Genomic DNA, 144,179 nt, shown 5'->3' with positions numbered 1-144,179 from the left:
TTAGTCCATTTACATTTAAGGTAATTATCGGTATGTGTGTTCCTATTCTCATTTTCCTAATTGTTTTGGGTTCGTTATTGTAGGTCTTTTCCTTCTCTTGCGTTTCTTGCCTAGAGAAGTTCCTTTAGCATTTGTTGTAAAGCTGGTTTGGTGGTGCTGAACTCTCTCAGCTTTTGCTTGTCTGTAAATATTTTAATTTCTCCATCAAATCTGAATGAGATCCTTGCTGGGTAGAGTACTCTTGGTTGCAGGTTTTTCTCCTTCATCACTTTATAAATATGTCCTGCCAGTCCCTTCTGGCTTGCAGAGTTTCTGCTGAAAGATCAGCTATTACCCTTATGGGGATTCCCTTGTGTGTTATTTGTTGTTTTTCCCTTGATGCTTTTAATATGTTTTCTTTGTATTTAATTTTTGACAGTTTGATTAATATGTGTCTTGGCGTATTTCTCCTTGGATTTATCCTGTATGGGACTCTCTGTTGTTCCTGGACTTGATTAACTATTTCCTTTCCCATATTAGGGAAGTTTTCTACTACAATCTCTTCAAATATTTTCTTAGTCCCTTTCTTTTTCTCTTCTTCTTCTGGAACCCCTATAATTCAAATGTTGCTGCACTTAATGTTGTTCCAGAGCTCTCTGAGACTGTCCTCAGTTCTTTTCATTCTTTTTTCTTTATTCTGCTCTGCAGTAGTTATTTCCACTCTTTTATCTTCCAGGTCACTTATCCGTTCTTCTGCCTCAGTTATTCTGCTATTGATCCCATCTAGAATATTTTTCATTTCATTTATTGTGTTGTTCATCGTTGCTTGTTTCAACTTTAGTTCTTCTAGGCCCTTGTTAAATGTTTCTTGCATTTTCTCTATTCTATTTCCAAGATTTTGGATCATCTTTATTATCATTATTCTGAATTCTTTTTCAAGTAGACTGCCTATTTCCTCTTCATTTGTTAGGTCTGGTGGGTTTTTATCTTGCTCCTTTATCTGCTATGTGTTTTTCTGTCTTCTCATTTTGCTTATCTTACTGTGTTTGGGGTCTCCTTTTTGCAGGCTGCAGGTTCTTAGTTCCCATTGTTTTTCGTGTCTGTCCCCAGTTGCTAAAGTTGGTTCAGTGGGTTGTGTAGGCTTCCTGGTGGAGGGGAGTAGTGCCTGTGTTCTGGTGGATGAGGCTGGATCTTCTCTTTCTGGTGGGCAGGTCCACGTCTGGTGGTGTGTTTTGGGGTGTCTGTGGACTTATTATGATTTTAGGCAGCCTCTCTGCTAATGCGTGGGGTTGTGTTCCTGTCTTTCTAGTTGTTTGGCATAGGGTGTCCAGCACTGTATCTTGCTGGTCGTTGAGTGAAGCTGGGTGCTGGTGTTGAGATGGAGATCTCTGGGAGATTTTTCGCCATTTGATATTATGTGGAGTTGGGAGGTCTCTTGTGGACCAGTGTCCTGAAGTTGGCTCTCCCACCTCAGAGGCACAGCACTGACTCCTGGCTGCAGCACCAAGAGCTTTCATCCACACGGCTCAGAATAAAAGGGAGAAAAAGTAGAAAGAAAGAAAGAAAGAGAGAGAGAGAGAGAGAGAGAGAGAGGGAGGGAGGGAGGCAGGGAGGGAGGAAGAAAGAAAGATGGAGAAAGAAAGAAGGGAGGGAGCGAGGAAGGAAAGAAAGGAAGAAAGAAAGAAGATTAAACAAAATAAAATAAAGTTATTAAAATGAAATAAAGTTATTAAAATAAAAAATAATTAAGAAAAAAAATTTTAAGAAAAAAAAAAAGGACGGGTAGAACCCTAGGACAAATGGTGGAAACAAAGCTATACAGACAAAATCTCACAAAGAAGCATACACATACACACTCACAAAAAGAGGAAAAGGGGAAAAAATCATCAATCTTGCTCTCAAAGTCCACCTCCTCAATTTGAGATGATTCATTGTCTATTCAGGTATTCCACAGATGCAGGGTACATCAAGTTGATTGTGGAGCTTTAATCTGCTGCTTCTGAGGCTGCTGGGAGAGATTTCCCTTTCTCTTCTTTGTTCTCACAGCTCCCGAGGCTCAGCTTTGGATTTGGCCCCGCCTGTGCGTGTAGGTCGCCGGAGGGCGTTCTTCGCTCAGACAGGAAGGGGTTAAAGGAGCCGCTGATTCGGGGCCTGTGGCTCACTCAGGCGGGGGGGAGGGAGGGGCACGGAGTGCGGGGTGAGCCTGCGGCGGCAGAGGCTGGCGTGACATTGCACCAGCCTGAGGCGCGTTGTGCGTCCTCCCCGGGAAGTTGTCTCTGGAACCCAGGACCCTGGCAGTGGTGGGCTGCACAGGTTCCCCGGAAGCGGGGTGTGGATAGTGACCTGTGCTCGCACACAGGCTTCTTGGTGGCGGCAGCAGCAGCCTTAGCGTCTCATGCCCGTCTCTGGGGTCCGCGCTTTTAGCCGCAGCTGGCGCCTGTCTCTGGAGCTCCTTTAAGCAGCGCTCTTAATCGCCTCTCCTCGCGCACCAGGAAACAAAGAGGAAAGAAAAAGTCTCTTGCCTCTTCGGCAGGTCCAGACTTTTCCCCGGACTCCCTCTCGGCTAGCCGTGGTGCACTAACTCCCTGCAGGCTGTGTTCACGCCGCCAACCCCAGTCCTCTCCCTGCGCTCCAGACGGAAGCCCGAGCCTCAGCTCCCAGCGCTGCCCGCCCCGGCGGGTGAGCAGACAAGCCTCTCGGGCTGGTGAGTGCCGGTCGGCCCTGATCCTCTGTGCGGGAATCTCTCCGCTTTGCCCTCCGCACCCTTGTTGCTGTGCTCTCCTTCTCCGAAGCTTTCCCCCTCCGCCACCCGCAGCCTCCGTCCGCGAAGGGGCCTCCTAGTGTGTGGAAACCTTTCCTCCTTCACACCTCCCTCCCACCTGTGCGGGTCCCGTCCCTATCCTTTTGTCTCTGTTTATTCATTTTTCTTTTGCCGTACCCAGGTACATGGAGACTTTCTTCCCTTTTGGGAGGTCTGAGGTCTTCTGCCAGCGTTCAGTAGGTGTTCTGTAGGAGTTGTTCCACGTGTAGATGTATTTCTGGTGTATCTGTGGGGAGGAAGGTGATCTCCGCGTCTTATTCTTCTGCCATCTTCCCCTCATCCCCCCCCCAGAGTAACTTTTAAATGCAATCAGTACTCACGAACAAAAAGGTGGAAACTTTTTGGAAATTCCTGGCAGCAGCCAGGCTTGAGCTGTGAGGCTGACACATCTGGGGTTGGGCTGGGACAGTTGGGTGACTGGATCCTCTCTCCACCCAGTCTCCTCCTCCAGCAGGATGGTGCAAGCTTGTGCATGTGGGTCCATCAACAGTGAGTAAACAGACACCAAAAAAGAAAAAAACAGATGAAAGCTTGTCATTTGTGACAACATGGATGGACCTTGAGGGCATCATGCTAGGTGGAATAAGTCGGACAGAGAAACACAAATACCATATGACTTCACACGTGTATGGAATATTAGAAAACAAAGAAAATTCATGAACAATCCAAACCAAAACAGACACATAAATACAGAGAACAGAATAGTGGTTACCAGATGGGGAGGGGAGTGAGGTAGGGCAAAATAAGTAAGGGGTATCAACTGTAGGGTGATGTGTGGAAACAATTTTTGGCGGAGAGCAAGCTGTAGGTTATACGGAGGTAGAAATATAATGTTGTACACATGAAACTTACGTACCTCAATAACATCAATCTTTTAAAAAAATGGGTGAGTTTCTCCGCCAAGAAAGGGGAGGCTGGACAGTTCCAGAAATTTACCAAAGCCTGCACCAAACTATGGCTGGGAAGTGTGTGTGTGTGCAAGTGTTATAAGAGCATTGGTTATAATTCAGAAGAAGATTCTCAGAAGTTTACAAGAATGAGGACAAGTGCTCTCTTCAGCAGCACAGGTACTAAAATTGGAACCATTCAGGGAAGATTACCATGGCCCCTGTGCAAGGATGACAGGCAAATTCGTGTAGCATTCCATATTTTTATATAAAATAGATAATCAACAAGGACCTACTGTATAGCACAGGGAACTCTACTCAACACTCTGTAATAACCTATATGGGAAAAGAATCCAAAAAAGAATAGATATATGTACATGTATAACTGAATCACTTTGCTCTACACCTGAAACTAACACAACGTTGTTAATCACCTATACTCCAATATAAAATTTAAAAAAAAAGGAGGACGAGATCTCCAAGACCCTCTCCAGCTCTGTAATCCTATTAAAAAATAAATATCGATAAAAGTCTTAGGAAAACAGACAAAACAAAACAGAAAAAAGAAAAAACAGTAAGTGGAAATGTAAGACCTCTTAAAGACCAGGCATGAAACCGGTACACTGCTATTTTCATCACATTGCTAGTCAAAGTCAATGGCAAAGCCAGCCCAGATGCAAGGGATAAGGAAACAGATTCTGCTTCTTGATGGGAGGAGCTACAAAGAATTGTGGCCATGTTTGCTATCTATTACAACTACATAAGGAAAGTGATCACTTCCAACAAGAATAACCTAGTATGACCCTGTATTCTTCAGGGTACCCAGACTTTAAAGATGAGCTTACATATGAAGATGGACCAATTAAATAGTATATAAGAATTAAATCCCAGACTTGGGATTTGGACTTGGGCAGAACAAAGGCAGAACTGAGACCCTTAGCCATGATTCTTCACCACTCAACCCAAAGAGCAGCTCTTCCAAGTTGTTATTCATATGCCCAAACCAAATATTACCAAGTACCTTCCTTTGAGCCCCCCTAGCAATACATGTGTCATCTGCAATAGTCCTTATCTTACCCTACTATGTAGTAAAATCATTTTTCTACCTTGATCCCCTAGTCTCAATTTAGGCTACTTGAGGACAGGCACTGCAACTTGTCAATCATTACATCTCCTAAGCACCAGGCACAGGAAGCACAATGGAGTACACTTGCTACACTTTAAAGACATTTGCATGGATATTTATAACTAAATTTGGTCTCTAGTTTTTTTTTTTCTATTGTGCTAGATTTGGCAGACTTTTTAAAGAATGTGTATCTGCCTGATAAAAATAATTTGGAAACTTTCTGTTTTGTACCATTAAATCATTCAAATATGGTAAATTATATGGCACATTCGTGTAGGCATCTTGGATTGAAAGTGTATGGCTTGCTGCTCCTCTAATCACCCTAGTTGCACCTTAGCCATTTTCTTTTTTTAAATATTTATTTATTTGGCTGTGTTGGGTCTTAGTTGTGGCACGTGGGATCTTTGTTGCGGAATGTGGGATCTTTTTAGTTGCAGCATACAGAATCTTTAGTTGCGGCATGTGAACTCTTAGTTGCGGCATGCATGTGGGATCTACTTCCCTGACCAGGGATTGAACCTGGGCCCCCTGCATTGGGAGCATGGAGTCTCAGCCGCTGGACTACCAGGGAAGTCCTCACTACTACCTCATTTTAAACAAATAGAGCCCAGTAAACAAGGAAACCATTTTCACGAGGACATGTTTCTCATGATGTCTTGTTACCCGATGCACGGTGCCAAACAAACCGAAATCAGAGTTTGGAGCAGAGAGAGTTTTATTGCAGGGCCATGTAAGGAGACGGGTGACTTGTGCCCCACAAACCCCAAACTCCTTGGAGGGTTTCAGCAAAGCACTTTTAAAGGCAAGGTGAGGGAGGAGCGTGGTCAGTTGTTGCAAACTTCTTGGTGTCAGAATCCTTTGTTCTTACATCTGTCCATGTAGGTCAGGTCATGATGTTCCTGTAAACCTCCAACAAGACAAATGTTATTCTCTGTTCTGCCACTTCTTATTTGTATATGTGAATGAACTCTTAAAGGTCTAAAGCCTTGAGAATGAGTTATGCTGTTTATTGCAGGCTATAGGCAACATCCTTTTTTAAAAAATTATTTTATTTATTTATGTTTAGCTGCATTGGGTCTTCGTTGCTGCACATGGGCTTTCTCTAGTTACGGCGAGCGGGGGCTACCCTTTGTTGCAGTGCACAGGCTTCTCATTGTGGTGGCTTTTCTTATTGCGGAGCATGGGCTCTAGGTGCATGGGCTGCAGTAGTTGTGGCATGCAGGCTCAGTAGTTGTGGCTTGTGGGCTCTAGAGTGCAGGCTCAGTAGTTGTGGTGCATGGGCTTAGTTGCTCCGCGGCATGTGGGATCTTCCCGGACCAGGGCTCGAACCCATGTCCCCTGCATTGGCAGGCGGATTCTTAAGCACTGCACCACCAGAGAAGTCTGATAGGCAACATCCTTTTACAAAAGATGCAACGCCAGAATGACTAAGCACAGGAAGCAGAGCACAAAGGTTTAAACTAAAAGGAACAGATCTAATATGGAGTCAGATTTGTTCTTCCCTATTACAGTCTCACAGCATTCGTTGGGACTTTAACTTATGTTTCAAAATACATATATCAATAAAATATATAAAGTCACTCATTTCCAGTTTTGGAATCCACCCTGTGAGGAACACCTCCTCCGGCAAGTGGGGAGTAGCAAGATGAAGTGCAAAGGGGAAGAGTGTGAATGGCTGTGGTTCTTCTGTGTCTCCACTACCTTAGCCATTTTCTCATTGGGCATCATCTGCTCTGTACCAACCCCTCCCCACCCCCATGCATCTACATATTACGGGAACACAGAAATTGTACATGTAGGGCTACAAAAGTCAAATGAACATCATGTCACTGTGAATAGCAGGTATCTGAAAGCTTCCATGTTCACCTTCAAGTTGGGGAACAAATTAGAGAAAGAAAAGGAGTGTCACAGGCTTTGGAGAGCATGTTATACTCCACTGCAAAGTGAAAAATGCATTTGCTGAAAGCAAGCTGCCACGACTCATGAAAAGCTATCAGGGCTCTGAGTCCAATTAGAGAGAAAAATATCAGTAGTGATCCACTGCCTCGTTAGAGGAATTCATGTTCCTGATACAGTTCACAATATTCTTAGAGTTTTTCTTAATCATTTTCTGGAAAAATTGCACAGCCCCAACTCTCCCAAATTGTGTAGTTAAATTGAGATCAGTAGTTTAACAATGAAGGGAGTTACAAATCAATCTCATCAAAGAGGAAAACACATCCCTTGGATAGAAAGTGAGCAAAAATACCAGCCAGACATCTCACTCTTGTCAGATATTCACATGTTTATTTTATCTCTTTAAAAAATCTAGGTGAGGACCATGATCTTCCAGTTTTCATTCAGACCTGAATATCAAAACAGGTATCTGGTTCCATTTTTCTTGTTTTGATAAATAAAACTGTGCCCTTAGGTTTAGAAGACTTAAGTCTGTGTTCCAGCTCTCTCTTACACGCCTCATGACTTGAGAGAACCATGTCACTTCCCTGAATTGTTCTTCATCTTTGAAAAGAGATTGAACTTGCCAGTGTGTGTGCTTGATATATGTATGGCTATCAAACAATTATGTGTAATCCAGCAATTACATATAATTAAGCAATTACATGTAGCAGACACTGGGCCAAGTGCATCAACTCTATGTCTCTGCTTTTTAGAGACAAGGATACAGGGGCTTAGAGAGGTTTAGGTACTTTTGCCCAATCTTAACTCTTATTCAGAGCCACGTGAAACACGAGCTCTTGACCTAGAAGGACTCTAGAACCAAATAAATTTGGGAAATACCACATCCTATATTCTCCTTTTGGGAATTTACATTTCACATTAGTTTAATGAAAGGTTCTGGGAAGTCCTGAAGCAAAGACACCAGTTTATCCCAGCGTTTTTCAAATAGTTTGGTTATAGAACTGTCTTTTTCATGGAATACCTAGCAACATCCCAAAGGATAATCAACTAAGAATCAGAAAATATTTGAGTTCCAGTTCTAAACATAAGTTCTTAAATGTATCACTTGAAAATCACTTAAACTTTATAAGCCTCGGTTTTCATTACTAAACTAGTGAAACACCTACCTCAGCAAAGCATGTATATGAATTAAATAAGATGCCATATGGGGAAGCTTTTTTATAAATAATGAAATATTACACAAATACTATGTGTTATTATCATTAATTCAGTTCTTTGGACATGAAATATGAGAAATGGTCATATTTCACTCAGTCATTCATAAAACCCACTCCTTTTTCTCTCTTTTTTTTTCATAAAACCCACTCCTTTTTCTTTTTTTTTCTTTAATCGTCAAGTCCACTCCAAAACACTATCCAAACAGCAAAATAATTGAATCCCATTAAAGGCCTTTTTCTCTTGTACTCATTTTACATGAGTCTCTATTCAATCTTGACATTTTAAATGATTACCCTAAAAATTAATTCTATAAAATCCACAAGTCTTATTTGAGACTGCTTTAAATTAAATACATACATAAGCCTGGTATTGTTTCAACAAATTGATAAACACATTACCTGTGCATAACCAACTGTGTTCTAGAAGTTTAGCACATCTAATTTTTTATTCTTGCTGCTTGTCACCTGTTTTTTTTCCTACTATTGCTATCATGTTCTATATCTCCTCTACCTATTCTAAAACACTGCTGTTTCACTACTGTGTGTTGAATTAAGATTGAAAATTCAGCATGAGAAAAATCCTTCTCTAGATTCAAGGAGTTTAATGATCAGAGTACTATCAAGCATTGTGTGTATACTATTATGGCCTGCAGACCAAACCAAATCCTACCTTCCTCCTATTTTTGTACAGTCCAGGAGTTAAGAATAGTTTTTATATTTTTTAATGGTTGAGAGGGGGAAAAAGAAATATACTGTGAAAATTATATGAAATTCAGATTTCAGTGTCATTAAGTTTCTCTGGAATACAGCCACACCTATTTGTTTACATATTGTCTGCAGTAAGCCTGCTTTCACACTATAAGAGCAGAGTTGAGTAGTTGGGACAAGAGACAGTAAGCTTCACAAAACCTAAAACGTTTACTCTTTGGTCCTTTATAAAAAAAAGTGTGCTTACTTCTGCCTTATGCTCAGTCTTTTCATACGATGGGTTTTGCCTGAGTAAATATAGGTACTCTACTGAGCAGACATCTGGGGACAGATTTGGGGGAATAAGCTTGATTAGCTTTTTAACTTTACTTAACCTGTAAAAGAAGGCAGTATGGTTTAGTAGAAATCTCAGGGCTTTGGACCTGGCTATGAACCTGGCCACTGGGTTTCTTAGCTGTCTGTCCTTGGATACACCGTTTGAACATTTTCAATCTCAGTTTCCTTCTCTATAAAATCAGACTTATATGATTATAGTCTGGTACCTACCACTAAGCAGTCTTCTGAAAAGCGTCTGTTTCCCTCTCAGAGTCCCAGCAAGGGCTATGAGGAATGCATTACAAATGCACTCCAACAATTTGTTTTGCAATCTAGACCACAAAACAACTGAAAAGTAAGGAGCAGAGCAGCCCCCAGCCTGCTTCCTGCAGCTTATTCACAGCACTTTTCAGGTCTACCTGACTGGAAAATAATATATTTCAGAAAGATCATTTAGTTTAGCCTTTCCTTCTTATAAACGATTACCTGGTTACATGAGCTTCTCGCTGGAAACGTGCTTCAGGGGGCACATTTCCAGTGGGCAGGGGGACTTCAGCCTCACCTCTGCATTCTAGGATTCTCTCAGTGGTGTCATGTTCTTGAATAGTTGTTAGTTGTTCTTATTGTGAGGAGGAGTGAAGTTAGGAACAACCTGTGTCATTATGTTGGTGACATCAGTTCTGGGATTCTCGATTGACAGGTTTTTTTCCTCTAGCACTTTGAATACATCATTCCACTGCCTTCTGGTATCCATTATTTCTGCTGAGAAGTCAGATGTTAATCTTACTGGGTTCCCTTGTTAATACCAAATCATTTTTCTCCTGATGCTTTTCCAGATTTTCTCGTCATCTTTGGCTTTTAGCATTTTTGCTGTGATGTGTCTATTTGCGTCTCTTTGAAAATTTATTCTACTCGAAGTTTGCTGAGCTTCCTAGATGTGTAAGTTAGTGTTTTTCCATTCATTTAGGATGTTTTCATCCCCATTATTTCATCAATATTTTTTCTACTGTTTTCACTTCTCTGTTTCTGGTACTCTCATCATACACACATTGGCACATCTAATGCACCAGTGTTTCTCTGAGGCTCTGTTCATTTTTCTTTATTAATTTTTTCTCTTTCTTTTTCAGATTACATAATCTCCATCGGTCTATCTTCAAGGCTGCTAATTGTTTCTTCTGCCAGTTCAAATCTTTTGTTAAGTCCCTCAAATGAATTTTTATTTCATTTATTCTACTTTTCAATTCAAGAAATTCCACTTTTCCCTTTAATATGATTTCTGTCTCATTACTGATATTTCCTATTTGATGGAACAGTATTGTCATACCTTCCTTTACTTCTTTAATCATTGTTTTCTTTAGTTCTTTAACATTTTTATAATGGCTCCTTTGAAGTCTTTTTATATTTTATCTGACATCTGGTCTCTTTTAGAAGCAGTTTCCATTGCCTGCATTTTATGGTATATGGGTCATACTTTGCTATTTCTTTGCATTCCTCATAAATTTTTTGTTGGAAACTGGGTATTTTAGATAAAATATTATAACAACTGGCTGGATATAGGTACTCCCCTTCTTAGACTTGCTATTTGATTTTTTATTTGTCTAGTGACTGGCTGGATTATTTTATTGAAGTCTGTCCCCTCATCTTGCAGTGTTAAGCCTCTGATGTTGTCCTTAGTGGGGTGCAGAATTGGGTATGCCCACAGTCACCCTGGAATAAGAGTGGTCTGGTGAGGGGTCTCTTTGACTGTCTCTTTCCCTGACACACTCATGAATTTCATGTATGCCAGACACATTCCCATCCAGGGCATTTCACCTTTGCCCTCTTCCTGAAAGATTCTTCCTCCACAAATTGCCATGGCTTTCTTTCTCATTTCATTCAGGTCTTGGGTCAAATGTTATTTCCAGATAAAACCTTCCCTGGAACATCTATATAGAATAGCAGTCCCTCTTTGGTTGCTTCCTTGTATTATTTTTTCCCACAATACTTACGTACTGACTGACATGATAACATGACTTTTTTTTTATCTCATACCCTAGAATGTAAGATTCACAGAACATGAGCTTTGCCTCCTCCATTCACAGTTATATCAATTCTAGAGCCTAAAACAGTTCTTGGCACATAGTAGGCACTCACCAAATATTTGTTATTAAATTATTGAAAAAATATAAATGAATGCTATCTCCCTATACTAGACATTAAAAGTGGGGGAAGTATACTCTAGGAAGAAGACCAAGACAAAGAAAATTTTGGATGCAGAGACACCAAAGGCTTCCCACTTCTGCCTTCATGGACTTGCTCCTCTGACTGTCTGAGGAAGTCACTCCTTATTCCTTTGCTTTAATATTTCACAGATTTCAAGCAGCAAGTCAGTAGAGAGGAGGAAGTGGTACAGGAGGAGAAAGTAATTTGACCATGTTTCATTTTCACAGGCACACTCATTCTCAGGGGAAATGTTACATGTATGTTTCTGCAAAATGCTTCCATATAGCTCTGTGCAACAGGTCACTTCTCTGGTTCAAATCCTTCAGAGATTCCCCTTTTTCCCCCAGAAGAAAACCCCAGATCCTTAATATGATTACAATGTCCTGTAGGATCTGGCCTCAGTCTTCCTCTCAAAGTGTGTTTCAGGCTACCTGATTCCCAACTTGACTGGACTCCCTTCCATTCCCCAGATGCTTTCTCAGCACCTTTATAGACTTGGTCCTGCACCCTGCTAACTTTCCCCTTCGGGCATGGCCTAACTAACCTTAATTCACATTTCAGGTCTCAACTCAAATGTTACTTCCACCAGGGTTCTTCTGACTTTAAACTAAATAGTCCCCTGTATTATTTAGGGTAAATCTAGCTGCTATAACAAATAGACATCAGCACAGAAATGGCTCAAACCCAGTAGAATTACATCTCACTCATGTAGCCATCCAAGGCAGGATAATTCAAGTACACAGGCTGATGTGGTTGTCAACTTCTTCAATGCATGGCTTCCAGGAGGCTTTATGAGCCAGACCCAAAATTGGCACACATCACATCTTCTCACATTCCGTTATCAGTCCTAGGATCATGCAAGGGAGATGGGGAAATATAGTCCAGCTGCATTCCCAGGAAGAAGAGGAGAATTTGGATTTTGGCAAGTGGTAGCAGATTCTGCCACCGGGCTCCCTTCTCCTCCCCCTCCATTATGTACTCCTATAGCGCCTGACTTTTCACTGTCACAAAGCTCAAGGCATGCTATATGTGAGACTTAACAAAGTCCATAAAGGCAGGGACTGGGTCTGCCTATTTCCCCTCTATACCCCTACAAGCCTTGGCACTTAGTGGGCTCTCAGTAAATATTATATTGAACTATGTGGAATTGTTGCTTTGTCATAAAGTGGCTAATGTCCACAATTTTGAAGAATAGCCTTTAAGGCACCCCCTTTTTTTAATTAATTTTTATTGGGCTATAGTTGCTTTACAATGTTGTGTTAGTTTCTACTGTACAGCAAAGTGAATCAGCTATACGTTTATATATATATCCCCTCTTTTTTGGGTTTCCTTCCCATTTAGGTTACCACAGAGCACTGAGTAGAATTCCCTGAGCTATACAGTAGGTTCTCATTAGTTACCTACTTTATAGATATAAAACATATATACGTATATGTGTCAATCCAAATCTCCCAATTCATCCCACCCCCTCTTTCCCCACTCGGTGTCCATACGTTTTTTCTCTATGTCTGTGTCTCTATTTCTGTTTTGCAAATCATCTATACCATTTTTCTAGATTCCACATATATGCATTAATATACAATTATTTGTTTTTCTCTTTCTGACTTACTTCACTCTGTATGACAGTCTCTAGTTCCATCCATATCTCTACAAGTGACCCAATTTTGTTCCTTTTCTATGTCTGAGTAATATTCCATTGTATATATGTACCACATCTTCTTTATCCATTCCTCTGTTGATGGGCATTTAGGTTGCTTCCATCCTGGCTATTGTAAATAGTGCTGCAATGATCATTGGGGTGCATGTGTCTTTTTGAATTATGGTTTTCTCTGGGTATATGCCCAGTAGTGAGATTGCTGGGTCATATGGTAGTTCTATTTTTAGTTTTTTAAGGAACCTCCATACTGTTCTCCATAGTAGTGGCTGTATCAGTTTACATTCCCACCAACATTGCAAGAGGGTTCTCTTTTCTCCACACCCTCTCCAGCGTTTATTGTCTGTAGATTTTTTAATGATGGCCATTCTGACTTGTGTAAGATGATATCTCATTGTAGTTTTGATTTGCATTTCTCCAATAATTAGTGCTGTTGAACATCTTTTCATGTGTTTGTTGGCCATCTGTATGTTTTCTTTGGAGTTAAGGCACACCTTTTACAGATGGGCTGTTCAGCAGAGCATTTCCCATGGGTTAGTGGAATGCTGTTTCACAGGACTCGAAGGTTTTAAAGCTTGCTTCTCTTCCACTTATGCCTTGTTAAGTAATTCCAATTTCTTGCCAGGGAAACACTTGTAGAACAATGCGTTTTACAGACTAACTGTGAGGTCATGCAGTCTTTGGAAATTTGGTGGAGGTGGGGAGACACACACAGACCTCCACATGGGTTGAGGAGAAAGCTTTGTCATGCATGCTAATGAATGACAGACCTTCAGTTCTGTCCCAGTTAAGCAAATATTGGTTCAGCATCTACTGTGTATCAGGCACTGGGTCTAGAGCCAAGGACACAAAGATGATTACTTCCTTGAAAGAGCTTGTACACTTGCAAGGGGTTCACAGTCAGCTTGTTTTGGAAATATCCCGTAGGCACTTTTCAGAAGAATGAGCAGGACAAGAGAAGAAACCATCTGGGAGTTGATTTTAATATAGTCCAGGCAATAGATGGTGTCCTAAATTGTTTTCCTTCACAGATTTTTCTTTGTTTAACTTTTAGGGGGACAGAGGGTGGGAGTAGAGGTGGTCACAGGAAGGGTGAAGGAGAAGCACAACTATTCAAAGACAGCATCGGCCTTCACCTGCTATCAAGGAAAGCTGCTGAGGTACAGAAAGGGGAAGCTACCATGCCGATCACATCCCGGCATGGTATGCTGTGCTTAGACAGTGCTTCAGCTGAGAAGCTCCCCACCACTTTCCAATCCCTTAAAATAAAGAATTCTGCCACTGAAATTGAGCAGAATCGGGATCACAACCATGTCAGAAACTGAGGCTGTGCAGCCTTTCCTGGCATCCTTTATCCTTAGGCTCTACCTTACTCCTTCCAAGTGTGGTGCAGAGAAAGGGGATGGAAAGCCCACTCCAGGGTGTGTGCGTTCCATCATTTGTCAAGCAGGAGCAGTTTTCTTGCTGGTCTTTGTTGCTCTCTGGCTCTGAGCTAAAAATAGACTTTCCAAAGAAAGCTCCCTTTAGGTGGTCCTACCAAGGCAATTTACATTATCATCTCCCAGCTTCAAGACTAATTTGGAACAGTCCTGCATTTGATATGCTCCACTTTTTTTCAGGGGCGGCTGCTTTTTCACAACAGACTCCAAGGAAGTACTCACCCCAGTGATCTCAAATCTTGAGGCTGGAATTAGGATGGAGGTGAGGGTGGGGCTAGGACAGTTTAGGTGTCATGTAAGTTCCAGTTGGATTCTCTGCACGGGGCTCTCAGACCCTTCTGCCCACTTTTTATCCTACGTTAAAGTTAAAAATATCTGCCCACACGATCATGCCCCTCTGCCTTTCTACTAAACCCCGTAACTCTGGGGGGCCCCAATTCTCTTTTAATGTTCATGGGGTGATGAGTCAGCTGCAGATTGTTCTGCCATTGTCACTGTTGAGGAGGCTGAAAGAGCATCACATCAGGGCGCAAAGATCCTCGAGGCCGTCCTCAGACTGAATGCATGTCCTACCCTGGTCATTCTAAGTGATGTCAAGGAGGCTGAGCTTGAAACCTGTTTTCCTGGCTGCCTGCACAGTTGTGGGGACAGGTGGCAGTGTGTGTGAGTACCTGAGTCCTCGACGGTGAAGAAAAAGATGTCAGTGTAGATCCCAGCAGAGTGACCCCTTTCTGTGGCATGACTCTACTCACAGGTCTGACTTCTCTTACCAAAGGGTGTGTGTATAATCAGTCACATTATAAAAAGAGCTTTCAAAGACAATTTTATTATTCAGTCATTTTGACAACTACGGAGGATGACTTAAATTGTAAAGATGAGGAAATGAAAACTCAGGAGAGTTTACTGTGTTGTCCGAGTTCAAACTGGCCCACATTTCAGACATCAGAGTACGGAAAATAAAATTGATAATAATTTTGGTGACACTGTTTGGTAATATGTCTCCCCATTCAGAAACAAGATACCTCTCACCACTTATTAAAATCTCTAGTTTTGTACTCTGTTTACTCCTTCAGCAGTTACAGACTAAGTGCCTAGTGTGTGCATCAGGCATGTAGTAGCTTTTGTTGTTCTTGTTGTGTTTTATTTCATTTATTATATGTAAGTTCTGCATAATTTTATGAACTCTGTTTCTTAATATTTTTTAAAAGTATTCTTACCATTTGAATAGGGCCTGATTTGCTTTATATTTCTCATTTATTACATGCAGAGAGAAAACCTGTTGCCATTTACACTTTAATTTTCTAACTAACCACCCAATTGAACTCTCTAATAAGTTTTTGGGGGTTTTTTGTTTGGCTTTGTTTTATTTTCAGTATTTTTTATTGAGGTATAATTGATTTACAATGTTGTGTTAATTACTGCTATACAGCAAAGTGATTCAGGTATATATATAAATATATATATATATATATATATATATATGCACACATTCTTTTTTTAATATTCTTTTCCATTATGGTTTATCACAGGATATTGAATATACTTCCTTGTGCTATACAGTAGGACCTTGTTGTTTATCCATTCTATATATAAAAGCTTACATCTGCTAACCCCAACCTGCCACTCCATCCCTCCCCCAACCCCCTCCCACTTGGCAACCACCAGTCTGTTCTCTATGTCCATGATTCTGTTTCTGTTTCATAGATAGGTTCATTGTGTCATATTTTAGATTCCACATATAAGTGATATCACATGGTATTTGTCTTTTTCTTTATGACTTACTTCACCTCAGTATGATAATCTCTAGGTCCATCCATGTTGCTGCAAATGGCATTATTTCGTTCTTTTTTATGGCCGAGTAGTATTCCATTGTGTATATGTACCACATCTTCTTTATCCATTCGTCTGTCAGTGGGCATCTAGGTTGCTTCCATGACCTGGCTATTGTAAATAGTGCTGCAATGAACATTGGGGTGCATGTGTCTTTTTGAATTATGGTTTTCTCAGGTTATATGCCCACTAGTGAGATTGCTGGGTCATATGGTAATTCTATTTTTAGTTTTTGAAGGAACCTTCATACTGTTCTCCATAGTGGTTGTATCAATTTACATTCCCACCAGCAATGCAAGAGGGTTCCCTTTTCTCCACACCCTCTCCAGCATTTGTTGTTCATAGATTTTCTGATGATGCCCATTCTAACCAGTGTGAGGTGATACCTCATTGTAGTTTTGATTTGCATTTCTCTAATAATTAATGATGTTGAGCATCTTTTCACGTGCCTCTTGGACATCCTGTATGTCTTCTTTGGAGAAATGTCTATTTAGGTCTTCTGCACATTTTTCGATTGGGTTGTTTTTTTGTTGTTGTCAAGTTGTATAAGCTCTTTGTATATTTTGGAAAGTAATCTCTTGTCGGTCACATCATTTGAAAATATTTTCTCCCATTCTGTAGGTTGTCTTTTCGTTTTGTTTATGGTTTCCTTTGCTGTGCAGAAGTTTGTAAGTTTGATTAGGTCCCATTTGTTTATTTTTGTTTTTATTTCTATTGCCTTGGGAGACTGACTTAAGAAAACATTGGTACAATTTATGTCAGAGAATGTTTTGCCTATGATCTCTTCTAGGAGTTTTATGGTATCATGTCTTAGGTTTAAGCCTATAAGCTGTTTTGAGTTTATTTTTGTGTATGGTGAAGGGTGTGTTCTAACTTCATTGATTTGCACATGCTGTCCAATTTTCCCAACACCATTTTTTTATTGTAGTTGATTTACAATGTTGTATTAGTTTCTGGTGTACAGCATAGTGATTCAGTTACAGACACACACACACACACACACACACACACACACATATGTATTCTTTTTTCATAGTCTTTTCCATTATGGTTTATTAAAGGCTGTTGAATATAGGTCCCTGTGCTATACAGTAGGACCTTGTTTATCTTCTAATGAGTTTTAATAGTCTTTAAGTTAGTTCCCTGTGCTTTTTGGGTTGACAACTATGCCATCTGAATATAACAATACTAATAATTTAATTTTTTCTACATCTCTCCCTCTTACATCCTTCTCCTTTTCTCTGTCCTAATGACCTTCCTTAATTGGGCTGTCTCATATTGCTAGAAAGAAAATGCTTTATGTTGGAATGGAAGTTGTTGAGGTTGAGAGAAAAATTCAAAGTTCCCATAACTCAGTGGCTTTCAGGAGCTGAGGGGAGGCAGAAAACTCACTGTAGCCAGATTCTGAAGAGGGTGAGCTTAGAAGGCGGGAGAGCTGGAGGCAGTAGGCCATCTGTGCAAGGTGCTGAGGGACCAGAGGAAAATGAGACCCTCAGCTGTTGCTGCTCCCTCTGAACCAGAGAACATCCATCCCTTATGCAGACCAACTCCAGGAACAACCACATGCAGGATTGCCCAGCATCTCACTGCACAGAAGACAGACCCCTTGCCCAGCACCATGCAGACCACTTCTCCAGATGCCCACGTGAGTTGCCTTATCTCACCTGTTTCTTGGGGTTGACCCACAAGATTAAGAACAGCTCTCATTTGGAGCAAGACATGACACTGAGGCATGGTGGGTAGGCGTGAGAGCTCTGGAGCCCATCTAAATGGGCACAAATCCTGGTCCTACCAGTTGTTCTGCCTGTGAAACCACTTGGGAAAATTACCTTTCTGTGCCTAATATTTTAGCTGTAAAATGGTGTTATTATTTGTGCCTGCCTCACAGGGTTTTAGGGAGGACTATATTAGTAAATATATGTAAAGTGCTGAGAACAACACCTGGCTTATATTATGGGCCCAATAAATCTTGGCTAGAACAGTGCCTGGAAGGGGAGCCTCATGAGAACTAGGGTTCTGGCATGCTCTGGTGGTAAATCTTTGGAAAAGATGCTTAAAATTTCCTATTAACTTTTATGAGCCTCATTTCCCTAATCTGAAAAGCTACCTTCTTCATTGAACTGTTAGGAGAATGACTTAAGAAAATGCATATAAAACAGCTGAAGTGGTGATGAACCAAAGTTGGTTTCCCTCCCATTCGATGTCTTTATTAGATTAGAAGTTCCATGAGGGTGGAGACACACCCTCTGGCTAAACACATCAGGGACTCCAATAGATCCAAAGTGAAAGCAAGGTATTGGACTAAATAAGAAATTGTAGGATTAAATTCCATTTATCTTTCACTCTGCAACAGAATCAATTTTTTGCAAGTACCTGAACTTTGGTCTTTTCGGTGCTCCTTCAGTAAGATAATTTAAGGAGGATTAATTTACAAAGAGACTATTTACAAACCGATAATGAGATTTGAGGTGATCTCAAGGATAGCACAGTAACACAGGGCTAGGAACACCAGTAGAGCTGTTTCTGTCCCTCTGCCTACAGAATCAAGGGGAAGAACTGGTACCTGGAGCCTGGAAGGAGAGTCCCATAAAAAAGTTCTCTTTACAAGGGGCAGTGGGCTTCAGTCAAGGAACAAAGCCAGCCCAAGGTGACTCACACAAAGTGAGGCAGGAAAGTAAATATTCTGGACTCCCTCCCTACATCCCTTCGGTCCTACTGGAGTTCCCCAGTGGTGGAACTCAGCCAGAAACCAGAGGGGATGAAAGTAGGGTTGCCAGATTTAACAAATTAAAAGTGCAGGGCACACAGATTAACAACAAATGACTTTTTAATATATCTCAAATACTTAATAGGACAGACTAAAATTTTATTTTGTTATTTATCTGAAATTCAAATGTTAACTCTGCATCCTATATTTATCTGGCAATCCTAGATCATTGATGAATTCCATATAGGGCAGCCTCCCTGAGCAGAGAGTAGGATGGAAAGTGCAAGAGACAGGGGGACAGTGGACTTTGAGAAGGAAATGCAAGATAGACTGACACATCCATTAACTCACCTCTTTTGCCCCAGTCCACCCAGGATTTTCTCTTGTGTAGAAAAGTTTGAAACTCTAACATAGGGAATACATGGGAGCACAAAAAACTGCCATATCATCATTGGGTAATGTCAATTAGGACATAGCCCTCTCTGAAACCAGGCTCCAGAACCATGAGATATAAATGTCTGTTGTCTAAAAGCTACTCAGCTGTGGCATTTTGTTACAATGGCACAAACAGACTAAGATACTCTCATTTTCCTTCTCCGTTAACTGGTCTTAGGAAACTACCCAGAAAGCCATAGCAGTGGGTTGAGGGAGAGACAGTGAAGGTGTTGACAGTGCTCTGTTTTTAAGCTGTATCATTTGTACATGAGTGTTTGTAATTAATTTTTTTTTTTTTCTTTTTTTGCGGTACGCGGGCCTCTCACTGTTGTGGCCTCTCCCATTGTGGAGCACAGGCTCCGGACGCGCAGGCTCAGTGCCCATGGCTCGTGGGCCCAGCCGCTCTGCGGCATGTGGGATCTTCCCAGACTGGGGCACGAACCCGCATCCCCTGCGTTGGCAGGCGGACTCCCAACCCCTGCGCCACCAGGGAAGCCCTGTAATTAATATTTTTGTTTATAATTGCCATCTATGTCATGTGTCTTGTTTGCATTTAGTAAGGAAGGAAAGGAAGGAGGGAAGGGAAGGAAAGGAAGGAAGGAAGGAGGGAGGGAGGGAAGGGAGGGAAGGAACGGAGGGAGGAAAGGAAGGAAGGAAAGGGAAGGAGGGAATGAAGGAAAAGTAAGGAAAGGGAAGGAAAAGTGAAGGAGGGGAGGACCTAAAAAATATACCCAAGAAAATAAAATATGACCAGTTAATTAAGCAGGTGGTTGTTTTCTGTATACTAGTTCATAAGGAAAAACTGAATTACTCTTTGATATCAATTCTTTTTTTAATGAATTTATTTATTTTTGACTGCATTGTGTCTTCTTTGCTGCGCATGGGCTTTCTCTAGTTGCGGCAAGCAGGGGCTACTCTTCATTGCTGTGCACAAGCTTTGCTTTGCAGTGGCTTCTCTTGTAGTGGAGCAAGGGCTCTAGGCATGCAGGCTTCAGTATTTGTGGCGCACCAGCTTCAGTAGTTGTGGCACGTGGGTTCAGTAGTTGTGGCTCGCGGGCTTAGTTGCTCCGTGGCATGTGGTAACTTCCCAGGCCAGGGCTCAAACCCGGGTCCCCTGCACTGTGCCACCAGGGAAGTCCTCTTTGATATCAATTCTGAGATCAATGTTTTAGTCACTCACTAAATCTCAATTTCCTGAATTTTAAAACGGAATTCATGAAATTCATAGAACCTGGATTGCAGAATTTGGGGCAAGTTTGGAGACAAAGAATATATAGAAACTAACACATGTTTGGAGCATAAAATAATTGCTAACTCTCTTAGCAATATTAAGAGAGTTCTTACCTAACAATGTGTCATTTTAACATATTATATTCTATTGCTAAAACACAGTTGTACCACATGTATCTTTTTCAAATTAATAAGCGCAAAAAGTCTGATGAATTTAATAGGACAAGCTCTCTTGATCTCATGGTTCTTGCAAACAAAAGATAAATTCTGAAAGATAAATTTATGATCCCTAAGGATCATAAAGTAGGAATTACAAGACTAAATACTTGTCAGAATTTTAGTTTCAGTTTTAGAAGTTATGTCTTGTTTTTGAATTTATGCTATTTTACGTATCTTCCTCTGTGCATTAGTCATTGTGTCTATAATTTTAGCAATGCTAATATTTCACACAGAAAGAGTCTAAAGAACTTCAGTAGCACTTTAATGTAGTTATATTAATAGGAAAATGGGCACACGGGATGCTCCCATGGGAATGTCTTTGTAATGACACTTATGGAATTTTTTTAAATTTCCACTAGACAGTTAACAAAGTAGGTAGTTGTGGGTGGGTGAATACCTCAAGAAACAAGAATAGAATCATAGTGCAGGAAGGATGCAAGTAAAATAGTAAAGAACATCTCACCAAATTTCCTGATTTGACCAAAAGGAAACTGGAATGCACGTCAGTGAATAGATTTGCCATGTATTTCCTCCATGCCATGGCAGTTATCTTTAGCTTTATGTTAATAGCTATCACAACTCTTAAGTTCCTGTCTAGAACCTTTTAAACAAGAGTGAAAAATGCTGATTAGTGAGGTTTTAATAATGCCAAAGGAAAAGACTGTACGTGGAAAGAACTCTTGACCCGGTGATACTTGGACTTAGTGTGTCTCAGAAGAAATGTACTTATAGAAATGAATGACACCAATAGAAAGAGCATTCATCTTTAAAGTGAAGGGTAGGCCATTCCTGCTGACATGCTTGGTTTTCCTGCTCTTGGTTTAATCACTGGGTTCAGACTTTTCTGGAAGATTTGGGACAATAAATGCTATCATAGGTGCCTACAGGTTACACCAACTGATCCTGCCAAGGTAAGAGGCTGTGCCCAAGATGTGTGGCCAAGGCAAGCTTTAAAAGTATCCAAGTGAAAAAATGAAACAGAAAATTACATGGCAGGACGTGTGCCCAGAGGGAACGTATGCCGTGAAGGATCTAGATAGAACCCAACAGTTGGGGTTTTCTGGAAGGGGGTGGTAAATTGGAAAGAAGACTGGAGTAGTAACTAGAGGTTCTGGATTTTTAGACTCATTTCAATGTTTCACTGGATTTGTGAGATTCACTAAGACACTTGGCTTCCCTGAGAGTCAAATAGGGATAATAATGATTAGAATAGGCTTGGCACATGGTAAGCACTTAAAAGCGTTATTTATAGTAATTCATTCCATTATTATAATCTTCCAAGATTACTGTGTTAAATAAAAATGCATATATGAAAAATTGCAAAGCATTATCTAAACATAAAGAACTATGTAACTTACTGTGGATGACAGCGCTGGTATTCTATCTAGCTATTGTTACTTGAACCTTTAAATCAGGCCACTGAAGTGTATTTCAGGGTATAACACTAGTGAACAAAATGTTAAATACACCAAAGTACTTTCCTTCACAATGACTGAAACTAAGAGAAAAACTACCTGTACGTATGGATAAGGACTGAACAAGGACATGGAAAAATGAAAATAATTGGATTTGCTAATGGTAGTGGAAATTTGGGTTCTATTTTTTATTTTTATGTATTTTTTTTTATTGACTTCGTGCCCTTGGCAGTTAAAGTGTAGAGTCCTAACCACTGGACTGCAAGGAATTCCTTTTAATCTGTTCTTTAAATTAAAATATCTTTAACTCAAAAATGATAAAATACAGAAAGTTAAGCTAAAAACTGAGATATACTCGGGAACACCAGTGTACTGTATAATACTAATAATGGTAGTAACTACTAGTCCATTTTTTTAAACACTTTATTTTCTTTGTTGTTGTACAAATCACAATGATGGAATTGTCCCTCTCTCTCTCTCTCTCTCTCTCTCTCTCTCGCTTTGGCTGCAAGGTGCAGCACGTGGGATCTTAGTTCCCTGACCAGGGATCCAGTCCACACCCCCTGCAGTGGAAGTGTGGAGTCTTAACCACTGCACTGCCAGGAAAGTCCCCACTAGTAGTCCGTTTTATTGAGTACTTCCCCTGGGTTAGGCACAGGGCTGTGTGCTCTATATGGGTAATCTGTCTCAACTTCCCATCAATACTATAAGCCACAGGATACACAGGAGAAAACTGAAGCTCACAGATTAGTAGCTTGCCGAGGTCTCCCAGCTGGCAAGTGTCAAGTACAGAAGTGCTGTGTGTGTAACAGTCAGAGTAAATATTGATTCATTTAATGTGAGGAACATGGATAAGTCAGCATTCTACCAGCTTTTTGGTGGTAGTGGAAACACTAAAGAAAAATTTAAAGAATAAGTTGCCAATCTGAGTATTTTTCTCTTACACCTCTTTCACTCCTGCATCTAGTGTGAATTGCACGAACTTCCCATTCCTTTGTGCTTGCCCGTATGCCTCCCTCTGTGTGCATATAGAGTGTGCAAGGAACATTCAAACAGCAAAGTACAGATGAGCAGTAAGGCCCAGAGTGACGTGAAGTTCGAGGACTTGTGGGGAGAAAATAAATGAAATGGCCACAGAGGCATCCTGGAGTTACATCAGCTACTGAAAAGAAGGAAATCACAAGTAAAGCAATGGTTCTAAATCTAGCCATGGGCCCTCCAGGCAGTATTTCACAATGGCACCGCTAAATTTCCAAGAAAGGAGGGGGCTTCTGAGCACCTGTTTCTCTTGGAGTGCTGAAAGTGGCCTTCTTAGAAAGCTTAGACAAGCTGGAGAACCTCACCTACAACCCATCCTTGACATTCCTAAACTGGATGTGAAATTGGTTCCAAATTTCTTTCTTGCTCTGTGCATCTAATTTTTTAAAATTAATATTACTGATATTATAGGGGAAACCTAAAGTAACAAAGCAGTGGAGACCTTTTTTTAAATTGGGGAATCAAAAATAAAAGGTTTATCATTGCTGTTTTTCAAAGGACTTGAGGATGTTTAACTGAAGGTGATAGCAGTAAACGTTGCTAACTATTCGATGACATTGTCAGCTACGACTGAAGCAGATGATTAGAAACAGGTAAATTATCGTAACTTTCTTTGGCAAGTTGTTTTTGAGCACAAATTCTGTATCAAAGTCTGGGTCAAGCATCAGGGCTATAGATAATACTTAGACATGATCCCTGCCTAGTCTAGAGAGTAAACACTGTATTATGATAAATGCTTCATTATAATATGATAAATGCTCTAGTGGATGGATGCACAGAACAGTGGTACAGACAGAGAACTAATGCTTGTCAGGGGTTGGAGGATAGCAGGATCTTATAAAATAAGAGAAGGCACGTTCCCTTCAAAAAGTGGGACAGTCATCTTGAAAACTGTGAAGGGATCCATTTTTGAGAGGCACTGTAGGATCATTATTAGGGACATGGGTTTTGAAATCTGGACAAAGGCTGGCTTTGTCACTTACTGACTAATGGATTTCAAAGTAGCCAAAATCCTTCCACTCCCCTTCACAATGTGACTTTGCAGCTGCTCCAGTCAAGAGAGGGTCTGTTTCTTTACTCCTTGCATTTGGCTCTGCCAGGTCATTTGCTTTGTGAAACAAGCAGAAGCTTGAGCATTTGGGGCTGTCCTCTCTTTGGGTTCCTGGGACCACCATGTGCATGGCCCAATAGCCTATTGTTGGATCAGAGACCATGAGATGCGCTGGTGCCCTCGAACCTGCGTGTGAGCCCAGTAGGTTCTACCCTACTAGCGGTAGAACCGCGCAGCTAAGCCCACCCCAGTTGCTTGCCCACAGACTTCTGAGATGAATAAATGATAGCTGTTTGTTATAGAATAAGTTTATTATAGGATAAAAACTAACTGGTACACTCAGTGGCTCTGGATAATTTATTTCACCTTTGAAACTTGGGTCTCCTCATCTATAATATGGAAATCCTAATAATAATTATCATCTAGGTTGCTGAGAGTATTAAATACGACAATGCATATACAGCACTTATATAAATCATAACTAGATAGTGACTAGTTGTAGATTATATGCTTATACCTAGAATTTAATTTTTCCAGAGGTCCAGAGTGGCCCTATGGGTGCTGCATGCTCTGTAACTACTAAAGCCATAAAATTTGGGACACATCTTAAAAATAAACAATAGTGATTTTTTGTTTGTCTGATTTTTTGGTTTATTTGGGTGTTTCTTACATCCGTTAATAGATTCTTAAATGCTATTTGGTGAAATGCTGTGGTTTTGTGGGGGGGGTTCCCCTTAAATTCAACTTTCTCTTCTTATTTTTAACCATTGCCTCTGCACAACAGTCTGAGCAGCTGAATTTTCTGTTTTCTGTCACTTCCGTGGTATATAACATCTTCCTGATTCATCTCCCACGGGGGAAGCATGAGGAATATAATACTCAACTACATCACAGGAAGGATATGTGGGTTTGCTAATGGCTTCCTGAAAATATTAAGTGCAAAGTGGTTTGATTCTTTCCACTTCTCTGTCTTAAACCTCAAGTTCAACAGAATTAATTTCCTGAAAATTAAAATTCTGTCCTAATGGAGCACAGTTAGGAAAATATGTGAACGTTTACTTTTCAATTATATGTATTTAATTTCTTCTAAGTAAACTTCAAATAACATCCAACAGCCATGAGTATTCATATTCCAATGGAAGTCAGAAATTGACATCAATTTAAACTAGCCATAATTATACTGTACAATACTTACATTTTGAAATTTTTACTTTTTTTTGAATTAGTTATAAGCTAATTAATATTTCACACCTTTGAACTGAGCTCCACCTGAGTCAGTGCCCTCCTCAACTGCAGTAATTCTGAAATGCAAAACCGTGTTCAAGGTAACAGGTTCCCCCTTTATGACAGAACTATCAAAAGAATCTTCAGTAATGCCTTTCCAAATGGCTGTTTCTTGATAGACAACAGCATTATCGTATCTTCAGTCTGAGTTCCATCTGAACCTAAAAGATGAATGTTTTTAAGAACATGCATTAGGGCTCCAAAACCCAAATTGAGGGAGCTTTTCAATAAGAGCAGTGTTTGTGGCATCAGTTCCTCCAATTTGTTTGAACTGATTTATACCATAGGCCCTAATTATGGGTGCCTATAAATGCAAGATAAGGTGCTTAAGTCACAAGAATATATCTGAATTTCCCACTTGTATTTTGAATCCTGGCAGGGTGCTCAATTTGAAGGCAGTATAACATACAAAAGCATGACTCTGTAACCAGAATGCCTTCACTTAATAGCTTTGTGCTCTTGGGCAAGATGTGTCACCTCTCTGAGCCACAGGGCCCTCACCTGCGAAGTGTAAATAATATTATTACCTGTCACACGTAGGCGAGATAATGCACATAAAAGCACTTAAAACAGTGATGGCCCATAAAAGCACTCAGTTCATGCTTGTTGCTCTTGGATGGTTCAACATCCTTGCTGAATGTTTCCTGTGATTTAAATGCCATAGCTTAGGTCACTGTTTATGGATGGGCCACAATAGTCAATGTAGTCGGACCCTCATCTAAGACAGAGGTTGGCAATACTGAGTGATCTCATGTCAGGTTGTCTGGGACCAAACACTATCATGTGATGCTTTATATAGTCTGGGACTGTGTGATGTGGAATCAATTGAAAGTAAGTCCAAGGAAGAAAGTAGGAGATGAGGTGAGATGCAGCCTGGATTTGAATACAATTGCCAGGGACATGTGTTAACTCAGGTGCCTCAACACATCCGCAAATGCAAAATGGCAAGGGTCTTCTCTCTATATCAATGTGTAGAACTGCTTCCTTTGCAGGAGTCAACCCCACATCTGATTAGCAGGAAGTGGAAGTGACTTACAATGAAACAAACTTTGAAAATGTGAAAATTAGAGTGTGATGGTGAAATGCAAATAAAGCCACAGTGATCAAATTTTAAAATAATGCAATATCCACGTTAGGGAAAACAACTGGAACCCTTAATTCATGCTTACGCATTTGCATCCAAAGTCAGAGACAAGAATATTCAAAGCAGCAGTATTTTCATGATAGGCAAAAAATGAAAACAACCTAACCATCAACAGATGATGGATTAAATCAATTATGACAGATTCAACAATCGAATTCTATACAACAATGAAAGAGAATACATTCAACAGCATTGGTCTTCATCCATTTAAACCGATTTTTACATATTTTACTTTTAATTTAGTTAAAAAAAAATCAAACTGTGTTTCCTGAAATAAGTTAGAGAAAATATGCTACAGTGCAATGTTTTGTGCAATTTAGAACACTCGTACACAAATTAACTGCACATATTTTTCTAGTATGCGTACGTATATAAGATATGTACTTTAAAAACGTTATAGTGGGTGTCACTGAAGGAAGGGAATTTTGAGTGAGAATTCGGTTATATTGGGACAGTGACTAAAACAAATTCAATGAGAAAGGAGAATTGCAAAAATTGGTGGTGACAATTCCAGGTCCCTTCACTACCCCAAAGTAATAATAATACAATAAAGAGCCACAGAAAGTATAAGCAGAGAAGTATACTCATCTTAACATGCCTAGAATGACCTTCTTCTTTTTTTTTTAGACATCTTTATTGAAGTATAATTGCTTTACAATGGCGTGTTAGTTTCTGTTGTATAACAGAGTGAGTCACCTATATGTATACATATATCCCCATATCCGATCCCTCTTGCATCTCCGTCCCACCCTCCCTATCCCACCCCTCTAGGTGGTCACAAAGCACCGAGGTGATCTCCCTGTGCTATGCGGCTGCTTCCCACTAGCTATCTGTTTTACATTTGGTAGTGTATATATGTCCATGCCACTCTCTCACTTTGTCCCAGCTTACCCTTCCCCCTCCCCGTGTCCTCAAGTCCATTCTCTACGACTGCGACTTTATTCCTGTCCTGCCCCTAGGTTCTTCAGAACCATTATTTTCTTTTTTTTAGATTCCATGTGTATGTGTTAGCATACGGTATTTGTTTTCCTCTTTCTGATTTACTTCACTCTGTATGACAGACTCTAAGTCCATTCACCTCACTACAAATAACTCAATTTCATTTCTTTTTATGGCTGAGTAATATTCCATTGTATATATGTGCCACATCTTCTTTATCCATTCATCTGTCAGTGGACACTTAGGTTGCTTCCATGTCCTGGCTATTGTAGATACAGCTGCAGTGAATATTGTGGTATGTGACTCTTTGAATTATGGTTTTCTCAAGGTATATGCTCAGTAGTGGGATTGCTGGGTCATATGGTAGTTCCATTTGTAGTTTTTTAAGGAACCTCCATACTGTTCTACATAGTGGCTGCATCAATTTATATTCCCACCAACAGTTCAAGAGGGTTCCGTTTTCTCCACACCCTCTCCAGCATTTATTGTTTGTAGATTTTTTGATGATGGCCATTCTGACTTCTGTGAGGTGATACCTCATTGTAGTTTTGATTTGCATTTCTCTAATGATTAGTGATGCTGAGCATTCTTTCATGTGTTTGTTGGCAATCTGTATATCTTCTTTGGAGAAACGTCTATTTAGGTCTTCTGCCCATTTTTGGATTGGGTTGTTTGTTTTTTTGATATTGAGCTGCATGAGCTGATTGTAAATTTTGGAGATTAATACTTTGTCATTAGCTTTATTTGCAAATATTTTCTCCCATTCTGAGGGTTGTCTTTTTGTCTTCTTTATGACTTCCTTTGCCGTGCAAAGCTTTTACGTTTCATTAGGTCCCACTTGTTTATTTTTGTTTTTAATTTCCATTTCTCTAGGAGGTGGGTCAAAAAGGATCTTGCTGTGATTTATGTCATAGCATGTTCTGCCTATGTTTTCCTCTAAGAGTTTTATAGTGTCTGACCTTACATTTAGGTCTTTAATCCATTTTGAGTGTATTTTTCTGTATGGTATTAGGGACTCTTCTAATTTCATTCTATTACCTGTAGCTGTCCAGTTTTCCCAACACCACTTATTGAAGAGGCTGTCTTTTCTCCATCATATAATCGTGCCTCCTTTATCAAAAATAAGGTGACCATACATGTGTGGGTTTATCTCTGGGCTTTCTATCCTGTTCCATTGATCTGTATTTCTGTTTTTGTGCCAGTACCATACTGTCTTGATTACTGTAGCTTTGTAGTATAGTCTGAAGTCTGGGAGCATGATTGCTCCAGCTCCATTTTGCTTTCTCAAGATTGCTTTGGCTATTCGGGGTCTTTTGTGTTTCCATACAAACTGTGAAATTTTTTGTTCTAGTTCTGTGAAGAACGCCATTGGTAGTTTGATAGGGATTGCATTGAATCTGTAGATTGCTTTGGGTAGTATAGTCATTTTCACAATGTTGATTCTCACAATCCAAGAGCATGGTATATCTCTCCATCTGTTTGCGTCATCTTTAATTTCTTTCATCAGTGTCTTATAGTTTTCTGCATACAGGTCTTTTGTCACCTTAGGTAGGTTTATTCCTAGGTATTTTAGTCTTTTTGTTGCAGTGTTAAATGGGAGTGTTTCCTTAATTTCTCTTTCAGATTTTTCATCATTAGTGTATAGGAATGCAAGAGATATTCTGTGCATTAATTTTGTATCCTGCTACTTTACCAAATTCATTGATTAGCTCTAGTAGTTTTCTGGTAGCGTCTTTAGGATTCTCTGTGTATAGTATCATGTCATCTGCAAACAGTGACAGTTTTACTTCTTCACTTCTGATTTGGGTTCCTTTTATTTCTTCTTCTTCTCTGATTGCTGTGGCTAAAACTTCCAAAACTATGTTGAATAATAGTGGTGAGAGTGGACAACCTTGTCTTGTTCCTGATCTTAGTGGAAATGGTTTCAGTTTTTCACCATTGAGAACGATGTTGGCTGTGGGTTTGTCTTACTATGTTGAGGTAAGTTCCCTCTATGCCTACTTTCTGGAGGATTTTTATCATGAATGGGTGTTGAATTTTGTCGAAAGCTTTTTATGCATCTATTGAGATGATCATATGGTTTTTCTCCTTCAATTTGTTAATATGGTGTATCACATTGATGGATTTGCATATATTGAAGAATCCTTGCATTTCTGGGATAAACCCCAGTTGATCATGGTGTATGATCCTTTTAATGTGCTGTTGGATTCTGTTTGCTAGTATTTTGTTGAGAATTTTTGCATCTATGTTCATCAGTGATATTGGCCTGTAGTTTTCGTTCTTTGTGACATCTTTGCCTCGTTTTTGTATCAGGGTGATGGTGGCCTCATAGAATGAATTTGGGAGTGTTCCTCCCTCTGCTATATTTTGGAAGAGTTTGAGAAGGATAGGTGTTAGCTCTTCCCTAAATGTTTGATAGAATTTACCTGTGAAGCCATCAAGTCCTGGGCTTTTGTTTGTTGGAAGATTTTTAATCACAGTCTCAATTTCTGTGCTTGTGATTGGTCTGTTTATATTTTCTATTTCTTCCTGGTTCAGTCTTGGATGGTTGTGCTTTTCTAAGAATTTGTCCATTTCTTCCAGGTTGTCCATTTCTTTGGCATAGAGTTGCTTGTAGTAATCTCTCATGATCCTTTGTATTTCTGCAGTGTCAGTTGTTACTTCTCCTTTTTCATTTCTAATTCTTTTAATTTGTGTCTTCTCCCTCTTTTTCTTGATGAATCTGGCTAATGGTTTATCAATTTTGTTTATCTTCTCAAAGAACCAGCTTTTAGTTTTGTTGATCTTTGCTATTGCTTCCTTCTTTTCTTTTTCATTTATTTCTGATCTGATCTTTATGATTTCTTTTCTTCTGCTAACTTTGGGGTTTTATTGTTCTTCTTTCTCTAATTGTTTTAGGTGTAAGGTTAGGTTGTTTATTTGAGATGTTTCTTGTTTCTTGAGGTAGGATTGTATTGCTATAAAATTCCCTCTTAGAACTGCTTTTGCTGCATCCCATAGGTTTTGGGTCATCATGTTTTCATTGTCATTTGTTTCCAGGTATTTTTTTATTTCCTCTTTGATTTCTTCAGTGATCTCTTGGTTATTTAGTAGCGTATTGTTTAGGCTCCATGTGTTTGTATTTTTTGCATTTTTTTTTTCCTGTAACTGATATCTAGTCTCATAGTGTTGTGGTTGGGAAAGATACGTCATATGAATTCAATTTTCTTAAATTTACCAAGGCTTTATTTGTGACCCAAGATATGATCTATCCTGGAGAATGTTCCGTGAGCACTTGAGAAGAAAGTGTATTCTGTTGTTTTGGATGGAATGTCCTATAAATATCAGTAAAGTCCATCTTGTTTAATGTATCATTTAAAGCTTGTGTTTCCTTATTTATTTTCATTTTGGATGATCTGTCCATTGGTGAAAGTGGAGTATTAAAGGCCCCTACTATGATTGTGTTACTGTAGATTTCCCCTTTTATGGCTGTTAGCATTTGCCTTATGTATTGAGGTGCTCCTATGTTGGGTGCATAAATACTTACAATTGTTATATCTTCTTCTTGGATTGATTCCTTGATCATTATGTAGTGTCCTTCTTTGTCTCTTGTAAAAGTCTTTATTTTAAAGTATTTTGTCTGATATGAGAATTGCTACTCCAGCTTTCTTTTGGTTTCCATTTGCATGGAATATCTTTTTCCATCCCCTCACTTTCAGTCTGTATGTGTCCCTAGGTCTGAAGTGGGTCTCTTTCAGACAGCATATATATGGGTCTTTTTTTTGTATCCATTCAGTCAGTCTATGTCTTTTGGTTGCAGTATTTAATCCATTTACATTTAAGGTAGTTATCAATATGTATGTTCCTATTACCAGTTTCTTAATTGTTTTGGGTTTGTTATTGTAGGTCTTTTCCTTCTCTTGTGTTTCCTGCCTAGAGAATTTCCTTTAGCATTTGTTGTAAAGCTTGTTTGGTGGTGCTGAATTCTCTTAGCTTTTGCTTGTCTGTAAAGGTTTTAATTTCTCCGTCAAATCTGAATGAGATCTTTGCTGGGTAGAGTAATCTTGGTTGTAGGTTTTTCCCTTTCATCACTTTAAATATGTCCTGCCAGTCCCTTCTGGCTTGTAGAGTTTCTGCTGAAAGATCAGCTGTTACCCTTATGGGGATTCCCTTGTATGTTATTTGTTGTTTTTCCCTTGCTGCTTTCAATATTTTTTCTTTGTATTTAATTTTTGACAGTTTGCTTAGTATGTGTCTTGGAGTGTTTCTCCTTGGATTTATCCTGTATGGGACTCTCTGTGCTTCCTAGACTTGATTGACTACTTCCTTTCCCATATTAGGGAAGTTTTCAACTATAATCTCTTCAAATATTTTCTCAGTCCCTTTCTTTTTCTGTTCTTCCTTTGGGACCCCTATAATTCAAATGTTGGTGCATTTAATGTTGTCCCAGAGTTCTCTAAGACTTTCCTCAATTCTTTTCATTCCTTTTTCTTTATTCTGCTCTGCAGTAGTTATTTCCACTATTTTATCTTCCAGATCACTTATCTGTTCTTCTGCCCCCATTATTCTGCTATTGATTCCTTCTAGGGAATTTTTAATTTCATTTATTGTGTTGTTCAGGATTGTTTGTTTGCCCTTTAGTTCTTCTAGTTCCTTGATAAACGTTTATTTTCTCCATTCTATTTCCAAGATTTTGGATCATCTTTACTATCATTACTCTGAATTCTTTTTCAAGTAGACTGCCTATTTCCTCTTCATTTGTTAGGTCTGGTGGGTTTTTACCTTGCTCCTTCATCTGCTGTGTGTTTCTCTGTCTTCTCATATTGCTTACCTTACTGTGTTTGGGGTCTCCTTTTCGCAGGCTGCAGGTTTGTAGTTCCTGTTTTTTTTTCATGTCTGCCCCCTGTGGGTAAGGTTGGTTCAGTGGGTTGTGTAGGCTTCCTGGTGGAGGGTACTAGTGCCTATGTTCTGGAGGATGAGGCTGGATCTTGTCTTTCCGGTGGGCAGGACCACATCCAGTGGTGTGTTTTGGGGGTCTGTGACCTTATTATGATTTTAGGTAGGTTCTCTGCTAATGGGTCAGGTTGTGTTCCTGTCTTTCTAATTGTTTGGCATAGGGTGTCCAGCACTGTAGCTTGCTGGATGTTGAGTGGAGCTGGGTCTTAGCGTTATGATGGAGATCTCTTGGAGAGCTTTCGCCATTTGATATTACCTGGGGCTGGGAGGTCTCTGGTGGACCAATGTCCTGAACTCGGCTCTCCCACCTCAGAGGCACAGGCCTGACACCCGGCTGGAGCACCAAGACCTTGTCAGCCACATGGCTTTGGAATATTTAGGTAGAATAGCAAGAAGTCTTCATCCTGGTGTATCAGGCACTGGGTGTTCACGTCATCTCTAGAATGACCTTCTTCTGCTCCTTTTGGAAAACTGCAACTTTACCTTCCAATATTAATTTTTCTTTCCTTTGGTGAATCTTCCCCCTTGCTTCTCAGTGTAATTAGCTCTTTCTTCCCCTGGTTCCTGCGGCCTGCTCTTCATACACAGGATTACTCTTTGTCCCAGTTCTGCCTTCTTTTTGAAGCTGGATTTTTCTTTGGGTCAGGGAATATGCTGGAACTAATAAAGTGCCCGGTACATAGCAGGTCTCAACAACTGTCGATAAATAAATCAGTGAATCAGTTAAGGACTTCATTTATTTAGACATCTCTACCTTATTTTGTAATGCTCTCAAATATCTTAAGCTGAATAATAATTCTATACCCCCATGACCATGTAAGAGGTAGGAGCAAGAAGACATGGTGACTTACTAGATAAGGGGGTTAAAGAAAAGCAAGTGGTAAAATAGGGCAGATCTTATTTAAAACCTGGGTGTTTATCACGTTGTATACATTAGCAGGTCTAACTGCATTCTAAGGAACTCAGTGATTCCACACAGTAGAGTTACTAGCCAGCCTGGGCTTCCTTAATGTCCTCAGCCATTACTTGGTAGACTTAGGTGTTGTAGCCGCTTGCATTTAGAGGAGGAAACAGGGGAGTAAGATGCAAACAACAACCACCTCCAAAGGTTTGTTGAATAACAGCTTCATTGATATCGTCTCTCACTGTACCCTGCACCAAATAAGTTATCATTATGAACTGAGGAGGCAAAATTCCCATTTTTCTGGCCAACTCTGCAAGAATAAAGACAGATGAGGGACTTCCCTGGTGGCGCAGTGGTTAAGAATCCACCTGCCAATACAGGGGACACGGGTTCGACCCCTGGTCCAGGAAGATCCCACATGCCATGGAGCAAATAAGCCTGAGTGCCACAACTACTGAGCCTGCGCTCTAGAGCTGGGGAGCCACAACTACTGAAGCCTGCATGCTTTAACTACTGAAGCCTGCATGCCTAGAGCCCGTGCTCCACAACAAGAGAAGCCCCGGCTCACCGCAACTAGAGAAAGCCCGCGCACAGCAACGAAGACCCAACACAGCCAAGAACAAATAAATAATTTTAAAAAAGAAAAAAAGACAGATGAAACATAGGTATGTTTCCTAAGTCCAGGCTCTATGGCTAAGTTTGCCTTGGCTATGGAGGGAAGAAAATGGTGTTTAAGTCTTAAGGCCTGAGTCATCTTTTCCAGGCCAATTGTCAAGTGCCTGATGGATGGCGCAGGGCTGCCAAGTGAGTTATCGGAGGAACACAGAGGGTTACAGAAGGCAGAAGGACAAAGCAGTAATATAACCCCTCCCTGGAAAACATTGTAAAGAGAATTTTTGAGATTCATTTGTCCCCAGCATGAGTCTACAAGCTTTTAGAACATTGTTCAAAATAAGTGCAAAGCTTTATGGATAAACAGCAGGAGCTATTAGATGTTTATGCTGACGTTCCTGTTCTGTGTTTTGAACATCAGTCTTACTGCTTACTTCTAGGGGTGTCACTTAAGATACATCATGATTAATAGATGCTCAACATCACTAATCATTAGAGACATGCAAATCAAAACCACAATGAGGTATCACCTCACACCGGTCAAAATGGCCATCATCAAAAAATCTAGAAACAATAAATGCTGGAGAGGGTGGGGAGAAAAGGGAACCCTTGTGCACTGTTGGTGGGAATGTAAGTTGATACAGCTTCTGTGGAGAACAGTATGGATGATATGAACAGTATCCTTAAAAAACTAAAAATAGAACTACCATATGACCCAGCAATGCCACTACTGGGCACATACCCTGAGAAAACCATAATTCAAAAAGACACATGCTCCCCAATGATCATTGCAGCACTCTTTACAATAGCCAGGACATGGATGCAACCTACGTGTCCATCAGCAGATGAATGGATAAAAAAGATGTGGCACATATATACAATGGAGTATTACTCAGACATAAAAAGGAACAAAACTGAGTTATTTGTAATGAGGTGGATGGACCTAGAGTCTGTCAAACAGAATGAAGTAAATCAGAAAGAGAAAAACAAATACTGTATGCTAATGCACATATATGGAATCTAAAAAAAAAGGTACAGATGAACCTAGCGGCAGGGCATGAATAAGGACGCAGACATAGAGAACGGACTGGAGGACACAGGGGAGAAGGGGAAGCTGGGATGAAGTGAGAGAGTGGCATGGACATATATACACTACCAAATGTAAAACCGATAGCTAGTGGGAAGCAGCTGCATAGCACAGGGAGATCAGCTCGGTGCTTTGTGTCCACCTAGAGGGGTGGGATAGGGAGGGTGGGAGGGAGGCTCAAGAGGGAGGAGATATGGGTAGATATGTATACATATAGCTGATTCACTATGTTATACAGCAGAAACTAACATGACATTATAAAGCAATTATACTCTAGTAAACATTTAAAATATATATATATACCAATATATGTATGTGCTTCTAGAAGGAGGCTTACCAAAATGCTAATAGTTATTACCAGTAGGTGGTGGAAGGTTCTTACTTTCTTCTCTATTCTTTTTGAATACTGCCTGAATAATGATAAAGCTATTGTTTTGGAAATGAACAGAAAACCTAACTCAAAGCTAATATATTTGACCAAAATCATATGACTAATAATAATATCAAAACCAGACATTTAATCCTCTAATACTTATAGAAATCCATTGAAATAGGGATTATTATACCATTTTGGACTCAAGGAAGCCAAGGCTGAGAGAGATCAAACCAATTGTCTAAGATCTCATTGCTTGTGAGCAGAGGAGCTGGGATGTTTGGAGTTCAAGTTCATGGCCTTTCCACTAAATGTAGAATAAAGATTAAAGTTGCTCTCTTCTCACTGAGATAATAACCAACTAGGAGCAGCCCACGCCTGCCGTCTTTAGAGAAAAAGGCAGATCTTAACCAGAAAGCAGCTACGTGAGGCGTCGACCTTGTGCCCTTTTCTAGGCACCTCCAGTGGGAGACAATTCCAATGCAGCCAAACAGTGCTCTCCAAATATTATCTACTATTCATGTTACTGTTGTTCTTGTTGATTGGTACTTAGAAAAAACAAGGTGAGGATGCTTCAGCTGGATCTCATTCACCTTGACAATATGAGTCTCCAAATTTAATGATTCACTTTGTAGCTGACGAGAGACCAGTCCAGAGTTGCTGTGAGGACTGCAGACAGGCGTTAACAGTTGCTCACAGTAGGGGTTGTTGTTGTGGTTGTTACTGTTTTGTTAGCTGTAAGACTTTGGACAAAGCCCTTGATTTCTCTGGGCTTGAAGGCAGGTGCATCAGACAAGGTAGCCAGAGGGTGAGGATTAATACTGGGATTCCTGGCCCTCCTTTACAGGCTGAATGCCTAGTGTGTCTTGACTTCTTGGCTATTCCTTTCAAAGTGTAGATGTGGTTATTATTTACTCTTAAGGTAAAAGAATGGAGTGGGCAATGCTTCATTCTTTGAGGACTCTCCCCGTGTCTTTCATTATGCCTCTGGCTCTCAAATTGCATCATTCCTTCCCTTTAAGGCCTGTGGCCTCTTCACCAGATCTGGGTTCTGCCAATGTTTGGGGTTCAGCAGAGCAGAGCCAAAACTTGGCCCAGAAGCAGGATATATCTGAGTTCAAATCCCATGCTCACTGTGGGACCTAGGATAATTATCTTTATCTTGCTAAGGTTTTGTAGGGATTAAGTGAAATAACATATAGAGAATGTCTATAACATAGTAGAAGCCCAATATATGTTAGCCATTGTTATTATCAACAATCTAATTGCCAAACCCTATGCCCTTTTCATATGTCTCATTACCCATGATGACTCGGATGCATCAGACATGGAGAGCCACTCCTTTATTGAGACCCTCTCTCCTTTACCCTTGTCAGTTCTCCGCCCCCTCGATATTCTAATGATCCTCCTTTTTCCCTTTTCCTTGTTGTTTTTTTTTGTACCCTTCATAATTATGGCTGTTTTAGTCAAGTAGTCTTGATAGTATGTTTTTATTAAATGGCTCTAGAATAAGCCAAAGTCCATAGAGTGAAAGTCTAGTCTTTTTATCCAAACTTGGAGCAGAGCAATGGGAGAAGGCTGAAAGCATCATATACTCTTCTGCTCACCAGTGTTACTGCAAAAGGCAGTTGCATGTAGTCAGGAGGAGGGTTTTGGTCTCTTTACAAATGAATGAATGAGTAAATAAACCAGGAGAGGGAGCATCAAGTTCAAGTTTGTGAAGATACATTTCTGCACACTTCATACTTCTGCTGGCTTGATATTTAACCAGTAACCAGAGTGAAATGGACCATGAAGGGAAGCTACGAAAATCACAGTGTCCTGCCCCAGTCCCGAGACTTAGGATAATTATTTGCAACTTGAAGTTCCCAGCCTCCGATAGAAATGAGGTCATCTTGACACCCATGGCTGAAATGTCACCACAGCTTCTAATGCAGGACCTCCAGTCTTCTGTGAGGTCTCTCCCCAGCATCACTGGGAGTCCTAAAGGGACATCTCACACAGAGCCATGAAAAAGTGCACTTCTGCTCAGGGATGTCAGCGCTTTATCAGGTGACCTCCAGGAATCACCATCCACTAACTCCAGTACATGGAGACCATCAGTCCTCTCCACTGTCCTCTGGGCATCACTGCCAATATATCAATGTCCCCTTAATACCAGGTCAGGGCCGGCTTTCATGACAACGTGGGATGACTCTCATCACTGCAGCACTTGGAATCAGGCATGGTCGCCTAGGTCCCAAGGTGGCAATGCCTGTGACCCAAGCCTCAAGGCATCCTACACAAATATAGTGCCATCTCCTTCTGCCAGCAGCCCTCTCCCCACAGACTGAGACAAAGCAGTATTCTGTCCACCTGCACTCCCATTCCCAGAGACAAGCTGTGGACCTAACATCTTTTGTGCAGACCCCTTACCTCCCCAAACCAATGAACTCCCCATTCACAGACAGCGTGACTCTCAGTTTAAGGTCCTCTCTTAAGCCAATAAAGACAAAATCCTCAATATCTAGGAGTTCGTTTGATTTTTAAATCATACTGTTTTCTAGAAGCATCCAGGGTCTTTCTCCATTCAGAGTGTGCAGGGCACAGGGAGTAACTAATGCCTAGGGCATGTCTAAACTCGGAAGCTACGAAAGCAGTCTCCTTTCATTAGCAGTTAGAGGCAGAGGAAACAAGATAAGCATGGCATGGTCCTGCCCTAGTGGAGCTCAGAGCCCATAGGAGGACAGGCCACTTCATCATTTATTACTCAGGGAAGGATGGCATGAGAACACGGCATTGGTTTGGAAACCTAAATCAGACCAAAGGAGTCAAGAAAGGAGACTTCAAGAGTACTAAATGTTTGGAGATGTGTTTTGAAGAACAAAAGAAGTTAGCTAAATAACAAAACATGAGATGGAAAGGGATTTATGTGAAAGCAGCACACGAGGAAAGGCCTGATTAGTTTTGGCAGCTACAGGTAATTCCACAATTTCCTAGGAAAGGTAGCTATTATTTATCAGACCAAGGATTTCTGTTACTAGGATGGGGGTGCAGTGAGGAGGAAGGATGTACTAGCTCCTTTAACATTTCCCTCAAGGGGACCATGTTTAAACTTAGGTTATTGGAGAATGACTAGCGTTAATCAAAGCTAAGCATTTACTAAAATGAAAGATGTCATCTTACAGCTGCTCTTCAATTCTTAAAAAAAAAAAAAATCCAAAGATGAAATATGTCTTGTTATAAGCCACAATGCGCTTGCCCACCAAGACTGTAATTTTCCATGGACCCTGGGGGCTTTACTTTCTCAGGAAACCCCTCTCTGGTCCCACACTAGTTCAGACCCTGCATCTGTACACAGTCATTATGAGTCCTGTACTGTTCCTTATCACAGTTCATGAAAAATGTGTGTGTGTGTGTGTGTGTGCACACACACACGTGTGTGTGATTTAATTAATCTGTATCTTTCACCAGTTTCAAAGTTCCAGGAGAACAGTCTTTTTCTTTTAACTTTTTGTTTTATATTGGAGTGTAGCCAATTAACAACGTTATAGTTTCAGGTGCACAGCAAAGCACCTCAGCTGCACATATACATGTATCCATGTTCCCCCAGACTCCCCTCCCATCCAGGCTGCCACATAACTCCAGGAGAACAGTCTTAATCTGTTTTCTTTCTGCAGTATCATTAGTTTCTAGCACAATGTCTGGTACAAAATACATGCTTGATAAAGATGTGTTGATTCCGGGACTTGCCTGGTGGTGCAGTGGTCAAGAATCTGCCTGCCAGTGCAGGGGACACGGGTTCGAGCCCTGCTCCGGGAAGATCCCACATGCCATGGAGCAACTAAGCCCGAGTGCCACAACTACTGAGCCTGCACTCTAGAGCCCTCAAGCCACAACTACGGAGCCCACGTGCCACAACTACTGAAGCCTGCGGCGCCTAGAACCCGTGCTGCACAGCAAAGAGAAACCACCTCAGTGAGAAGCCAACGAAGAGTAGCCCCCGCTCGCCGCAACTAGAGAAAGCCCACGCGCAGCAACAAAGACCCAATGCAGCCAAAAATAAAAATAAATAAATAAAATGAAATGTATTAAAAAACAAAAAAAAGATGTGTTGATTCTGCTGCTCCTGCCATTGTGTGCTGTTACTGTTGTGACTTTGGCTGTTACAATTTCGTCTCTATTGAGCAAACAAGAATTGTGGGTTTTTGTTTGTTTTTTACATCTTTATTGGAGTATAATTGCTTCCAAAATTTATAAGCAGCTCATGCAGCTCAATAACAAAAAAACAAGCAACCCAATCCAAAAAGAATTGTGTTTTGAGGAGGAAAAAGCTGTAGTCATCAGGTTAGCCAGTATGGCCTGGTCGTATGAGAGGCTAAGGGTCACGGGGGTATTTAGAGCACTCAGAGCCAAGGGCCAAGTAAGAGGCTGTCACTTAGAACAGAAGCTTTCAACTGATGTCCAGGATGGAAAGAGTAATAGGTTTGTTTTTTCCAAAGGACATGAGCTAGGGCAAACATGCAGGACCAAATACATAATTCACAGGGTACGGTGCAAAATGAAAATGCAGGGCCTCTTGCTCAAAAAGTATCAAGAATTTCAAGATGGTGACAGAAGAGCATTAACCCAAGTGCAGGGCCCTGTGTGACTGCACAGGCTGCATACCCATTGTAATAGGGAAGGAAAACCTGATTCCATATTACATCTGTTCCTTTTCACTTCAACCTTTGTGTTCTGTTGTCTGCACTTAGTCATGCTGGCTCTGCACCTTTTGTAAAAGAATGTTGTCTATAGCCTGAAATATACAGCATAGCCTATTCTCTGACCTTTAAGAGTCCTTCCATATAGCAATAAAAAGTTGCAAAACAGAGAATAACAGTCGCCTTGTTAGAGGTTTACAGGAACATCCTGACCTATGTGGATAGCTGGAAGAACAAAGAATTCTTACACCAAGAAGTTCACAACAACTAACCACGCCCTTCCTTCATCTTGCCTTTAAAAGTGCTTTGCTGCAACTACTGAGTCCGCGAGCCACAGCTACTGAGCCCGCGTGCCACACTACTGTGGCCTCTGTGCTTAGAGCCCGTGCTCCGCAACAAGGGAAGCCACCACGATGAGCAGCCTGCGCACCACAACGAAGAGCAGTGCTCGCTCGCCACAACTGGAGAGAGCCTGCGCACAGCAGCAAAGACCCAATGCAGTCAAAAATAAAATAAATACATTAAAAAATAATAATAATAAAATAAAATAAAAAAGTGCTTTGCTGAAACCCTTGGAGGAGTTTGGGAGTTTGGGGGTTTGGGGCACAAACCACCTGTTTCCTTGCATGGCCCTTCAATAAACCTTTCTCTGCTCCAAACTCCGATTTTTCAGTTTGTTTGGCTTTACTGTGCATTGGGCACAAGAACTTGCATTTGCTAACACCGTGAAACTGGCCTTGCAAACATTTATAGCTATTAAATAAAATCTGAACATAAGTTTGTAGTTTCCTGTTGGAAAATTAAGGAGTTTTGTATTTGGGGAGGGGGAAGCCTTTTAAATGTCCAGATGTAGGACTTCCCTGGTGGCCCGGTGGTTAAGAATCAGCCTGCCAATACAGGGGATATGGGTTCGAGCCCTGGTCCGGGAAGATCCCACGTGCCACGGAGCAACTAAGCCCGTGCGCCACAACTACTGAGCCTGCACTCTAGAGCCTGCAAGCCACAACAGCGGAGCCCGCATGCCACAACTACGGAAGCCCGTGCGCCTAGAGCCCGTGCTTCACAGCAAGAGAAGCCTCCTCTCGCCACAACTAGAGAAAGCCCATGCACAGCAACGAAGACCCAATGCAGCCAAAAATAAATAAATAAAATAAATTTATTTTTAAAAAATCCAGATGTATTTCCTTTCCCTGCACACTGAAGTTTTTCTTCAAAAGATACTGGATTCTTCTGCCCCTTTATCCCATGGGGCTATCTCTCTGTTTCCGAAAGACCTACTAAGGTGTAGGTACTGGTTTGCCCCTCTGTAAACAGCCCTGACATCCTTGCTCTACTGCAACACCCATTTACTCCTCAGCTATGAAGATCTGGCCTAGATTTAAGGCTCCACAGTCCAAAAAGCATGGATTTTGACGCCAAAATGGGTTCAGATCCCAGCTCCACCATTTACAGTTTAGCGACTTGGAACAAATTACTGAGCCTCCCAGTTTTCTCATCTATAAATGCGACTGATAACACCTAGCCTAATAAGGTGGCTCTGAGGATTAAATACGGTTAAAAGTGTGACGGCTTAGCACATAAATGCACAACAAAACTAGGACACATCCACATTTTGCAGTATCCCCCTGCTGTAGTCCAAAACTGAACCGAGGAAAGAGGAGCGCCCTCAGGCCAGGGAACTCCAGCTCTGCTTCCTCCGTCACTGAACCCTATAAATAACTTGGCTAAGTCACCGGCTCCCTGAGAGTCGATGTTTCTCAGGGTACAGGAGGGAGTTACTGCAGGTGGTCTCTCCAGCTGGATCATTCATTCGGGCGTTTGGTCTGAATTTTCCGTCTACTTCCTAAAGCATCTCCCCGACCGTGCTACGCGCGCCCAGCCTCCCCGGAGGGCCTCCCGAAGGCGCTGCCCACTTCTGCCCCGCTGCTCCCCGCGGGGCCCCGCGCAGCCCCGCCCCGGAGCCACCTCCCGCCCCTCTTCTCCGGGGGGCGGGCCAGCCCGAGCCCAGTCACGACTGTGCGGTCCCCCGCGAGGTGGCCGCGGGTGCAGTGGGGCGGCGCGCTTTCCCCCTGCCCGCGGGGGTGCCGTGGAGGTGGGCAGGGCCGGGGCGGGGGCGAGGCCGAAGGAGGGCGCGTCGGCGCCTCGGCTAGGATGGGAGTCCCCGGCCTCCGGAGCTGAGCAAGGCGGCCCGCGGCGAGGAGGGCGCGCCGCAGGGAGGCTAGCCTCGCTCTTCCTCCGGGAGCCCAACACCTTTCCCGCGCCGCCAAGATGATCCCCCCGAGCGGCGCCCGAGAGGACGGCGTGGACGGGCTGCCCAAGGAGACGACGAACGCCGAACAACCGCCCTCTCCTGCATCCACCGGCAGCCAGGAATCCAAGGTACCGCGCACGCTTGCCCCGAGAGGATACAAACTCACTCTCCTTCTCTCCTCTGTCCACCTTTGTTTCCTCCCTACTGGCGCTGGCGCCAGAGTCTGAGACGCGTCCCCAGTTCCTCTCAAGGACTGTACCTCCCTTGAGACTTGAATGTACGGCAGGACTCTCTGATAGCGATGCTGGACCACATCCCTGGAGACCCAGCTTTCTTGCCCACACAGCCCGGGGGCTTTGCGCAGGGCTTCCACCCTGCGAGCACCCGCAATTCAGTAGACTCCTGGTTCATATAGCTTTCTTGGGTGGTGGTGGCGGGGTGGTTCTGTGCTTTGAACCTGCATGTACCCAAAGCGCGTGCAAGTATTAGGTGGCTTCTGAAGGCTGAGGGACAAACAGCCGAGGGATACTCCTCCAGAAAAGCTGGGGCACTTGCGGACCAGCAGAGGTTTGCCTGTATCCCAAAGGTCTGAGACCCTTTGCTTAACAGGGCTCATCACTAACCTCAGATACAGCTCATTTCAGAAAAACTAGGGAAATGACGCGTTCTCGGGAAAGTTGATGTTCCTCTTGTGGAAGTTAATCCTCGGACTTACACTTGCTTTCATGAGAGTTACACTGACATACACAAAACCAACCCCGCAGCACTTCTGTCGCTGGTACACTTCCTCTGAAACTCTCGTGGGTGCCAGGCACATGTTTGGAAATCTTGGAAGAGGATAAAGTAAAATGCGGCTGCTAGCTGTGCGATGCCAAATGGCATCTCAGCCGGGAGTGAAAACCATAAGATGGAGTTTGTAGTTATATGGATTTTTTAAGGGCAGGACTCCTGGCTCTTTATCCAGATCTCCTTTGTGTTCCCTGGATGTCTTTGGAATGTGGGGCAGTTCCTGTGTAGGAATGAAGGAAAGGAGGATGCCAGTCTGGAGGGCAGGTCAGATGGGGCAAAGAAGAGTCCCATCCTTATCTCCCTTCACACACATCCCTGGAAGCCATTGACAAATCAGCAGGATCAAAAGCACAGCTAAGGGGCTCTCAGTTTAAGTGATGCTGCCCACTGTGTGTACCCCAGCCTTCAAAAGTTAGCCATCAGAGATGCTAATCCAAGACAAAGAGCTTTGCATTATCTTTATTTTATTTTTTTGATAAATATCTGACCTGAAATATGTGTTAACTTTTCTAAAACGCAGTTGGAAATGGGGGCAAAACCCCACCTTCCAGAATCATTGTGAGGCATAGTAAGTACAGTGTAAGGACTGTACATCCCAGTACAGTGTAAGGACTCGATCCATGTTTACCCTTTTCCTTCCTGAGATAAGGAGATGGGATCCATCTCACCATAGATGATTCACTCCAAATCCATCTCACAGCCCCTACACATGGACCGTTACCCCTCCAACCGGAAGTTTCTGGCTCTCTCATCATTGTCCATCATTGACCTTCATTCATCTAAGTGATATGGGGTAGTGGCCACTTCAAAGGTGATCTAGAATACTGTAAATGAATGCAGCTGAACTCAAGAGTGAAACTAGTATTCAACTTTTTGAATTGGGCCTGTTGCTCTGCAGTAGGTACGTTCTGGAAAGCGCTTAGGATTTGCTTATACAGAAGCACAGTTCAAACACACTGTATGGGCTTGCTATTTATAGATATCCTAATGTAAATTCTTTGGCAAAGCAAAACCTACGTATGTAATACCCGTCATTATCCACCAACTTATCTGGTTTATGGTTTTGGATCTGCACACGTCAGTTTTTCTCAAAGTGTATTTGTACATTCCTAAATTTGCTGTCATGGCTTAGGTGTTCTTAATCAGTGGAGATGGACTGTGGGGGGCCCGTGAACGCCAAGAAATTGAATGCAAAATGTTGTGCCTGAAGGTGAAATTTGAGTGGGGGGCATAGTGTTTTTGATACTCTCCAAGGGGCCCATGCTTCTAAAAAGGCTAAACTGCTGATGTGGAGGGGTTATGGTAAGGGAACATTAGGATGGCATGAAACAGGGGTAGTAGAGGCAGGCTCTATTTATCCTGCACCAGCAGTGCCACATTTTAAAGCTTATTGGCGTTAAGAAGGATCCTCCACCTTGAGGATGAGCGTCTGGTAGGAGAATGTGGACATGTAGTCATCCCATCTTACTCTCCTCTGAAGTGGTTTGTTTGTCAAAATACCATGTGGGACAGCATGGTTCAGCCCCTCTGGACAGTAAACTTTCTCAAGAAAGACTTTTAAAATTAGTTTTTTCTTTTATTTTATTAAAGCCTCGTTGACTTACAGTACTGTATTTGTTTCAGGTGTACAACGTAGTGATTCAATGTCTTTATAGATTAGTCATCACGCAAAGTTATTATAATATTATTAACTACATTCCCTGTGCTGTACATTGCATCCCTGTGACTTACTTATTTTATAGCTAGTAGTTTGTACCTCTTAATCCCCTTCACCTCATTCACTCATTCCCCCCACCTCCCTCCCCTCTGGCAATCACTAGTTTATTCTCTGTATCTGTGAGTCTGTTTCTGTTTGGTTATATATGTTGATTTGTTTTGATTGTTAGGTTTCACTACACATTTTTAAAATAACTTTTTTCTCTCATGATAAGAGTAACAAATACCCTGTGGAAATTTGAAAAGTCCTGAAAAAAAGTTTTAAAAATTCCCCACTGGTCCAGTCCAGAGACACCTACTGATATCTTGATTGTATATTTGCCTCTTTTCATTGATTTTTTTTTTTTTTCCGGTACGCGGGCCTCTCACTGTTGTGGCCTCTCCCTGTTGTGGCCTCTCCCGTTGCGGAGCACAGGCTCCGGACGCGCAGGCTCGGCGGCCATGCCTCACGGGCCCAGCCACTCCGCGGCATGTGGGATCTTCCCGGACCGGGGCACGAATCTATGTCCCCTGCATCGGCAGGCGGACCCTCAACCACTGCGCCACCAGGGAAGCCCTTCATTAATTTTTATATTTACACAGTTGAGAGAAGAATGGTGAGCATCTACTGAGTGTTTGGTCTGTCAGGCACAAATTGACCCTTCATAATAACCCTGTGAGGGAGATTCTGCTATTATTTCTGTTTTATGGATAGGGAAGCGGAAACTCAGAAAGGTTAGGTGACTCCCCCACAATTGTATAGTTAGTTGAGTGACACAGCATGGACAGGGACCCAGGCAGCATGGCTCTGGAGGACAAGTTGTCAACCACCTGCAGCCGTCTCTCATGCCTGTGTACTGTTTTACATCCTGTACTGTTTCACCTAACATCCTAACCAAGTATTTTATATGCTACTAAAAGCCATTTGCAACCATATTTTGGTCTTCTCATCTTAAGAAATCTTTGAAAATAAATTGAGCCACATTATCATGTGAAATGATTAAAGCCCAGTTCTTATACAGCTTCTTTGCATTTGATTTTGCTACGCTTGCCCTAAAAGTATATTTACAGAAGTGATTAAATGGAATATCACAGAACCATCTGGAAAACCGGGCCACAGCAAACCCTTTGGTCTAGAGGGTCCATTAGAGAAGAATGATAATGATTCAATGCCCTGAGCATGTAAAATGTTTCTGGAAGTCCATTTCTGCAGATTCTTTGGAATGCTAAATCATAGAATATTAGAATTGGAAACACTGGAGATGATCTATTCTGGGTATTTGTAAAATTATGGTTAATTTTTATTGTGTAAATTTATTTTATTATGGAAAATTTCAACACAGAGAAAATACTATAAAGAACCATCATGTACCTAATCACCTGGCTTCACCAATTATCAGTTCATGGACAATCTTGCTTCAGCTGTTACCCCCAGCACTACCCCCACCCCTCCCCATGCACACTGGATCATTTAAAGCAAGTTCCAGGCATCAAAGCATTTCATTCGTAAATATTTCCAGATGCATCTCTAAAGAATAAGGGCTCTTTTTGTAAACATGACTACAATCCCATTATCACATACTCCAGGTGTTTTAAATCAAGCATCAGTATATTCTTTGGAGGTCCACAAATGGTCTTTGGAATATCTGTGAACAACCAGAACTTTCAAAATTGCTTGTGTACATGTATATGTGCATTGTCTGGGGAAAGGATCCATAGTTTATACCAGCTCTATAAAGTGTTTGTAGCCTTCAAAGTTTATTTAAATATCCCCTCCCTTTTTTTTTCCTCTGTTGAGTAAATCGAGGCCCAGAGAGAGGTAGTGACTTGCCTAAGATCACACAGGTAGTTACTGCCAATAGTCTAAGGAAGCTCCCCGTCTTGGACCTTGGATACCCCAGCACAATTTCCTCAGAGTAAATTCCAGTAAGCACAAGTCATAATCTAGTTTATGTGGTTTTGTTTTTCATAAAATTAGTCTAGTTGAAAGAGTTTGAAAGCCACTAATGAACCTCACCCCTGTATCTTTCCACTAACTATCCCAGAAAGACCAATCTAATTGTTTTTCTAGGTGCTTGACAGAGACCATTGAATACTAAGAAAAATTTCATGTTTCAGCATCCCTTATTGCAAGGAATGTCTTTTCTCCTACTAACTTATTGACAACATAGAAATCTTACTAAGGTGTCACATGAAGTTTTGTATGGATGCCCTTTGCCATCGCTTATATGACACAAAGTCACATTTTGATGATATGAAGGGATTGTAGGTTTTGAGGTCAAATAAACAAGAGGTCAAATCTCTTCTTATCAGTTGCCATCTTTGTGTCTATGAGCAAGCTGCCTAACCTCCCTGAGCCTCAGCTTCCTAAAATCTAGAATGGGGATGCTAATCCCCAGTTGGTATGGCTTTTTGTAAAGCCTGAGAATAGGTAAAACACCCAATATGTTGAAAGCATTTGTAAGCATAAAGCATTATTTACTTTCTCTTCCTGCTTCAAATTAGATGATTCTGTCACTGACCAATCACAAATGTCATCATTGGAAGAATTTCAATAATCAAAAATGACGTTCCCATAGTATAACTGAGTTTTCCTCCCTTTGCACTCTCAGTTATACTGTTGACTGCAGTGAGATTTCATCTTAGCTATGTTGCATCCCCAAGAAGATTAGCCATAGACTCACCAGCATGTGACTTTGATTTTGGAAGGTTGATATAAGCCACCTAGGGCACCACTGGAGCCATGGACCAAGGTGTCCCCTCATTCGTGGATGCTTCTCTCTGAATCTGGACCACCTTCTAAGCTATCGAGAAGCAATTCCTAACCATGAAGATGTGCCCTGCATCTCCCGGAAAGGTTTCTGTGTCCATCAATCAGCAACTATTTATTGACTGCCTACTTTGTGGCCAGCTCACCCATTACATATATATGAAGCTATTGTTGATAAGGAATTTAACTTCTACTCAGGGGAGAAGAAAGAAAATGGAACCTTGGCCTTGCATTCAAATCCCCTGGAGAGTCCAGACCATAGGCTAGACCTATTAAATTGAAATCTGTGAGTGAAGGTCCCAGCAATCAGCATTTTTATAAAGCTTCCTTAGTGATTTCATTGTACAGCCAAGTTTGAGAAACACTGGTCTAGACTAAAAGAATTACAGAATGTCAAAGAAAGCAAGATATTTTCCCTTCCAGCCAAGATACTTGGAATCATTTGTATTTACTTTCTCTTCTTCACTTCCCATTTATACTTCAATCCAAAGAAATGGTTCTGGCAAAAGTAACCTGCTGTTTCCTCCACATTGCCAAAGAATCTAAGCGTTGCTCAGATACAGCTGGATTTATAAGGTTGACTATGTCCTTATTAAGTTGTTTTCATGATTATAAAAGTAATAAGCACTAAATGTAGAAAACTGGAAAACACAGAATATATAAAAATTAATTTATCATACAATGACCTAGACATAAGGATTGTTAGGTTTTTTTGCTGTATTTCAGGTTTCCTTTAACACACACACACACACACACACACACACACACACACGCTTGAAACAGAATTGAAATAGTGTATACATAAATGCACGTTGTGTTTTTTCTTCTACCTAATGTACATAAACAGTTTTCTTGTATTCTTAGATAAGTATTAAATAAAGATGGTATATGTCATTGTTGTACCATATCTATTTCGTCAGTCTCTTCTGATGGTACATTTAGATTCTTTCTCAGCTTTCAAGCTTTAAAAAAATATCAATATTTAAACGGGGCTTCCTGATACATCAACATTTGAATATTTTTCTGATTCGTTTCATGGGAAGCAAAATTGCTAGGTCTGGATATAAACACTTGGAAGGTCTTTTATTCTCACTGACACAGTGCTCTCTAGAAAGATGTATCATAGCTTTTTTTTTTAGAATTTTTATTTTTATTATTTATTTTATTTTTATTTATTGGCTGTGTTGGGTCTTCGTTGCTGCACATGGGCTTTCTCTAGTTGTGGCAAGTGGGGGGCTACTCTTCATTGCAGTGCGCGGGCTTCTCATTGTGGTGGTTTCTCTTGTTGCGGAGCATGGGCTCTAGGCACGCGGGCTTCAGTAGTTGTGGCTCACGGTCTCTAGAGCGCAGGCTCAGTAGTTGTGGCGCATGGGCTTAGTTGCTCCACGGCATGTGGGATCTTCCCAGACCAGGGCTCGAACCCATGTCCCCTGCATTGGCAGGCAGATTCTTAACCACTGTGCCACCAGGGAAGCCCTATCATAGCTTTTTTTCTTGTAAACTTTGAAGTATAACATCATACCAAAAAGTGCACACAAGATTACAGATCAATGAATTTTCAAAAAATAAATTATTGATCAGTATGTAACCAAAACAAAAATCAAGAAATAGAATGTTATCAGCACCCCAGAATCTCCCTCATACCCTTTTCTGTCACTGCCTTCCCAAAGGTAAATATTTTGACTTCTAACGACATAAATTAACCTTCCTTTATATAAATGGAATCATACAGTGTGTACTCTTTTATGCTTGGCTTCTTTCACTTAGCATTATGTTGTGAGATTCATTTATACCATTGCATGTAGCAATAGTTTTCATTTTCATTGCTATATAGAATTCCACTGTGTGAATAGACCACTATTTAACCATTTTATTGATGGTGGACATTTGGATTGTTTCTTGGTTTTGGCTGCTAGAAGTTATACCCCTTTGACCATCCTTATACATATTCCTTGTGGCACCTCTGTTGGGTGTATACCTAGGAGCAACATTGCTGGGCTGTAGGGTATATATAAGTTCAGTGTTAGTAGATATTGTCAACTTTCCAAAGCATCTGTACCAATTCGTAATCCCACCAACAATGTATAAGAGTTCCATCTGATCCTCATCCCACCAACATTTGGTATTGTCTATATTTCTCAGTTCAGCCATTCTCATAGGTGATTAGTGGTATTGTGCCGTGGTTTTAACTTGTATGTCCCCAATGACTAATGAATTAAGCAGTTTTTTTTGTTTTGTTTTGTTTTGTTTTGGCCATGCCTCATGCGGGATCTTAGTTCCCTGACCAGGGATCAAACCCTTCTCCCCTGCATTGGGAGGACAGAGTCTTAACCACTGGACTGCCAGGAAAGTCCCGAATTAAGCAGTTTTTATGCTTTGGGGCATTTGAATGTCTTCTTGTGAAGTAGTTATTCAAATCTTTTGTCTATTTTCTTATTAGTTTATATGTCATTTTTAAAAATTTATATGAATTCTTTACATATTCTAGATCCAAGTACTTTTAAAGATAAATGTGTTGCAGATATCTTCTTCTATCCTGTGGCTTTTCTTTTCTTAACAGAAATTCTTATTGAGTGTAGTCAAATTATTAATTTTCTCACTTATGGTTGTTAGTGCTTTTTGTGTTCTCCTTATGAAATCTTTGCCTACCCCAAAGGCATGAAAGTATTCTCCTAGTATTTCTTAGAAATGTTTTTGCTTAGTCTTTCACACATAAGTCTATAATCCATTTGAAATTGCTGTGGGTGTGAGGTAGGGGTCAAGATTCATTACGGCACGGCACTGCCACCTTTGCCATAAATTGGATGGCTATATTTTTGATTTATGTGGAGGTTGATGCTCTGCCCCATTGGTCTATTTGTCTGTCCTTGTACCAGCACAGCACTGTCTTAAATATAATGGCTTTATTAAAAAGTTTTGATATCTGGCAGAGTAAGACTTCTGGCTTTGCCTTGCTTTTTCAAAACTGCTTTGGTTATTTGGGGCCCTTGACATTTCCATTATGCATTTTAGAATCAGCTAATCAGTTTCCACAAAAACACCTGCTAGGATTTTGACTGGGGTTGCGTTAAATCTACAAATCCATTTGGAGAGAATGGACATCCTCATACTATTAGTTCTTCCAGTAATAGAGTCCACTGTACAGAGATTGCTTCCACCAAGTGCCCCAAGGCATCGTTACCTGAGAACCTAAATCTTTGTTACTTTTTTTCAGTTTGGGATTCTCAGACCAAGTTGTGTTGTATAAATTTAAGCCCCAAATCTATGTGAAGGCAGATCTGTGATTATGAATTCCCAAGGAAATATTTGTTTGTTTATTGTCCACCTTATGTCTATACTAAGATTTTCTTTCTCATCAACCTGAATTGGTGAGAAAGTTGTTTCTTGTTCATTCTTTCTTTTCAGATCTCCACTATATGTAGGCAGTAAAATTCAATCTCCCTAGGATTTTTTTTTGAGTTAAAATACACATAACATAAAATTTACCTTCTTACTAATTTTTAAATGGTTACATTTTAAGTGTAGTTTTCTGTGGCATTAAATATATGCATATTGTTGTATAACCGTCAGCATCTTTAGAACTTTTTCATCTTCCCAAACTGAAGTTCTGTACCCATTAAACAGTTATTCCCCATCTCCTACTCTTTCCAGCTCCTGGCAACCACTACTATTCTACTTTCTGATTCTATGAATTTGACCAACTCTAGGTACCTCATATATGATGAATCATTTAATGTTTGTCCCTTTATAAGTGGCTTATCTTAACATAACTTAACATAAATCTTCCAGGTCCATCCATGTTGTGGTATAAGTCAGAATTTCCTTCTTTTTTTTAAGGCTGAACAATATTCCATTGTATGTATATACCACATTTCTTTATCGATTCATCCATCAGTGGACTATTGTGAATAATGCTGCTATGAACTCGGGTGTACAAGTATCTGTTCAAGTCCCTGCTTTCATTTCCTTTAGGAAATAGCCAAAAGTGAGGTTGCTGGATTATATGGTAATTCTATCTTTAATCTTTTGAGGATTCACCATACTGTTTTTCACAATGGCTGTACCATTTTAGATTCCCACCAGGAATGAACAGGATTCCAATTTCTCTACATCCTCACCAACACTAGTTATTTTCTGGGGTTTTTTTTATCCTAATGGGAGTGAGATACTATCTCATTGTGGCTTTTGCTTGCATTTCTCTACTGATTAGTGTTGTTGAGCATCATTTCATGTGCTTATTGGTCATTTGTATATCTTCTTTGGAGAAATGTCCATTCAAGGCCTTTGCCTGGTTTTTGAGTTGTTTTCTTTCTTGTTAGTTATTTTTGTTATTTTTAGATTTATAGCCTTTTATCAGCAAATTTGAAGGGCAAAGATATATTGAAATTTTTTATTGTTTTATTACATTTATTCACTAGAAAGTATTATTTTTATATTAAAATATTTTTTCTTTTGTGAATTATATATTCATCTATTTTAATAGAGCATTTATTTCCTATTGATTTTTTTTTTTTTTTTTTTTTTGCGGTACGCGGGCCTCTCACTGTTGTGGCCTCTCCCGTTGCGGAGCACAGGCTCCGGACGCACAGGCTCAGCGGCCATGGCTCACGGGCCCAGCCACTCCGCGGCATGTGGGATCTTCCCGGACCGGGGCACGAACCGGTGTCCCCTGCATCGGCAGGCGGACTCTCAACCACTGCGCCACCAGGGAAGCCCCTCCTATTGATTTTTTTAAAATTCTTTATAAATATTAAAACCACAATCTTTCATATATGTTGCTAACGTTTTCCCAGATTCAAATTTGTTTTTCAATTTTATTACATTTTCAACATGGAAGATTATTTTTTTATGTTGTTAAATGTCTCAAATTTATTTAGCTATGGCTTCTTTTTCCCATTTATATTTAGAAAGGTCTTCCCCACCCTGGGAGCAAATAAATATTAATCTGTGTGTTTCTCTAGCTCCTTATTATATACTTTTTACTTTTATCACTTTAATCCATCCGGAATTTATGTTGTTATGTGGTAAGGAAGAACTTTAATTTTTTCTGAATGAAAAAAACCACTTGTTGAACAATTCATTTTTACGCTGATTCGAAATGTTGGCTCTATTATGTAATAAATGGTAATATGTACTAGGTTGTCTTTTACAGTCATCTGTTATATTCTAATGATTTTGCATTTATTACTACACACTACTTTGACATTACAATTATAATGTTTTAATTACTGTAGCTTTATAATAGACTGATAACTGATAATACAGGTACCTTCCTGGGAATTTATTTATTTAACTGCACTCACTGTTTTGATTTTCCATCAAGTTATAAATATAATATTTTGAGAAGAATTGCATGAAACTTTTAAGATTGTTTCAGCAAAATCTTTACATATAGTGGGATTTCTCATCCAGGAACATAGTATATATCTTCAGTTATTGAAACGTCTTTTATGCCACTCATAAATGCTTAGTAATTTTCTTCAAATACTTTTTGCCCAATCCTCTGTTAGCTATTTCCTGGATATTTTATACTAGTTTTATATTAATTTTGTAATCTAAGGTCTTTTAGATTCCATTTCTTATTCATTAATAAAGAAGTACAGTGTTGCTTACTGATTCATTGTGGGCTCTGGAGTCAGAAGCAGCTGTGTTCAAATCCCAATGTATGGCTTTGGGATGCCACTTAATGAGCTTCCCTGTCCTTCACTTTCCTGAGCTTCACTGTTCTTTCTGTAAAATGAGCATACTAATGGTCTTTTGCAGCACTGTCATTAGGGTTAGATTAATGAGTGTATCCTAAGTGCCTAACACAGTGCATGGCACATAGTGAGTCAATGTTAGCTATTATTATTAGATTATCATAGTATCTACAAAAATAATTTTGCCTCTCTAACTATAATTATCTCTTTTGGGGGTTAGGGGAGTGGGGTAGGTAGGGACAGAATATTATTGCAGTAGATATCCCAAAATACAATAAGTATCAGTGGAGGTATTGGGCTAGTACCTAACTTTAAGTGCTACCTAAGTTTTGCTGTAAGTGTACATTGAGTATAGGTGTATATTGTACAGTGTTGGTACTAAGGGGTACTCTTAGATCTCTTGTATCTCAAGTTACTCTGCAAGCCACTTAAAATTTACACATTCAGCCTGAGAAACATCAGGTGGTACTTTGCAAATTTAACTTTAAGACAAATCCATTTCCAACTAAATCATTTCTTAAGTCCTCCTTCTACACAAATTCCAGACTTCCCACTCTGTTTGCAATTAAACTGAGACAGTGTTTCTTATGTAAATTTGGGTAATGTTCTTAGCTTACTAAGAATTTCCACCAGGAATGGATGTGGAATTGTTTCAAATGACTTTTTGGCAAGTATCAAAGTAATCATGTGATTTTTTTTTTTGTCCTTTGGCCTCTTTATGTGATGGATTATATTAATAGATAGCCTAAATTAAACTCTTCTTACATTCCTGGAAAAGGTCCCACTTGACCATGGGGATTTTCTTTTAATAAACTACTAGGTTTTCATTGCCAGTACTTTATTATTTTTACATCTATATACATAAGAAAGATTGTTCTCTGTCATTTTGTGTCCTTGGTCAGATATTATTTTTAAGGATATGCCAAGTTTAAAAAAATTATTTGGGAAGATATACATGGATGTTTTTGTTTGTTTCTTTTTGGGTTTTTTTCTGTGAATAGTTTGTAGAACCCAGATCTCCACTTTGAATGTTTGAAGAAAATGGGACAATATCTAAAACTGGCACCTATTTTAAAATAAAATTTGAAAACATTTTTGTATTTTTTATTCTATTCTCTTTTCCTGAACTGACATGAATCAGGTTTGTTAACTTGTATTTTGCCTGAAAATTATTCCTTTCATTTAAATCTTCATAATATCTCTGGATGAGTTATTATAGGACAGCCCTGGGACCTTCCTTCAATCTTATCTCATCCTCACTCTTTCTAGCAGGTTTCCTATGTGTTCTTATCTTATGAAATCCCTTTTTTTGTAGTTCTCTGTGTTTATATACCAGTGGTCCCTTAGATCTGGATTTGGAATCAGGAAAGTTAAATACCAGTGCTCACGCTTCCACCTTTATCTAGAGAGGTGCTCCCTCTTTGCTCCCTCCTTAAATCTCATTTTTTCCGTTGATTCCCTTTCTACTGCTGTAACAGTTCCTCACTAGTCCTGTTGGCCATCACATTCTCCTCCACCCATCATTCAAGGGTTGGTCTTCCCCAGCATTCTATTCTCAGCCCTCAGCCCTTCTCACTCTTCATAATCTCTCTGGGTCTTTCTGGGACATCTTACCTATTCTTTTTATTTCATCCACCAGCTGATAGCACCCAAATCTGAAGCCAACACAGACATCGCTCTTCTGAGCTCCAGACCAATATATCCCACTGCCTTTTGGGCAACCTGTCTTGATGCCCTCCATATATTTTAAATTCAACCTACCCTCAACTAAACTCATCGTTCTCAACTCAGATGCCAGCTCAGTTCTTGTGTGTTCTTCTTCTTGTGTTCTCATCCAGAGATGAGCATCATGAATGGAGTCAACCAAGCCAGAAAACCAGAACTCATCCTCAGTGACCCCCAGGGGGCCTGAATAGAGAGGTTTTTGGAAGCAGGTGGACAGGAGACAAGATGTCTGTCAGCCCTCAGAGGGTGCTTCATTTATCTGAAAATGAAACTTGGACCTGTTGTCTGTTCCTAATGGCCCCCGTAGCTGAAGTGTCAGTCAGCATGTTTTCCTCAGGTCTGGGAGCAGGTGTGACCACAGCATGAAGGACTGAGGTCAGCCACAAGAGAAAGAATAAAGAGGAGGGATCCAGAGCTCCCAGGAATGCCACTGCTACCTTGCCCTCCAAACTGACATGAGAGAGAGAGCAGTGAAAAGAGGTCCTAGAGTGCTCTGTGCCCCGGTAAGACCCCCACATTTCCTCTCTTCATCTCCAGCACTCTCAGTTTTATCAGAACAAGGTAACTTGGAAACCTTGGAAAAGATTCCCATGATACCCCTTTCCCTGGCATGTCAATCACCAGAAGAGCACAAGGCTGCAGAGCTCCCTTCCTTTCTCACAGTTTAATCTCCATACAGGTCTGCATATCTATCGTCAGCTCTGTCTGCCACCCTCCCCAGCGGTCGGTACTCTCTACTCTACCCTCTGGAATTTACTCTTCAGTAAATCCTCTCTCTCCTCAACGTCTCTGATGTGTCCTTCACTTCTGACTCTGATGCCCAGCCATTCCCCTGCAGCCTCTCAAATGGTGGCTCTTTTCTCCCTCATCAGGCTTGGTAGTTGAGGAGGCTGCCTCACTACTGCTTCCAGACTTTGATCTCTCCTCCTCTAAAATGTATAGCTTTAAAATCCACACACTCAGTCTCTTCTACCCACTGCTAAAATCAGCAGTCATCTACCAACCGGAGTAGGTCTCTCCATTCTCCAGGCTCACTCTCACTCATTCCAACCCTATCCCTGTCATAAACATCGGTGATTTTCATATACTGCAGATGACTCTTCCAAATATCCTGACTTCATAAGTCCTTAAACTTTTCTCCTCCTAAGATCTTGTCTCCACTCTCTCCCACATTGCCACCCACTTCTGTGACCATTCCCAAGACTTTGCACAATGATTGCACCATCTTTCCAAGTGTAAAAAAGTACAGAGAAAACTTTTCAGGCAAGGATGCTCAGGAAAGGAGTCATTCTGGAGGGTCAACCCTTCCAGATAAAAGGGAACATGTCCTTTTATGTTCCAGGCATTTCCCTATTGAGAATTTTGCTTGCAAGGTTCACATCTCCGTACTTTCAAAAGCAGAATATGCCACATGAAATTTCATTCACGTATAATAGAGCTGCAAATGCTTTGTAAATTTCAAAGCAATTATATTGCTTTTGTAATTTCCTTTCCCTAATTATTCAGGATCACCATTTTAAACACTAGTTATTGAAATTTTCGCGTGCAGGAGAGTTTTCCTCTTGCACTAATGACTCCATACTGCTGTGCCGTCCTGCTTCTTGTGTCTGACTCTAACATTTTTCATACTCTTCCTACACAAAGACCATCCTCTCTCTGCAGGCTACTTTGAGTCTTCTAACATGCTTCTTTTCGTTTGCTTTTGTATTGGAAAATAAATCATCACACTAGTTGGAATTTCATGTTCCTTAAGAGGAAACAGAAACTGAACTCAATGGACTATCAGGGAAGTAAATAGAGGATTTTTGGGTTTCAGTGGTTTGATTTTACTTAGTGACTTTACCTAGTGATTGGTTCATCAGAACTTTTTGCTTACATTTTCTGGTTCTTAGCTGCATTTTCCATAATCAGTTGCTGAGTTCCTGATAGGTTTGATATTTCTTAATTCTTGTTTAAAGGACAAATTGATTAAGCTCAAGTTTCTGGTATCCATTTTTTTCATTACTCCATTTGTACTGGATCCTTCATGTGTTGATCAGTTTGCTGGTGTTCATCCCCAATGGATCTGACCTTCCACTTAACATTTGAAAAGATAAATTCCAAAATAGGTTTCATTATTGTCAATTTCTATGGAGTGATTTTTTTTCTAATTGCTATACCAGACTCTATCTGTTCTCCTCAGGTATATAGCCTGGAAGTACAGTAACATTATCAAAATAAATGTTCCATGAATATATTGTGTGAGAGAAAAAAAAGAGCAAAAGGAAAAAAATCCAACTTACAAAATTAAAGCATGTAGTTTGAGATGAATGAAAGAGAGAACACGATGTACAATCAGGAGGCTTCATGTCAGACCACAACTTAGCCCACTGAAGCGTCTCAAATGTGCAGATTCTTAATCACTGAATGGTCTCTTTTCCAGAAGGAGTAATTTCAATCTGGTTCTGATAACCCAAGGGCTCTAGAATTTCATGAATTTTATGAACTTATCTGAGAAAGCAGTGGTTTTATAGGTGATTCGTTTATTAGTCCTTGTGGTTAGAATTATTTTGGCAAAGTTCCATTTATAGACTGCCTATAGGGTGACTTTGGCAGACAACAGGAAGTAAAAAACCTGATACTCTAAGTTGTAATAAATCATGGGGTTGAAGATGGGAGATATTTTAAGCTTGTATATCAGGAGCCAAGAGCAATATGCCAGGCCGTCTAGCTTCATGGCAGGACACTTTCTGGTTCTTAATTGGACCTTCCCTTGTAAGTTTGTCCACAACCTGGTTGGACAGCTGCACAGAGAGCCTGAATCTCATTCTTAGAGCCCATGCCCTTGGTTCCCAGGCTCTGGACAGCAGCTGTGGGGTAGACAGAGGCCCATGGGGAGAGCAACAGCTTTGACCTCATTCTCAGTGGTCAGAATCATCAAATCATATAGGTCCAACTTTGAGGAAGCCTATTTCCAACATGTAAAGTTGCTGTAGCTGCAGAAGGTACTGAGGTTTTTTTTTCCCCCCTTCTCCTTCACCTTAAGTTGATATCTCTAAAAGAAAAGCATGAGGTTTCAGAAGCATGTAATTTATGGAGGGTGTACTCTCAGGAGAAACCTACAAGGAGGAAGGAAAGCAGGAGAGGACAGGAGATGGGGCTGATCAAGAATGTAGTCTCAGGTGGTCTTGGCCCGATCCACAGCGGGGCTCTGGGGCACAGACAGCGCCACAGGGTTGTTTCGGCCTTAAAGCAATAGGGCAGGACTGCTTTACTCTGTATCAATCAGTCTTTGACCCCAGGGGTCGGCGGAGGGGAAGGGAGACATTGCACAGTCTCCCAGGGGAGACAGTTTCCATTAGCTGAGAGCAATTCTGGGAACAAAGAATGATCTGCAAACCTAGGCATCTGGGAGGTGGGTACAAGGGCCCCAGTAGAGAGGATCTGGGCAGGACACCAACAGCACCCACTACCTCGGGGTTCTACCTGCGCTGCTTCAGCTAGAGCAGTCATTCCCCTTTTCCATGCTCTACAACTAGGAATTTTGCTAATTTTTTAGTCAGAAAAAGAGTGCTACATTTGAAAAAAGTTTGATGGGCAGCCACCGTATGAAAGCATGTTAAGAGCTGTAGGCCATGGGAACTGGCTGCTTACCCCCTAATGCACCACTGCATCGTACGGCAGAAGGAGGGTGAACGGGGGGTCTGGGGGGAGAGGTGGTGGCCACGGCTGTTACCCAGTCTAAGCTTCTACTGCTTACCCCACGACAGGCCAGTAAATCGAGAGACAAGGTGTGTGTGCTTGGTTGTTGCAGACTTTTGGTGCTGGAAGATTCAGGTAATGTTGACGCTTGGTACAGAGACCACACTTTGAGTACTGCCACTGAGGTACCTTCATCCTTGTGGAACCCATCCTCTTAATTTATTGCTGTGGCTGTAATTACATACAGATGTTCTCTTGACTCAAGACGGTCTGCGTGTATGTAAGGGCTCAGGCCATAGCCTCTGTCACCCCACAAATGGCCAGAGTGAACTCAGCTGGCGAGGAGGGAAGCGCCAGGACCACGCTGGGTTGGCCCAGCCTCTCTCCCCCTCCCATAGCCCCTGCCTCCTTCCCCAGCTGTGGACTTGGATAAAGAAGGCAAAGGAGGTCTTCATATGGTTGAGACAAACTTTGCCCAAACAAACAACTTTTGGGGTTCATTTTGAAACAACTGGGAAATCAGACCTCTAAAAAGGTTGCTGTCCCTCCATTTGGAAGTCATATTGGCTTGTGAAAAGCAGTCTCTATCCCCTCTGGAAATAAAGGAACAGATGGCCAACCGAAGGTTCAGGAAGGAGGCAGGGACACCTCCCAGCTGTGCATCTCCTCGGCAGGGGTTTCACGTTCGAGGACATACTCTAGTACGTGCACAGCATGAGCCTGCCTTTTCCGGCCTATTCCTAGAAGTTTTATTATCCTCCAAACATGCTCATTCCTTTAAAAGTCATTAACAGAAAGGCAGGAAGTTGCTTCACTTCCAGAACCTTGCAGAGAACTACCTTAAAGACCTGGATAGAAAATAGTAAGGGTGTCAAATCAGAGCTATAGTTACAAGTGCTGCAGGAAACCCAAGGAGCCCTGTGCCAGCTGCTTTGGGAACTTGGATAGAAATGGCACTGGGAGAGCTGAAGCCACAGACAGCCGGCCGTAAGATTCCGTAGCTGCTGCCTTCACGCATCTGGGAATCTGCTTTGTCCCTGTCTACTGGGAAGACAAATACAGATTCTTCCATGTATTGTGTCACAGCAAGCAAAGCCAGCTGCATAATTTACAGGTCTAGTGCAAAATGACAGTAAGAGCTCCTTGTTCAAACATATTAAGAATTTCGACAGCAACAGCAGAGAATTAAACCAAACCCAGGGCTCTTCTCAGTGCAGGGCTTTGAGTGACCATACACAGGTGGTGACCCCATGAAGCTGGCCCTGCAGTGCAATCCCCACTACAGGGTTTGGCAGAGCCAGGGAAGGGGAAGGGAGAGGGGATGGACATTTCCCTAGGCCTTGCTGTGCAACGTGATCCGTGTACATCATTCCATTTCTTCCTCATTTTACTGATGAGGAAACCACAAAGGTCAAGGCTAAGGAAAGCAAAGTGACTTCCCCTGGGGCATGTGACTGATACGAGTCTACACTGACATTTGTACCCAGTTCTGGCTCTAAGTTCCCGTTGGTTGTTTGCTGGTTGGTTTGCTGCTTCTTTGATTTACCTTTTCCACATCTACATTCCAAAAGCAGTAACGGCTTGTAGGGAAAGCACTATATCTGTTTTCAAATTTTATTCCCTTATGAGGCTAAAGAAAGGGTAAATATTCAAAAACTATTTTTAGTGAATAAAAGGATTAATACATTCTCCGGGTCCTGGTTCAGTAGCAACAACAACAACAATAATAGGGGAAACACAGGAAGAGAGGATGAAGGAAAGGAGGAGGAGGGAGGGAGGGGAAGAGTGAGTATGAAAAGAGGAGAAAGAGGACAGAGGAAGGACCGGTCACTACATACCACTCTCCAGGCCTTATTTTATTTAACCTGCACAGAGCCTTCCCAAACAGCTCTTGTTTTTGTGCCCACCTTAGAGATGAGAAGCCAGAAGCTTACAGCCACTGGTTAACTCTCCTGAGCCTCCCCACTCTGTGCGTAGCTGAGGCTGGGTGCTGAAGGCTGCTCGCTCTCGCTCTTCTGTAAGGAAAGCCATGCAGGTTGTGTCCCGTGTCGGGCTGAGTCGCACCGCCCGTCCAGTGGTAGGTATAGTGTTCCCCTCCAGTGAGGCACAGCGAAATCACTGTAGTGCAGATAGTAAGAGCAGGTGCCATGTACTGAGTCCCTGTCACCCAGGTACTTTGAATCCAGTTTCTGATCCTTACAACAGTCCCTCTGTGGTAGGTTAATATTTGTTCCAAACAACAGGTGAGCAAACTGAGGCTGAGGCGGCGGTAACTCGTCCAGGTGAATGGTCAGCCTTATTTTAAAGATCGTTGAAGACTCGTCATTCAAATCTAGAGCAGGGGTAGGTATTTAATTGCCTTTCCTCGCAAAATCCCATTGATATAACAGATAACGTAGGTTAAAAGATTATGTCAATGACGGTGGTAAAACAAGAAATGATACCATCAGCAGGCCAGAATTTGTGAGGAAATTGTGGAAGATATGAAGCAGAGAGCATTGAAGTAATGGAGAAAGCAGATAAGAGAAAACTTGTCCAAAGCAGATTCTGGAGTTAATAGTTACAGCCATGAGAGCAGATGTTCCCAGCAGAGCTCAGGAGATCCCCCCACCAAGCTGAGACTTAGCAGATGCAAAGAGCAAGGGTGGTCTTGGCAGTTACCCACCCAGAGGCTCTGTCATTCTTCCTCATTCCCCAAGGATGCCAAGCGCTAGAAGTATACGCTCCTGCTGGAGGCTAACACCTCTGGACTTATGTCTAAACAACCTAAAGCATTAGCCTAGGAAGTCACCCAGAATGGATACAGGGGCCAGACAGAGGAGAAGAGCCCAAGATAACTCCTGACTTCAAAAACTGTAACTCCAAGAAAATAATAGACAGAAGGCAGCTCTACCCAGGAATAAAATATATGAAAGCATTCAACTCTCAAGTAAAACCCTCCATATGTTGGGATTTGTGGGAGCCTCCATCCTGCCTTTTCGATCCCCACCCGGATATCCTAAAGCAGAGGCTGCCTGTCAGCCTTCCCAGCTCAGATGATCCAGGGAGTGATGTCCTCAGAGCCTTACCTGCAGAGGAAGCTCATCCCAGCTACCTGTGTGATCAAGCTAGTTTTTCACCCATAAATAAGAACAGACAACAAAAGCATAGGTAAGAAGGACGAGTAAGCACAACTAAATAAAATAACCGAGGGAAATGAGAGATATCACAAGGATTATGACTAAAATAACTTTTTTTATTGAAGTATAGTTGATTTATAATGTTTTAATTTCTTCTGCATAGCAAGGTGATTCAGTTATTCATATATATACATTCTTTTTTTATATATTATTTTCCATTATGATTTGTCACAGGATATTGAATATAGTTCCCTGTGCTATACAATGGGACCTTGTTGTTTATCCACTCTCTATATAATAGTTTGCATCTGCTAACCCCAAACTCCCAACCCATCCCTCCCCCACCCCTCCTCCCCCTTGGCAACCACAAGTCTGTTCTCTATGTCTGTGAGTCTGTTTCTGTTTTGTAAATAGGTTTGTGTCGTATTTTAGATGCCACATATAAGTGATATCATATGGTATTTATCTTTCTCTTTCTGACTTACTTCACTTAGTACGATCATCTCTAGGTCCATCCATGTTGCTGCAAATGGCATTATTACAGCTGAGCAATATTCCATTGTAGATCTGTACTGTATCTTCTTTATCCGTTCATCTGTCGATGGACATTTAGGTTGTTTCCATGTCTTGGCTCTTGTGAATAGTGCTGCTATGACCATAGGGGTGCATGTATCTTTTGGAATTAGAATTTTGTCCGGATATATGCCCAGGAGTGGGATTGCTGGATCATACGGCAACTCTATAAAATTACTTTCTAATTGGTATCTTCAGAGAGATTCAAGAAGTATTGTGACAGTATCAAAAGAATTCGTTTCTATTTTTTTAAAAAAAGGGACAACCAATGCTAGGAATGAATTTTTGGAAAAAATAAGATTTCCAAAATCTAAAAAACAATTACTGCAAGGCCTGAAAAATACAACGAACAAATATGAAGACTGCATCAGTAAAATGGAAGGTAAAGTAGGGTAATTTCCCAAAAGAGATAGAAAAGGAAAGATAATTTATAAGATAAAGGTCTGGAGATACTGAAAGTGGAAACAGGAAGCCAACAGGTCATCTCCACTAGGACAGAACGGCTGAAATGGAGGTCGGAAGATAATTAAAGAAACAAGTAGAAAAAAATTAAGGATTTTTTAAATATGAAAAATAAATAAAATTAATAAAAAGTTAAGCAGAAAAATATCGGATTCAGAAATGTTCAAAATGAAAGCAATTTGTGAGCAATAAAGGTCAAACGTAAGTGTCAAGCAGTAAAAGGGAAAATATAAGAACGATATGAAAAGTAAAATTGAGAGAACTATACACACACAATTAGCAGAGTCATAATGACCTTTCTAAACTTCAGGAATAGAGAAAAGTCCCTAAATGTCTCCGGAAATTAAAAAACAGGTGACCTTCTCATAATGAAAATGAGTCACATCAGGCTGAGTGAGTGTAAAAGTCAAAGGCACCATGGTTTCAGATTCTAAGGGAAGAAAGAGTACATTCAACTTGGAATCCAAAACCACGACATTGGGATGACTCTGGAAAAGAAAGTCATCATCTCTCTCGAAAGAGCATAGATACAAATTAAATACTGCATAAAGTATTCACAAAGCCATCAGTATATTAAATAATGAATTTCTCATAACCAAGGAGAATGGACTCCCAAAAGTCATGGGCAGCAAAACATTTAAAATGTATGTAATTCCCTACTTTGATTTAAAAAAAAAAAAAAAAGGAGAAAATTGCTTTGACTCCACTGTTGCAGAATCAATTGGAATTCCTGATTATCAAAAAGATTCCTGGTACACTAGGATGTGTTTACTTGCTAAAGACTATCCACCAGAAAACTGAAGCAAACACCCCAATGTAGCAGTGAATCATGAGTCCCCTTAAAGTGAGGAACAAGACAAGATCACTGTTGCCTGTGTTATTCAACAATGCTCCAGAAATGCCAGGATGGGAAAATAAGCAAGAAGAATAAATAGTAAAATGAAGAGACAAAATTGCCATGACAAGCAGTTTATATGAAAGTCTGTTTAAAATAATCAAGTGAAACTCTCATGACTAATATAAGACAATTCTGTATGTGACAAGCTCAAAATACAAAATCCATTAATTTGCTTTACACCAGCAAAAACTATGACATACTGAAGAATATCTTTCACAAGAAGTATGTATGTGCAATGTGAAGAAACATGCCAACATTATGGAAAGCAAATAGGGAGACCTAAGTTAGTGTAAAGGCATGACATTTTTTAGATGAGAAGAACTAATACTGTAAAGATGTCAATCCACTCTAAATAAATACATAAACTCAAGTGAGTTCCAATCATATAACAACAGCATGTTTTTTAAAAATGAAAACCAGCAAGTCCATTCCACCATCCTTCTTGGGGAATTAGTGGCAGTTCTCTAAGCCACAGCCTCTTCATTTGTAGTATTGGGATCATAATGAAACCTACTTCAAAGGGTAATTGTGACAATTAAATGCATAACACATGCAAAGCACTTACCACAATACCCAGCCCATAAGTTGCACCCACCAATATTAGTTTTTATTATATTATTCTTATTAAATGTACCTGTGCATGCAGATATACATATAATGTTTATTCGAGCAGTGCTTGCAATAGCTAAAATTAGGGCAGCCTCAAGTTTCCATCACTATTATAATGATTAAGTACAATGCATTATATCCATAGCATGGAGAAATATTAATAAATTCAGTTATTTCTGTCTATAATCTGACATGGCAAAAGCAAATCACAGGACAAAATGTGCAGGATAATTTATGTATGTAAAAAGTATCAAAATAAATAGATGATGGAAATTTTTTACTTCTTTTAATTGAAGTGTTTATTGAAATAATTATAGATTCATATGCAATTATAAGAAATAATACAGAGATCCCTTGTACATTACACCCAGTTTACTCCAGTGATAACATTTTGCTAAATTATAGCATAATATCATAAGCAAGATATTGACATTAATAAAATCCACCTATTTTATTCAGATTTCCCAAGTGTTACTTGTACTCATTTTTTTAAATAAATTTATTTATTTATTTATCTATTTATTTATTTTTGGCTGTGTTGGGTCTTTGTTGCTGTGTGCAGGCTTTCTCTAGTTGCAGCAAGCGGGGGCTACTCTTTGTTGCGGTGCATGGGCTTCTCATTGCGGTGGCTTCTCTTGTTGTGGAGCACAGGCTCTAGGCTCACAGGCTTAGTAGTTGTGGCTCGCAGGTTCTAGAGCACAGGCCCAGTAGTTGTGGCGCACGGGCTTAGTTGGTCCGTGGCATGTGGGATCTTCCCGGACCAGGGATCGAACCTGTGTCCCCTGCATTGGCAGGCAGATTCTTAACCACTGCGCCACCAGGGAAGTCCCTACTTGTAATCATTTTTTTTAAAATTTTTATTGGAGTATAGTTGATTTACAATGTTGTGTTAGTTTCAGGTGTACAGCAAAGTGAATCAGTTATACATATACATTTATCCACTCTTTTTCTTTTTAGATTCTTTTCCCATATAGGCCATTACAGAGTACTGAGTAGAGTTCCCTGTGCTATACAGCAGGTCCTTATTAGTTATCTATTTTATATATAGTAGTGTGTATATGTCAATCCCAGTCTCCCAGTTTATCCCTCCCCTCCTCATCCCATGGTAACCATAAGTTTGTTTTCTACATCTGTGACTCTACTTCTGTTTTGTAACTAAGTTCATTTGTACCCTTCTTTTTAGATTCCACATGTAAGCAATATCATATATTTGTATTTGTCATATACTGATTTGATGGAAATTTTTAAGTAAAACTATATGTGAGTAAATTCATAGAAATTCACTGGTGCCTGGAAATGGAATTTTGGATGAATGACAAATGAATTCATATGTAGATGAATGAATCACACGGACTTGGGTTTGATTCTTGGCTCTGCCATTCAAAAGCTGTGATCTTAGGTACATCGTTTAACCTCTCTAAGCCTCAAGTTCCTCATCAATACAATGGGATTTATGTTACTTCTTTTTCAGGGTTGAGACAAACATTACATGAGGAAGCACGTATAGATTTCTATCACAGTACCTGGTATATACTATATGTTCACTTAAATGAGAGCCATTAGGTCTATTCAAAAAGTCGTATGACATTTTACAGCTAAAAAAGGCTGGAATCCTATTTCCCTATTTGGGTAGGCTATTGCTTATTTTATTAAAAAACAGCAACACCTTAGTACCTGCCAGAAATGCAAAAGGCCTTTACTGCTGCATAAACGTGACAGACAGTCCCAGTGGTTCTCAAAGGTATCGTGCTTTAATTTCTGGCACAGATTCTAATTAATTGGAACAAGCCAGATCCCATAAACGAAAAGTGCTGTAACCTGGGGGTGACAACTGATAACTCATAGCTGTTCAGAATTCCATTTCAAGAGCGGGTACAGCCCCAGGAGACCGCCTCCATGATCAGATTTCCAGAGGAGAGAGTCCCTGCGCATTTCCTGGGGCTTTTACTGCCTTTATATGAGCAGCCTTGTTAATGCCATTGTATTTATTTAGTTAAGGTAACACACCGCTATGAACCACCAAAGTTCAATGGCTTAGCACAAAGAATACGTTTATTTCTCTCATCTGACAGTCCAAAGTGGGTGTATGACTTTCTGTTGCTGCATAATAAAACACCACAAATTTAGCACCCTAACACATCTATTTAACCTCATAGTTTCTGTGGGTCAGGAATCTAGGTACAGGTTAGTCGGCTCCTTTGCTTAGCATCTTCCGAGGACGAAATTAAGGTGTCAGCCTGCTCTACCATCGCATCTGAGGCTCGGGGTCCTCTTCCAAGCTCACTGGTTGTGAGAAGCATTCAGTTCCTTGCAGCTGCACGACTGAGGTCCCCATTTCCTTGCCAGCTGCAGGCCAGGGATGCTGTCAGTAACTAGAAGCCACCTTGGTCCCAACTGGAAGCTTGCTTTTTCTTCAAGCTTACTTCAACAGGACGGTCTCACTCCAGCCTGCTAGGATGGCGTTTTATACAACACGGCACAGTAATAACCCTGGAGTGATGATCCCATCACTCTTCTCATACAATGTAATCTAACCAAGGAAGTGACTATCCCGTCATATTCACAGATCCTTCCCATACTGTAGGGGAGGGCATAATGTGCTCTTGCTCCCCTGTGGCCTTATCTTCTTCTCCTGCCCCCTCCTTCCTCCTTCATTTCCTCCTCCTTCACCTACCGCTAGTTCAGTCGGTCTCCACCAGGGAGCGCCATACGTTTCCAAAACTCTGTTAGTTGCCTACCCCAGAGCCATTTACTCCTTTCTCCTTCCTTATAAAATGCTAATACTGCTCTGGTGCCCACCCTTCTCTCTATCACCCTGTTCTTCGGGGAACAGTGTTCTCAGCCCGTGCACCAAGAAGGTAAATCCTGACTGGTCTAAGTGGATCATTCTCCTTGCCAGTGATTGGTTTAGGAAGGACATGTGGTTACAGTTCTGGCCAATAAGAAGGGAAATCTGATGGTGAGCTTGAGGGAAAGGTTTTCCAGGCAGGCTGGTAAGAACAGACATAAGGGGAGATGCCATCACCCTCCTGCTACTGAATATTTGCAAACTGGCAGCCATTTTTTTGACCATGAGGGAAACCAGCTTTAAGGCTGGGATGAAAAAGGCAGAGTAATCTGTTAGAACCTGAATCCTCTGTGATGTCATTCTGCTGCTGAATTAGCCATCCCTAGTGACTCCTGCATTACAACCTCGTGTTATGTGAAGCAGTATCATTATGCTTAAGCCAGTTTGAATCTAGGTTTCCTAGCACTTGCAGTCGTAGGTACCTAAATGATTGTATGTGGCTGGGGGGATATCAATCTTAAATTGTGGCACCCACCCCAGAGCAGAGTGAATCAGTGTGAAATATTGTGGTTCCCTTGCTTTACATACTGTAGTTGGAAATATTAATGATGTTGATCAAGATAATGATAACAGCAGTTACACAGAGAGGAGTTAGCTCTGTCCAGGGAATGATGTCAAAGTTACCAGCATGAAATCTGCAAAATCCATTGCCCCTGATTTTACTGAATGGCATCTAGAAGGATATAAGTATAGATTTGACATGTTCCCTATAGTCTTCCAGATTCAGTGCTCCCCGGTTTGAAAATCCAGAGTAAATGTGCCAAGACAGACTTCAGAGGAGATGTTAATGATTTTGGCGTTAAGATCTTGAGTGAGTGCCTCTCTCCAATTCAAATCAAGGAAGCAGGGTGGTCCAAATCAGAATTTAGCTGGTTTATGCATATTGGGCCAACAGTATTGGTTTTCCCAATATAAAATTCACTCTAAATGTTCTTTTTAATTTTGTTTGTTTGTTTGTTTTGCCATAAACATGCATCCCAACAGTATGGATGATATAAACCGTGTGGTCCTTGGCCCAGAAAACCAAATGAACTCTTGGGGGAATTGTGTCCATCAGAAGTTTAGTTGGCTAATAATGCCGAAAGCAATTCATCTGCTTCTACACAGTGACTATAATTTGAAAGGTGTCTTGTAGCCACTCAAGCCATTCACACACATCTGGAGGAAGAAATAGAGAAGGCAAGTCACGCATTAAGTTATCAAGGTAAAATGCTCTAGGTAAATGGCTCCATAAAGCCAAACAGAATGAACATTCAACGGGCAGAATATGGAGAAATCTGTCAGCCTTCCATTTATATTTTACATAAATCCAATAAACAGATGAGGCAAAACTAGGGCATTTTGCAAAACTCGAGAGATTCGTTCATTTTTATCGAGTCACATTGCTTGGGATAGATTAGCAGTTAGTCTCTAACAAGAATGGAATTTTTTCTTTTCAAAGTATATGGAAATGAGAATGGAAGCCAAACATCATCTGGGGTGGTCTATTTTTAGAGAAAGTGATTTGCTGAGGGTATTTGTCATTCATTCAGGAGGACAGCCAGCCCTGAGCCATGGCAGGCATCAGTAGTAATAGCCAGCTCTTGCAAGGAAAAGAAAATAATCCTTCCATTCTTGAAAATCATTAAAAAGGAATGTTATCAAGTCAAACGCAAGCAAGACAGGCAGCAAGGGAATGAGAAAATTTAAGGCATTTTCTGTATATATGCATGTATGTACCGTAAATGTAGATTTTCTAGTGTGTGTTTCTCAGTGCACAGGTGTGAAAGTGTGTGTTCAGTGGGTTACGTGTGTCTGTATTACATGTTTCTGTGAATGTAAGTGATAATAGCTAATATTAATTGGGTTTATTCTATGTCTCAGACTCTGTGCTAAAAGCTTTATGGAGATTATCTCTTTGCATTATCTCTACAGCCTATGTTTTCCATTCATGAAGAGGTTAATAGAGCTATTAGAAATCAAAACCAGGCCTCAGACCCAGACAGCTTGACCATTTCAGGCAGTCAGCTCCCCAGAGCCCTCTGCCACTGATTACATTACCATGCTGCAGAACAACCATGTTTATATGTGTCTTTGTATATTTTTTGTTTGTTTTGGAGACAGTCTTAAAGGGGAGCAGTTCTCTCTATTATCTGCATTAAAATAGTATCGGTAGGTATATTTCTCACAAACACACCCATCTTCTTGGTAACATATTAATGGGTTCAGCAGCAAAATGAGTTTGAAAAGCTAAAATCTCAGAGTGTTTGTTTGGATCCCTGGTTGTTGTTTGTCTTCATCTTCAGACAGAGCCCACACAGTTCATTCTGGTGCCTCGCATCTGGCCTCTGGCTGGTAAAAATCGGTGTGATGTTTGGGACTGGAAATATAGGGGATTTGAACTCCCTTTAACCACATCTTTACATGGATCTCTAGTAGTCATCTCAAAATTAGCCCATCAAAAACAAATGCCCAGTATTCATCTCCTCTCCCCATCAGACATGCTTCTTCCCACTGTCCATCATCCCAGTAAATGGCCATTTCTCCAGTGGCAACTGCTCAGGACAAAAATCCTTGGATTCATCTTCGGCTTCTCTCTTTTCCTCACACACCACATCCAACTCACTAAGAAACCCTACTTCAGAATATGCCCAGAACACACCATTTCTTACTATTTCCACTGCCATGGCCCTCGCTTAAGCCATAATCTGTCTATGAAAATGTTAGTCCTTTCTCCATGCATAAACCAGTGCAGTCCTTTACAGATACAGATCACTCAGTCAGGCAGTGTCTTTCCATCACACTGAGAATAAATGCAAAGTCCTACCCCAAGGCCTCTGAGGTCCTGCAGGACCAGCCTCTGCGTGTGTAACCTTATCTTTGTCCTCTGCCTCCTCAACTCCCTCTCGGTCTGTCCTAGTCACCGGTGCTCAAGCTCCTTGGCGTTCCTCAAACACACAGAACGTATTTCCAGCTCAGGCTGGGAGGATGACCAGGATGAAAAGGTGCTGGTGGGGATGTTCTAAAGTGGCCCTTAAAAGAAGTATCCAGGGGGCTTCCCTGGTGGTGCAGTGGTTGAGAGGCCGCCTGCCGATGCAGGGGACGCGGGTTCACGCCCCAGTCTGGGAAGATCCCACATGCTGCCTGTGCTCCGCAACGGGAGAGGCCACAGCAGTGAGAGGCCCGCGTACCGCAAAAAAAAAAAAAAAAAAAAAAAAAAGAATATCAGCTGGACAAGTTAAAGAAAATATTGGTTAAAGGGACCAAAAAATCCAACTTACAGTAATTTAAACAAGTATGGGTTGGTTTTTCTCACATAGTAAGAAGCCTAGAGATAAGAAGTTGCTGGCCTTGGCTTAGCTACTCAGCAAAGCCATCATGATCTTCCTTTTCTCTGCCACCTTGGCCTGTTGGCTTATGTCCCCATTGTCGTGGGATAGCAAGAGGGCTGCTGTAGCTCTAGACATCATGTCTGTGTTCAAGACAAGAAGGAAAGAGAGAAAGGTAGGAGCAACCAAGTCTTCCCTCTTTTATCAGGAAAGCAAAACTCTGGAGAAATCTACATTGGATGTACATTGCCTTGGCCAGAACTGTGTCATAAGCCATTTCCAGCTGTCAGGAAAGCTGGACACACTGCTGTTCCAAGAAAAAATGGAGGTTTTGTAAGGAAAAGAGAAGTAGGGACCGGAAGTTGGGTACACAGCTAACAGAGTCTGCCTTGGAGGTGGGGGGGCAAACACAAAAAAAAGCAGAGTCCTACAAAAATAAAAAAGGTTGAGAACTGCTTTGGGAGTGATATAAAGTTGATTGAGACCTAATCCAATCTACAAGGAATTCACAAATCTAGGGTGGGAGACACATAAAAAGAGAGTGAATACGATACAAATTGAAATAAGAACTGGACCTGTGATGCAAGCATTATGTTATGGTACACTCAAGGAGCAATTACTTCTGATTGGAATGATGGAGGCGTCTTCATGGATCTATTGAGCACTTCCTACGTACCAGGCATTTCAACACTAATTGCAAAGGTCTCCCCAGAGAACAAGACAGAAAACCTGCCTGGCTTCATGGAGTTCACATCTTAAGGACAGAGACAAGAAACAATTAAACAAATAAAATGAACTCCAATTGTGACAACCCTGACATAGCAGGTGGCTTTCTCCAAGGGTGAGAGGGTGTTCCCAGACAGAGAAACAGCATGAATAGAGGCTCAGAGGCAGGAAAGTATATCCTCCTTGGTTACTTATGGCTGAAATTCCGAGTGAGGGTGGAGGAACATGGTCAGCTTGGGTTGGCTGCAAATGCCTGGCTTGGTCAGAGTAAGCAGGACTGATTCTTGGCTTTATCACTTACAGTATGTCCTTTACCACTCTGACTCCCAGGACATCATCTACAAATTGGAATAATAGTCCCTCATAGAGCTGTAGGGTGGGTTTAATGGCACAGTGCCACACAGTAACTGCCTGATGTGGTGGATTGGAGGATTAAAGGAGATGATACACGTGAAGTTTTAGGAATAGTATGTGACACATCCGAAGGACTCAAATGTCAGCTATAACTAATACCATGCTTGTTGTCCTTCTTACTTCTCCTCCACAGAAATGAGGAAGTTAACACAAGCTGGCTTCCTCCTCCATCCTCCACCCCCTCACTACTTGTGTTTTGTTACTACAACTCGTGGTATTTTTATTACTGTTAAAACTAAATTACGTGTCATCTGTTCTGAATTACGTGTCATCTGTTTCATTAAGTATTTATAACAGGTGAATTGTCTTTGTGAACTGTGTATACCAGTCATTTAAACTTAATCATGTTGAAATTATTTCAAGCGCAAGTTCTTTTATGCCTCGAGTTTTCCATATTTTCCAGTGCTTTTGTTTTCTCTGCTCCTGAGTGGTCATTTGTCTGGGTTGAGAATACTTGGGTCATAACTTTGTCTTACATTGTTTCACATTGGAGAAGAGAAACTTGAAGTGAGTCTAAGGTTTCTTTCTTCATGGGTGACCCACTTTCCTGCCTGTGTGTTTGGATGTCCTCCTTTTCTTTTGACACCTTGACGTTCTGACAGGACACTTGAACTTGCTGGCAGGAAAAGAGATAGCTCTTTTCACCAGGCTGACCCAACACATGGTGGTTCCCTCATTGATGGGTTTGTCTTCTTCCCTCATTTAGCCCAGGAATTCTCTTTTATCTTTGAATAATGCTGCCGTTCCAGTCATTCTGAAGTCTTCTTCAGGATCCAGTTATTTCTTTATGTCTTCTCTAATGATTTTCATCTTCTTGTATCTTTGTAATAAGTCCTGTGTTTTATGTGAGCTTCTCAAACATAACCCCACATCGTAGGATCACGTTTCTGCAGAGTGAGTCCTTGTTGCTTTTACCTTTCCTGTTTTAAATTTTACTGTGGTATTTACTGCTTGCTACAAATTCTTTTCTTAACTCTAGCGAATCCCTTCCTTTCTAACTGAGTTTGATCATCTCAGCTTTCGTATCTTATTTTTCAGAGATTATATGTTTCCAAATGTATTGAAAGCACAGAGTGTACATAAAGTTTACTTTTTATTCCAATAGTAAGTGTTTTCACAACTATGTTCTTCCTTTACCACCTGAGTGGTATAATATTTACTTATGTTTTAGAGGTTTTCACACACACCATATTATTGGTTTATGTTTTATGTTCTTTCATTTCTAAATGAAACGAGTTTTTCAAGATCTGGAATTTCTGCCTAAATATAGTGAGAAAAGTCGCCTTTGATCACTTTAGGAGTCAGGTAGATGTTGTTAGGGTCCTTGTATTATGTCTTGAGCTAGAAGGGAGGTCAATGTTAAGTACATATCATTAGTTGACTGAGACAGCAGCCTCAGGAATCACATAGAATAAGCAAATGGTACATCTTCAGTAAATGTCGGCCGTTAAGAGCAGCAGCAGCATTGATCAATTTTGACTCCATAGAATTTTAAATTCATCCTCCGCAAACGCGTTGAGTAAATAAAGTCAAAGATGAATGACAAACTGAGGGGAAAAGGAGAGGAAAGTTTTCATCTCACTTGGGGAGATACATGGGCAGATATTCATTTTACAGCACTAAACTCAGTCTTGTGAGTGAAAAAAGAAAGCATGGGAGATGTAACTCACTCTTTAATTGTGGTCTAATATTCCATCGAATGGGGTACTGGATTAATTAACTGTTTCTCTGTGGATGAACATTTGATTGCTTCTAGTATTTTCTTGAGGCAGAGACCTGCATTTTTTTTCACCAAAATCCATTTTCATTTCTTCCTGGCTATACAAATGGCAGATGAAGTTTTTATAAATCTATAAAATATGTTCATAACAATAAAAAGATCTATAAACTACTAGATAATGATTAAATTTTGAGCAGTTATTTTCTGCCCAGATAGCAGTTCATAGGTACCATTCCCTAACAAAACTAACCAGGGCTTCTTGGAGAAATGCTGGCTGCAAGACTGGAACAGGGAAAATATAAGATAAGCCTGGAGAACCCTGTAGTGTTAGCAAGTAAGGAAGTCTTCAGAAATAGTCAGGGCATGTGGAAAAGGACACAGATTCAAACCAAAAGGAGCTTCCAGTGACCAAACCTGGGACAATTAGAGTAACAAAATGATGGTAGTAGGAAATTTTAACTCAGAATAAAGCAAAGATCCATCAGTCCATACTAATAGAAACAAATAATTAATAAATAGGTGAAGAGGAGGAGAATACTAATTAATTAATATAGAAGGATAATGGAAATAGACTATCACCATTAGGCAAACACCAGGTAATAAGTTTTGCAGGCAAGAATCATCGATGGATGTTGAAATTAGAGGACAAATGCATGATGAGAGACAGGATATTTACATCATCTCAAAGTAGTTCCCCTACATGAAACTCATTCATTACAAAGAGAAAAATAGTAACTTGACAGTGGAGCAGCCTGGCTAATATCACCTCAGCCCACTGACCAAAGTTAGTATCACCAGTAATAGGACATACTGATGTCAGGTACCTCCTAATATGCTGCATTGAGAAGAACACGTCACTTTTGTCCTGTTCTTACTGAAAATATATAACCTCAATCTAATAACGAGAAAACATCAGACAAACCCAAATTGAAGGACATTCTACAAAATACTGTTTTGTAAACCTCAAAAAGGTAGCGGTTATGAAAGACAAAAAAAGACTGAGGACCTAACATAGATTGAAGAGACTAAGGAAATGAAACTAAATGCAATATGGAATCCTGGATTGGATCCTGGACCAGAAAAAAAGGCATTATGGGACAACTGGAAAAATCTAATGAGATCCGTAGATTAGTTAACAGTTTTATACCAGTGTCAGTTTTCTGGTTACAATCAATTTACTATATTGTACTATGTAAGACGTTAACATTAGGGGAAAGTGAGTGAAAGTTACACGGGGATTCTACTATTTTGCAATCTTTGTATTACTAAAATTATTTTTAAATAACAAGTTCAAAAAAAAAATAGGTCATGCAGTTTTCACTGTGTTGCTCTTTCATAGATGAGCAATCCAGAGCCCTGCTGAATTGAAGAATTCAGAATAATTTTCTAACACCTAATAGCTAATGTTTAAAGTCAGTAGTTTTTTTTTTCCTCATTTGGTGTAATCTAACTCTGGGGATTTTTCTTAATTATCTGAAAGAAGCAGATCTGTTGTTCATTTGACAAAAGAAACCACCCTTAGCCCTTATCTTTAGCTAAATAGATTGTTAAAACCAGACAAAGCATCAGATGGGGCTTTAAACAGAATTGGGATTCTATTTGCTGCTCTGATTCTCCAAGCTGCTATTAAAGCAAAAACCGTTTACTAGGTTTCTATAAATCTAACGTGCAGCTTTAGAGGGGTTCTGCAGTGCTTTCAAAATGAAAAATCAAGGATCAGAAACAGTGTATGAAATACACAGAGGATTCAGCCTGTAACTTGACAATCCATTAGCCACTTTATTCAACACCTAAGTAAGTTTTTCTTGAGTTAACAGAATACAAAATAGCAGAACCAGGGTATGGAAAAGTCCCCAGATGTAGACTCAGATACTTATGTTCAAGTTCTTTTTTCTTTAATTGAAGTATAGTTGACTTACAATATTATATTAGTTTCAGGTGTACAACATAGTGGTTCAATGTTTTTATAGATTATATTCCATATAAAGTTATAAAACATTGGCTTATCCCTGTGCTGTACGTTACATCTATGCAACTTAATTATTTTATACCTAGTAGTCTGAACCTCTTACTATCCTACTATATATGTATATGTATGTGTGTGTGTGTATGTGTGTGTGTGTGTGTGTGTGTGTGTATCTGAATCACTCGCCTCCTGTCTAAGTCTACCTTCCTCCAGTGTCAGTCCAATTTATAGCCAGAAGGACTTGACGTGCAGAAGGTGTGTTCTGCTCCTTTGCTGGTTCCAGGCCCTCACCTCTGTGGGGCTCAGTCTCACAGAGCGATTGCTTCATAGCCCCCTCGCAGTTAGCTTTGCTGGAGATGGAGGGTCCTCTTCAAAACAAGTGCTGTGCTCCCAAGGGCTCGTGACTCCCTTCCCCTGTATCAGTGAGGATGTGCTAGGTTACGGTTCTGTAACAGACACTCCAAGATGATCCAGGAACTCTTCCTTCCTGCTCCTTTGGCAGTTCCAGCCCCTCTGCTGGGTCTGGGCTGTAGGATGGAGGGAAAGGGACAAGAGTCTTGGCGGCCCACAGTTTCTCACCTGTTACGTAGGTTACTGCTGCTTCTCAGGCTAGCCCTTTCGGGCTGATGATGCTCCATTGCTGGTCTTAATGGGGCTTCTCTAGAAGGCCCCCTGCAGGGTGTTCCCCACCCCCGACGCCATACAGTTCCCTGAAGTAGAACACTGACTTCACATGGTCCCGGCCACCTTCAAATGGGCAACAAGGCACAATCCCACCATATGTTTGGAAGGTGGGGAGAACGGCACTGTATTGCTGTGTACACACGACAGATACTCAATGGTTCAAAACACCAGCCATCTCTTTAGTTGATGATTCTATGGGTTGACAGTTTGAGCGGGACTCAGCTGGGCAGTTCTACTGGTCTCATCTACGCTCCTTGATTCCCTGCAGGGAGCAAGGTGGCTCTGCTTCAGGGGTGTCACTCGAGTGATGGGGGCTTCTGGACTGTGTGTTTCTCATCGTCCTTCAGGCTATATCGGGTTTGTGCATATGGCAGTTTGGCAGGTTTCCAAGAGGGCAGACAGAAGCATACAGGGCATCTTGAGATTTGGGCTTGGAAGTGGCTTAAAGTTGCTCTGCCACCTGCTGTTGGTCAAATTCCCCAAACCAACAAGATTTGAGGAACTCCAGCTTTGATGGGAGGAGCTGTGAGGTCACCTTGCAAAGGGGCATGGGAAGGGGAAGGTAGAGAACTGTGGCATCCACCCCAAGCACTAAGACCACCACATCTTCCTGATCTTCTGTGGGAGAAGTTGGGGGGCTGATGGCTAGATTAGGTGGCTAGACTCGGCAAGGCCAGATCAAGACATCTTGTGTGTCCAGTAGGCGTGTCTGACCACACTTGATGGAGGTCTTTATTAGAATAGTGTGATGAGCACTTGTTTTGTCTACAGCTTTGGGGCTTAGACATTAATTCCAGGCAACAGGCATGGATATTCAATCACAAAAGGAAAACTGCCTTAAAGGTGAAGTGACCTACTACAGGTCATGCAGCTGCTAAGTGGTTCATTTCTTTTATCTGGGGAGAGGGGAAACTATGCACTAAGGGCTGCTGATTAAAAAGCATAATAAATGCCAGAGACTTAAAAGGCCGCTGCGGCTGGGATGGGCAGAGCAAGGTGGATGGTGGTGTGAGCTGTCACTGGGATCCAGAATCTACCAGTCCCTGGAGCCCATGGCAAGGAGCTTTTCTTTAAATTTATAAAGAACAAAGGAAGCTCTGTGAAGGATTTTAAACGACAGGCTCACATCTTGTTTCCAAAAGACCCTTCCGGCTGCCATGTGAAAACTAGATTGGAGGTGCAGACTGGACCAAACCAAGTTAGGATTCCTCCAGCCCCATGTGGTGCCACTCCATGGGTCCCAAAGGCAAAGGAGAAATGGTCTAGTTTGCCATGAGCAAAACCGAGAGGCAGGGCACAGGGAGGAGCAGAGAAAGTCAAATGGATAATTTCACACCGTGCCCTCCTCAAACACACGCACACGCACACGCACTGCTTCGGACCCAAGCAGCTTGAGAAGTTCCGGCTTGTGTTCTGTGATACTTTAGCCAGATTAATTCCGAGTCAGACAGTGACCTCCTCTGCTTTGCTATGTGAACAGACAGATGGCTGCCAAGGGACCACAGCAGAGAAAGACCAGCAGAGACCCCAGCATGAGGGACCAGCCTTTGAGCCCAGGAGTTCATACAATTAATATTTCCAGTGATTCCAATTCAAAAGGCAAATGGTGTCCAAAGCAGTGGGATATTTTGACAACACGTGGGTGGGAGGGCAGGGAGGCAGAGAGGAGGGGCAGGCGGTGGAATAGGGGCTGCTGCATCACCCGCCCCCTCAGGGACATCTGTGAGCCTCCCCAGGGGCTGAGGAAGTCCGTAGGAACAGAGCAGTCCATGGAGCAGGCCTCAGCCCCACAGCAGGAGTCTGCACGATTGATCGTAAGTCTGTTCTGTCATTGCATTGCAGCTCCAGAAACTAAAACGATCACTTTCTTTCAAGACCAAGAGTTTACGGAGCAAAAGTGCTGACAACTTCTTCCAGCGAACCAACAGCGATGCGAAACTGCAGGCCGACATGCTTTCGGAGGTCAGCCCCAGCTCCAGCCTGCTCCCTGCCCCCGGATGCCTGACGTCCACAGTCACCAGGGCCGGCCTGTACCCAGGCGGCGGCAAGGCCCACGCCTTTCAGGAGCACATCTTCAAGAAGCCCACTTTCTGTGATGTCTGCAACCACATGATCGTGGGTAAGCCGTCCCTCTGCCTCCTCCTCCAGGTCCCTGCATCCCTGCAAAGTCAGGTGAGAGGGGTGTACCTGAGTCCAGGTCCCCGTGGACAGACTCTGAGTCTGTCTGATATGCAGGAGGGTTGTTTGGGAGCATTTGGGGTGACAGTGTGTGTCAACAGGTAAGGGAAGCAGGGCTGGGTGGAGGGAGACGCTGGGTTGTGGTACAGATGGAAGAAAGCTTCCAGCCGATCCCCAGGAAGCTCTCAAGCCCCGTACAGTCATCTCGCGTTGAGGCCAGAGGTCTGGGACTTTGTACCCCTGCATCACCTCTCACCGGGTACGGGCAGCCCCTGGGGAGGGGGCAAAATCTTGAAGAGAGCAGTTCTTTTTAGCTAAGGGCAGTTAAGGGAGAGGGAATCCGTGGGAGGCAATCAAGGTGCTGGGCAGTTGGGGTTCGAACGCCTCTGTTCTGCAGGGAGATCTGAGTGACGCATTGCAGGGTCCTCTCCAGTATGCATGCCTGTGTCTATCTGGGGTCGCCTGGGCAGGGGGTCTGTGGCTTGGTGAGCTCCAGGTGAGTGACAGAGACAGGCAGCTGTGGAAGGCAGGAGACCTCAGGGAGGCACTGACCCAGGCAGGACAGGGGATTTGGTTGGAATGGTGATTACAACTCTGGACCCGGAAAGGACTCACTCCTCGTACCTCAGAGAAATGGTGATAGCCTGAGCATCTTGGGGGTTGTGCCCAGATGAAGAGAATGACCTATAAAATGTCCCAGCTAGAAGGAAGACCTGAGCCATTGAGAGCCAGGCGCACAGAAATTCTGCAGTTAACACTCTTCTGCCTGTCCCACGGTAGAAACCCAGTGACCAAACAGATGGAGGAAACCATAAAGGTACTTTGGGTGGAACTCAAAGTAGGTTGAAACCTGTTGTTTCAAGAACAGCAGCGTGTCCTGGTGATGGACGGGTCACTGCAGAACAAGAGAGGAAGGGGAAGGAGATGCCCATGTGTGCTCTCAGAGGGCAGTTAGGATGTACCCACCCTAGGAGAAGTTGAAGGGCAGAAGGCTGGAATTAAGAGAGGAAATGAGGCTGGGAATCAAACGATGCAAGGCTGACCGAGATGGGGACTGTCCTCCTGACACGGTGCTGATCCTGCAGATATGAAGCCAAGCAAAGCCTAGAGCGCCTGGACAGCCACTGAGAGGGTAACAGGTGTGAGAGACAGGCCTTCCCCACGTGGGGTCCCAATGCCAGGCCCACGCCATACCTCCTGCTCACTTACGGCCTGGGTGCTGCAGCGCTGGGCTTGGCCGTGAAGGCTTCAGGGAAGAACACTTTAAGATCAAGAGCCTGTTTCCCAAGCTGGGAGCCAGGGCCCAGTGTGGCCCTGATATGTCGTTCATCACACCTTCCAGCTCCTCAACCCTGAAACCCACCCTTCCCAGCCCCCCGTTTCCCCTTCAGTACCCATTTCCCGTGGCCCAGCACCTCTTCTGAGTATGACAGTTGTCTCAGGTCGGATTCCCTAGAAGCAGAGCCTGACATGGGGACTCAAGTGCACGTAATTTATTGAGAGGGTGCTCTCAGGACAAGAGGGAGAGAGGGAAGCGGATGGAGAAGGGGAGGAGCTCAACTAGGAAGTGTTAGGTGGACCTTGCGGGAGTCTGGAGCATGAATTTCACCAGTTGGTCCTTCCTTGAGGCCAGCCTTTGGTATCAGTGGGCTTCCCTCCTCCTCCCATGATGGAGGTCATTTCAAACCCCTGAGCAAAGTGGCTCATGTTCTGCCGATGGCAATTTTCGGAAGAAAGGGGCAGCTGTGAGCCACGAGCAGCCAGCACACATACCACCAGTGTTATTAGTGAGGTTTCGCTGCTATAACGAATTGCCACAAACTTGGTAGCTTAAAACCACACAGATGTATTATCTTATAGTTCTGGAGATCAGAAGCCCACAGTGAGTCTCACTGGGCTAAAATCAAGGTGTCCACAGAGCTGCGTTCCTTTCTGGAGGCTCTAGGGGGGAATCCATGTTCTCGTCTTTTCCACCTTCTAGAGGCTGCCCACACCTTGGCTTGTGACCCCTTTTTATCTTCAGTGCAATGAAGCGTGGCAGTGGCAGGTCACATCTTTTTCACACCACTATCCCTTTGGTCCTGACTCTCCCCCTTTCCTAAAGATTCTTGTGATTACACTGGACCTACCTGGGTAAACCAGGATCACCTTCCCATCTCAAGGTCACCTGATTAGCAGCCTCACTTCCATTTGCACCCTTGAGTTCCCCTTGCCACGTAACATAACTACTCACCAGTTCTGGGGATTTGGACATGGACATCTCTGGGAGGCCATTGTTCTGCCTATACCTACCCAGTACGGGGTATCTGGGTAGGGCATCAGCAGTGTCCACCATGGCAATAGAAGAAAACCTTAGTTGAAGATCACAAGACTGGCCTCCATGGATTCCTTTCCATGCTGTCTCTGATGCCAGTCATGTGATAGTTATATTCCAGCCAAAGGCTTTGTGCTGTCACAGGGTGAGAGGCCATCTTACTTTGAAGTGGGCAGAGAGGTACCTTTCCATATGGTACACAGAATGGGGAGAGCGTGGACCCATGTTTTGCTCCTGGCTATCCCCATAAAACAATTAGCCCCTTCCCTTCCCAGATGAAATGAGATGAGGGAGTGAGGACGGTAGAAAGACCATGCATGTAGAACCAGACAGCCTGGATTAGAGCCCCGTGCAGCTGTGTGACCTCGCGCCAGTGACTTGCCTTCTTTGAACCTGTGTCCTCATTTTATGCGGAGGTGATAATACCACCTCAGGGTTTTGTGTGGACTAATGAACTGGTAGAAGGGAAGTACCAGGCATCTAATAGACCTCAGTAGAGGAAGGGTATTGGAATTGATATCATTATTATTAAACAAGAAAATAGTCATTTTCCTAAGGAAGAGAAAAGCTATTTAGAGGGTAAACCAAATTAGAGTAACAAAAAAAATTTTTGGCACTTTATAGCCATAAATAATTTAAAAAATAATGTCATGGTAACAAAATAATTAGTCCCTCATCTACACAGCAGTGTTTTACATACACCTTAAAGATTGCCTCTGATTCTGCATTTCCCATTCCGTGAGGGATTTGAACAAGCAAGCATGTGTCTAGAAGAGAGTGATCAGAATGGTGAGTGGTGTGCCGAAATAAGATTGTGAGGAAACCCTGGGAGTTTGGTGTGGAAAAGACTTTGGATGTGCAACTGTGTTTTAAAATACCATATTGGAAAAGTCAAGAGACTTACTCTCTGTGCCTTTAGAGGGAAGGGTTGGGAGCAAGGGGTAAAGTTAAAAGACAAATTTCAGGGAGATTATAACCATTTAACTGAGGCATTTGACCAGTAATTGAAGGGCCTGCCTCATGAGTAGTGAGTAGTTTAACTTCTCCCAGGCATAGGTCGTCTTGAAGATCTTCCCCTACTTAATTATCTGATATTCTTTGAAATGAGCCTCTGCTGCTTCCCAAAGAGACCAGTGTCTGTCATCATTGAACGTGGAAATATCAGTGGTTTCCAGTGTAGCCAGGAAGGCAGGGTTCTGCGGTGTCCTTCACCCTTGGCCAAGACCCAGTTGGCGGGGGGAGGGTGTGTGTGGGGGGGTGTTTATTCGAAATGGGGAGCAGCATCAGCCACTTTTGCAACCATACACACAGGCCTGTCCTCATCCTCAGAAAACCATTCTCTATTCACACTGTCATTTTCTAGTCACTATTATTTTTCATGTTCTTCCTTCTAACAGGCCACATTTAGGAAGAGTGCTTTGTGTCAGTCAAGGATTTCCGAAAAATCGCCGTATCACAACTACTCTAAAACTCCAGTGTGCTAAAAACAGCTTTCTTTTACTCTTACTCAGCATCTTCAGATCACCTGGGGTTTGGCTGATCCAAACTCAGCTCAATTATCACGTCCTCTCTCTCTTCCTTATCTCTTACCCTTTCATTGGACCCACGGGCTGTCCATGCCATGTCCTTCTAATGGCAAGGACAAGTGGAAGCATACAGAGCTTCCAGAGGGCCTTGGGTTGGAGGAACCCAACTGTCACTTCTGTGGATACTCCACCGGGATGTGGGTCAAACTCATGTCCAGGGATGGAGAAGTGCACTCTGCCCCCAGTAGCAGGGATAGCAAAGCCACCTGCGAAGGACAGAGTGAAGAATGTTAATAATCCAGCCTACCACTGGGCTTAGGATGGCCTCTGCACTACGGAGCCTTTTTTGTCTGGGAGACACTACTAAGTCTTAGAACTAAACTACCTTCCACGTCCCTTCTGCCTCTGGAAGTGATGCCTGGCCTCTGACCATTACCATGGCAGGGAGGGGGTCTCATCATGTCTTGTGCTCAGAACTCTGAGGCAGTTTGGCCTCCAACTTCATTTTTGTGTCTACCTACCTAGCTTCGGAATTTGACGCATCATTTTCAATTTCCACACAGATTTCCACTGTCCTTTTCAAGGCAGTGCTATTCATAACCCTTAAATAGGTGATGATGAGTCTCTATTTTCAGTCTCATGACGAGTGTGAAAAGACCGACAGCCTGTGTCTTTTTAAAACAACTAATGGAAGTGAGTTCACCTCCGAGGAATGTCACAGTCATTACCCTAAAGAGGATTCCAGGTACACCTCAAGTACAGTGACAATTTTGAAAGATTCTGTTTTGAAAATCACACCAAAAAAAATGCTTTGTGTTAAAGAGAATTTCACTATACTTTTCTCTTCTCAGAATTAAATGTATAGTGTAACTGCCTTTTTAACATAAAAAGAAAGAGAAGAAAGAGAAAAAACAGTCAACGAGGCACACTGCTCTTTTCAAAGATGAAAACCAAGTAAACCAAATAGTAGGCTCCTTCAAGGAAAGGAGAAAGGGTATTAGAGAGGTGATGTGAGACCAGAGGGAACGAGGAGAGGGAAAGGGCAGAGGAAGGAGGCGAGGAGAGGAAGAGGAGTGAGGTAAAGCAGAGGCTCATGGACGTTATCCTTCCCGAAACACTGCCCAGGGCTTGTCATCTGTGATAGAGCACAGCTGATCTGCCCTTTTTCTTTACTCCGCAAACCTAACCTCCTGTCTCTACATAATCACCTAAAGATTTGTATTCTTTTTTTTTTTTTTTTTTTTTGCGGTACGCGGGCCTCTCACTGTTGTGGCCTCTCCCGTTGCGGAACACAGGCTCCGGATGCGCAGGCTCAGCAGCCATGGCTCACGGGCCCAGCCGCTCCACGGCATGTGGGATCTTCCCGGACCGGGGCACGAACCCGTGTCCCCTGCATCGGCAGGCGGACTCTCAACCACTGCGCCACCAGGGAAGCCCAAGATTTGTATTCTTTAAGCCTCAGCTCATCTTCATTTTCTAAATTCCGGGGAAAGACCCCCTGCTACTATCCCCTTAGAATGACATTCCAGAGAACATATTAAAGCAGGTTTTTTCCTCTCAACTGAGAACCAAAGGTTATGTAATGATGGCCAAGAAAAATCAAATCTCATTTGTGCAGTTTCTAGCTGATGGATATTTGTATAAAAATAAACGGAATCTGGCATCCTCGCTGTCTAGGATTTCTAAGTTGGAACGGACACTCAGAGTTGGGTTTACAGGGTCTCATGTGTGCCTCGCCTAGCTGCCTAGGCCTTAAAGCTGGAAAGCCTAAACATTTGCCACCGGAAAGTGGCAGTAAAAGTAGACCAGGACCCCAGCCTCATTCCCTGCCCATCTCTTTCTAATTTCTTTGGCTCCTTCACTCATTCCCTCATTCCCTAGTGCCAGCATTGCCCTTGACCTTAGACCTGAGATTGCTCCTCCCCTGCTGACCCTGCCCTTAGGCCCCTTGGGTTAAGCAGGCACTATGGCATGCCCCCCGCCTCCAGGACATGGCTACCCTTTATGATCACCTCCTTTCCAGAAATGTGGTCACCTGTGCAAGCCAAAGATGATCAAGCCAGTCTTTCACGGAGACATGAGAGAAACAGGCAGTTAGGTGTGTTCACCAGCCCCAGTGCTGGATGCCCAAGCCTTTGGGTCAACAGGATTCAAGAGCCAGTCAGACTAGGAGAATCCTCTTGTACTTGCTTAGAAGAAAAATACTTCCTCCACCAAAACAATCCACTCTTGCCATCTTTAGGCCTTGGCAGTGGGAGTTAGGGTGGGGGACACGTCTTCACTGGGCACCCAGTACGTGTATTCCATCTAGGGCACTCTGTCTTTACAATGAACTCTCTACAGCGACTCGTTTCAGGAGAGCATTGAATTTCCTTGCGGTGATCTGCATCTCATTGGAATTGCAAAGACTCGAACAAGTCAATATGTGCTATTAGCATAATGAACTCAGTGCATGAGTCCACTCCGTCAATTAAGGAGGTTTTTCTAAGGGACTCCCTTCTGACCCCTTGTTTCCAAAACTTGTTTGTTTTTTTTTAATTTATTTTTTGCTGTGTTGCGTCTTCATTTCTGTATGAGGGCTTTCTCTAGTTGTGGCAAGTGGGGGCCACTCTTCATCGTGGTGCGCGGGCCTCTCACTATCGCGGCCTCTCGTTGCGGAGCACAGGCTCCAGATGCGCAGGCTCAGTAGTTGTGGCGCACGGGCCTAGTTGCTCCGCGGCATGTGGGATCCTCCCAGACCAGGGCTCGAACCCGTGTCCCCTGCATTAGCAGACAGAGTCTCAACCACTGCGCCACCAGGGAAGCCCCCAAAACTATTTTTAAATTAGCTAAATGTTTTTAGTTGGCAGCCACTTAGAAGACACAGCATATTAAATGGGCACATATTTTCTAAACAAATATTTTGCAAAAAGGCTGGATTTCGTTGCCTAAAATGTCAAGTTTCCTCACACAGTCACTGCAATCAAAGGATCATTTACTTTCTAACTGTCCGAGTAGCAACCACTGGGGAAAACAATAATGGCTTTGTGGGCTTCCCTGGTGACGCAGTGGTTGAGAGTCCGCCTGCCGATGCAGGGGACACGGGTTCGTGCCCCAGTCCGGGAAGATCCCACATGCCGCAGAGCGGCTGGGCCCGTGAGCCATGGCCGCTGAGCCTGCGCGTCCGGAGCCTGTGCTCCGCAACGGGAGAGGCCACAACAGTGAGAGGCCCGCGTACCGCAAAAAAAATAAAAAAATAAAATAAATAATGGCTTTGTCCTGGGTAATAATCCCTAAAACAGGACAGAGTTAGAGATCCTAGTGAAAGTGGTTTATTATGGGGAGAGCCCTCAGGAGAAGGGGAATCAGAGAAACAGGACCAGGCAGGGGGTGGAGTCAAGCAAGGATGTGGTCTCAGCTGGAGTTGACGTCACATGATCCCACCCAGGGGGAGTTCTGGAACACAGATTTTATCATATCGCCAAGTAGCCCCACCTTGAGACCAGGGTGTTGGCCTTTGTATACTCCTGTCGCTCAGTCATTGGCCATGGCTGCCCCCCAGGGGGCAGTGGGAGTGTGACATCCCAGACAAAGAGGATCCCATTTGGCTGAGAACAATTCTCTGAAAAAGGGCACCTGTGAGCCATTCGGAGCCAATACTCACAGTGTCAGTACGATAAGTAAAATCTAGGCGAGGCACTAACAGCATCAGTATCTCTGTAAACACACTTTAATGCTACAAGACGCAATATAAAAACATCCTCCACTAGGAATGAATTTGAAATGCAGATGGACCGTGGCATTGTTGTAGCTATAACACTGTGTTATCATTATAATGGATAATATAAGGAGAGGAAATATTACATTACACTGAGTCACGGAACTTTCTGCTATGCTTTTGTTTGACCATTAATTTAGTTGTTTCCTGACCTATTCGGACCTCATCCGATTGCTTGAAAAAGCCATAAACATTGAAACATTAACCACACCTTGAATGGAAATATTCACTCACCGTTGAAGTTGTTTCTTGGTGGAAAATGCCAAACAGAAATCAAGGGGAATATTAAAAAAAGCAAATGTAAAATCTATGTATTCTCAGGATGGAATTAAAACTCTTGAAATGCCATCAGTCATTCAGTTGGACAGTTGTTTTAGGAGCTGTGCAGCTTATAAATAAGAAACTACAAGTGCTCTCTAGAACCTTTTTCTTAAATTTCAGATGTCTATTTTCCTTTGGGCTGTGGTATGTGTCCATCATAAAATGTGGTACCTAGACCTCAGTGGTTTGCCCTATGGGATTGTTAATCTCTGGAGTCTTAATTGCTTACAAGTAGCAGTAAACTGCTACTTTTCTACTAGGGGACAAAAAGGTAACGTAATGCCTGGACCAACAGAAGTAATTTCTTTGTATTCTTTGCTTATCTGGCCCCCTTGAGAGAATTGTGTTGCTTCTGGGGAGAGAGTTTTAAATGAAAGTAAATAAAACTGGAGCACACCCAGGGTAGGGAGATAGTGACCCTGCCAGCTGAGGAATGTTTACAAGAGGTGGCAATGCTTGGCTGGGAGAAGACTTTGGGGAACACAGTCATTGTCTTCAAATAGCTGAAGTGATCTCATCTGGAAGAGGGTTTAAACTTGCTCAGGGTCCCAGGTGCACAATGATAGCTGATACAGTGAGGCAGAGTTCAAGATGCTAAAAGGAAGAGCTTCTAAAAGTATTCCCAGAAGTAGGCTTCGTAGATTTGGTGAGGGAGGATTTTCTATAGTAAAATATGTTTGGAAAATGCTGTACACTACACTCCCTTTGTATAATCACAGCACATGTTAGCATTTTGAAGTCCTGCTATCCTGAAGACAACCAGGTGTTATCAGTGGAGAACAGAGGCAGTGGAGCAAATGGGTGGTAACAGAGTTCTCCCTCCTGAAGATTTTCTTTTCCCTAATTCCACTCGGCTGTCATTGGACACTATTTGGCATGTCTCTCTTTAATGGACACAATTTGGAAAGCCTTTACAGTGCCTGCAAAAGCAAGTTCATTAAAGTGTTATTAAGACTTCAGTTCAGATCCCATGTTCTCAGAGAACATTGTACTCAGCACCTTTTAACTAAAGGGGCACAAAATACTTTTCAGCTAGTGTCTTCCATTAGTTTCCTGAAATTTTATGCCTGCTGCCATGTTTTTTTTGTTGTTGTTGTTTTTTCGGTAAGCGGGCCTCTCACTGTTGTGGCCTCTCCCATTGCGGAGCACAGGCTCCGGACACGCAGGCTCAGCGGCCATGGCTCAGGGGCCCAGCCGCTCCGCGGCATGTGGGATCTTCCCAGACCGGGGCACGAACCCGTGTCCCCTGCATTGGCAGGCAGACTCTCAACCACTGCGCCACCAGGGAAGCCCTGCCATATATTTTAAGAAATACATTCTGTCTCATTTAAAATGACTTAAATGAAAAGGTAAACCACATTCCTTCCAGCAAAGATTGAGCAGAAATGGATGTTGTTAGGCTCCAAGGAAGGAGGTATGTTAGAGCCTCACACAGGGGTGGAAGCAGCTTCTGTCAGGGCCTAGTGTTGTGCTCTGGGACCTCACATGGGACTGCATGGTATCACTTGACCTGCTGCCAAAACAGAAGACAGGAACATAGAAGTTGGAGAGGACTGCCCGTGTTACCAGATTGCTCACCACGCTACCCTGCAATGGTCCTAATGTGTTTTGAGCCCATTGTCAGTGCCCCAGCGTTTTTGCTCTTCCTTCTGGAAGATCTGGGACACCCTTCCTTCCTGCCCCATTTCTCTATCCATGCCAGCACCAAATCAATTAAAAGGCTTTCTCCGGTTCCTGTGGTGACCACTTTCTCTGAACTTTCATGTCATTTCTCAAACAGCCTACCCCTTGAAGGAATGATCTGGTGTGATGCAGGTGCCTATTCCCACAGCAGCCAGCACAGCACCCACCGACATGTAGTGGGTATTTTAAAAAGAGCAGTGAGTGAGTGGGAGAAAAATCGCCTGCCTTAAATACCAACCAACAGAAATAGAAGAACATGGAAAACTCCCTAATCCCTTTGCAAGCCATTCCCGTGGTGTGTCAAGTCTCCAGCCTGCCCAGAAGGAAGCTTGACACAGAAGGCCAATTTTCTCATCTGTCATCTTTCTCTGTATTTCTCCTTTGTGTTGCACATTTTCATGTAAAGCTACTCAGCGCGCAAAGGGACATTACATGGATTCCTTCATTGTGAATTATATCCATAGCCAAATAAAACAGCTTCCTATCCTGTTTAATACTTCTGTCATGAATCCCATTGTTATAATAATGCTTCCACCTTAGTTTTTTAATACTTGCCTGATATGCCTTTATCTACCTGTAACTTTAAACCTTTTTTGTCATGTCATCTAAGTGCTTCTTTTGAAAATAAGCATAATTGGATTTTAGATTTCTTTTTTTTCCCCAACCTAAATTTTTCTTCTTAAATGGAAGACGTTTATGCATTAGTATTCATTGTTATGAGTGAAATATTTGGCTTCCTTTTGTCTGGTACTATATGATTTCTATTCTGTGTTTCCTGTTTCCTTCCAGTTCGTGTATATGTGTGTGTGTGTGTGTGTGTGTATGCACGTGTGTGTGACGTGTGATTTATATGTTCTTTCCTTTTATAACCTCCACAGTTTGAAAGATATGTAATATATTCTTCTCCTAACAATTACCTCTGAGGTTTTCAAAAAGCACTCTTTATTCCACATTTTTCAAGTTATTAAATAGTAAAATAAATATGGTAGTTTTATTCCTCTATTATTGCAGATAAGCTTATCCAACTTTTAATCCCAACTCCCATCGTGCCAGCAATAGTATTTCCACTTCTTGTTTTTGCGAATTAAGTACGGCACTCTTGTCAATCCATATTTTTATTGCTCTTCCAATGTTTTGCAATTCAGACATTTGAGAATAAATCTTAAGGTATACATACCTTTTATAACAAGATTTATACATTGATTTAGACATTTCCCGTTGTAACTGATTTTAGTATTTACCACCAGCTCTATTCTTATGTAACATCTCCATTCTTCAGCTCTTATTTTTGTTTCTCAGTTGTCCTGTATATTTCCAGTAATATTTTTCAAGAGGATATGGTACCAAAGGCATAAGGAAGGACATTGCCATGGGCCCCCTTGCTTGGCTAATGCATCTCTTGCAGATTGGGGCAGAATGGTGAGCAGAGTCCAATCCGGGAATTCCCGCGGTTTCCACTTAATGTCCCTCAGCGTGTTCTGCGGCTTCGTCCCCTGTCCACTCTGCTCTCACTGAAGTCAGTTGCACACTCTCGCCTTTTACTTTAGTTCATGAAATCCAAAGATCTGAGAACTGCTGCTTTATGATAGTAATTAAATCATCTGTACTATCAGTTCTGACCTTCACTTCTTCTAATAAGGATTTTGATTGTGAAATTTTATTTTTTTGCTGTCCTGTATTCCCCATGCATTCTTCTAGGTTTTTTATTCCTTCTTTTTTTTTTGGCCCCCTGAACCACTCGGCATGTGGGATCTTAGTTCCCCAACCAGGGATCAAACCCTCACCCCCTTCAATGGAAGTGTGGAGTCTTAACCACTGGACCACCAGGGAAGTCCCTATTCCTTATTTTGACTCCTTTATTGTAGTATCTGATTCTCTTGTATTTTATTGTCAACCAAAAGCAGATGCTGTCTATAATTGTCTTCTGTTTAGTATAATATAATTCTTTAAAATGCATGTTCCCTTACAACACTGTGAAAGGAGCAAAGGAGACAGGTGATTAATGCAGTCACGCAGACGAGGTGAATGGCAAATCTGATGGTGTAAACTCCTGAGGGCAGTGGCTGTGGTGTGTTGTGTTCGCTGTAGCATCCTCAGCGCTAAGTCTGGCACCCATCCTGTAACAGGTGTTCAGTATGAACCTGTTGAATGAATAAATAGATAAATGATTGCTCAGCCATTGATAACTATTATGAGAATTACAGTTATGATTATTTTTATTATACACAGAAAAATATTCACAATTAAGAAGGTAGAACTGGGGCTTCCCTGGTGGCGCAGTGGTTGAGAGTCCGCCTGCCGATGCAGGGGACACGGGTTCGTGCCCCGGTCTGGGAAGATCCTACATGCCGTGGAGCGGCTGGGCCCGTGAGCCATGGCCGCTGAGCCTGCGCGTCCGGAGCCTGTGCTCCGCAACGTGAGAGGCCACAACAGTGAGAGGCCCGCATACCGCAAAAAAAAAAAAAAAAGAAGGTAGAACTGCAGGTAATCTCAACAGCCATGGATCCATCAAACACTGAATACCAACTGTGTACCGGCCCGGTGCTGATGTCTAATACCTTCATAAATTCAAGTGAGGAGACTGAGAGGTACCAAAGGAGAAGAGACCAGAATTATCTAGAAACTGGAAGAAGTGAGGAGGAGCCCCTGACTCTTGCAAATGAAGACCTGCTGGGCCTCCTTCCATGCAGATGCTGTGGTGTCCACTGGGGAGGGTGGGTTTAACAGGCCTCGTGATGCTCTCACTGGCCTTCCAAGGCCATCCCATCCCACACCCCCGTCCAGGGCATCAGACTGGGATGTTCCAAAGCCGCATCACTGATGGGAGAATATCTGAGTCCTGTTTGGGGGACTAGTTAGGGAAGTCGGGCACCCAAAGGAACTGTTAGAGGCTGGTTCATCTCAGTGATAGCCATACTTCCACATCTGTTCCTAAAGTTGTTTTTCTTAAGGTACACATCTGCTGACATTAGGAAGACATGGGCACTGCCTCCCACCCTGTCCTTAAACATGTCACGATTACTGAGAATAAGAAGGGGACCAGGTGGTGACGAGAGAATCTTTATATGCATAAAAAATAAAATAAAGGGCTTCCCTGGTGGCGCAGTGGTTGAGAGTCCGCCTGCCGATGCAGGGGACGCGGGTTCTTGCCCCGGTCCGGGAGGATCCCACGTGCCGCGGGGCTGCTGGGCCCGTGAGCCGTGGCTGCTGGGCCTGCGCATCCGGCGCCTGTGCTCCACAGCGAGAGAGGCCACAGCAGTGAGAGGCTCGCGTACCGCAAAAAATAAAAAATAAAAAATAAATAAATAAAATAAAATAAAAATTTCTCAGCTTGTCAAACACTGCTGCTATCCTATCAGTGTACGAAAGAAAATGAGGGACTTCATTCCTATGAACTGTTTATTTTACTAGTAACTGACCAAAGTCTTAAATGGCCAAATTTGAGGGGAAAATTGTGGGGAAAAAAAGGTAGCCAAAGGGAAGAGACTGTCCCTCTTAAGTTATTTTCCATCATGATGTTTGCAGGTGTTTGGGTGATTTCTTGAATCACATCATAGACATGATTTCCAGAGAAATGATGTTATTCGTGCCCCAAAGAAGAGAACTGTATTTCAGGAGGCTTTTAAAATCATACCTTAGTGGAAAGAAATGTCAATACAGGAGAGTATTTCGACTGCATAAATAACTGGCCAGACAGGGGAGAATGATAATTCAGGGCAGTCTTTTGTTACATTTTTAGTCATTCTCCGAAGGTCTAGGTCACCAACTAGATGCTATTTAGTAATATCATAGCCAATAGAGTCTGAATATATATATTTCCATGTTCTTCTGAAACCCTCTGTGCTTCATATATTTCCTCCTTGTCCCACCTACCGAGAAATTAAAAAGCCACCTAGGACAGAAGGAAAGGAGGAGAAATCTATCAAGGTGGAATTGGGTGGACAGAAAGTAGGCAGTGAATTCTGGATACACTTTAAGCCTTTTCTAAACTTGTGACTGCAAAACATTTTCCTGACTGTGATGTTGCTGATTTATGCCTTCCTGCTTGAGGTTAAGACCAAGCCATGGCAGACAAATGTAGAAAGGACCCATGATTAATTCCATGTTTGGAAGCTAGGGATCTCCTGGAATAGGCCATCTCCTGTTAAAAACAGGGGAGGCAGAGACCTGTTGGAAGATGCGTATCTTGTGCCTGCATTCAGCTGCCAGGGCAGAGAACACTCCACTGACCTACTTTAGAAAGGTCCCTTTGCTTGTGCAGCCCCAGGGATATCACATAAATGACAGAACTGGGCCAGTAGTAAAAAAAAAAAAAAAAAATAGGACAGCCCTTTGTGTGTGTCTGGGGCTCAAAGCATCTGGCAGGTGTGTGTGTGTGTGTGTGTGTGTGTGTGTGTGTGTGTGTGTGTGTGTGTAAGGGAGACACCTATATACTGTGACCCAGCTATTAAGGACAGAAGATGAGGGGAAGAGAAATACTAATGCATTTTCTTTGTAGTTGATCGAACATTGTCTGGTTGCTGAACCAGAAAAACACAGCATAGACTATTCTATCACATCCTAAGCTTATCTGGAAAGATCCATAAGCCTTTAGCTGCCCCACACTCCTCGTCCCAACAACATGAGCAACAAGCAAGCACAGGAGTGCACACGCAGATTCCTGCCAGCACGTGTGCTCACCACACACACACTTTATACCTCCAATCGGGGACATGTGTGTTTCCATTGACACGGCAAGAACACGGCTTCAAGAGTTTACATCTGCTTCATTCTGATCCCTTAAAGTCTAAGATCCAAGCACTGTAATGCCATAAAGAGAAGTCACAAGAATGACTTACTATAACCGAGGTGGGACAGTGAGCCAGCTTGACTCTGACCCGGAAGGACTGTATCACTTCACGTGAGATCAGCCTGATAGCCCTCTTTGAGAAGGAGATTTCCAGGAACATTTTCTGAGCATCGATTTTCTCGTTCTAAAAATAGAAATAAAAATATCTCTCTGATAGATGTGGCATAAAGATTCAATGAGACAGTGCCCAAAAGCAGTGGTGCCCACTTAGCAGTAAGGTTCAGGGCTCTTTGCTTGTCCCTGTCTTCCTGTCCTGCTGTCCCAGGGGGCATGTACTGGTGCTGGCCGGCGTCTTTCCCAAGCTCTGGTCTCTCACTTTAGCTACCGGAACTCTGCTTCTCAGATGCCTTGTGGATGCTGAAATGCCTACATCTTCCCACAGTGAAGCAAATCATCTCCTTCCCCCATAAAACCTGCCGCTTTACTGCTGGCCTCTCCTACTGGAGCACATGGCACCTGCGTGCTCCCATCTACCTGGCCAGAACCTCAAGGCTATCTTTGACTTCTCCCAGCCCCTCTCTCTAGAAACCCCACCCATGAGCAGCACACTCTGTCAGTTCTACTTCTGTGACTTCTCCATGGCCAACTCCCTCCCGTGTTCCCACTGTTCCTGCCTCAGGCCAGGCTTCAGCACATCTCATGTGAACTGTTTCAAGAACTTCCTAAACTATGTTCTTTTATCGATCTCTACCGCCTCATCCCCTTGACACTGCTGCCAACCCTCTTCTGAAAGCAAACTGACATCGAATTACTGCTTTTCTCAGGAATGCTTCCTCAACCTGATTGCCCAAAGAATTATACTCAGCTCCCTAGCTTGATGCTTATTCTAAAATCTCCAGTAGCTGACAAAGGCAAAGAAGTAAGGGCTTTGTCCCATCAGATTTGTAGAAGTGGAACTTCGTTCACTGCCCTGACAGTCATCATAAGTGGCACTAGTGAGCATCTACAAGTGGATCATTGCAAACAAATTCAAAATACAGAACTGCAAGAGAGAGCCAGGAGAGAGGCAGAATGGGGCAGAGAGGTTGGGGTGGGTGTTTGCATTCTGGCTCTGCACTTAGTAGATGGAGTGACCTTGGACAATTGATTTACCTTCTCTCAATCCCAATTTCTTTTTTTTAAATTTTTATTAAAATACAGTTTGTTTACAGTGTTGTGTTAGTTTCAGGTATATAGCAAAGTGATTCAGTTATACATATATATAAATATATTCTTTTTTCCATGCTTTTCCATTATAGGTTATTACAAGTTATTGAGTATAGTTCTCTGTTCTATACAGTAGGTCCTTGTTGGTTGTCTAGTTTATATATAGTGATGTATATATTTTAATCCCAAATTCCTAATTTATTCCTCCGCTGGCTCCCCTTTGGTAACCACAAATTTGCTTTCTATGTCTGTGAGTCTATTTCTGTTTTGTAAATAAGTTCATTTGTATCATTTTTTTAGATTCCACATATATGTGATAATCATATGATATTTGTCTTTGTCTGGCTTCCTTCACTGAGTCTGATCATCTCTAGGTCCATCCATGTTACTGCAAGTGGCATTATTTCATTCTTTTTTATGGCTGAGTAATATTCCATTGTATATGTGTGTGTGTGTGTGTGTGTGTGTGTGTGTGTATATATATATATATATATATCACATCTTCTTTATCCATTCATCTGTCGATGGACACTTTGGTTTTACTTCCATGTCTTGACTATTGTAAATAGTGCTGCTATGAACATAGGGGTACATGTGTCTTTTCCAATTATGTTTTTCTCTGTATATGTGCCCAGGAATGGGATTGCAGGATCATATGGTAGCTCAATTTTTAGTTTTTTAAGGAACCTTCATACTGTTCTCCATAGCGGCTGTTACCAATTTACATTCCCACCAACAGTGTGGGAAGGTTACTTTTTCTCCACATCCTCTCCAGCATTTATTATTTGTAGAGTTTTTCATGATAGCCATTCTGATCAGTGTGAGGTGATACCTCATTGTAGTTTTGATTTGCATTTCTCTAATAATTAGCGATGTTGAGCATCTTTTAATCCCAGTGTCTTTCAAATGAGATTGAAAATAACAATACCTACTTCATGGAATTTACTGATAATTAAATACATTGATACAAGTGAATGTTCTTTGTGTATTAAAAACTCAAAAATTGTTCAGTACGATTAAAGCTATCTGTACGTATGAAAGGTTGAGATTAATAGCATGCCAAATTCCTCGGGAAGCACTTTGGAGATGGAGAGACAGGGTATAGCATAGATTGGCCAATCCATTCTTAGGAGAGCTGAGGATAAGTACAAGTTCTTGAGCCCTAAGCTAGAAGAACAATTCTGAAGAAAGCAAATGAGACTGTGAAAACTGCAGACCTCAGAAAAGAGGAGAAGACAGAGAGCAGCAGAGATTATTACTGAGGTCAGGGGTATTCCAGATGGTCATGAGAAAGTGATCATTCAGGAAGACATGTCTCAAAACTTCAAGCCACACACATGTAACAGAAGGAAAGCTTGCTGGCCATGGTGTTAGGACGTGAAATGACCCAGAGGGCAAAGGCTATGGACTCCAAACACAAAGCCCTGAGCCAACCCAACTCCTGTTGCTATTTTTGAAGCTCCGTGTGGGTGAGGGGCGGGAGAAGTAGGGAGAGTTTTTCCACTAGGAGTCAGAAACCGAAATAGGAAAGATCAACAGAAGCATTTATAAACAATGAATGCCATTAATTTTTTTAAGCTAGGAAGGAGTTGGAAAAGATGTAATGTGGCAGGGAGTGGGGAATATAGTCAGGGAAAGATGGCCCAGGGGTCTTCAAACCATCTTGTTCAGTTGAACTCATAGTAGGGGACAGATAGCATGGGTTATTTTTAATCAAGTTCTCATGAGTAGAGTTCAACCCTGATGGGAAAAATGTTCCCATTTTTTTCCCCTTTATCAGAAAACTTTCTAACTATTGAGTGATTTCCGAAGTTTGGGGCCAGTTTAAGCTGTATTGCTCGAATTCTGAAGCTCCAATTCTTTCTAGTACACCACAGTATGAGGACAGGTCCAGACAGTTATCAGCATCTGCTTTGAGGAGGGTTTGAGGAATCAGTAGCAGAGGTGGAAGGAGTGATTCCCAGAATCGGCTTTCAGCCCCTTCCTAGGTCAGGCAGTCATCAGATGGAACAGTATTCTGGCCTGGATTGTAGGGTCAACCGGGAGCTTGGAGAGTTCTGGGTCCCAACAAACCAGGATGCAGTCACATTGGAATATTGGCATGAAAAGCAAGACTGACCAGCTGGGAGCCCAGGGAGTAAAGATCTGCAGGTGACTAGAACCCGGTAGTCACACACGCCTCCGGGAGCCAGGGGCCACAAGAAGGAACCTCACTCCTTCCACAGCATGAGTGGGGCAGAACCCCAGCATTCTCTCAGCCTGGGCACTTCTCTGGCCCAGGTCTGAGTAGGCTGATCATTCCTCACGGACAGTAATGTTCTTTGTGCCAAGCCCTTTCCTGGCCACAGGGGTTCTAGAGGTGAATAAGCCATCACTCCAAGTCAAGGGCCTTTTGGGAAAGGTACCTGGGAACAGTAAGGGAACAGAGGAGAGTGTGGGTCCTGAGGTGGTGGAAGCAGGGAGAGTGTGTGTGCAGGAGGCTTTGGAAAATCCTTAAAAGGGCTTCAAGAAAATGGGAAGCTGTTTAGCACCTGAGCAAGAAAGGCAGAGGAGGCAATGTGAGCAGCGCTCAAGTGGCAGGAGCCGGCCACCCTCGCCAGGAGCCACAAATGATCTGGTAAAACCAAGGAGTAGCTCAAGGTGGAGCACATTGAAAATGAAGCAAGGAGAGTCAGCAGAGGTCCCATCAGGGAGGGAATGCTAAGGAATTCTGTTTCATTCCTTGTGTTAGTGTTCATTGAAAGGCAAATGGCCCATGAATAATGCTAGCTGCATTATAATGCCGGTTTTTATCACCCATCGGAGGTTTTGTTATGGCCTTTAGTTTAAAAATACTAACTCTACCATCTTTACTACTGTTTTCATAGTCCCTAGCCCTTAAATGCCTCTGGTCTGCCCAGGCACTGAAAACACACCCTCCACTTTTGCTCTCGTCTGTGGCTCTGAGGCCCTTCTGTGAGCCTGGCTTCTGGCCCTCCGAGGCTTTGCAGACTCTTGATGCAAGCAATCTCCTGATCCCTTGCAGTCTCCTCTCCCAGCCACGGCCTGTACTGCCAGAGGCTGAGGGGAGTCCAGTAGCTAAACCGGTAAGAACAGGGGCCTGGAACATCTTTGAACTATCTCATCTATATTTACCTTTGAATCATTTATATATTTTTTATGTAATCCAAGAAATATTTATGAATCTATTTCTAGATATTCATATATATATAACATATATATTATTTATTTCTAGATTTTTTAAAGTTTTTTTCCCCAAATCATAGTAAGGTATCTTTCTTGTCTAATTTACATTAATTTTATCAAATAAATTGTAGGAGTTGATACCATGGTTGTACAATCTGGAAGCAAATTAATTATCAGTAACAATGTTAACTGTTGTTCACCGCTGATTAAGTACCGTACTATGATTACATTTCTTTTCTTACACATTTCTTTTTCTTATTTTTACCCATTCTCCATATTGTTCCTCTAGGTACGTGATCTCAAGGGCAACAATTGTTTTATCTTTAACTCTGATACTATATGAAATTCAGCCAAGGGGTAAGCAATGCCTCGATGGCAAAATCTTATCAAAATTAGTCTGGCCAATTGTTTTATAGATATCTGTAATCGATATCATTTCTTTTAAAAAGCCTGTCATCCAGTGTAGTTGATTCAGCCATTTGCATTGAGAAAACCCCTTCAATATTTTCTGCTAACATCTATATATAAACTTCTTCATTCACTGGAGCTTCAACACTTGGTTTTCTATGGACAGCTCACTTATCCATAGTGGTAAATGATACCAGGCTCATAAAATGGCTCAGTGCCCAACAGTTAATCAGTGTTGTATTGGTTTTCACTGATCCATTCCAAAATCCATCTTAATATCACAACTCACATTCTTAACAATTTTCAACTGTAACTCATAGAAATATCTTAGATTTATCCTAGAAGTTCATATCCCAGGGAAGAACTGATGGTTTCTGTGAAGATCTGGCCCCATGTGTTCCCTATATGTCCATATTCCAAGGACCACATCATTCCAAGGGGCTAACTTGACCTGGTTTCCTGCAAGTACAACTTTGCTTTTTGTCAGAGTAGTACATGAGACTAGTTTAAAGGTGGTACTGATGGTACTGAAAATACTACAGTGGAAACTGTCTCATCCTATAACCCAGACTCGCTTCTGAAAGTCAACCACTTTCATCTTTTTTAATTGTTGCTTCTAGCATTCATGTCAATATTTCTAAATCCTGTGCTTCTACTACTATTTATTGATGAATCAAACATGTCTTGGCTTCCTGCTATAGAGGATGAGGATTCAGCTCTAACCCCTCCAGCAACCCCTGCTTATTCACTTCTTCCTCACTCTCACTTTTCCCACAAGAGTCACATCACAGTCTGCTGCTCCCTTGCTCTGTCGTCTTCCCAAGTAGTTTTATCACAATTTTGTGTTAACTAGTCACTTCATACACTCTTATGACCATTGCTCACTTCTGATTCTAGTATTGTACCATGATTACATTTCTTTCCTTACACAGGTTTTATGTTGCTTCATACTGGAAATTGCCTTTTTCATTTCCTTGACTTTTCATGCACCTATAATTGTTTTTTTTATATACTCTCATATATCTGTCTAATGCCATATCTATTATGATATCCAAATCTAAAAAAGCTCTGTAAATGTTTAAGTTCCATTTTTTCCCAAGTCTACTGCCTCACTTCATCTGTGGCTCCTGTCTAGGGCTATTACTGTGTTGTCATATGGGCATATCACTTACCTCTCCTCTATGTTGTTCTTGTGTTGCACACTGAGTCTGATATTTTTTTCTTCCTTGATTTATTTCTTCATCTTTCTAAGGCACATTCTTCAGTAGTTTTCTAAGAAAGCGTGTGTGGAAAGTTAAATATTTTTAATTCCTGATGATCTGAATATGTGTTTATTCTGCCTTCATACTTGTTGGTAATTTGGCTGGGTATAAAATTCTAGGTTGGAAATTTTCTTCTTGCAGAATTTTGAAATTTCACGGTTTTTGAAGCTCCATGACCTTCTAGTTTCCAAGTTGCTATTGGGAAATCCAGTCTTCCTCTCTTCTGCTAAATTGCTTACCACACCTTCAGTTGCTATCTTCCAAATGTATGTATGTTGAACTTTCTTCTACTCTTGCCACTCCTCCCAGTAACTCTGTTATTTGGGCGTTTATACCATTTTTTCATTCTTGCTAATTTTAGTGGGGTTTTGGTATGAATAAGTGGGAAACTCATGTTGCCAGTCCACCATATTTACTCAAAATCCAGTGATATCTTTATTTTTCCAAGTGTGTAAACCCATGCCATCCCCTTTGCATATATTATGATGCTATTACTATTAGCAACCCTGAGAGTAGTTAGTACTATTCCCATTTGATGATGAGACAGCTGTAGCTCCAAGAATTTTAGTAGTTTTCTTAAGTTTAAAGAGCCCACATGAGACAGATTCAAATTTAAAATCATGTTTTTCCCACCCTACTGAGGCATAACGGTCACATTCAGTGATGCCTTTGTGATGGAGATCAGTGGTGATAAAACAAGTTAGATTATAGCTTCTCCATATCTTGCTACAGTAAACTAATGCCACTGCTGGGATGTAAATTATTCCTTTGAACTAGTCTCTGAGCCACAGAATACAAGGTTTCCTCTTCAATCACTTTTGTTATTCCATGGTAGAAATTGGAACACCTGAAACCAAATAATTGCAGGTGGTCTGACTCATACAGTGGAGTGTTTTAGAACAAGCAAGGAAAACTGAAATTATGGTGTTCAGGTCTGAAGGAAAATGTACCTTAATATATAATGGCTCTATTTCAGAGTCCAGCACACAATGAAATAACTTTCCTCTTGGAAGCTTTTACTTACATTCTCACATAAGGCACAAATAGCATTCTCTATTTGAAAACAAAAATTAAGTTACTGCCTTCAAAGTCCAGTCTTTTGAAGACATTGCAATTTTTCAGCTAAGTGGTTATTCTCAAAATGAAAAAGAGATTTTCCAACTAGTATTTATGAACAAGCACACATACCCAGGAATTTATGGTGTGTTTATATGTCACTTTGACTTTCTGTATTTATAACAGCGGACACACTTCATGTTAAATGATGTCTTTGTGAAGGAAGTTTTCAGGTAATACCTCCTGAAGGGTTTCTAGGGCTTTGTCCAGTCAAGAGTTTTCCTGTTGCTTTTCTCAGCTGACTGTCAGGTTCTCATAGACCCTATTTTATCATCTCATTATCCTCAACTGCATCCCCATGTAGGTTAAACAAGCCAAATAAAAGGAGGAAATGTTTGGGTCAAGCAGGGAAAGAGTGAAACTAAGCAGGACCTCCTCTGACCTGAGATAAGTCATTCTACTGCTTGGACCCTCAGGCTTCCGTCTGTGAAATAAAAATCATACACATACACCATTGTAAAGCAATTATACTCCAATAAAGATGTTAAAAAATAATATAAAATAAAATCATACACATAGATGATCTCCAAGTCCTCTTTCAGCTCTTGAATGCCATTCCTACACCATCGATGAAATCAACTTCAATTAATTATCTAAATCAGTCACCACTGATTTCAGTATGTGTGTGACTGACTACAAAAGAATTCGTTCATTAATTTCTTTAATACGTATTTATTGGGCATCATACCCAGAGCTGGGTATACAGTGGCAAATGGACAGACTCAGTCCTTAGCCTCATTGAGTTCATAGTCCAGAGGAAAAGACAAAAACGAACTCTCAAATAAATAACAACTGTGATAAATCCTGTGAAAGATAACAACAGAGCGCTGTGAAAAGACTAACAGGAAAAAAAGATAATTTGGGGGGGGAGGGGGAATGTTCCCAAGAAGGCCTCATTGAAGAAATGACAAGCAGCCCTAAGGATGAGGACAGTGAAACAAGTGAGGAGCTACAGACAAGCATTGCAGGCACGCAGGGCAGCATGTGTAAAGACCCTGAGGGATTCAAGAGCTTGTGCATTTAAGGAACTTGAAGAAGGTCATGTGGCTAGACCCTGGTGAACAAGAGGGGTCGGCCTGAGACAAAGTTAGAAATGGGCTCCCACCAAATCATACAAAGTCTCGCCACCATGGTGAGCATTTTGTATAACATCAGAAAGGCAGGGAAACCTACTGAGAGACCATTAAGTAGGAGGTTCTACACACAGTGGAGGAAGGCAAAAATGGATAAGGCAATTCAGTCAGGAATTGGTCCGGACAAGGCGTGGTGATGGTTTGGAGGAGGCAGTGGTGGAGAAGAGGGTGGATTTTATGTGTGTTGGGCTGTCCTCGCTTTGTGTCTGTGGTCAGCTATGATATATAGGGGAGACCTGTGACCTCATGTGTCACAGCATATGGACATATTAATTCCTACTGAGGGAAGCTCGTTGCCTTTCCAGCTGGTCTTCTTGGGCAGCATTCCACGTGATCCATGGAAAGTATTCACACATCATTTTGCTGACAAGCTTTTAAGGTGTGGGCCTTGCCTACATGGCTGTTTCTCCTTGGTAGGCTGGCAGGACCACTGGTCACCCGTATCCCTCACCTACATGCTCCCATGGGTGTGGCCACAGCCATGTGTCCAAATCTCCTCAAAATCCCTCTCAGTAGGAGGAGACTGAGAAGAGAAGAAAGCACCTCCTTCTTCTCATTATGTAGAGAAGCATAGTTTTAGGGATAAAACTGATAGTGTCTCAACAACTCTACAAAGAAATGCTCCCTCCAGCCTCCCACCTCCCTTCCACTTTTCCAATAGGCTTGATTTGCTTGGTCACCTAAGGGCTGTGAAATCCATTTTGGCGCCTCATTTTTAAGACCTGCTTGGAAGCCTGCCGCCTCCTTTTCATAAGTCAGAGAAGATGGTACCTCTTGTCCTGTATCCTCTGTCCTGGACTCAGTGGAGACAGAAGACATCTCATTTTAGCATCCTCTCTTTGCCTCCATCCAGCCACTTTGTAAAACAACAAATGAGGTGCCCAGCACCACTCCTGTCTTCCTGAAGCTCCCACATCCCGCCCTCTGGTCTGTCCTCCCGATGCCTCTCCAGTGCTGCTGCCTTGGGCCTTGGTGCAGGCCAAGATTTTGGACACGGTGGCCAGGGTGACTCTCTGCCTCTCCTCCCTCCTCTGCTTTCTTTCTTCTCACCTGTTATGGCACTGTGTCCCAGGACACTAAGTGACTCACTGCAGGGGTAGTTTCACTGCCCCCCACCTCCTCTTCCTTTTCCCCCAGGCAGGGGCTGGTGTCTGATCGAGCCCTCTATCCCCCACTTTAGACCATCATCAGCCCCACTTTCACACAGGTCACGCTGTTCCCCCTTTATTGGTCATTTTCCAGAGAGTTTGCCCAATAGTTCAGACTGTGTGATGGGAATTCAGGTAAAAATGGGTAGAATTTCAGGACTTGGACTACTCAGCAAGATCCACAGAAGAGCAGAAACGTGATCCATATGAAGAGCAAAGAAAGTGGGACTTGCAAGCTTGAATTGAGTGAGTGATGGAGGCAGAGGAGGTTGAGATTGTCTGGAGGAATAAATAGGAAAGGGGTGGAAGGAAACCAGAGCTGATACTTTGGGTAGAAAATATGGACGAAGGTAAAAAAATCTACCATAATGTTTTGTCCATTTTTAAATCTTCTTATAAACATCACAGGAAAGACGAATTAGCTGGGTTATGGGAATGACCACTCTTTCAGTGATTTCATACAAGTCGCCAGGGAACAGTAGGTTGTATCCTAACCAAAGCTCACCATATATCTGACAGGAACAAATGCTAAGCATGGACTGCGCTGCAAGGCCTGTAAGATGAGTGTCCACCACAAGTGCATGGACGGCCTGGCACCCCAGCGGTGCATGGGCAAGCTGGTAAGGGCTTGTGCCCGGAGTGTGTCCCAGAACCGCTGCTCAGGGCACCTGCCTGCCCGATGAGATCACTCCATTCAAAATATTTCACAGCAGCACCCTGAGAACTGGACACTGGGAAGGTACCCCCCACGTCTCTGGCTGGACAACTTGGCTTCCTTGTTGGCATAATGATTGAGGAAGAAGGAGCTTTGTCAACTTAGGAGATGCATGTTGCACGTGTGGAAGGGGCTCAGTGTCCTTCATAGAGTGGACAACTTGTCCTGGGTCGGCACTTTCCCAATTTTAGCATTGGGACTGTCCAAGTTTTGCAAGTAGAAAGCAGGCATCCCAGGAACCCCCTCAGCCCCAGCTTACTTGTCTGACAGCTCAGTGCGTATCAAGAATGGGATAGAGATGAACCACCCCACAGAAGTGGAGAGAGTAGTAAACATCTGTACCACTGTAACAGATCATGGTGGCCAAACCAAGGGCTGGGGGCTCAGCCTGGCCCATTCTGGGCTGATGGTCGCATCTCAGGGGTGGACTTCAGTACTGGTGCCACACAATGATAAAAAAGCCACCCAGAACACCTTTGAGAATAGTTGAAACTAAGATGGCCAAAGAATTATAGAAGGGACCAAGAATGTCTACTCTAGACATACTGGGGGCATGACAGCTGTCTTCAGAAGAATTTAAGATCTGTCACACAGAACTCTGTCGTCCTCTGTGGCTTCAGGGAAAAGGCCTAGGATCAGTAGGTTTCAAGTCTTAACCATCAGAGATGATGTCACCAAAGACCTGCCTCCAGGATTAGTGAGAGTTCCTGCTCTCCACATCCCCAGCAGTGTTCACAGGAGGATACCACTTGCTAGGAACATTGGAAGGGATTCTGGAATTCTAGTAGGGGTGGGACCCTTCCGTTCCCTTCTAACACTGGGGTACAGTAAGTCAGGATTCTTAGAGAGTTCATCTCCGTTCTCTGATTGGCAGTGTCCTCTTCTCCAAAACCCCTGCCTCACGTGCTCCCCTCCTCTCCTCGCATGGTGATTCCCACAAGCCAAGGCAGAAACCATGGATGAGAGGTCAGAAAAACAGAACGGAATCTAGAACACAAAGCTCTGCGTAGAGCTCATCAGACATACAAGGGACTTCAGGTCTACCTGTGAGGTCTGCTTGCCCATGCCCAGGCCTTTTAATGATGTTAATAAGTCATGTGGTGAAATAACACACAATGGTCCATTTGTATCCTGGGAAGTAATGAGGAGCCCAACATAAAGGAGGCTGCAATGTGCACCTGCAGAGGAGAAGTGGGACCGGGGAGGGCAGGGCTGGGGGCTTGCTTTCTGGAGGGAGTGGAGCTTGCTTATTGACACCTCTACCTCCCAACCCGACCCCAGGGATAAATTACAGGACATGTCAGCATCTTAAAGGGAAACAGGGAGACACCCCTAGAGGAACCAACTGGTTTCATTTTTAGAGTTCTCGTGAGGTTTTCTCCATCTCATCAATAACATTGAGCCCTTCTCTTTCTCATTCTGTCTCCAGCCAAAGGGGTTTCGGCGTTACTACAGCTCCCCCTTGCTCATTCATGAACAGTTTGGATGCATTAAAGAAGTTATGCCCATTGGTGAGTTGGGACCCGGTGGACTGAGCTGGGTTTGGAGCAGCGACGTCAGAGCTGATGGCTGCTCTTCTCCCAGGTCCCGGTGCTGCCGTACCGGTGGGGGACCGGGGGGGGGGGGGTGGCATTCGTTTGGTGGCTAATTGGGTTATGGTTGTTTGTTTTGCTGGAGGGGAAACTTAAGGCGAACCAAATTCTCTAGAAATTTTTGTCCTCTCCCTGATGAAGCTTCAAAGAACCCAGGTCCAAAGGCCATCAGCAGTATGGCAGAGTGGAAGGAGCATGGAGCCTGGCATCCCATAGACCTGGGTCACAGCCCAGCTCCTCCATTGACCAACTTGTGTCTAAACAAGCTACTCAACCTGCTGGACCCTATACGATGAAAACAGCAATGGCTGCTTTTCATAATTTTTTGTAGAAAATAGATATACATTATAGACCAATGCTTGGAAGGAGCTTACTGAATATTGTTTATTCTTTAATGAGGAAAAAATGTCTTATATTTTTAGGTATTTCTGGCTTGAATATATTCCTCAACAATATCCTTCAGTTCCATTTCTTCTCCCTTTCTGAAAATCTCTACATTTATGTTTGCCCTTTGGTGGTGGCAGGGGGAGCAACTTTTAAACTAGAAATTTACAAACTGGAAAGTTTTTAATTAGAAATCCCAGGAAGCCTGGTAATGTCCAAGTCTTTCAAAAAGGTTGCCTCCTACTGCAAATTTTGTGTCACGAGACTTCGTACCTTGGTGAGCAGGGCCTTTCACTAGAGGAAATAAAGCTGGGAAGAACCTTGGCACTGGAGTCCTGCGGGTGGATAACAAAGAGGAAAACCAGTCAATCAGCAAAGGTTTGGGAGCAGAGTGGGCTGAGTGCAGAGGAGGGACCTGGGAAATGGGCACAGGTCGTGGGGGGAGCATGCGAGGAAAGTTGACCACAAAAGCCCCATTTCCCCAGCGGTAAGAGGGTCTGTTGTGCAGGACCTACTTTTCGATGCCATTAACCCAGGAGGTATGATAGGTGGTTGTCTGTCCCGACTGTGATATGAGGAAACCCTTCTCTCAGGTGAGCTTTCTCTTCTGCTGCAGCCTGCGGCAATAAGGTGGACCCTGTCTATGAGACCCTCCGCTTCGGCACCTCCCTGGCCCAGAGAACAAAGAAGGGCAGCTCTGGCAGCGGCTCCAATTCACCTCCCGGAACCTCGGTAATTGTCCTCTTCCTCCCTCGGGCACCGTGGAGTGCGGGTCCCACAGGCCGGGGGAGTCTCTTGGGGGTCAGGCAGCCTGTAATGGGAGCTCCAAGTGCCTTTGGGCCACTAAAGGTTAACCTTTTGGGGCCAACCCTCAGAGATCCTTTTACTTTCCTCCTAAAGACCATGTTCCTGGCCTCAGGCTCATTGACTCTCTCTCCCTCCCCCTCCCACCACTAGTAGCTTATCTGCTGACACATAGAAAAGTTCGACCCAAACAAGGGGCAGAAGCAGAGAAGTCCCAGCTGTGTCCAGTTCTCCTTCCAGCTACATCCCAGTTCAAGAATACAGCCATTTCTCACATTTTCTCAGTCCTCTCTCTCTAAGGCAAGATGCACCCTTTGATTTCTTTCACACAAACACTGCCCTCCCTGGAAGAGGGGTGTGGCGTGGAGGCGGGGCGCTTCCCTCCATGGGACACACACCCTCCCAAGCACCTCTCTCCTATGTTTTACCTGATCTAAAATGCGTGTTGTGTGCATCTCTGTGACCTGGTGTCGTCATCCTCTCTCTGACTGTCCCAACCGAAGTTTCTATGAATGCCCCAAGATGCCACACAACTCAGTAGCAGAGAGAAGGCTCCCCAGAGATGGGCCTGACCTGCCCGCATGAGCAGCAATGTCTGCTGCTGTGGTTCTGAGCTGTTGCTCATCACAGCAAGGAGACATCCTGAGAAACACTCCGCAGGAGACAGTGAACGTTTTCGCCTCCACGTTTGTGACTGATGCTATGAGCAGAAAGACCATCACAGGCATAATTGACGGATGTCCAGTCTGCTTTCGTGTCTAAAACAGCTTTATTTCTGGCAATATCTCGACCCTACAGACTGGTTTTAGGGGCAGAAAGCATAGTTTGTTCAATGTCAATAACATGTTCGTTCATCATAGCCCACTTATACTTCCTGGCGCTGGTTCCATCAGTAAATATTTCTTGAAATTTTGCTCTGTGAAGGCTTTGTTCTGAGAGCTGCAGGGAGACAAAGACAAATGAAATTGTACTTAAATATCTGTCACTTCACTCTTTCCCCAGAGTCCAAATTGCCTCAGTGGAAGCAAACAGAAACAATTGATTGCTACTTTAACATGACCCTGCTTCCTTCCTGCAGGGTCGGTAGTAATGAACTTCAGCCTCTTGCCATCCTGGCAGTATTGTTATATCCTAAAGCGAACATATTCCCACATAGCAAAGGTTTATTTTCTTCCAGGGCTGTAGAGGCATTTGCTTTACATTGTTGGGAAGCTGCTGCCTGGCTGTTTCTAAATCGTTAGGTTTCCTGTCATGTGCTTTCAAATGTTCTAGAATACAGAAGGCTTGATGGCTTTGGGAAGACAGCAGAAACCAAATTCGAAAACTTTCTAGGAGTTGGTTAGCTAGTTTAGTAATGATCTTCAGTTTTGTAAGATTAAATTAACATAATAATAGCAACTTCTATTCAGAAATAGTGAGCTTCAGAGGAACAGGGTACAAGTGACTTAGAGGCCCTGTGACTTTTTTATTTTCTTCTTTCTGATGTGTCATGAAAGGAGGAATGGCTGAAATAAATCTTAAAGTTAAATTGTAAGAAGAAATCAGTCTCAGGAAGGTGGTACTAAAGTACTCTAGAGCTGATGAGGAGAGTTAGGAAGGCAAACTTGTTCCTCTCTAGTAAGATATAAATAAATTGTTTTACAAATATGACTCTCCTCTGAGGCCCCCTAAATTCCTCTTTTAAAGAGGCGAGAGATGCACAGATAGAAGTAGAGCATCTGACCCTTTGAAAGAGGCCATCTGTGGTGTAAATGTTTAATGACCAACGAGGGCTGGACCCTGATTTGTAGCATTTGCCAATTTCCATGGTATAAATACTCCCACTGTGGCCAATTTCAAGCTACCAGTGTGATGACCCTAAAGGCTCTCACCAGCGCATGTGAGCTAGTCCAGCTATACTGCTGGGTGAAGCACAGTGCTTAAGAGACGAACCTAGAGAATGTTATGCTCAGTGAAATAAGTCAGACAGAGAAAGACACGTACTGTCTGATATCACTTATATGTGGAATCTAAAATATAATACAAATGACGGATATGCAAAACAGAAACAGACTCACAGATATAGAAAACAAATTTATGGTTCCAAAAGGGGAAAGGGAAGGGGAGAGGGACAAATTAGGCCTATGGGATCAACAGATACAAACTACTATACATAAAATAGATAAGCTGTAAGGATTTACTGTATAGCACAGAGAATTATTATCTTGAACTAAGTTTAATGGAGTATAATCTGCAAAGTACTGAATGATTATGCTGTACACCTGAAACTAACATAATATTGTAAATCAACTATACTTTAAAAAAAAAAAAAAAAGAGCATGGGCTCTGGAGACAACACCAGGGGTTCAAACCCCAGCTCCACCACTTACGAGCTCTGGGACCTCAAGTTGAGTTCTTGATTGTCTCTGGGTTCAGATTCCTATCTGAAAAATAGGCCTATCAGAGGATTATTGTGAAGCATAAATGAGATGATTCATATAAAGTATGTAAAAACAGCACGTGCTAGATGATTGGTAACAATTAGCTATTTAGAGTGCTGCTTTCTTATTGTTGTTGTTATTTCTGTAACCTAAATTCTAACTATGACTTCTCTTATACACAAGAAAGGGCAAAATTTGTTATTGCAAAAGCAATTACTTTTCGCAGCAATGGAAATAGCACTGAACTCATACCTAAGTCATGCATCCCTCAGTAGTGCATCTTGTTCTCTATAATTAATATTTAACACTCACCTAGAAAGAGCTGTAGTTCTACTGGCCATTTTAAGGGACAGGATGTAAGCAGGAATTCTGATTTCTCTCTGTCTCTTCCTGGGAAGTAGCCTAACTGTGGCCTGTGCATATAGGCACTCATTCACCTGTCATGTGCCAACCCCAGAGCCCGCTCTGGACACTGGGAGGGAGCGACAGTGCCCGTAAGAGAGCACACAGCCTCTCTGAAGTTAACCAAACAGACAGAAGAGCAATGATGCGATTCTTAAGACAGTGTCGTGTAAATTCCACCTTCGCTCTTCTACTGGTATCACAATCTCTGCTCAGTCGGCCCCTGAAATGACCTTGCTCATTCCACTCTGTTCCCTCTTTTCAAGATTTCAGATCTTGTCGAGGTTCCTGAAGAGGCTGACGGGCCAGCAGGCGTGTATGGCCTACGGAAACGTAGCAACAGCGGTAAGTGGGGGGTGTGGGGATCTAGCACCGCCCAGCACAAACGGGAATCACATCCGTCATCCAGGTCAGCAGGCAGGCACACCTGACTTCCAGGCGCCTCTCTCTGCCAGCTCTGGAATTCAGTCCGGGCAAGTGTTTGATATTCTGGAGGGAAACCGGGCATAATCACTGGTGGATTTCAGTGATTTGACTATAACATTCCCTAAGTTCTGTCTTCTGAGTTCTCATGCCGTAAGGACATAGAGGTCCTTCCAGGCCTTTCTGTTAACACGTCACTTTCCCCACTGACCTACACTGGATAACAAAGCATCCCAGAGAGAACCACTCCATGCTACACCGGAAGTACTCCAGGTGAGGGGTGGTGCCGGGGAGTGTGGGCCTCACCTGGGCTCCTTCCCAGCAGAGATAACTAAGACTCAAAGACTGATCTGCACAGTCTAGCCAGACATTCTTTATTAATATCGTTTAGTTTGCTAATAGCATAAGCCCTTCTTATAATAATTTCTAGAATACTTATTAGATGCTAACTACATGCTATTGCTTGCTAACATTGAGAAAGAACCTCCTCTTAAACCAGAACTTAAAGAAACATAACCAGCACCTTATGCCTGAATCTCGATGAGCCTCTTGATGTCAACAGCTACTTAATTTCCACTCATTTATCCAAAAACTATTTATGAAGTATTTACTACCAGCAGCAAAACTACATAGGTCACAAAGCTGTCCTCGGATCACTCATAACCCAGCACGGTTGCAGGTCCTGACCTGCATTGTTACCTTGGGCTGAATGCATTCTCCTGGCAGAAGTTATCCCTTGAAGCTCTAATACCCGCAGGTGAAGCACCACCTTGGACAGATTTTCCACTTGACTAAATGTCCCTGCCATTTCCAGGCTGGAAGCAGGACTTCTACATCAAATACCCCATAGCTGCTTTGTCAGCTGCTGTCTTACAAGGTGTCACTTCACTTCCTTAGCTCTAGGAATCCATTCATTCTCTTCTCTAGTTAGGATGGGGCCTCTGCGATTCCCTCAGGCAGCGCCCCATGACCCTCCTTTCTAAATAAGCATCAGCGTCCATTAGGACCCCCTTTGCCAAGCCCACCCACAGCTGCTAAAGCACACTGCTAGGGTAAGAAGTCTTTGGCATCAAATGGGGAAAACACTACTTTCAGATCAGTGCAGACGTCCGTCAGGCACTTAGCAGTGCCATTAGAAAGACAAATCAGAGAGTGCCAGCTGCCAGAGGACCTCGTGGCAGAGCAGTAACCCTGCAGGACCTCCCAGCCCACTTCTGTCCAGCATTGCAGATCCAGCAACTGAATTTGGTGAGCAGCCCTGGAGTTTGTCAGTATCTTAGGACCAAACTCACCAGAGGCTGGAATGTAAGCCAGAGCTGCATTTCAGTGCTGCAAGTCTGTCAGCTGTTCTGTCCCCTGAGTCTGAGTTCTGCCTGCCTTCTTCCCCTGACGCTTCTCACCAAATCGCAGGGGGCATCCTCATCATTAATCGCACTGGACGTATTTGGTCCTTGGCCCCTCCTTGCTGTGGAGGTAGATGCTGGACTTCACTTAGTGATCATGTGGTCTTCAAGAGACCTAGCCTCTCTCTGCTTCAGTCACCTCACCTCTAAAATGAGGATACTAATAACACAAATCCATAGGGTGTTGTGATCTTTAAATGAGATAACAAAGGTAAATACTGTCTGTACACTGATGACTCTAAAACTTCATTCCTAGCATTAGGCCTCTTTGCTGCCTCTGGATGCCTGTAGCCTACTGGAAAAGGCCATCTGAATGGAGAACAGGCTTCTTCAAGTTAACACACCCAAATGGACTCTTGATTCCCTCACTCACCCCCCACCCCCGCCTACCGAAACCAGCTCTTCCTCAGTTGCTCCTGCTCTGTTGTAGGAACGCCATTTTACTAGATGATCAGGCCAAGGCTTTTGGCATCAGCCTTGACACCCTTCTTCTCACACCTCTTATCCAATCTGTTCGCAGATCTTATCTGCTGCTCTTCAAAATCACACCCAGCATGGGCCCACATCTTCCCTCTCTGCCTCCACCACCCTGGTACAGATTTACGGATGTTGTCGCCCATTCCTCAGTAGCTGAGGTCTCTTTTTGCCCTGGGGATTTCTTCACTCAAAAATGGTCTTCTGGGCTTCCCTGGTGGCGCAGTGGTTGAGAGTCCGCCTGCCGATGCCTGTTCGTGCCCCGGTCCGGGAAGATCCCACATGCCGTGGAGCAGCTGGGCCCGTGAGCCATGGCTGCTGAGCCTGCGCATCCGGAACCTGTGCTCTGCAACGGGAGAGGCCACAGCAGTGAGAGGCCCGCGTACCGCAAAAAAAAAAAAAAAAAAAAAATGGTCTTCTTAGGGTTTTATTATGTGAACAGCTGTATTTAGGGATCATCAATATGAAGCACCATTGCTATTAATGAAGTCATCGTCAGGTCACAAAGTGTCAGAGATGCAGCCTAGAGCCTCACTAATCCACATGTGGCCCGTGGACCAGCGGTCTGGGCAGAACTTGAGAGCCCGTTAGAAATGCAGAATCTCAGGCTGCCCCAGACCTGAAAAATCAGAATTTCCATATGGACCTGTGATTCATATTCTTGTTAGCGTTTGAGAAGCCGGTTTAGAGGCCATTTAATCTAACCCCTCTCCTCCAATATACACACACAAACAGGGACACACAGACATATACACGCAACAAATACTGGATAGATAAGGAAATTGAGACGTGGAGTAATACACTCAAGGACACAAAGTTGATGATTTGCTGTCTCTTTCATGTTAAGGGGCATTTTCACAGTCTTATTCAAAGCAATATGTTGAAAGAACTTAGTAAGTGATAAACCTCTAAAAAGCTTTGGAGATCTATTAACTATTCCTTTGATCAGCAGTAGCTTTCTTCATGTGCACTCTTAGAAGCAAGAGGGATTAATTATGCATCAGTTTGCTTCAGAACGTGTTCCTTTGATTTGGATTTAATGCTCTGTCCATGTAGTTTGAGAAACAACATAGAGAAAACACCCTGCTTATATATAGTCCAAGTTCCCACTCGTCGTCTCACATTCTTGGCAAGGAGAGCCTCCGGTTCTGCTTTACCTGTTTCATGTATGTTCTAAAATGTACATAGGGCACACAGGTATTATTTCCACCAGCCAGATGTTATGTCAAAATCCTTGAGAAATATTTCCAAGGCCACCTCAGAAGAAGGTACAATTCATACTCATGTCTTTAGTGCTAAGAGTGCAGTCTCTGCTTTCTCTCTTATATTATAAAAGCTCTTGGGCAGGTCTGAGTGTTTCTGGTGGTTGTTTTCAACGCTGTTCCTGGGTGCATCAGAAATATACATGGGCAAATTTGTTGGTCTTCACCTTTGGCTTAACTGCCAGAAACTCCACTGGAAGCAAGGTCATGAGCAGAGAGAGAATCATCTATCTAATACATAGCCTCAAAATGACAAAAACTCAAGGAGAAATTGACAGAACTATTAGGAAATTGGCATCGCGTTTCACGCTGAGAGTTTTTAACACTCCTCTCAGTCACTGGCAAATCAGATAAACAAAAAGATTCAGTACAGACATGGAGGATCTGAGGACGCACTTGACAATCCAAATCTAACTGACTTTAAAAGGATGCTCCAAAAGAATATATAACTGAATCACTTGGCTGTACATCTGAAACTAACACAATATTGTAAACCAACTATACTTCAATTAAAAAATAAGATAATATAAAATTAAAAGGACACTCCATCTAACAAATGGGAAATTCACATTCTTCTTAAGAATGTATGGAACTATTATAAAAATTGCTGACACTTCCCTGACAGTCCAGTGGTTAAGACTCCGCACTTCCACTGCAGGGGGCATGGGTTCAATCCCTGGTCAGGGAACTAAGATCCTGTATGCCACACAATGCAAAAAATAAGTAAATAAAAATTGCTCACCTACTGGACCATACTGCAAGTTTCACACATTTCACAGAATTAATATGATACAGAACACATCTTTCTGACTACAGTGCAAACAAGATAGAAATCAATATTCAAAATATAACTAGGAAAACCCATACTTTAGGAAATTAAAAACATATTTTTAGAAACCTCATATGTCAAAAAAAGAAGTCATAATGAAAATTGAAATATATTTAAAACTAATAATGAAAACACTACCTATCACAACTTGTGGGATGCAGCAAAAATCGTGCCTAGAGTATTTAGTGCTAAAATTATTCCACTAAAAAATAAAAGCTGAAAAGTAATAATCTAAGCATCATATTCAAGAAGTCAGAAAAAGAAATAGAACAAACCCAAAGCATACAGAAGGCAGGCATTAATAAAGACAAGAGAAGAAATTATTAAATGACACAGGTAGGTCAATACATTCTAAGAACAGTTCTTTAAAAAAAATAAAATTTACAATCACTAATAATTTTTTAAGAATAAGAGAGAGAGAGATGAAACAAAAAGTAATTAAAAAGGAGGAATATAACAGAGGTTGACAAGAAAGAATCTTATGACCAACTTCATACCAATACATTTAAAACTTTTTAAATGGACAGATGCCAAGAAACTTATCGATGACCGAAGTCTGACTCAAGAGGAAACAGAAATACGTAGAGAACTTGACTTTGCTTCCAGTTATGGTGGAAACACTCAATATTTTAAGATTTTGCACAACAAAAATACCAGGCCCAGACAACTTTATAAATAAACTCTACCAAACATTTTTTTTAATAAATTTATTTATTTATTTATATTTGGCTGCTCTGGGTCTTAGTTGCTGCGCGCAGGCTTTCTCTAGTTGCAGCGAGCTGGGGCTACTCTTCGTTGCGTTGCACAGGCTTCTCATTGTGGTGGCTTCTCTTGTTGCAGAGCACAGGCTCTAGGCACACGGACGTTAGTAGTTGTGGCACGTGGGCTCAGTACTTGTGGCTCACTGGCTCTAGAGCGCAGGCTCAGTAGTTGTGGTGCACAGGCTTAGCGAGCCACAACTACTGAAGACCGCGCACCTAGAGCCGGTGCTCGGCAACAAAGAGAAGCCACCGCAATGAGAAGCCCGCACACGGTGACGAAGAGTAGCCCCCGCTCGCCGCAACTAGAGAAAGCCCACACGCAGCAAGGAAGACCCAATACAGCCAAAAATAAACAAATAAATAAATAAATTTATTTTAAAAAAACATTTGAGGAAGGTAAAATTTTCAGATTACATAAGCTCTTTCAGGACAACAGGAGGTGCACAGGAGGACGGGCAGCAGCATTCTCTAACTTAATTTATGGGACTGGTATAATACTGACCTCAAAATCAAAGGAAGACAGCATGAGACAAAATCGCTGGCTAGTCCCCCTCGTGAATATGGATGCAGAAATCTGAAATAAAATCATCTTAGTGCACTGAATCCAATAATGCCTTTTAGAAAAGCAGTGCATAATTACCAAGTTGAACTTATTCTGGGGATGCAAATGTGAGTCAATGTCAAATAAGCTGATAATGTAACTCGTACATGACCAGGTTAAAGAAGAAAAACCAAATCATCATCTTGAGGCAGACATGGGCCTCCCAGGACTGCAAAGTAAAAAATAAAGACAGAATATAGAAAAGGAAAAGAGGAAAGCTCTTTGGGGACTAGCAAAAACTAAAGATTCATTTTGCATCTGTAACATTAGAAAATATGCCTGTGTAATGGACATAGATTTTGAATGTGTCCATGGGTGAAATCAACAGCCAGATAGATTTTGAGTGTGTCCATGGGTGAAATCAACGGCCAAATTATTTTTAATGAAATGAATTACAAGTACCAAACATAAAAGGTGTCTGATACATTTTTTTTGTAAAATAGTTACCTTTCTTTATGCCTTTCCCCTCAAATCAAAGTCTTAGAAATAGCCAGAAGGAATGGGTTTTTTAAAAAATCATTTTTTTGGGGCAGTGTTCCAGTTCTGTTTGCAACCATATAGCCGAAAACACATTGGGAGTCACTTCAAATAATTTTCAGCATAGTTCACAAAATGATACACATTTTTGTGATGGCTAATGGATAGTCAATGAAAAGCTAAAATAATGTGAAATTACAAAATTATAAAATCAGTCAAACTGAATATTGCATATGTACCTTATGTCGTCCCCCTTTTAGATCAATCGAGAATTTTCCAAGATGCTCTTCCCATGTTTCCATTCAAATATTCAGTATTCTTTAAATGTATCCAGTTTTATACTTATGGAATCAAGTTATGCCAAGATTTCAGGTAATCACTTAAAACCAGAGAAGAGTGTTGCTCGTCTCTACTCTTAAAACCGGGAAGTTGCGTAGCCAAATATTGAGGCAGACAAGGCCCTTCATTTTCCATTTTTCTACAAAGCCGAGCGCCTCCAGTGACTGCATATTGGCTTCCTAGGGATAATGGAATTGCACCCACAGGCTCTGGAACTATAAACCATGGGCAACAGATGTTTGCTAAGCATCAGTACATTTACAGGGGCTCTTGTTCTGAAGTGTGTTTTCTACATCACGGTTATTGAGTCCATTTTAAGGACAGTGGAGATTGTCGATGCACTAAATGAAAGAGAATACAGAGCTTTCCGTGGTGTGTTTCTCTTCCTCTGCTCGTATCCTTGATCCTCTGAAGGAGGACCAAAGGGAAGACTAATGTGCTTTTTTGTTGTTTTTGGGGGGGTTTTTTGCGGTACGCGGGCCTCTCATTGTTGTGGCCTCTCCCGTTGCGGGGCACAGGCTCTGGACGCGCAGGCTCAGCGGCCATGGCTCACTGGCCCAGCCGCTTCGCAGCATGTGGGATCTTCCCGGACCGGGGCATGAACCCATGTCCCCTGCATCGGCAGGCGGACTCTCAACCACTGCGCCACCAGGGAAGCCCTAATGTGTTATTTTTGAATGTCAAGTCATCTAAAAGGTAGATTAATTTCAACACTACAACCCTATTGTGTAGATTTGGAAACACTTGCTACCTTTTATTTTTATTTAAGGAAGATACATGATGTTGGTCTCTGAGATAATTGTGACTGATTGAACTAGCTAAGGCAGAGCCCCCCATACCATCAGGGACCTCCCACAGCTGTGTGTGTGGACAGTGAAAACTCCTGCCCGTTGTAAGAAGCCTTTTTCTTCAGCGAAGGCCACAGAGTGGCTGCTCATATGCAAAAGGCAGAGAATTATGTACTCTAAGAACAAACTAAATGAGAAACCACTATTCAATTTTCTTTCTCAACAGCAGCCCCAGTGCATTGACAATAAGAGATTGAGAAAGTATTTTGAAGTTTAAAACTAAAGCTTTACTCTGCAAATAGAATGTAGAAATCATTAAGAAACTAGAGTCAAGATATTGAATAGAGATCAAAGAATCTGATATTTGAAAAACTGAATTCAAATGCAATTAATTTGGGCCATACCTCACCTACCATCCCCTTAACAAATGATTTGATACATTTAACAAAGATTAATAACATGGTTTCTGCTCCTGAGAAGAGCTCTGCCAAATGCGACCAAGCAATGCAGGAGGATGCGTGCTGGCCTGGAGGCCTGTATGAAGGTGTGGGCGTGCAGAGAGGGTGGTGCAGGATGCTCAAGGGAGACAGGGGGAGCATCACGTGGAAGATGACACGAGAGCTGGGTCACTGAGGATGAGGAAAAGGTGGGGAGAGGTCAAGTCGAAGGTATGGTGCTGGGAATAAATAAATAAAGCTACATCTTTCAAGCATGTTTCCAAAACATGGTGACTGGATTAATAAAGCCCCTGCTTTTTCTTGTCTCCTTCAGTGTTCACGTATCCAGAAAACGGCACTGACGATTTCAGAGACCAAGCAAAGAACATAAACCACCAGGTATTCATGGATGTCTTGGAAAACAGACCAGACAGGGTCCTTAGGTCATTCTGTAGGTCACCACCATTCTGTAGGTCACCACCCATATTACAGTGCATCCAGGGTACAAAGGATAAGCATTATACTGTATGCTTTTGTTTCTGTTATGTATGTCACATACAAGTTGATATATGCTCTACAGTGTGTTAATTATATAATTATGTAATATATTATGACTATTTTAAAGTACATAAGTATATATTTATTATATTTTATGGTAATTTACATATGCAATTAGAACAGAATAATATTTCATAAAGTACTTGAGCTTTGGATAGCAGAGTGAATCACAAACAAAAAGAATGTAGTTGTGTACAACTTGTGTTTATGTTTTCTATATATATGGCATATATTTATTATATTATGCATTTAAATATATTATACAATTATATATTGCATATATAGTGTATACATATACAACATATAATATGTTACATATTATATAATTTTAAATTATGTATGTTATAAAGCATAAACATTTATATAGGATTAACATTTATGTAGTTAATAATAATAGCTAATGTTTACACAATACCTATAAGACTCTTATATAGTGTACAAATCGGGAACACAATGGAATCAACCTCACAGGGCTGTTGTGAGGTTTGAGTATGCTAATCCCTGTACCATAATACCTGGCACACAGTAAGCCATAAAAAATGGTAGCTTTTATCATCATTACTGCAAAGTTTCATAGCCAGTAGATGGTGATACCATAACATAAATTAAATCAGTCTAATGCCCAAACCTGTAATTTTTCCACAACATGAATGAACGAATTTCTGGATGAATATACCCAGATCCCTTTGATATGCTAGATACAGAATTGTAGGCTAACTGAAAAAAAGTCCATTTTAGGAAATGGAAGTTGTTTACTACTATTCACATGTCTCCTGTCTATAGAGAGAATATTCTCTTGCCTGGGCCCACCTTTCATGAACAACTGTATCAAAGAAAAAAATTGATTTGAAGAAAATTGCAGTATTTCTGACAAAGAGTTCTATATAAATGTTTTCAAATAGTTTGTGGTGAAATCAACTCAGCCAGGAAATTAAAAATAAATCTATGTTTGGAACAAAGTATTTAATAACATTTAGGTATTTTAACACTTAAGATGCATACACTGGAATTACATTTAACTTCTCCATTTCCTATTTTCTTTCTTCTCTCTATTTCTTCCTCCTTCCTTCTCTCACTTCTCTTTTATTTTCTCTTTCAGGGACCTCTTTCCAAAGACCAATTACAGATGAACACCTATGTTGCCTTGTACAAATTTATACCACAAGAGAATGAAGATCTGGAAATGAGGTAAAAATATTTTAAAAGGAAAAAAAGAATGAAAGAAAAATTTTAAGTCACTATCATTCCATGTGAAAAAATACAATTCAATCTGCGCTCCCTCCAAGTGTCTTAGAGCAATGATTGTCCAATGTTAGTGTGCAGGGCTGGTTAACACAGATCGCTGGACCTTATCCTGGGAGTTTGTGACTCAGCACGTCTGGGGTGGGGCTTGAGAATCTGTATTTCTAGCTGGTCTGCAGGTGGTGCTGATGCTGCTGGTCCAGGGACCACACTTTAAGAAGTGCGGTTAGGGCTTCCCTGGTGGTGCAGTGGTTAAGAATCCGCCTGCCAATGCAGGGGACACGGGTTCGAGCCCTGGTCCAGGAAGACCCCACATGCCGCGGAGCAACTAAGCCTATGCGCCACAACTACCAAGCCTGCGCTCTAGAGCCCACGAGCCACAGCTACTGAAGCCCCTGTGCCTATAGCCGTGCTCCGCAACAAGAGAAGCCACTGCAATGAGAAGCCCGTGCACTACAACAGAGAGTAGCCCCCGCTTGCTGCAACTAGAGAAAGCCCGCGCGCAGCAACAAAGACCCAACGCAGCCAAAAATAAGTAAATAAAATTAATTAATTAATTTTAAAAGCGGTTAGCACATCGTCACCAGAGCTGCTGCTGGGAGTTTTCATGAAGGTTGAGCAACAGATGCACTTGGCATCCTGTGGGGTCCAACAGGGAACCAAAAATGTACTTACCGCCCAAATTAACACTGATTGACCAATCAAATTAAAACTCTTTGTTCACCCTGCTGGAGACTGGCAGCTCCTCCTGGCTCCTACCCGGAGCTACTTCTGTTTCAGGAACCATCGCACTTCATGGTAACTGAAACGGGAGGACAGGTGAGCCTCGGGGCCCTCATGAGGTCTTTCTCTGGACCACAGTCTCTTCACGTTTTAGGGGTAGTGTGACTGCAGTCAGTCCTGTGTTCACACCCTACTTGCTGTGTGACCTTAAGCAGTGTCTGAACATCTCATTACTCTGGTTTCCTTACTTATAAACGAATAATAATGACCTTTTCCCCTTAAGGCACTTGTGAGGGTAAAATGAATAAGGTTCCTAAAACATACAGCACCATCATGGTAAACACTCAGGAACTGGTAGTCAGTAAGGTGTTTGCAATGTCGCGTTCACTGGCTTATCTCAAAGAAAAGAATTCACTCCTTCCCTCCATTTATGACCCAAAACACAAGTAATCTCAGGAGAAGGCTTTGGTGTTCTCCAGTCCTAGAGCAGGATACAAGGGGCTGCTTTTGTAGCCAAGTGGGCCCTTAGAGATGGGTTCTTTCCTCTTCTGAAGAGCATGGAGAGAGAAATCAGCGCAGAAGACCACTTAGATGTCAGAGTATTAGGGAAATAGCCTCCATTTTTATGGCGGACTCCACTTGTCCGAATGCCGTGTAGGTCAAGTTATCAGTCACCGATCATCCCTGAAGATGAACGCCTTGTCTCCACCCTGGAGCTCTTTGAACGTTTCCGCATCTCAGATCTGTGCCATTTCCCCGGCATGGTCCCTCTGGCTTTTGCCTGAATATAGTTCCTCCTCAGTGAAATCAGCCTTCTCTTCCACTTTCCCCAAAACCCCTTAAAAGGAGAGAGCTACCAAAAACCTCCATTTAGACGCTGTTTCCTGGGGCCCCATATTCCACCGGGGTCAACGCTGGCAGCTCAGCTGCCCCTCCTGGTGCAACACCCAGCGGGATTCCGTAGCAGATGTGGGTGTCCTGCAGGAGTCTGGGAACGCCCCCGCTCACACCCAAGGTCAGTTTTCATTATCCGTCTGTGGTCTGCTTCCAGTTGATTCTTGGACCTTTCCAGGGCAGAGTTCAGGCCTGGTTCCTAGCTCCTTAGATTCCTTCAGACAATTAGGTTATTGTACATCTGAATGTTCTCCATCCTTGCGGAAGAATCACCATGCTGGACTCACTGGCTGGAGTTGTAAACATTACCTAAACAGCCTGGCTTAGGTGCAGCAGGATGAGATGGCATTTGTCAGGTGAAGCCCTATTCCATCAAAGATACAGCAAACTCTGCTAGGCAGAGCCTGCCTAGAATTCATCGCTGAGGTGGTGCCTTGCCCCCAACTGACAGTCCACATTAACTATCTGCTGATGAAGACGAGGGTGACTTATATTTACTTTGCAATAAATAGTATACTGGGTCCTTCTTGAGGTTATCATTTGGGTGTCTAGAATTTAAAATTTAACAACTCCCCTTTATGCAGATCCCACAGTTTTGCATTAGAAGATTGTTCTGAAGTCGTCAGATGGAAAAAATAACTCCAGAGAAATCTAGACTATTACTGGGGTACTGAGGAGTAAAGTCTAGCAGCCTGGCGGTGGTCGTAAGTTTTTGTGCTTTGGTTAGTCGGTTACAGGCCTTTAAAAGTCAAGTTGTCTGGTCACAAATCAAACGTTTACAGTCTGCTTCGAGGCAAACCGGGACTGTTCACTCCCAGAAGTGAAATGTCTGCGTTACACAGACTGCAAGATTGGAGTGATAAATCATACTCATTTTTTTTGTAAAGAGATTGTAGGTTCCCATTTTAAAAGCCAAGCTCTTGATTTAGAATGCGTAAGGCGATGCTTCGGGGATTTAGTATCATTCCTTGAATGAACTGGTGCTTTGTGAATTATCTTTTTCTCCTTAAACCATGCGGTAGAAAAAATCCTTTTAACAAAATACCATTCTTATCTCTATTTTCTGACAATAGGGCATCTTACCTAACTTTCTGAACCTCTGTTTTCTCATCTTGAAAATAGTAATAATAAGCCCTGCCCTCATAGGATGGCTGTGATTAAATAAGATAACATGGTAGGAGCTTAATAATATTGGTTCCAATCAGTTCTGTTCATACTCCAGAGGTAGATGCTTCCTTTTCAGACTTAAGAAGTGAGAGAGAAAGAAGGACATACGACATGGATTCACCGAATGTTAAGGAATAAAGAGTGTGGGCATCACTTGACCTGGATTTAAGCCCTAGCCAAGCCACTCACTTAGCTGTGTGACCCCCATGAAGCCTGAGAAAGTTCCACAAGCCTTCTGAGCCTCTGCTTCTACACTTGGGAAAGGAGATAATCATTGTGCCTGCCTTAGATCTGCTCATGACACTCAAATCTTTGTTTAAAACTCTCTAATGTCCTCCCACTTCCTTGGGTCAAGACCAGCATACTTACAGGGACCTCTGGGACCCGTACAGTCTCATCCCTGGTGACTTCTCTGCTTTGTCTTGCACCATTGTTCCCCTCACCTCTCTGCTCCATCTTCCGTTCCCCAAAAGGACCACACTCTCACCTGCCAAGGACTTTTTCTTCCTGCAGTCTACTCCTCCTCTCGCCTCAGCCTGCTAGCCACGCACCACCACCACCATCTCACACACACACACACACACACACACACACACACCTGCTTCCAGTTGACTGTTATGCACCCGCTAGATCTCAGCTCCGGTTTCTCTTCCTTGGTGCAGTCTTTCTTGATAAGCACAACCTGGGTGATGAGAGCCTCTGTTACATACTTTCGTGACACCATATTTCTTTTCGTCAAAGTACTTATCTCATCTTGTATCTATTATTTCTTGAGTTACTTGGTTAACTTCTATCTCCCTTGTAAAGCCCGTGAGAATGAGTCTGTATCTGCGAACCGTTCTGTCCCTGGAGTGTAGTACAGTTCTTGAGATATAGCAGATGCTTAATAAATATTTCATGAATGAATGAATGAGTATTGTGGAGATTAAATGAATGAACCGATGTCGTGCCTGGCATATACAATTAGTGGGCAAAGAAAGTCCATGATAACATAATGGAAACTATAAAAGAGGAAGCAACCCCAGCTCAGAGGGTTTAACCAGGACCTGTTTCCTGGAGGAGATGGGCTTTGAGCCCAGGATGAATATGATTTGTCCAGAAGAAACTGTAGAAAAAGAGACCAAAAGTAGCCCATAGGCGTATTCACAAAGAACAGGAGTTTAAGACAATTTGGCAGAAGCCCTGCTAAGCCAAACGCAGTTTGGGCATGGAGGAGTGAGCCTTAGAGAGGAGGAACCCAGAGTGCTACCTCCTTATTCTTAGGGCAGTGGTAATCCTCTTAGAATTTCTGTGGTCCCATCACTGGTCTCCAAACACTGTCTAAAGGCAGAGGCTTCACACGGTCAGCTTCGCTACAGTTTCAGGGCAAACTTCCTTCATAAATTCATCTGCTATTACCTCCCCAAATCTCTGGAGCTTTCAGATCATGATAATCTTCCCACCGTCATGGGCAGAGAGCGGGAGAGAACAAGGGCATAGGGCAGAAAGGAGCAGTGTCTAAGAGTCATACCTGGGGCTGCCTTCCACCTCTGACACATGCTTGCTACATCAGTTTGAGCAAACTGTTTAATCTCTTGCAGCCTCCGTTTTCTCCTTCCTAGGGAGACAGAGTATTTAATGAGATAATGTAAAAAAAAAAACAGTGAGATTTCATGCCCAGGACAGAGTGAGGTGCACAATATATATATATTTTTTTCTGGCTGCGTTGGGTCTTCCTTGCTGCGCACAGGCTTTCTCTAGTTGCAGCGAGCGGGGGCTACTCTTCATCGCGGTGCACGGGCTTTTCCTTGCGGTGGCTTCTCTTGTTGCAGAGCACGGGCTCTAGGCACGCGGGCTTCAGTAGTTGTGGCATGCGGGCTTTCAGTAGTTGTGGCTCACAGGCTTTAGAGCACAGGCTCAGTAGTTGGGGTGCATGGGCTTAGTTGCTCTGTGGCATGGGGGATCCTCCCGGACCCGGGCTCGAACCTGTGTCCCCTGCACTGGCAGGCGGCTTCTTAACCACTGCATCACCAGGGAAGCCCACACAATATATTTTAGATACCTTCTCTTCATAATTTGCATCATTTCACAATATGTTTTATTTCCTGGTCTTCTGATCAATTACCCTAAAGATATATAGTAGAAAAAACACAGTTTAAGTTTCTGTCTCGCCTTTGAGCACATCCAAGGAGACATTATCTAATTGGTCTGGTGATAAGGATGCTGTGACACCCTGTCCCTCATCTTCTGAGTAGGTTTTGTGGTTGCTGACATGACATGCTCTAGGTATGGAATTTCACCACTGATACACAAGTTGTGATGCCATCATGCAGGGCTCTCCAGACGGTTGCTGATGATTTGAGGTCTCATAACGTTAAAGAGGCACCCGGGTTCCTCTGTCTAAGTGTAATGAGCGTGTATAGTAGATAACTTTCTGTCATTAAGGGTCTTAGACAATTTCCACCAAAAACCCTTACTATCAGGTTTTTGAGGAGTCCTGAAAATTACACTTTATGGAATGCCAGCTTAATTCATGAGCAAAGCTTTTTAAAATGCTAGTTGAAATACAAACTGGAGAACCCCATTATAATCAGGACTGACTTCATTATCATGCTACACTGCCTGGTGAATTCACAAAGGTCATGTGTCAATCATTCTGGCCAAGTGTGTATGTGTGTGACACATCACATATGCACATACACTCCCACACACAGTCAGATACACACAAACACACACAGTCACACACTCACACACATACATGCGCACACTCAGATACACCTGCATTTTTACACACACATATTAGCAAAAGCTTGATAACCCATGCTTAGCCTTTTGATGAAGGTAAATCCTGCCCTCCACATTTACACTGTAACCAGCCTCATTACCCTCACTGCTTCTGGGTTCAGAGGTCTGCAAAACATTCATGGAGATATCAGTTATTATTCACACCAATGCCTCTTTTTAAAATCAATAAGAATAACTTTAGTGGCTTTGCCAAGTCGACATACCATTTAAATAATCAGCAGATGTAAAAAACTTTGAGTAAGCACAAACCCCTAAAACACGGTAGCGACTCTGAAATAAAAGATCTAGAATAAATAAAAGACTCTAAGGTTCAAATACATATTTTAGTGACCATACCTATTCCAAAGAATCCCTTTTGGTTTTCCACATCTAAATCATTTTTATTATTTGTCCCCAGACAGATTTATGTGATAATGGCTGTGTTTCATAAGGGGGAAAAAAAGAGAGGAAAATAATTCTTATGGGCCAAGAAGGGGACTGGGGAAACTGCTGTTCGAATATTATTAAATATTAAGGGAGATACAAATTAATTGCCACTCCATGTGTGTGTGTCAGAACACCTAAATTTGGGGGCCTTAAAAGAAAAACATATCTTCTTTTGTAACTCCAAGTTAGAGTCCTGATTTAGAGTCTTGAGTTGCCAGATTCTTTCTTGGAAGCAGTGAGTCCTGGATTTTTCCATGGGTAAGTCTGAACAAAGCCAAGCAACCCGTTGTCTCATTAGCTAATATTCCCAAGAACCTCTGGAGATGGGATGGCCTGAATTCACCTCTTCCTGATTTATTGAAAGCACCACTTAAGATCAGGTTAAAAGGGATTTTAACCCTTGTATGGCTGTTTCCAGGATTTGTTTCATCTACCCACCACTCATCACGTGGTGAATGAGCATGTACTCTCTGCAGGGTGAACAGTTCCCAGGCCCTGTTCTCAAAGAGTTCCAGTGGCCATAAGGCTGAGAGCCCTAGACAAGAAAGTACCTCCAATGTGAGGTCTTGTGGGCGGGGATGTAGTCCAGGATGCTGCTACTGCACCTCAAGAAGGCATTGAAGCATCACCTAGGAAGAATCAGTGCTTCTGACCACATCATCCCACTGCAGAATAGGATTGTGACCCAAAACTTAAAAGGAAGAGAGAAAGAAAACTAATATTTAGGGAGCATCTACTATGTATCAAGTTCTTTACAATACATCATTTCATTTAATCTTAAAAAAAAAAAAAAAAGAAGGCATTGAAGCAGCCTTGGGAAGCCAGGGAAGGCTTTTCAAGGAGGTGGCATCACAGCCTAGCCAAGGCTTCCAGATAGAGGGGACATGGGTGCCTGTGCAGCCTAGATAGTGAGCAGTCATTCTATTCTCTCTTTCCAGGGAGGAAAGGATAAAGGAAGAATAAGTTAAACTGTAGAACAAGAGAATTATTTTAAGAGGTGCCAAATGCAAGCCAGTTGCAAACCCCATTACAAAAGAAGTGGAAATTCATCACAAAAACATATTTAGATTCTTACCTTCCTCCCAGTCTAGCGAATGGACTAGGTGTCCAAGCATAGCAAATGGACACCTAGCTGTTTAGTTCATATTCCAATGAGACAGTTTATGGTCCTTTACCCTTTTGAGGGGAGGGAGGGAGAACCAAGTCCAAGAACTCACAAGTAGCAAGTGGAGGCTCGGAGCAGTTACACGGGGAGGCTGATTCTCAGTCTACTTGTCTTTCTCCCACCCGAAACTTTCCATCCTACATTGACTGTGGTAGGTTTTCTCTCTGATAAGGTTGACAATTTATATTAATCAACAGATTCAGATAATGCATTAATTTGTCCCATTTTGGCCACTCACATCACTCCTTATAAATCTGTTTTGATTATTAAGCCTGGTTCGAAAGAACAGGAAGCTTGTGATCTATAGAGTGGGTTCATGAAAAGTCACTCCTGGTCAAGGATAATTTTTAAAAATTAAGATAAAATCACAGCTGTTATACAATTATAAAATGAGCACATGTCAGAAATTTAATTTGAATCATTAATGAATGAGAGAACCAGTACAAAGGAGAATTCACACAGCACCCATATATAGGCAATTAGGAGTGCTGATGTGAATTTCCAAATAGATGCAAAACTGGTCGATATTCACAGTAGTAATTGCCTACATTCTGCCAGACACAATTCACTTGCATTTCTATAGATAAGGATCATTTGCATTATTGCAGAGATGTGCAATAGCTCAAAGACATTGAAAGGGGGAGGTGACCCAGAAGGGCATACCACACAGGACACCAGATCAGTCATCGGTTTTGCCCATTTCAAAGTCTTCCAAATTGTCCCTGACAGCCCCTTGCATTCCTTTAACAAATCTGTGGGGTTATTCAAGCAAGTAGTATCTTACAGAGAAAATTATGGTTAGGATGGTTAAACCACGTGTTCCAATCCTTAAGAATCTCCTGGAGAATGTTATTAAAATAGAGACTCCTGGGCTGCACCCAGGTCTAGAGAGGCAGATCCACTTGGAAATCTGTACGGTTAAGTATTTCTCTGGATTCTGATTACCTGCTATATTTGAGAGCAACTGTGACCTATCAGACTTCTCCAAAGATGCGTAGTGTGCCCGTGGCCAACCCAAAATGCAGGTTTCCTGACCCTCAGCCAATGCTCAGTACACTGGTCTGCATTGGGGCTTTTTATTTGGTAATATGCTTCACTCTGTAAGGTTTTATAAACCCTCCATAAGATAAGAAAAGGAGAGCCCTTGAGACAGGGTAAGACAAAATAAGACTCTTGATGTCTCGTTTCCATTCTCTAAGTACATTACTGCTTGGCAAATGCATCAACTTAATTAAAACTAAACGTAATTCTTATGTACCAATTTGATTTAAAAATCATCTTCACAGTCGCCAGGACATCAAAATGCAATTAAGGGCTATTTGAGGAAAGTCTCTGGTGCATATTATGCTCTGATGCTGCACTATGTCAAGAAACCCAGATCTTCCTGAATGTCACTAATGTGTTTAGGAGCCTCCCTCTCACTCAAATGCCTTTTTCAATTAGGTTCTGGAGAGCGTGATCCATGACAGTTCAGGAACATTTACCAAATCCCATCCAAATGGCCCTTTAGCCGAATGCTTTTTCTCTGAGCTGGTCTCTGGACTTGAGAAGGTGCAGGCAGTCTTATGGATGCCAGGCTTAAGACAAAATCAAACTACAGAGTTCAGGAGTTCCTTGTTATACCGATCCATGTGCTGAGACTATAAAAGGCTCCGGACCAGGATTATAGAAATTGAGAAATGGGTCTAGTGAAAAATTAAGCAGTAGATCTAAAATTAATGGGGCAGTTTGGCTGGCCCCTTTTTTATTCCCCTTGTCTTGGTTTCTCCAGGAGATCTGTTTGGGCCCAGTGACCATGGTTGATGTAAGCTTGATTTGGGGGTCCTTTTTGCCTATGAATGGGAAAGTGTTAAGAAATAAAAAAAAAAAATCCCCAAATAGTTGCAGAGTAAAATGGGCAATTCCAAGGAGTTTGCACAAAGTTTGGGTGGTACAAGAATCAGCCGGATCTAGTGGAGTTAGTGGTGGAATCAAACCTGCCTATAAGTGGTAAAGTCTCACTCGACCTTCTTACTTGTGTGAAAATGCTACTGGTCACGCGCACTTCATTCAGTGAACATTGCCGTCCCCTCCAGGCTGTGTGGGAGCCCCTCAACCATTCCATCATCTCCCCTGCAATCAGCCACCTGCGTGGTAGAATCCTCACTCCACCCCGGGCCCTGCCACACCTTTGTGGTCACTACCTGGAGTCAAGGGGCAAAAGAGATGAGGGGTGGGGGCATAAAGAGAGGGAAACACTTTTCCAAAACTCTGAATCACATCAAACTTAAGTGTCGGAAGCCACTTAAGAGGTCAAAGGCTATCACATTAAGGAACTGTCTCTGCCAGAACCTAAGGGGACACTCATTTAAAAGTACTGATTACTAAATCTCATTTCCCAGTGAAAAATTGCATTTTTAGGAGGAAATTAGAATTTTTAAGCCTTTATTGTATATCAGCCACAGTGCTGAAGACTTCCGCATATGCATTCTCATTTAATTCACATAGCAATTTTGCCAAGTAAATATAGTTCACTGTATAGAGATGGATATACAGATATAGATATAATGCATAGTTTGTAATTATGTAAATATAACTGAGGTAGCTGAGTCTCAAAGAGGCATGTATGTTTGCGATTTTTGTTTGGGGTCAATTCCACACATGTTTGTGCCCCTCGAGCATATTTCTTCTCAGTTAACAATGGCACTATAAGCTCCCAGTTTACATGTCTTTCCCCTTTGAGATCACCAACATCTTGACGGCAATAACTATGTCTTAGCAACCATAATAGCCACCGTCTCTTGTGGGCTTATCTAAACGTGCTTCACAAGTATTAACTCATTTAATCCGCAAAAAAATTGAGGTGGGTACAATTATTATCTTCACCTGACAGATAAGAAAACTGATGCATAGACCAATCCTTTTATCTTGGTACCCTGAGTGCACACCCAAGACCTAACGTGTCATAAGCATTCAAAAAATACTTGAATGCCATGTAATTTCCTTCAGCTCAATAGACAAAGATGGAGGGATAAAGAAAGACAAATTTCCTTTGTTGTCCCAAATATTCAGTATATCCAAAACATTATGAAAGCAAAGAAGGCCCAGAGCATCCTGCCTTATCCATGGGCTTCCCATAGGAGGGCCGAGCTGAGGTCTCAGGTTGTCTCAGACAGTGGAGAAGGTATTTCTCGGAAGCAGTGACCATCGGAAGGGTGTCAGTTATCTCCACCCCTAGGAATCTGTGCTCTATGTGGGGACTGGAGAGAGGCTGGATGGGGGGGCCTCAGGACAGCTCACAATCCACCCTCCAGGAGCTCCCACCCATGAAAGACTCAACCATCTTCATAACACCTTGCAGAAGAGTTCCCTGTAGATGGCCAGGCTCGCTTGCATCATTCATACGCTCCATGTACACTGTGCCCTCTGAGTCCCTGAAACCAGTTTACTTGATTGAGGGCGAGATGGGTTCTGTGTCCAAGTGGGAAATCGAGAAATGAGGGAGGCAGAGGACTTCTGGAAGTGACCCCAGATAGCAACCATCAGGCTCACATGCACATGCACATAAACACACACACACACACACACACACACACACACACACACACACCCCTCTGTCTTCCTCACCACGAAGCCATGATTCTGTAGTTAGCTTTGTTATTTTATTCCTACTCCTACTGATAGCCCACAGTTCCCTCTTCATTTCAAGATGTTCCATGAATCATGACATAACCAACCTGAAAATTTTCCTCTGGGTTTAAGACCAATTTTACTGAACAAACAAAAAGAAAAGGCCAGCTGCGGTGTTCTGATCTATCTGCTCCAAGTAGGAGGCTCGTGCTTGTGTTGTGTCTGAAGAGCACTGTACTTTTTATCAATGTATAAAATTCTGGGTTACAATACAGCAGAATTTTTACCTGAACTTAGGATGCTCTGATTGGCTGAATTAAGCAAAAGTACGCTTTTTTCAGTATTTGGGAGCCTGATGAGTTCATCTCCAAGATTTGGAAATATAGAGTTAAATTATAAAATCGATATATAATGGATCAGGAACATAAAGTCACCTGGAAGAAAGAAAATAGCTGTTAGACCAGAGCAGGACTTTCTTCTAACATGCCTGGAGTGTGATAATGTGAAATAAGAAAGAACTGTTTCATGGAAAGGGGCCTGGTCAGCCACAGAGGCATGAAACAGCTAGAGGCAGAGAGTCATGCGCTGGCAGTGTCCATCCTAGGACCAACCAAGGGAAGGAGAATTTTAAGCATTAGACCTCCATTCCTCCAGGATCGATGGCAAGGCTCTTCCTATGTACAGCAGGTAAGCAGAGTGTTGACGTAGTTCTTTGATGGCAGGACATGGCACTCTGACACCACAGGTAGGAGAAGAGAACTAAGTTGAGAACAGGTTAGAAGAGAACTCACAGTTGAGAGTAAAGGGCTGCCACACAGGGCCACACTGGCCGACCAGGGAGTCAGGGTAACAGCAGCTGGAGCTGTAGGGGCAGCTTATGTATGGTCAGCAGCTGGGATTAGTGAGGTTTCCCAGGCTTCCTGTGGGTTAGCTAATTTGAATAATTTCATAGGCTCCAGGGTGCAGAGGCTGTCCCTACCTGTCTGGTACCTGGCCCCAGGGCATTTAGGGATGGGGCTGGTACATAGTGCCCCGGAGCATCCCAGCCTCGTGAGGGAAGTGGTGTGGGTGTTGATTTAATCAGATGTTTAAGGAGGAACTGACCAGTCTCTTGCCAGAGTTTCAAAACTGGTCAAGTCATATTTTTAAAAATTAATTAAAAACCTTATATTACACAGAGTGATTTTACCTTGCATGCCTACTCAGATCAACTGCCTGGAGCTCAGTGTGGGAAAGGATCCAAAGCAGCCTCAGTGGGGAAGAATGCTGGGAAGAGAAGAGAAAAATGCCAGGCAGAGGCAAGAGGGCAGTAGAAATCCCGCAAGCCACATGTGTGCTTGCCCAGATGTTAGAGAGTTGTTGTCTTGGATTCAAGTGCCGCCCTAGAGCAAGATCCTCCCCAAACTGAAAAAGAGACATTAGCTGTCTCTGCCTGATGACTAGAGTATTTAAATAATATCATTAGGGGTCCACTCTTATTCTTTATGACTGCATCCTGTTTATTTCCTTCATATATATTTATTAGTTATATATACACATTCTATATTTATTAAAAGTTTAATTATGCATTTGCTTGTTACCTATCATTCTCACTAGAATATTAGCTCCAGTGAGGACTTTACTAACCAAAGTATACCCAGTGCCTAGTAAAATCACTCTTTCAGAGTCAGTGTTCTGTAATATCTGTTGAATGAGTGGGTAAACAAAACAACAAAGGATAAAAGGATGAATGTAATTCTCCTCACTTACCAAGGAATTTTAGATGCTGGCAGTGCTCTTTTATAGGAAAAGACAGAAACTCCATCACACTGTCAGGATGTCAGGATGTCCAGTCTTTCTCATAAAATTATAGCTTGTATTCCAATGAGTGCCTTATCCTAATGTGTGGTTTAGTTAACATAGGTCATGGGCTCAGGGACTGTCCACATCTGGGCACGGTGAAGACTGACTCTCTAGACCATAAAAATAGAAGCTGGATTCAGGCAGCACTGTTTTACACCCTTAGGAAAAGTCGCTTCTTCCAACCGTGATTCCCTACTTACAATTTCTACCGAACCATCAGCAAAGTCAATGTAGTTTAACACATGGTTTCTTAGGTTACTAGGCTAAATAAAATCTGCTGGAGCTAGAAGGACTTTTCTACATTGACTTTTATCCTTGCTGCTTAATTAAATCCCTCACCTGAGAAAAGAGTGATTTTCAGCCTTCTCACTTTCTGTGGCATCAGCATGATACTGTGACTGTTGAAATACCAAAATGCCCGTTGTGTTTAATGCTTCAGGTGCAACAAGCCTGTTATATTTGGAATCCCCTAAGAAGATAGATATTAACTGAAAATTGAAAATGACAGCAGAGGAGATTGAACCAGAATAGCAAAAGGAGCACACAAATCTACTTCCCGTCTTGCTCCAATCCCTTAAAATGTCAGAAAATATATTTTTTAAAGAATACATCCATCATAGTACTAGAAAATAAGAAATAACACTATCAGAGACCAAAAAAATCTTAGGAGTTTCCTGGGAGACTACAGCAAATAGAGAACAAGGCAGATGACCAGAGACCAAAGGATGCTCAGGAAAAAAAACAAGTTTAAATGTAAGAGCACAAAAGAGACACTGAATTCACAACAGGTTCATTAAAGAGCATGATGGTGTCTTGGTGACTGAATTGTATTAATGGCCCCAATTCTTCACCAACCCTCTTTCCATACCCTTTGCCATGAGACTTTACAGTTCCTCTCACTGCAGAGTTGCTTTGCCCAATAAAATGAGGCAGAAATGAAAATGTGTCAGTTCTGAGCCTAGGCCATAGAGGTCTTATGTGTTTTTCACGTTTCCATTTGCTGCCCTGGCAATGCCATGAAAATCCCAACTGACCTTCTGGGGTATGAGAAACATGGAATAAGGCAAAATCACCCTAGTCATCCCAGCCAGCAGCCAACACCCAAGAATGTGAGTGAGTCTTTGAGGTTTGGGGGCTGTTTGTTACACAGCATTACCATAGCAATATATAACTGATACAGAGTCCCAACAGTGTTCATAACACCGTGTTACTACTTAGAATGAGAAATAGGCAGCAATGGTGTTTGACTCTAGAATTAAACCATTACCTGTACTCTAAAGAAAGGGAACCCCTGCCCAAGGAGAGCTCCTGTGTGGGCATGAAAGACTGAGAAAGAAAAAGAATTGTGTTGAGATAATTCTGGACCTCCAGAGCTTCTAGAGAGCAGGAGGGAAGGAAAAGATAGCTCTACTTGGAGGAAAATAATCTAACCTTCTCCCTCCCTGGGGTTAAGAAAGCTGCCCTTGTTTTAGCCATTGGGGTGGCGGTAGGAGGCTCCAGACTGCTTGTCTGCTATACTCTCAAGCATCCAAAGATGAGATGCGTCGACTGACACACCCTGCTCTCTTAAGCAGAGCCTGAAATTGACCCTCATACATTGCAGATACAGATGTATGTGATAGCAGAGAAACTTGCCCAGCGATTCACACCCTCTGATTTCAGTCATGAATATAAAGAGACAGCCGAGAAACAGGTGTTGGAGAAAATACCTTGATAGGAAGGAGAAGTAAAGTAATATGATAAAGAACAAGGTAACTAATCCTAGTGGAAACAAATCATTCAATAAAGGGGAGAAATATTGTTCTAAATATATAATAATATCCTCAGAAAGATCCATCATACTATTCCATCCATAACATAAAGTGACAAATGTTAAAAGGAAACTTTCAGAAAATAATACAGAATGCTTGAAAATTCCATTTTTTTTAAATTCTCAGTATTATAATAAATATTATAAGAGACAAGCCCATTAAGCAATTAGGAAGATTAAATTGAGAAAAATTTTAGAACAGAGTTGTTCTTTTGGGGCAGGTAGGGGTTGTTATTGTTGTGTTTTTTGGCTGCATCGGGTCTTAGTTGCGGCATCCGGGCTTCCTTGCAGTGCACGAGCTCTTCATTGCGGCATGCGGGCTTCTCTCTAGTTGTGGCAGATTCTTTACCACTGGACCACCAGGGTAGTCCCAAACAGAGTCTTTTTTTAAGACAGAAAATGTGTAAGAGAGACAAAAGGTATAGATGATTGATCCAGCAGGTCCAACATGTGTTGCATAGAAATTCCAGGAAGAAAGAAGAGAGAAAAATGAATGGGAGAAAACAGTGAAAAAAATAGACAAGATTTTCCCAAGTTGAAAAAGAGTACAATCTTCAGATTGTAAAAGTGTCATTACGTGCAGAGAAGAAGGAATGAAAAGACACATACACACACACACACATACACGTGGATGTGAAAGTCCAATAAGAAGTGGCAAATAATCACCATATCTACAACAATACCAAGAGCAAAAACGTTATGTAATTCTTCAGTTAAACCAAGTAATTCTTGATGAAGGATATAACAGACACACACACAAGTCTAAAACAAAATTCCAGATTATACCTACATAAAAGGTGGCAGACAAGGGAAGTGGAACTAAGTAAAAATGGTTTCAAGAAGGTACTGAGAAGACATAGCTGATAATAAAGATAATGTCTCATTCCAGATGTCATTAGTAAACAAAAGAAACAGCCAAATACATCTATATCTCTATATAAATGTCAGTGCATGAAAAAGGGTCCAGAAGGAGGCACAGGAAACCACTCACAGTGGTCACCTCTGGGCAATGGGAGGAGGATTATGGGGCAGAATATGAAAAAACTCCAGTTTTCATATTTTAGACTTCCAAATTTTAGAATTTTTTTCAATGCAAAGATGATCATCTATGTATAATATAAAAATAAAGCTTAAGATTATTTTTAAAATACAGCACAGAAATTACACTTGCTTTCAGTATCTAACAAAGCTACTTTCATGGGTGGGAAGAACAGGTAAAAGTCCTATTTATTTTAGGATTATTTGTGTAAGTGAAAAGCTACCACTTCTGACTTTAAAGGACCATCTTTTTCTCTTTCACCCCCTCTACTTCCCCACCCAACTCATTCATTCTTCATTTTAGGCCAGGAGACATGATTACTCTCCTAGAGGACTCCAATGAAGACTGGTGGAAAGTAAGTATTGCTTTTTCTTGAAGAAAAGTCATTTGGTAAATATAATCACAATGAATGCTACAATTGTGGATGCATGCCTCCTTTTTCCTTTCAGGGGAAAATTCAAGACAGGATTGGCTTCTTTCCAGCCAACTTTGTTCAGAGAGTACAACAAAATGAGAAGATTTTTAAATGTGTTAGAACCTTCATTGGGTGTAAGGAACAGGGGCAGATAACACTGAAAGAGAATCAGGTGAGTAAAGCACACAAACACATACCAAGTATGACCAAAACGGAGTAACTCTTTTTTTTTTTTTTTTTTTTTTTGCGGCACGCGGGCCTCTCACCGTTGTGGCCTCTCCCGTTGCGGAGCACAGGCTCCGGACGCGCAGGCTCAGCGGCCATGGCTCACGGGCCCAGCCGCTCCGCGGCACGTGGGATCTTCCCAGACCGGGGCACGAACCCGCGTCTCCTTCATCGGCAGGCGGACTCTCAACCACTGCGCCACCAGGGAAGCCCCAGAGTAACTCATTTTGACAAATAGCAGTACATGTAAGTCTGAATGAGTGGAGTCACAAGCGAAGTATTCACTTTGAGAAAAGATATTCTTAGTCCAATGATATTAGTGTAGGAGGATCTAAACATGGAAAACCAAAGTGTTAGGAAGCTCACTTGCCTTCCCTGGGAACCAAACATATAGATTATATATTATTTATAGAGCTTATATACCTACATTTTTTTTTGAAGTTCTATACATGCCCTATAAATGAGGAAACAAAGGTTCATAGAGGTCAGGTACCTTGCTCAAGGGGCAAAAGCTTGGTAAGTGTCCAGGCTGGAACTTAAAGATAGGTCTGCAAGCTTCAAGTCAGTGCCTTCCACTGAGCCATGTGCCCTGGACAATGTGGAACAAACAGAATGTAAAGTGCCTTTTGCATAGTTTGGTTCCCTGGGAAGCAAGTGTCCTCAGGGCAAGTGTCCTAGGACCAGAAGGGCCCTTGGAAACAAATTCTTCCTCATACAGAAGTCCTACTGAGTCATTCTTGATTCCAGGCAATGGAATCACCCTTATCAGACTGAAACCCCGTCTCTAATGCCATAAACATCCCACAAAGCAAACGGGACATTTCCCAGCTGGATTCCACACCAGTGTTTCAAACTTCTCCGGGATTACCCACTGTATCCTTCCTGTTACAAAATCTGGAAAGTCTTTTGAATGAAATACATTCGGGAAGGATGTTCATCTTTATTGGCAAAGCATTATTACATAATTTTGCTAGCATGTTTGATTTTTTTTCTCAGAATAATCTTTTGCTTCCCCATTTGAGATTAAACATTGTTTTACATTATTAAAATACAAATCAGTGAAAACAGAAGGCAAGTTAAAATTTGCTTAAGTTGATCAATTTCCAGAAGCAGAACAGCTGCTCAAAGACTTCTACCAATCCCTTGGCCGTATTCCCCCCGAAAAAAAATTTTTCTGGGAATGAGCTCACATTCTCCACTCTCATGGTTGAACTGACAACCTGCCGGGGTGGGGGTGAGACAAACAACCCACCATCTTTAATTAGACACGCTCGAGACACAACACAGCATTTTGGCCTGAACCTGGAACCGCATGAATCTACCCATAATTGTTTAGGAAAGGGCTATAACCCTGATATTTGTCTAGCCTGGTATTTCTAAGGTGTGGTCTTTGCATCATGTGAATCAGAATCACCTGGGAGCTTGCTGAAAATACAGATTTCTTTTTTTTTTTTAATTCATTTTATTTTTGGCTGTGTTGGGTCTTCGTTGCTGCGCGCAGGTTTTCTCTAGTTGCGGCGAGCAGGGGCTACACTTCGTTGCGGTGTGCGGACTTCTCATTGCAGTGGCTTCTCTTGTGGAGCACAGGCTCTAGACTCACGGGCTTCAGTAGTTGCAGCCCGCGGGCTCAGTAGTTGTGGCTCACAGGCCCTAAAGCGCAGGCTCAGAAGTAGTGGTGCACGGGCTTAGTTGCTCCACGGCATGTGGGACCCCCCCAGTTCAGGGCTTGAACCCGTGTCCCCTGCATTGGCAGGCGGATTCTTAACCACTGTGCCACCAGGGAAGTCCCTGAAAATGCAGATTTCTAACTCCATCCCACACCTGCTGAAGCAGAAACTTTCAGGGCAAAGGCAGGGAATCAGCCTTTTTTTATAGACGTCCCAGGTGCTCCGATCAAAGCTAAGATTTGAGAATGACCTTCATTTCCATTTTTCACTTTTAAGCCCTATAGTAGTTCTTTAGCAACTGAAGGCATTATTTTTTAAATTTTTTTGTGGTACTCGGGCCTCTCACTGTTGTGGCCTCTCCCATTGCGAAGCACAGGCTCCAGACGCGCAGGCTCAGCAGACATGGCTCACGGGCTCAGCCGCTCCGCGGCATGTGGGATCTTCCCAGACCAGGGCACAAACCCGTGTCCCCTGCATCGGCAGGCGGACTCTCAACCACTGCGCCACCAGGGAAACCCTAAAGGCATTTTTATTTCCAATTACATATGGGCCAACAAAAGGCACTGAGATCTCTTTACTCCTATACAAATCTCTATTTTCGATCTTTGTCATCAATGTGTGTACCAATTTTTGGAAAATATCAGCCCCCTGAAAGAAAATTCCATTTTAAAAATGTATTATTGAGAAGAAATTTTAAATTTGTCTCCACTTTAGTGTCTTAAATTATTTTACGTGTAAAAATTCAAAACATGCTTGTTGATTGAGGGGAGTCTAATGTAGTAGCAAAACACAGATTCCAGTATCATACAGAAATGGATCTATATCCTGTGTGATTTTGACAAAGTCATCTCTGAAAGTCAATGTTCTCATCTGTAAAATTGGCATAGTAGCATCGATCTCTTGACATGGAGGTGGAAGTTACATGTATCCCCTGTGTAAAACGTCAGCACAGTGCCTGACCACCGTGGGTGCTGAACGGGGTCATTACCCTTGCTGCCGTCATCATTCAGAGAAAAGCCTAACTGGGAAATCCATCTACAGTGGCCAGTGCCACCTAAAATTACCTAGTAAACATCAGAAAATAGCATGATATTTAAACTCTAAAAATATAAAGAGACAAATGGTCATTAGCAGGGAAGTAGAAGAAATTAAATCCTGAAAACAAATGTAATGCATCTCTTTGATGAAATTTCTGCCTCTGGGGTTAATTTGTCTCACAATTATTACATTATTTTTTCACAGAACTTTTGCTGCAGATAGAATTAAGTTATCTTTTTGTTGTGAACACACCTAGAGTTTGCATGGACACGAGTATGTTTTCTTCATTTTTGAAATTTAAAAACTATCCTTATTAAATCAACTTAAACACCATAAAACTATGTTTTAATTCATCCATAGTTCTGTCATGCCTAGAGAACTATTTTAATTGATTCTTGTGTTCTATAAAAGCTTTAAAGAAAAATGGATAAATCATTTTTAGATTAATAAAACTAAAATGCTTTTATTGTGGAGAAAATTTGGAAAATATCCTCAAAAATTACAAAGAAGAAAATAAAGATCACAGGTAATTCAGCCATCAATCGACATAATTACTTTTATGTTATTTCCCACCAGACTTTTCTTCTAATTCTTATTTTGATATCATATTATATTTAGTTTCCCAACTGTTTTTTAAACTTAGTTACTAAATGTTTATCAAAACACATGGTTTGGGCTTCCCTCGTGGTGCAGTGGTTGAGAGTCCGCCTGCCGATGCAGGGGGCACAGGTTCGTGCCCCGGTCCGGGAAGATCCCACATGCCGTGGAGCGGCTGGGCCCGTGAGCCATGGCCTCTGAGCCTGTGCTTACGTGCTCTGCAGCGGGAGAGGCCACAGCGGTGAGAGGCCCGCGTACTGCAAAAAAAAAAACAAAAAAAAACACACATGGTTTAGCAGTTGTATAACATATCATCATGTAGATCTGAGGTTGGGAAACTATAACCAATGGATCAGTCTGGCCCTGTTTTTAAAGTAAAGTTTATTAGAACACTGCTGCACTCATTCATCTATGTATTGCCTGCATTGCCTGCGGCTGCCTTCACACCGCAACAGCTGGGTTGAGTCATTGCAGTGGAGACCACGTGGCCTGCAAATGTTTCCTATTTAGTCCTTTACAGAAAAATTTTTCCAACCCCTAGTGTAGGTGTACAAGAATGTATTACGTTTTCCTCTATGATTGGATATTCAGAGCTTTTAAAAAATTATTATGGATAACTGCAATGAACACCTCTAAACCTAGATTGTTTTTTATAACTCTGATTACTTCTTTAGGATATGCTTTAGAATTTACAGGAAAACAGATAAACAATTTTTACAGTTCTTGATACATACTGCCAAATTGCCTCCCAAACATTTGTGCCAGTTTACACCCACATCAGCTGTTTATGAAAATATTCAGGTTACCACATCCTCGCCAGAACTGAACATTACTATTTTTTACATATTTGTATATCATACAAAGTGATATTTGTTGTTTTGATAAGTGAATAATATTTCATGTTAATCCTCATTTCCTGGATGCTTAGAGAGGTTGAAATTTTAACACATTTGTATTTCTTTTATGAATAATCTGTGTACTTTCTTGTTTTCTTACACTACTGAAAAAGTTTTCTATCCTTTAAAAATATTTGCACCTGATCTATCATGTGTGGCCAACGTTTCCCCCAGTTGGTCCTTTGCCTTTTGATCTTAATGCTTCTTCCTTCAGGAACTTAATAATGCTTCAGTTGAATCATCTCTGTTTTATCATATTTCCCTTATGGTTTTAATCTCTTTATTGCTTCCCACTTTATCACTTCACTTCTTCCTAGGAGAATGTTTCAAGATAGTCCCGCACTTCACTTTAATTTTCTGAAGTTTGATTCAGGCTTTCATCACTTCTAACATTGATCTTAATTTAGTGTTTATTTCCTTGTAGTATTTTCTTCTCAATCAACCCGCTTTCCTCTACAGCAGGTTTTCTTTAAGTTAAGTAGGTTCCCACATAAACCTAATGTAATCACAGGGGTCCTTATAAGAGGCAGACAGGAGGGTCCTAGTCAGAGGAGATGTGACAGTAGAAGTAGAGAGGAAGAAAGAGAGGGATTTGAAGATGCTGTGCTGCTGGCTTTGAAGATGCAGGAAGGGACCATGAGCCAAGGAATGCAGGTGGCCTCTAGAAGCTGAAGGTAAGGAAACAGATTCTCTCTTAGATCCTCTGGAAGGAACACAGACCTAATGACACCCTGATCTGGGGACTCAGATCTCCAAGAATGCAAGATAATAAATTTGTGTTGTTTAAATCTACAAAATTTATGGTAATTTGTTATAGCCACCATAGGAAACAAATTCAGATTTGTTTGGATTTGTTTCCTATGTAAAAGCCAATTTGCAGATGTGATTATATTGCAGGTTATGGACCACGTGACAGGGAGAGAGCCTGGATTGTCTACATTGGTCAAATCTAATCATTTGTGCCCTTAAAAGCAGTGAAATGTAGCTGGCTGGAGAAAGAGAGATGCAGCAAAAGAGGGCAGAAGAGAGATGAGGCAGAAGGGCAGGTCAGAAAGAGATTAAGTGTGAGAAGGACTCAACCCACCCTTGTTGGATTTGAAGCTGTAGGAAGGGGCCACAAGTCAGGGAATTCAGGTGGCTTCTAGAAGCTGAGAAGGACCCTTGGCTGACAGCCAACAAGGAAACAGGGACCTCAGTCCTACAACTACAAGTAACTGAATTCGGCAACAACCTAAATGAGCCTGGAATTGGATTCTCTCCTAGAGAAATAGAAGAGAAAGAAAGGAATAGGACCCTACTGACTCCCTGGTATTGGCCTTGTGAAACCCAGAGCAGAGAAAACTGGCCAAGCCCACCAGCCATAGGATTTAGAGAACTGTGATATAATAGACTGTGTTGTTGAAAGCCACTAATTTCTGGTAATTTATGACAGCAGAAGTGAACTAATACATATCTCAAGTCACAAAACTCCAATTGAGTCAACTGCAAAAGGTGTATTTTACTCATATAATAAGATGTCTGGATACAGGGCAGTTCTTGTATTCGTAATTCCGCAGCTTGATCCCATGATCGGAGAGGGATCTAGATTCCTCCACCCCTCTGTTCTGCTATGCTTGAAAGGTTAGCCACCTCCCCTAGTGGTCACAGATGGCTGCAGCCACTCCAGGAATCCTCACCAGAAAAAGAAAAAGATTTTCTTCCTAGTGCATCTCTTTTAAGAGGAAAGCAACTCTTCCCAGAAGTTTCCGAGCAGATATTCCATCCTGTTTCATTGGCTGGAACTGAGTCCCATGGGAACCACTAAGACTCATTAGCAAGGAGGGTAGAAACAGACTTGGACCAATTAGGATTTACCTGAGTCCTGCAGGGTTAAGGATAGACAACAGAACAAAAGTCCAGACTCTGCTGCATGGGAAGGGGGCAGTAATGACTGTTGATATCAACCAACAAGGTCTGCGTCATCTTTTAGGCTGGTAGATTTATCCTTGGTCCAGCAGCACAACTTGCTTCTGTCATCAGTTGAGCTCAGCTCCAAAGGTCTTATGGAAATTTCAGGTTCTGGAATGGCTGTCAGTCTGGGCGTTCAGTATTTTGACATTTCTTCCCCACCTCCAACTCCCTATCTTTTCACAGGTATTTTGAGGGGAAAACTGAGTCTAAGAATGCTAGGCAAGAAATCTTTTTAAATAAAATGACTCTTCTTCTGCTATAAGTGGCAGCATATTTAAATGTTAACGAGCTTGGAGGCAATGCAGGGGGAAACCTTAGACATTATTAGCATATGCGCTCCCGGAAGTGGGTTAGACTGAAGGACTTTAGCCAGATAGGACTAAAATGGAACTGAGCCAAGAGGGGCACTTAACCGGCAGGTGGTAGATTTCTGAAACATGAATCAGATACCAGTCCATTGTGTGCCCCAAGCCTCAGGAGTCACAAATCAAGCTCTTTAAGTATCCTAATACTTAATCATAAAGCTCCTTATTCTGTGTAAAAGAAGAACCCGCTCTATTGGTTTCTGTTGGTGCCCTGCCTACATCCCCTTCACTAGGCGTGTGCACCCATCTTCCAGCTGCTATGTCAGCGACTAACAACTCATAGCTGCCCCTTTTCCAGCGAATACCCCTTGGTGGAACAAAAGCTGCCTCACCAGAGTTACGCTCTCACTCCGCAGGTCAGCAGCCAGTGACCAAGGACTAATGTGGGGTCCAAAATGCCAGACCCCTTGCTTGAAAGTGGGTCAATCCTATGACACAGTTAACGCTACGACGCCCGCTGTGGGATCAGGCTGAGGTTCACCTCCAGCTGAGACCACACCCTTGCCAGCTCCTTCTCCTGCCCCATCCTGCTTCCCTCATGTCCCACCTCCCGAGAGCACTCCCACAGCAAGTCACTTGCACAGGGATTCCTGTCTCAGGCTCTGTTTCTAGGCAGTCCAACCAAAGACAAAACTCACCACCCTTGGAAGCAGGTTCAGCAGGAGAAACTCACAGCACGCTGACAGCCCTTCAGAACCGCTTCTCATTTACAGCAGGCCACAGCCACCCTGACACGCCCTTCAATGGCCTGTTAGTGGTGAATGACAAAATACCCAAATGGATTTTAACCACCTCCTTTTTTAAGTCCAGCATAGGTGGTCTTACTCTGGAATATGCAAGATGATAGCATCTATTTTCTTGTGACCAAGAATGAAATAGCTTCCTGTGACTTCCTGACATTATATGTATAAACTTCCAGGCATATGACAGGAGCCTGCTAAATGGTAGCCATTATTTTGGATTTTAAAATAATATATTGAGGACTCATTGCGTGCCGCATGCTAGGCTCTGTGATAAGCATTATCTCATTCTGTCCTCATAGGGACTCTTCAGGGGGACACAGAATCATCAATCCTGCTTTACTGATCCTCATTCGTGAAGCTGAATCTCAGAAAACATTCAACGCCTGGACCTAGTTCCAAACCCAGGGTGCTGCTTAATTTCTTATCAAATATTTTTCTCACCGAGCCACGGTTTCCCTAAACCAGTCTCCCTTTTCCAATTTGGTGTTCCACTGACTTCAACCAGCGGTGATTCAAGCTGCGGGTTCTAGCTTCTTTCCCATTGACACGTTTCTTTTTTTCTTCCTTTTTTCCAGATCTGTGTGACTTCTGAAGAAGAACAAGACGGCTTTATCAGAGTCCTCAGTGGAAAGAAGAGAGGTCTGGTCCCCTTCGACGTTCTAGAAGACATCTGATTGCTGGCCCCTCCTCCTTTTGCAGTCGGCAAACTGCGGTGATGCCTCACCTCACACTGTGTTAACCCAGAGGGGCTGCCGCGCTGACCCGCCACCCAGGAAACAGTGAGACAAGACTCAAGAATCTGAGACTGTGGGGGAACAGCCGCAAGGCAGGAGGCGCATCCCACAGCACATCCAGGCTGCCCAAAGATGGGGGTGAGGCTGAGAGAGTCGGCCAGCAGAGCCGAGTAACCACCGCCATCCCCCAGGACTCAACTCCCTCCCTGTCCATGTGGTGTCAGTTAACCCGCTGGAGGATGCTCCAGTCTGCGGAGTGGCCCCAGTTGAGGCTCAGATCCACATAGCCAAGTGTGATTCTGGTTCCAGACCTTTGTCCCCAGTACCGACCAATCAGCATCATCACATCTAAGGCCCCAGCAGTCTCTCTGCAGAGCATCAGGAAGCCCTACTTCCTAGCCCCCAGTACGCCCCACAAGCCCCTCACTGTGATCGAGCTGTCTCTCTGGCCTCCGAATAAGTCCTGGTGGCCTGCGTTAGATGTGAAGGATAAGTTGATGTGGCGCCAACTGCAAAGACCTGATCTGCCCCAAAATTGCTGTCAGGCAGTCCCTCCGGCTACTCTAGTTACTGACAAAGGTGACGGAGGCAGGATACGAGACATGGAAGGAAACAGTGGGCCCAGTGGGGTAAGGTGGGGCAAAGAGCTCTTAGTTATTTATGATTATACAGCCCTTTCAATTATGAAGTCCTTTCCCCAAGGAGATGGAGCTGGGGAAGTGAGTGTGGAAAAAAGTCTCCATGAGTGCTTCATCTTCATTTGACATCCTCTGTCTGGGGACAGTTTCCCCTCCTGCCATCCTGTAGGACTCCCTTTTGAAGGGAGTTTGAGCCCACCTTGCAGGGAACCAGAAACATGGAGGAGAACCAAAAACAGCATCTTAGGAGAAAAGTAGCCAAATAGGAATCCATTCTTCTTTAGGGCAGAATATTATGCCCCAGCAGGTATAAAGTGGAAAATAATCCTTAATGCTTCATCCCTCTGAAAACAGAGGAACTTGGGGCCTATTTAGCATCAACTAGAGGAATCTCTATTACTCTGTATTTGTACTAATGTTTACAAGAATGCAATATACTGTGATGCCTTCCTCCTCAAGCCTCCTCCTAGCATTCAAACTTGCATCTTATCAGTCATTAATGCAGTTAAACTTCAATTCACAATGACCTTCGAATTAATGTCGGTTTGGTTTATTTTGTTACGGAGCAATAAAATCATTAGAACAATTGGTTTTTAAAAGACTTAAGTGGATGCATCCTGTGCATGTAAGCATTATTTCCCAAACCAAAGCATCATTAGTCTCCGTTTATTTCTTTTGTTACTGCTCAGTGTGAAGTTGGGAGCTGAGACGGGATGGCTGCTGGTTTCACAGTAGTGTGGATGCCTTACTCTCATTTTAAAGCCAGCATCCAGAATTTCCTCCCTCTCTGATACAACATGCGAAACTGAGTGTACAGAATCAAGATGGATTCTTCGAGAGCCAGGGTGGATAACATGACTGCCATTCCATAAAATGGAACACCAGAATACAAACACTCTTTGCCTCTAATTCAATATTCCATTTAATAAAGACAACACAATGGCTGGAAAGAGCATAGAAAACATGTGTCCTGATCTCTTCTTTCTGTTGGAATATCCGCTGAAGCTTTTGGGTACAGTTTTGTTACATCCTATGCAAATTTAATCTGCATTTTAAAAACTCAGTTTTGGGCTTCCCTGGTGGTGCAGTGGTTGAGAATCTGCCTGCTAATGCAGGGGACACAGGTTTGAGCCCTGGTCTGGGAGGATCCCATATGCTGCGGAACAACTAGGCCCATGAGCCACAACTACTGAGCCTGCGCGTCTGGAGCCTGTGCTCCGCAACAAGAGAGGCCGCGATAGTGAGAGGCACGTGCACCGCAATGAAGAGTGGCCCCCGCTTGCCACAACTAGAGAAAGCCCTCGCACAAGAAACGAAGACCAACACAGCAAAAATCAATAAATTAATTTTTTTTAAAAAATAAGTTTCCCTTTCAAAGTTGAACAGAAAGAGGCTACGGTAGCCAGGCTCCAAGGTGATCCCCTCAATGATCCCTGCTTCCTGAC

The 144,179-nt window shown here is 42.3% G+C and overlaps 1 protein-coding gene across 1 annotated transcript; it reads left to right on the top strand.

The window, feature by feature from the left end:
- Positions 1 to 42,400: 42,400 nt before the first annotated feature.
- STAC (SH3 and cysteine rich domain) lies at positions 42,401 to 142,036 on the top strand (the record flags this gene model as incomplete). Its single annotated transcript, XM_082848636.1, is given in 14 exon segments — positions 42,401 to 42,511; positions 70,768 to 70,830; positions 70,832 to 70,876; positions 70,878 to 70,925; positions 77,912 to 78,188; positions 102,616 to 102,716; positions 104,241 to 104,322; positions 105,404 to 105,519; positions 108,680 to 108,758; positions 116,542 to 116,606; positions 117,865 to 117,953; positions 133,770 to 133,821; positions 133,916 to 134,053; positions 141,938 to 142,036. Coding segments are annotated over 14 exon segments (1,365 nt in total).
- Between the last annotated feature and the right edge of the window lie 2,143 nt (positions 142,037 to 144,179).

Source organism: Leucopleurus acutus (assembly GCF_964270905.1).
Source record: "Leucopleurus acutus genome assembly, chromosome: 10".
Lineage (NCBI taxonomy): Eukaryota > Metazoa > Chordata > Mammalia > Artiodactyla > Delphinidae > Leucopleurus > Leucopleurus acutus.
Note: the sequence above shows the minus strand (reverse complement) of the source record. Positions and strands in the feature narration are given on the sequence as shown.